Source organism: Accipiter gentilis, chromosome 18 (genome assembly GCF_929443795.1).
Source record: "Accipiter gentilis chromosome 18, bAccGen1.1, whole genome shotgun sequence".
Lineage (NCBI taxonomy): Eukaryota > Metazoa > Chordata > Aves > Accipitriformes > Accipitridae > Astur > Astur gentilis.
This window is the reverse complement of record NC_064897.1, coordinates 7,058,468-7,202,646: the sequence shown is the minus strand read 5'-3', so window position 1 is coordinate 7,202,646 and position 144,179 is coordinate 7,058,468. Positions and strand designations below refer to the sequence as shown.

General features: G+C 44.5%; 1 protein-coding gene across 1 annotated transcript; it reads right to left on the bottom strand.

Moving 5' to 3' along the window:
* Positions 1 to 53,368: 53,368 nt before the first annotated feature.
* AKAP3 (A-kinase anchoring protein 3) lies at positions 53,369 to 141,270 on the bottom strand. The gene is given in 11 exon segments (XM_049822280.1): positions 53,369 to 53,620; positions 60,404 to 60,523; positions 131,701 to 131,760; positions 132,531 to 132,630; positions 138,491 to 138,584; positions 139,467 to 139,541; positions 139,544 to 139,605; positions 139,653 to 139,778; positions 140,284 to 140,758; positions 140,761 to 140,952; positions 141,099 to 141,270. Coding segments are annotated over 11 exon segments (1,728 nt in total).
* Positions 141,271 to 144,179: the final 2,909 nt, after the last annotated feature.

The window sequence follows — 144,179 nt, the reverse complement described above, 5'->3', positions numbered from 1 at the left end:
TGGCCTGTAGCAATGAAGAAGGTTGTGAGCTCCTTCACTGCTCCTTCGCAGGAGGCAGCACCCCGGCACCACTGAAAAGTGCTGCTGAACATTGAGCCAGCTCAAAATGAAATGCATAAGTTGAATTCAACAGATCAAAATGTATCAGTCAAGGGATGCTGAAATTGTTTTGATAGAGAGTGACAAAATTAAGAGTTTTGCAATTTCTATATAATATTTTTACTATTGCATTTGATGAATCAGTCCTGAGGCAGGAGAAAAATAAACATTGTGATATTTTCCTGGTGTTGGAAGTTCCTAGTTCTCCTCAACTCAAGTTCTAAATGATTTCATTTTCCAGCATGCAGTTGTTTGTATCCTTGCATACCTGCTGTCGCTTAATGCCAAATCTTAGTCCTTTTTCTCTCTGAAGTCATGCACTCGAAACCTCAGAAGAAAGTTGGAATATTTATTCTGAATGTAGGAGGGTTGTTTAACACTTCAAACCGTGGATTAAATCTCAAAGTCATTACTTCGTTTTATTTAGGTTTTTATCAGGGAAGGTTATGTTTGGTTAAATTGGTGCCCATGTAAATACAACACTACGGCCATCCTGCCGAAGACCCGACCACTGGGAAACGAGTCAGAGCCAAACGTGGTGCTTTCGTCCTGCCTTTTTTGTCATGCCGGCCGAGTCTTAACTGGTAAATGGCAGCAAAACGTGATTTTGTCCTACCTGGGAACGTGGCCAGTTGCTTTGTAGTTTTTGTTTACCAGCTCCTTCCAGAAAAAATCTGGGCCAATACACTGTTTGTCTACTCGGTAAGCTCCGGTACAAAATGAGTACCTTGTAGCATAAGTTTGCCCTTCACGTAGAGTTACACCAATGGATCTTCAGTCATATAATAGGTACCTGGCCTTTTCCGTGAAAAGTCATTGTAGCAGGGCTATAAATAGAGCTATACTTCTCCATCTCATTTTGGGGATACATATTTTATAATTTTAAAAACTCATGGATGCTCAGAGGTTTTTGTAGAAAATACACTTGTAAAATTTTTACTAGGCTTCCTCTACTTTTTTGCTGGCTTGTAGTATATTGAGGTGTCTATGCAGCACAATCAGATTACGTACAGACCTGAAACATTTCCCCCATGACCCAATTCCACCTGGCTTAATCCGTTTCAAACACTCTTTCAAAAACCTTTGGGTTTGCTTGTCTTCCCAAGGCTGGCTGGTTGTTTCTTTAATAGTGAATGTGAATAGGCTGGGCTTAGACTTTGTGCTTGCTCTCTGCCCACGGCAGAGCTTTGTGTGCTGAAGAAGACCCAAAGCTCTGGTGCCAGTAATGGTTTCTTCTTCCTCTCCAGTTTGGTGCATTAGCAAAGCAGAGTTGCCAAGAATATACCACCGGATTTTCAACATGACTTTTCCCTGTTCTTTGCCAGCAGTGAGGTAAATATATTTTAACCTTTGTTGTTTTTTTGGTTTTTTTTTTTTTTTTTTTTTTTTCTTCTCATTGACCAGCCAGAGCTTGCAGTAATTTCAAAGGAAGCAAGACAACCATTTATCTGAAAGTATTTGATGCTGCTTGCCGTTACGCTCTACCTACAGACACCTGGGGCACTGGTGGACTCATTCCAAGGAGGGAGCACAGCTAACGTATTCTAGGCGTCTGTGGATGAGGTCCACCACTCCTCTGGCAAATCCACAGCTGGAAAACAATTAAAAATCACAATCCCTAGTATGAAAAGACTAAGCTAGCGGACCTGAGGCTGCGCTATGCGTTGTGCTGATCAAACAGCTACTGCCACTTAACAGGGCGGTCCTGACCCCCCTCCAGCGTCCCCCCCTCGCCATTCTCATGCCAGTGGTGGAGTTCCCCGGATCAGGCAGGGAGCCAGCCGCGGGGCCTGACCCAGAGGGAAGCTGTTCAGTTGTTGCAGCTGCGCTAGTTTGCCGCCAGTTTAGGTCATGTGTCCCCCCTCCGTCCCCCAAATTAGTTCAGCGGGAGGTCAGCCACGAGCTCCAGAGCTTGTGGCACGCAGATCTGGAGGAAGGCAGGAGGACGGCCTCAGCTCTGGGACAACTGGTCATCGAATCGGTTCGGGCATAACACGAAAAATACGATCCCTACAAAATAACTTAGGTGGCTTCTCTGAATCTTGCAGGAGCAAATCCCTTACTGATAGAAAAGAAAATCTTTGTGTGAAATTACAGCTCAGTTATAAGGTGAGACATGTCTCTGAGTTTGAGAAATAGCATGTAATCATATAATTAAAGGCTACCCCCTTCCCCTCATAGCCAAAGGGTCAAATTCTGTAGGCCATTCAGTCTTCACTCCAGTGTTTTGATAGACTTCCCCATATGTAAATGCAGGTGTCTGTGTGGAATAACCATCTGAGTTTAAAAGTGTAGTCTTCACTACAGGAGAATTATCGTTGATCTTCTATTGACCTTCCATTCAGAAAAGATGTTATGAGCAAAAGCTGAAGTTTGCCTTGGTTCAGCTTGTGCTTTCATCTGAAGAAGTACAACTATAAACCTTGTCCTCTCCTCTCCTCTCCCTGAACCTGTGTTTGCCCTCTGGAGAATCCTGAACTTATATTCTTAACTGTCACATTGACATAAACCTAGGACATCTTCACTGAAATGAGACTGGTGAACCAAGATTATAAATTGCTGACCTGTAAAACAAGGTAAAATTTGACCTTTGTTGCATATTTGGGGATTTGACATAGATTCTGATCTCATTCACAATTATAAACTGCTTTTGTTAACGAAGTGACATATGAATTGCTGCAGCATAGCCAAGGGGGGAGTTGTTTGCTGTGTTAATAAATCATGGTCCACAAATACAATATAGTTACTTTTTAATAAAAATAAAAGGCTCAATACTTTGTACTGATGCAGAAACCAATTCATTCTCAGCAGAAAGACTTGTGCAAAAAAGAAATGAATACACTGCTTCACAGTGTTTGTAGGGTGTCCAGGACAATCTGGCTCCAGTCTCGTTTGAGGCACTCCTGTTGTAGACAGTAATAATCAAAGGAAAGAGGAGTACATTATTTTTTATCATCTTGCCTAGTGCTTCTGTACTTCACAATATATTGCCCTCAGAAACACAGCTTGTATGCTTAAAGTCCTGACTGTACAACACAATTCTTGTGTGACTTCTGACAAATTCTTCACTTTCTCTGGGTATGATTCTTACTTATGCTCTTCTCACTTCAGCAAACTGCGCCGAAAGTAGAGACAACTCTTGTTTACTGTGATGCTGTTATGGGTTCACCGTTATTTTCTTTTGCCTGCTTTTGTCTGCTGCATCCATTTAGGTTACAACGTGTTGGAGAAGGAGCAGTCTGGAACAGTGCGCGTGTGTTGTTTCTAGTGCTATGAGGCTTATGCCTTTGGCTGAGGTCTCTAACCACCACTGTAATGCAAATAATAACACCGCCGTAATAGTGCAGCGGGGGAGAAAAGCACAGATTTTCCAATCTGAAAGTTTCTGAGGTGCAGAAGCCCTCAGCAAGCAGGTCCCAGTGCGGCTGAGGGCTTTCCCTGCCTCCAAGGTGGGGTGGTCCTGACGGCTCTCCTGAGGCAGGGTGATGTGGTTTTTTTTGTTTGTTTGTTTGGTGTTGGTTTTTTTTGGTTTTTTTTTTTTTTTTTTAAAAAGCCTCTGCATGTTGGCTGTGAAATTATAGCCTTTAATAACCCTGCTTGAACACGATGGCAGTGTGGGCTTCATTGCAATGCACAGCCCCATCCTCTGTGGAAAATCCTGAAACTTTTGGCTGACGGGTGTTTGCCTTGAGCTTGTAGTTGTGATGACAGAAAGACAGATGGACTCCTGCACATCCCAGGATATTTGGGTTAGTGCAGGTAGTGCACAACCCAGCAAGAAGGGAGCACAGAGCAGGCCCCCGACTTTTGGGTCTGTTGTTTGCAGCCATATGCATGTTCACTGCATTCCTCTTTGCTGCTTAAGACCGATAATTAAGGATTACTTTTCTATCATACCATGGTTCCTGAAGGCAACATACTGCTACCAAGATGGCATTAAAAATAAAAATAAAACCAAGCCTGCCTGGTGTTTTACATCCAGGAAAATGCCCCTGGGGCCAGGTTGGGTGCCACTGAAACTGCACTGCAGCTGAGGAGAGATGTAGCCCGCTGCCCTTTCCAGGTGCCAAGGGATAACACACACTTGCTGCTACAGTTTGTGTGGTGGATGATCCCGGGGACTTTCCATGGCTCTTCATGTGCAGTTGGTGTCATTAAAAACTCAACATTTGCCGTCCTGCCTCTGCTGTAGCACTTGGATTGTTGGAGCTCCCAGGCGCATCGTGGTCAGGCAGTGACTTGGTGCGGCAGTTCGTGACCGACTTAGAGGCACTTATTTTTCTTGAGCAAAAAGAAAAGCTCTTTGAGGGGTCATGGTAGCTGCAGGTCTCTGTGTGCGACCACAGAGGTCACCTAGACCTGCAGAGCAAGAAGAAGAGCAAATAAGCTTGCCTGTCACGGTGGCTGGTCTTGGCAACGCCTCAACGAGTTTATCTAGTGCCTAAGGTTCTTAACCAGGTTGTGGACGACCATTTTTCTGTTCCTAGTTAGGTGCAGACCTTGGGACTTTGGGGCATGCCTCAGTTGTCTGTAAAGGGGGCTGTGATGATGCTAAAACCTCTCATGGATGCGTGCGGTGCTCAGGTATTACAGGGATTCAAAGTTCCTAGGTCTCTCCTCAGGTATGATACAAGAGCAGAAAGATTTGGAGGGAGAGGTAGTGTTGGTTAGAACTGTTGATCATGAAATGCATTACACCAGCCTGTCAGTGGCAGCCTGAGATGTCAAAACTGATCGAAAAACATTTTGCATTAATGTCTTATCCCTAGTGCCCTCTAATTCTACCACCTTCTAATAATAGTGGGGGGTGGGAGAAAGGCAAAGAAAGGTAAATGTGCAAGGATCTTATAGTGCAGGGTAGGCCAGCCGGTGTCTGTTCTTTCATTTTTTCTTTAAAACATGACTTTTACCATTTTCAGGTTGCCTACAAGACCAGCAATGCCAAAACAGAGGAGCTGTTCAGTTTTTTATAGACTGACTCAAGAAACACGATAAAAGACACCGTTGCGGTAGCTACAGAAAATTTGGTAAAATCCAGAATTAAGAGGTAAACTGTGCAGTGCACATTTTTCTCCATACTGCAGACTTGAAGAGTCTCTGAAGTGCTGCAAATTCTGATGATCCTGATCCTTTCCCTCCAAATACTGTCTACAACTTCCTCACGAGGGGGCGCAGAGAGGGAGGTGCTGATCTCTTCTTTCTGGACACAAGAGAATGGCTTAAAGCTGTGTCAGGGGAAGTTCAGGTTAGATATTAGGAAATAGTTCTTCACTGGGAGGGTAGTCAAGCACTGGAACAAGCTCCTCAGGGAAGCGGCCATAGCACTAAGCCTGGTGGTGTTCAAGAAGTGTTTGGACAATGCTCTTAGATATAAGGTTTAACTTTTAGGTTGCCCTGTGCGGAGTCAGGAGTTGGACTCGATGATCCTTGTGGGTACCTTCCAACGCAGGATATTCTGTGATTCTGTCTTCTATGAAATACTGCAGCTAAGTCCATTTCTAATGGTAAGATTCATAACCAAAAGTCAGCCAGAGAGAACTAAGGTGTAAAATGGAGTTTGTTGTGGCTGACTTAGCACTCAAAAATGACATATCTTCACATAAACCCCAGCGGTTTGAATATGTGTCAAACAACACTTAATGGATCCAGGTCGTTTCTTACAGCTTTGCCATCCTTCCTTGCACTAATAACCCTTCTCATGGTGCACGCAAGCCATTTGGTCTCCATATTGTCCTCTAAAATTCTCAGATGTCAGCATGACATGCTACCAAGGGGTGACTGGAAGTGCATTCCTTCAGTAGAAACTCAGATTATTTAATTCCTCACGAATGTGTTGCACTGACCTTGATCTTTGCAATCAGCAGTCAATAGAGAATGACTTTTGATCACCGTTAACCTTGATTGGATTACAGCCACCAAGCTACAGCCTTCACTCCAGGGAATGGGTTCACTAACATGGAGCTCCACTCTATTGTGAATTTTGGTGGTCTTTCATGTTGGGGATTACAGAGCTTCCTGGGTGATCTCTCCTAACGCTTCTCAGGTCTGTCAGACTTGTGACGGTCAATTGATTTGAGCTTGATGAGGTGAGACTTGCAACACCGAGTGTGATGTGGTGAGACTGGAAGAAGTGAGAACCCAAGCAGTTTGTGGAAATACTATCTTCTGTCTTCACAGCCTTCTTGCTTCTAGCTTGAATTGATTTATTTCTCACCTATTCTTTCTATTGAGGGCATGGAGAATTCATCTGCCCACTAATCAGGTGAGCTCTCTAGGTACTGCGCTCTCCTTGGCTTGGTTCAGTCATTAGGTCTTTATCTGCCTACCTCATGTCCTGCACGTTTGAGTGGGAAGGTGACAAAAGACTAGCAGCTGGCTTGCAAGTTTGTCACTGTTACTTCATTTTATTAGCCTGAAATAAATTCTGAGAACTGAAAACATTTTAGTTTGAAGCAATTTCTCTGTAAAGTACTATGTACATTTTTATCAACATTTCTGTGGTTTTTTTACCAAGGAAAAGCAATCCCCTTCTCCCATACTTGTTATTTTTCAGCAATTGAAGCATTTAGGAAAGAAATATTTATTTCTTTGGGAGGGCTAAAGAATTAGACAACATAAACAGAAATGTAGAATAGAATAAAAATGCCATTAATATTTTTTACAGGGTTACAGAACCATCTTCTCACCATTAGTAATTCCTGCTAGTTTTATAACGCTACCAAACAGAGAGAAAAATCCTCATTCTGAGTAACATACACGTTAAGCAGACTAAAAAGACCAAATATGAGTGATGAAGATTATAATTCTTATTTTTTATGGATGAGTGACAAGGCAACAAAATTAGTTGACTTCTCCCCTTCCCAAAAATCATATAGAGAGTGAATGATTTGTTCATAAATGGCTTTGGATGCCTAATCAGACTTCTGAAAGGTTGGCAGAGCTCAGGCTTTCCTGAGGCTCTTAGTGCTCTGCCCGAAAACTGTGTTTTGAAGAATTCACAAACTGATTTAAAAAATTCTCCGTAGTTTTTTCCTGGTGAATGAGAAACCCTTCACAACATTTTCCCTTTCCAGGATTTCCTACTCTAATGATTAGGAGACAAATCATTTCTTCATAAATCTATTTTTAAACCAGTACTTCATGACCGAAATGCAGATCCTTTGCAACAGGATGTTCTTGAGAAAGCAGAACTGTGTGAGGCGAGATGAGGAATCTCCAGTGGGAACATTTGCCAGACCTGTGACGGAAGAGAAGTCTGACAGTCAGTGCAAGTCAGAAAAATAGAAGGATATCTGAAAAAGAGTGAGACAGGCAAAAAGTTGAGTGAAGCTGATCCCCAGAAACTTACACAGTGCTGTACACCGGGAAACTTCCACAAAAAGAGAGACCGTATAGTGGGAAAAGAAAAAAGTCCCATAGCAAAAATATTCTAAAAGGTATCATTGGGCCCAGAGGAACTCGTACATCCCCATGCTGCAGAGCAGCACTGCGTGTGGAGATCATCATGGTCCAAAAGCTGTGCTGTCCTGTCGACTCAAGCACGGTGCCAGGTAGACATGCTGTCCTTGTGCTACTCCGGGGACTTGTCCTGTGGCACTTTTCTTTGTGTGAACTGTTTTTCTCTTGGGGGGAAATATTACTAAAAACTCAGCACAGAGAAGATCTCAAAGAAGCTGCAACACAATGCCTTCTGTAAGAGTCACCTCGTGTAGAAAGACTCGTTTAAGACTTTGTACTTCATTAGCCACCGCGAAACGCTCAGGTGGGACATTAACAGTAAATGAACCAAAAGCACCAGCTTTTATTAAACATCAGAGTGTTCAAATATAGAAAGAGTCCTAAAAGTCTACTGAAAGTTGGAACACCTTTAGATACCAGACACAATATCTGAGATGCCACCTGGAAAAGCAATCAGGAGTGTGCCTTTCTGTGAGCAAATGCAACTCCCTCTGTTCAAGTGCATGAAAGCGGTACCTTGAAGTGACTCCAAAACTATAACGGTGTCGTGAAAATGGAGCATAAATTCCTTCGTTAATCTAGGTGGCCAATTGGTGTGAAATTTCATGTAAGCTTAGTTTTAATGCCCTTTGACATTTGTTTTGCAGTTTGGTGGGGTTTTTTTAGTTTTTTTTTTTCTTCTTCTTCTTTTAATACTCTTAAGACTCTTACAGAAAGTCTTTGAAATTAGACGCTGCATGAAATTCAACCCCTTCTGTTTTTAAATTCATATATACATATATATGAACTTTTTTTTTTTTTTTTGTGGGGACTACATATATATAAATACATAGTCGGTAAAAAAAGGCTAGTGTCCTGGATGCTAAGTTTTTCTGATTTAACAGCTGATTTAAACCTGAAATTAGATTTCCTTCCATTTCCAGCCATTATCCATGGCATTACTAAGCAACACCACCTTCATGTTATTGATGGGGCTGAGTGTACACAGATCTTGCTGACTGGGATATAGGCATAACTACACTCTTCTTTAACCAGTAAACCCTGGATTTCAACAGCAATGATTTTCTAGTGCTCGTGGAGCTGCTGATGCAGAAGCATTGATGTGGAGCTGCTTGGAGGTGTGTTCTCCAGTGCAAGGCTCTTCTATCCCCGTCCATCTGCATGCAATTTTTTATCATTAAGTGGTTAAAACGTCGTGTAAATTGCTATGCAAAACCTCACTGGAGGTAATTAGGCTTCTATAAGTATGAAATATACATCATTTAGACTTGTAAAGTCAGGGAAATAATAAAACAGTTGGCATTCTCCTCTCTTTTGCCACACACGAGGAACTTATTTCATCTCTCCTTCCACTGTTTCATCTCACTGACCATGCTCTCCATATTCATCTCCAGCCCTTCCGGCAAAACATCTCTTTCTCCCTTTAATGTCTCTTCCTCAAGCACCTGTTTCCAAACCAGCATTTCTGAGCACAACATACTCCTGCACCAGGTGTAGCAGAGCTGGAGGAAAGCAAGCAACCTAATAAAGGTTTGCACATTGCATGGGGCAGAGTTAAGGATGGTGTGACACAGCATCTGTGGTACCCAAACAGCCAAAAATGTTTTTCAGATAAGGCTCTGCACAGGGCTGAGGTGGGTGGGTCTCACTGGTGAGTCTCTGCTCATGGTCTTTGCCTAATTCTCCTGGAAATAGAAATTCTAGGGTTTGGGATAGAGTCAAGTGGGTCCAATCCAGTTCATTATTTTGGCCTCCGAATTGACATGGCTGGAGCTGGCATAGATGTGGAGATGGCAGTAGCAACTGTAGGCAGGGCATGCAGGGCTGTCTTGGAAGAGCTAGGAAGGTGGAGAGGGAATGAATTGATGGTGCTAAGCAAGGCATGGAGCACTGCTGGCTCTCTGAGCATGGCCCAGGTACCCACCGCAGACTATGGGAGGTGTGTCATGTTAGTAATTGTGGGAGGGGAGGCGAGAGTGTCATATGTGAGTGGATGGCCTGAAGATGCATTTCCTTGATTTTGTGGATTTGTGCTGGGGATGTTATGCTCCGCCTCCAGTTGTCTCAACAGCATTTGGCAGATAGATTAAAAAATTAATTTTGAAGCCTGTAGAGGGATGTCAGTCAAAGGTGATGAAGAAAAGCAAAGGAGCTTCTTTCTGAGAGTGAAGGATGATGATCCGAGGATGACCGGCTGGGGCATGAAAGCTTGATATTGCAAGGGTCTGAATGCTGTGCCTCTCATCCAGTAAAGAGCACTTAGCTAACTTGAGTGTGTATCTGCTTGCACTGGAGTCAATGGTAGCATTCACAGGCTTAAAGCTCGGCAGCTGCTTATGTGCTGTGGAACGATATCCAGAATTCACCCTCTAGGACCTGCCTTAAAAGAGGGAGGGATGCAGACTCTCTACTAAATATCAGTGGGATCCACAGAAGAGGTCAAGCTAAGACAAAACACATTCCCACGATAAGGTCTATCTGTCTGAAATTTCTGACCCGAGTTTTCTAAGCCCAGAAAATGTATACTCACTAATGCAAAATTCCATACTGGCTAAATGGATTTTAGTTGATTTTCGGCTATGAAAGCATTTCAGTTTTAACAATAGCTGTCACTCCCAATATAATACGGAAATAGTTTAGTAATATAGGCCTTAAAACACTAGTCTGATAAATATTTATATTACTTATTTTAAGTTAAAAGCTTGGTTATGAATTGTTTTCATTCCAGCAGGGTAAACATCCTTCTAGAGAATGTACTGTAAAGTTGAGATTGAAGTCACCCACCCTATTTGCCTGGTCTTTTATCAGTGCAAAAATATTCTTTAGTTGAAGCTGATAAAAGTATTTTTACCACTTTCACTGTACAAAAGCTCTTCTTTTCTGTACAACACAGAAGGGAAAAATAATGTTAGGTACCAATGGCAAATGAGTATTCAGTCAGCAAAAAAGCTTCAGTTCTTTATTTGTCATATGTTATTTTAGTTTAAATAGAAATTTGAATACATGAACATAAAACAGAGGCCTCCTTTGCAAGGGGCATTTTCGTGGTGATAAATGGATTTTGCTTATTGTTTGGTTAATGTTTTATGCTTATTTGATAAAGAAAATTCACTTTATAAAATGAGAAACAAAAACGATTTAAGGTGTGTGAAATGAGGTACCAGCATAAATAGCCTCAGCTCTGAATTGACGAGCAGTAATAGATAAATAACTGTATATGGGTTTTGAACTGGAATCCCAGCCATATTCATGTGGTGAAAGGGAAGGATTTGAATGATGGCAGCAAAATGCAAGCCTCCCCAGTATCATCGGAGTCTGAAGTGGCTGTAGAAATTCAGGCAGTCATTTAATAAAAACACCTCTTTTACTATGGAGGCTGTAAATTATACAAGCCTGTCAAGTTACAGCTCTGCCTTTGTGCTCAGCACGATTGTAATGTTCTCAGTCCATAATTTAGAAAAGGATTAAAGTTCTCCAATGCTCTGCTGTTTTTACAATGTTTTGGTGATAATAAGATTACCTCAGCCTCCCTCTCTCATGTGAAAATGTTGCTAGAAAGACATACCATATATGAAGGTGGGGTTTTCTCACACATATGCATATATATGAGAGGGAGAAAATACATGACAGTGGTGTCTGGCATCAAAATCTTATTGTAGGGCTGAAGATGCCTCATTACTCACAGATGTTGAAGGCATGCAGCTAATGTATGGATTTGCTCTGTACAAGTGCTTGTTAGTCTTTAAGGTCACGTCAGTAAGGTTTCTGTTTATTAAAACCAAAGTTTAAAAAAAAAAAATGTTTTTAAAAAACTTGCAAAGACTACAGAGCTTTTAGGGGACCTATTGCTTGGAAAGCCAAGTTTCTTTACTTGCCAGGGCTCCGCAACTGGATGAGTCTCAGAAGGAGAAAAATATTACAACTGTTGTATGTCAGAAAGTTATAGTAAAATACATTTTCTAACTGAATAAAATTGTGGTTTTAAAAGACTAGTGTCAGTGGGTATTCTGGGGATGGGAGAAAATGATACACGCTCTGCTGCTGATCTGGCAATTCCTTATTTTCAGTAGTAGGAAGCTCTGATTTCTCTCGTCATTTGCCTCAGCACATCAAGTCTTCAGTCTGCCACTGGGCTTAGAGTCCTTCTTGCTGGTTCTTCAGTTCTGGCTGCTGTAGCTTTTAGGGGGTGTGGGTATCTTATTTTTGAAGAAAATGGAAAAATATGCCCCTGACAAGTTGTTTTTTGTTTTCTTTTTTTTTTGTTTTTTTTTTTTTTTTTTTCTTTTCCAAAGATGGCACTATGAAGCCACACAGAGATTAGGCAGAGGTCCTGTGGAGGACAGATTAGACAGCAAAAACGCCGGAGAGTTAGACAAAGATGCATGAAAGACAAAATTTGTCATATGCTGCTTCAGTATTGCTCTGATTATCTTTACCGCATACCAGACATACTTAGGTTTCAATTTCTGTGCAAAAACTCGTGTTAATACCATTTGCTTGAATTATTTAAGAAAAGGAGAGGATTCTAGAAGGTATCAAAGCCCTAGTCCTCACCTACAGTCAGAGCCTACAGCCGGTATTATACAGGAAAAACAGGGCCACAAAAAAGACGTTAAGTTCTTTGTGCTCTAAGATCCAGGCCCAGGCAGCTCCCCTGGTGTTAGCTATTATTTCAGCTATCCCCCCCGTATGAGTGACTCCAGAAAGCAGTTCTATCAAGAAGGCTCGACTGTTGTCCGTGAACATCTTGATCATGCCTCTTCTCCCTTCCACCCTGCTACTGGGAGGAGGAACCGAATAACTCAGCCACCTGTAGTCCCCAGGACTCGCCCCAGGCTGGACGAAGGACAGTTTCATGTAGTACATTGGAGATGATAACTGCGGTATCACCGAGCTGTTGTCAGGCATAACTCCGCCTTCAAAAACCCCAGTCCGTTCCTCTGGCGTGGAACAGCCAGTTCTCAGAGCCGTGGCTGTCCCTTACACGCTCTTTTTGTGCAGACGCAGAGGAAAATCTGTCTGCCGCGACACCGAAGGCTGCAGCGGACCGTGGTGGAGTGGAACAATCTGGAAAGCTGGGCCCACCCCCTGGAAAACCCCGTGGGCGAGCAGTTGGGATACCGCACGTGCTCAAAACACTAGCGTGTATCTCTGCAGCTGGGAAACTGGAGGCGGCTGTAGGAAGAGAGGACTGGAAAGGGAATAAGGATGGGCCACGCTAGGCATGAAACAGAAGAGCATCCTTTCTGTGCAGCCTCTGGGAAGAACTGTCCTTGTAGATGTCTATCTGTGTACTTCTGGACCTTGAGGCCAGGGCATCGAGCTGGCATCAGCCTTTCTGCTGTCCCTCTCGCCTCCCTCTGCGTGCGCTGCATCTGAAGCCCTAGTTGCAGCCAGGTCAGCCTAGCTCGAGGTAGGCTGAGTCAATACGTGCGTTCCTCCTGAAGGAAAGGCAAGGAGAAGTTCGACAAACTGGGGCAAGTCCTGCAAAGGGCCTCTCGGGGATGGTCAGGGGCCGGAGCATGTGGTGTGTGACGGGAGGCGGAGGGCACTGGGTTTGCTCAGCCTGCAGAAGACTCAGATGGATCTAGGTGCGGTCTTCTGCTGGCTAAAGGGCAGAAAAGGGAGAGCCAGGTTCTTAGAAGTGCACAGAGAAAGGACCAGAGGCAAGAGGCACATGTTGCAACAAGAAAAAAAAATATCTGATTTTTGATTAGGAAAATCTTTTCCCTGTGAGAGTGGTGCAGCACAGGGGCAGGAGCCCAGGGAAGACGAGGGGTACCCATCCTTGGAAACTGTCCGAGCTTGACTGGACAAGGCCCCGTGCAATCTCATCTAGCTTTGGAATTAGCCCTGCTGTGAGCAAGGGGTTGGACTAGGGACCTCCAGAGGTCCCTCCCCACCCGAATTATTCACTGTCTCAAAGTTCCCGGAGGCTGTTCTAGCCCCTCCAGAGCCTCTTTCCACCTTGCATCGCCACTCCTGGTGCGGGCTGCTCTGGGGCTGCCCGGTCAATTAGAGCTTACAGATAGTGCTGCAGTGTGTGCATCTCATGATACCATGCGGAAAAGGAAATCTGCCTTAGTCCCCCTGGTTATTCCTGCCTAAAAGGTTTTTCCTAAATAGTAAGCTAGGAAATTATAAAACCAGCTCGATTTTGTATACTTCCTTCTCACTCCCCTGCTTCCCTCACCCAGAATCTCTTGAAAACTTTTTTCGGTCAGCCTCAAGTTTCCTAAAAGGACATTCTACCCTGGGATAATATCATGCCTGTGAAAGTTCAGGCTGATTATTTTTCGTCTAGAGGGAGAGTCAAAATTGGGCTTATAATGGAGGTCTTGTTTCAAACAACGATGAAAGAATTTAGCATTTATGACGTTAGTGGGGTGGCACGGGCGTGGAGTTGCATGCGAGCGGGGGGAAGCTGGGCTCTTCTCTGCACCAGTGGTTTTGTGAAGGAGTCTTTCACTGATGGAGGTTTATTCAAGCCCACCTAAACTCATGTACATATTTATTTACTAAAGCAAACCAAACTACAAATGGGACCAAAATCCGCATTTAAACATCCCTACAAGCAACCCCTCTATGACAAATTCTTTCTCCAGCCCTGCTTAAGAAAAAGCCTGGGAGAGTTTATTTTCCTCAGGCTTTACAACTCATTGTTTTCCACAAAAGCACCCCTCTGCTTTTCCAAGAGTAAGGATAATTCTGTGGCTAAAGCACATGACTAGGACTTGGGGTTTTCTTCCCAGCTGTTGCACAGACTTCTTGTGTGTCCTTGAGTAAATCTGATTAATGTTGCTGCACATCTGTAAAATGGATGCGGTGCTCTTTTTCCTCATTCACAGGAGCTGCTGTAAGCCTTTTAGACCTTTGCAAGACAACCGGTTAGAAATGGAAAGAAATATGCATGCAATTTTGTGTACAAGTGTGCGCGCTAATTGAGGAAACAGTGGAAAATTTTTTGCCAGAATGTATTTGACAGAGCAGTTTATTAATTCTGTAGGAGTTTGTATGCAAAATCTGTTTCTAGAAAGCCTATGGGTTTTTCCTACCAAACTGAAGAGGATGTTTGAGTGAGTTGTGGTTCTTTTTGGTTTTTTTAGATGAAAATGAGAAAACTCAAAGTTACTTTTTTAGTGAAAAAGTTTTGTCATTATTACTTTTTTTTTTTAAAGAGGGAAGTACCTTTTCCCAGCTGGCTATACCCCACTTGTTATGGGAAAAGCAATGCCATTTTGACTAAATGCAAGCACCCTGAGAACGGAACAAATGAACATCCAGCTCCATCCCATCATGCCTGCTCAGTAAGCAGATATGCAGGATTTGTTTTATCATCAGGGTCAGTGTACAGCCCTGTACCTCACCATCCACTTCTGAACCCGGCTGTGAGGAGAGAGCGATTACCACCTTCCTGTGATTGTCTGCCACGCTCACCATCCTCGTCCCTTGAGTACTCCACGAATATCGACAGCGATACTTTCAGAAAATAAGGTATCTACTACCACATGCATTTTCTGGCTGAGAATTGAAGTTACAGCATTGTCAAAGGTGTCCCCAGATGTGTGGTGTCCTGCTAGAGGCAAATCTGGCTTGAATTTGAAGCAACTATGTATGTTGAAAAAGCAATATAGAATAAATATATTCAACCCTCTTCACTTTAAAGAGTATAACTGCAGCAATTCATTACGGGCAAGAGTTTTTAAACTGGCTGGTGAACTTCTGTGCCTCGCTTCCAGCTGTTCATAATGCGATACCTCGGAGGGACTAGATTTTCTGTGTGCTGCATGTTCACAGCTGAAAGCGAATTCTTCTGACAATGGGGCTCCTTTAGATTAATTCAAGATTATGTTCTGAAGATAGCATCCAAATTACTAGCTGAATTGAAAAATGAATACATTTGATAAAAAATTTGAAATAATCTTCATTTTAAATTTATATTTTCCCTTCAAATTCTTTTATAATAATTTTTATCTGTTATCATGTGGCAGAAAACATGAGTAAAAAATGGGGCCAGCTCAGTCACATCATGAGATTTAAAAGAAAACATTCTAAAAATCATTTTTGAAAATTATAAACCACTTACAAAATTACAGGTCTTAAAAAAAGGTGTTTGCATTTTTCTGATAGTAAATTCTGATTAATTTTGAAAGACTATGATCTGCACCCCACACTTTAAAGCATAAGCATAAGAAATATTGCCAGTGCCAAAAGTTCAGGCTGCAAGTATTTACGGGAGTGGCTGAAAAATGAGATTTAGAAAGTAGTTCAAGTTCTGTTCACATTTTTCAGTTTTCATTCATCTCCTGTTACATTTTTAAGCTTTCCCATCAGCAACAAGCGCTGAAGATTCACTTAAAGAATACCAGTGAGTTGCTTATGTCACCACATATCTTCAGGAGCTGGGAATTTAAACAGAAGAGTATCGTGAAGCCATGATAAATCCCATGCATTGGCAAAATTGCCTTCACTGTAACGTGTAGCTGTCTCGATTTCTAACATTTTAACTCAATACTGTGCACGGATGATCCTGTTCCCGCTGACAATGATTACAGACACCCCATTGACTTGCACAGGAGCAAGATGGGAACGTTTCAGACATGGCTTTATGAACAAAATCCCGATGGAAAAATGTGCCTTCCTGGGACAGATACTAGCTCAAGACTCAGAAGGATATTTCTGCGCTTTGCATTCACACAGGCTTCTTGTGTGATCTTGAGCAAGCCTTTGGAGGTGACGGCGTAACCCTGCGCCTGTGCTCCTGCATGGCACCTTTGCTGGGAGCGCGGGGGATGGAGCTCAGCCTGAGGAGTAGTAGGTTGGTGGGCTGTGGTGGGACTGGTGGTGGAGCGGGGCAGGATTTGGGAAGAGAGCTGTTTCTAACCCCCTTGGAGAGCGGGCTGACAAGCATAGATCCAGGGTGTACACGGTCCCAGGTGCGGGTTCGCCCAGGACCTGCTCCATCCCTGTATCAGCACTGCAGAACTGAGTGGTGCTAGTATCCCCTCTGAGATACCATCAATCATCCCTCCTCAGCTCCGACCGTACTGGTCTACCCCTCAGCTGCAGACTACGAGGCCTCTTTTATTGCACCCTCTGCAGCTTCTCTTTCGTTGGGTTTCCCGGGACTTTGAGATGGTGTCCTAACTTCGCTGGGGCTGCTCGCAGCCCCTCTGGCACTAGAGCTGGCAGACGCTCTTGAAACTACGTTGCCCGAGCTCCCTGCTCACGCTGACAAACACACCTTGTCCAGCAGTTCTCGTGTCCAGTCCCCGTATCTGGAGGCTGAACTTGACTATGCCCAGAGGGAAAGTCAGTCACCGTGATCCAAAGGGATCTCGTTATGTTGAACCCCCTCACAGCTGGGCGAGTTGTTCCAGTGGATAACTCTCCTTGGAGTGGACATTTTACCTCTAGCCTAAACACACCTTTTTTCACATGTCACCTGGCTATCTGAGGTCTTGTTGGGCTTTTCACTTGCCAGGTGAGAGCTCTCTGGTCTTTCCACATGAGTGCTTAGAAACCTTTGCCTGGGCATATCTTCTTGGATAAAATAAACAGACCCAAGTTGCCCCAGCGTTTCACAAGGCACCCTGGTACTGCGGGCAGAGCTGAGCTTTTTCATCCTGCGGGGATGTCAGAGGTGGACATTTTTGTCCAGGGAAGGGGAGAACTAGGGAAAGCAGTTGAAGTTGGGTCAGCAGGGCAGGAGAGATGCACCTCCTTGCACACTCACGGCTGTGCCACATGTCCTGCCTTCTCCTTGCACACTCACGGCTGTGCCACGTGTCCTGCCTTCTCCTTGCACACTCACGGCTGTGCCACATGTCCTGCCTTCTTGCACACTCATGGCTGTGCCACGTGTCCTGCCTTCTCCTTGCACACTCACGGCACAGGCAGAGCAGACCAGGCAGTGCCTGCGGTTGTCGGCTCTCTTAGGTGGTAGCTTCCTGCTTTGCCTACGGTGAGAGCCAGCTCTAGTTTCATAGCAGGTTTTCAGGACCGTTGCAGCTCCTTTCTGAACCGTTCCCAGCTTTTTCGTGTCCTCTGTTTTAATGAGCCCAAACAGTAACACCACATTCGGTGGCAACAGCTCTCTTCCCTTGCTCTTCTCCCACCTAAATCTCATTTACTAATTACTTCACCACTTGGGGGTTATGTGTTCAACCAAAGCCCAGGGCAGAAAACCTTTCCGATGCACCGCTGTGTCCCAGTTACGCTGCTATTTGTCTGTACGCTGAGTCACATGCCTGCAACATGAATTGCTCATCGCTCCTGTTTTAAGCCCAGACCTGCAAAGTGTACCACACAAGCTGTTCCCTCGGCCCAGGTGGAGCCCCAGCGAGCCGATTTGGGTGCTGTACCAGTCCTGGGGCCTTTTTCCAGGATCAGAGGCTTAGTACAACGTTTAGAGCTTTGCTTATTTTGACAGCAATTGCCAAGCCAATAATCTGTTTGTTTCTTTATCAAGCAGACTAATAAACGGTGCTGCATTGCTAAATCTGTCTAAAGGGGAGAGATGGCCTTTAGTCTTATTCAGCATCTTATGAATATATCAGCCTGTCTTAACCCAGCCAAGTATATTTACATGAAATAATGGAATGAGTTTTGCAAAATCCCCCCCCCCCTTTTTTTATTTTAAGTGACTGTCTAGCCAAGTTCATTTCCTCTCCTGTCTGAGCTCCTCTCTGAAATATATTATCCCACTTATTAAAAGCCAATAGCCCTGTGCTTTGCTTTTCTTCCACCCTCTCAGAAGAAGGGGCATGCAGGGGATGCTTGGATTAAGTGAGCGGGGCACCCCAGAGCTGGGATTCTTTATGAATGAGCTCATATCCTCTCTCCGTATGATAAGAGGAATGCCGTTTGCATCTCAGAGTTGACTACATAAACATACACACACTTGGGACGGGTGAGCATTTAGCCTGAACATAAACTGTAATGTCCAAACAAAGACCCGAGTGACAAGGGATTATCTGCCAGCCCTCGGCATGGACAGACCACAGCCACTTCTCGGTGGCAATGGTCCCTTCATTCCCGGTGAAATCCATCCCCGTTGGGAGGGGGAGGAAGGGAGAGGAGATGACAGATCCCTGTTTGCATTCTTCAGAGAGAGCAGCTGCAATTGTCTTACTACAGTATGTCAACATGAAATTATGACAAATCAGGCAGGGATGTACTAGCAGATGAAAACAATAAGGAGGAAGCAGAGCAGAGGGAAGTTGGGAAGAATGAACTATACCTAAAACCCTAGAGGCCTGTACTGTCCCTGTGGAAAATGCCTTAGAAAATGTAATAGAACTGAAGGCTGTAGGTGCGCCTGGACGTGACTCAAGGAGCATATGCTGTGTTTTCAGGTTGGTTTAAATCTACGCCTAAAATACTTTTTCTTTTTTTTTTTTATTCCATAGAAACCTTTCAAAAATTAACTTGAGAGTAGCTGGGAAAAGGTTAGTCTGTCACCCTTTCCTGTGAATGGGACGCAGGCAGGATCCCCACGGAGCCAGCTCAGCACCCAGCACTCACACTCTACGTGATGCCAGGTTCTGACCTTGGCGAAGGTAAGGAAACCTCCCTGGCCTCCATGGTTACACCGTTTCCTACTCCCCCCCCCCCTTCATTTTTTCTTTTCTTTTTCACTAAAAATGTTATTGTTTGATAGCAAAGGGAGAACTAGCAGGAGAAAGACTTCAGCTTCCTGCTTACCGCCTCCTTTCTATCTAACAGAAGTCCTTGAAATAGGATGCAATGAATGTTTCCTTTATTAAAAACTGAGCCTTCTCCAACCCACACAGTTTCACAACGCTTGATAGAATGCACATTTTTCCAGTGTCTTTTTTTTTTTTTTTTAAACAATGTCCAACAATTAAAAAAAAAAGTCAGAAATGGGGCCATATTCAGGATTAGTGTAATTGGGAGCAGCTCCCTCTGGCCTCAATAGGAGGTGCGCACACTTTCCCCAGAGCAGGACTTGCTACCTTGTGGACACTTCATATTTAGAATTGTCACTGGTGTCTGCTAAGAGTGGCTTATAAACTTCCTCAGATTTGTGAGTCTATTGATGTAGTGCTGTGCAGCTCGGCTGCAAAAGAAAGAAGGAAAAAGGCAGTGAGCACAGGGTTTTTACCTAAAAGCTGGCTTTATTTCCCTCCACCCAGGTTCTGCTGCCTCTCTGCCTGCTGCAGCTGGCTGGCACCTCTGAGGAAGCTGCCACGTCACACCTCACTGGAGTCGGGGAGAACGTGGTGGGTTTGCTCTGGAGGGTGGAGGGTGCATGAAAATATTTTCTGTGGTTTCAGTTTGCATGTCTGCATGGAAAAGTCTAGTGAAATGTAATAGGTATGAATCCAGGAGGGTCCACAGAAATATGTGAGGACAGATTTCAAGGAAACCAGTGCAAAAACCCCAAAACCTTTTCAGGGGAAGGAATATTCCCAATAAGCTTTCAAAATCTGTAATTTTTTTTCTATTAAATTCCACAGGAGTTTTCCATAGGGCTGGTTCCAACCTCCCCTCTTCCAGGCTCTAAGCCTTACATTTTAATGAACTGAAAGAGCTTTGCTCTGTGCTCTCTTACATCGCATCTGTCATCAGTGGCACTTCTCTAGTTGCATGGAAACCCTTCTGTGCTTGCATTGCTCTTCTGAGACAGTGTGAAGTCCCCGGTTTTGGAGGGATATCTGAGCGAAAGAGCTGCCTTTCACCTAATTAGTCTTTAAAACTTCAAGAAATATGACAAACGTATCCTGCAAGATCATATCCTTCCTGTTGGCTTTACTTCCAGGCGCGCAGTGCCCTGATGTAACTGTTCTGCAGACCCATCCCCGGCACCCAGAGCCATCTCCTCTTGGAGATCATAAAGCCAGTGACGCTGGTGCCATGGATGGAGAGGGAGCCCCGTCCTGACCAGCAGCCCTGTACCTGGGCTCCCCTGGCCCAAGGAGCCCAGTACAGCTGCTCTGTCCAACTGGGTTGTGATGGTGCCCCTGGAATCAAAGCAATGTCACGCTTATTATTAGGTGCTGCTTTCTGAAAGGCTTTACGAACCTGGCTTCCTTCTTTGAATGCCTTGAATTAGGTTAGTAGTGTGGTCCCCGTACTACTCACTCATGGAGAGAGATGCTGGGTGTTACAAAGGATGCAGGACCAGAGGTAAACGTGAGTTCCCATGGCTGGAGCTGGGACAGGTCTGCAGGGCTATGAGGGAGTATAGAGCAGGATCCTGGCAGCCCACAAGCAGTTGTACAGTTGGAAGTCCCCAGAGTCAGTGTGTAGCTCTTCCTGCCAGTTGCATGAGCCCTCACGATGATAAAGCATTGCATGGCACAGGACATTCCTCCAAAAAAGGGATTTAAGGTATGGTGAGGTGGTGCTGAACATCAGAACTTGTTTCTCACATGTCTTCTCCTTGTGAAATTTTGCTGCGGTTTTCCCACTGGTGGGGAAATTCCCCTACTGCTGATATTAGCTACTCTCAGAAAGCCTCTCTTGCCTTTTTGACAAGTAATAGCAAAAAGCCATTGCCCATACTCTGTGCTTTCCTGTATTATGCGACTTTTATTTCTTCTCCAACCAAATAGCTTTATTGCATTTCTTTTTATTCCTCCTTTACTCATAGCTTCAAACAATGCAGACTCGTCAGGCTTTTTTCTTGTGACTCTATGTGAATGTAGATATATTCTTGCTAATGTGGTCTTAAACTTGAAGGCGACAGTCACATGCTGTGCTCTGGTTCCTTTGCTTTGCTCTCACTGTATAAAAGGAAAGGGATTTGAGAGAGAACTTGTAGCAATATACGTCTCCCTGGCCTGGATGAGACAGAAGCACAAAGGTATGCTGGGAAGATGAGCAGAAGGATTGGACGAGGTGCAAGTTCAGGAAGGCAGGCAGTGTGAAATGATCATATACATCCCATCTAAAAAGCACCTTACAAAGAAGGATCAGGGTCAGTGTCATCTTTAAAAGGTCAAGTCTCCTTAGTGTGACCTAATGTTCTACTTGCTAGGCTGTCACAAGCTGCCTTAGTCCAAAGATTGTTCTACAGATCTCACCTCCCAAAACCACTCTGGTATTTTACTCTGATGATTAATCAGGTGTTTTAATATAAAAATACACAAGACTAAAGACAAAGACTGACCCCTAACCCTGCTGTGTGCCCTAATTCTTGAACTTTCTTCCCCCTGTGCTTTTGTTCCAGACTTGGGAACCTCCATTCTTTGCTCTCTGGGGCCCAGTATCAGAAGGGCAAGTCATGGTGCTTTTGTCATGAATTCATTCTGCGCAAGAGTGGTAACTCTGGTGCTCCAGGGAGGTGCAGGCAGAGAACAACCGTGCTGTGTATGTGCAGTAGCCTGTCAAGGGGCAGAGGGTTCCCCGTGCCCAGCTGAGCCTCCCTTGGCACTGAATGAGACAAAGGGCAGCTTGCTCACAAGGGTCAGAGACCAAGCAGAAGCGAAGTCTCAAACCCAACCTCCAAAGTATACACTTGACACCGTCCCGTCAAGCTGAGTGTGGAAACGCTGTGGTATCACCCCCTCGTGACGTTTGGGAATTGAAGCACAGATGCACTGAATGACTTGATCGGATACCAGAAACCTACAGAGGACCTAGGATCTGCGCCCGTTTCAGAAGTCTCTGTCCAGCGCTTTACTGTAAGACAAATGCTCTTCTCACAACAGTTTTCCCAAGGTCTTGCTAACTTGTGCTGTAATGAAAATGGTTTAGAAATAAGAATTGTTTTTCTGAAAGTCTGATGGCAGCAGAGGGGAAGCCCTGCACATGTGTAGGTTAAGTGAAGAAAAGAGGATGTCTAACCAGAGGATTAGCAGAATAGGTGTTTTATCTGCAACACTTTCAGTTTTGCTTAATAATACTAACTTCCCTTTGATGTGCACTTTAATTACAGGCAATGAGTGCATCAGTGCCTTTTACTTTCAATTTGAATCACAAGTAATTTTAATCTTATTGCAGTCTCACGAAGCACCTACGCACTTTATTCCAAACCTTTGTGAGCAAATTCCTAGTATCTAATGATACCTCTGTATTCTCCTCCTTCTTAAATGGGGACTTGTAATATGATTGTCAAAATGCAAGCCTATCTTGATTTATTTCTGATGTTTGTAGAATACCAGAAGTCACAAAATAAGCTTGAAGTTGTGGGCGTGCATGGTGGATCGTAATGTGTTTAGAATGCTATAATGAAAGCATCGAAAAATGTCTGGAGGTTTCTGTGAGGCAGTGTTGTACTTTCAGCAGCAGTTGATAATTTACAAAGAGGAATTATCCTTCCTTTCCTATTGGTAAATCTGGTGGAATAATGATGTGATGATGATGATGATGATGATGATGATGATGATGATGATGATAACAATTTCATTAGTCTTCTTGCTACTAAGCTATTGTCCTCTTGTTAGTATGTTTTTAGAAACCCGCAATGAACAGGACAAGTCACTGGAAAGCTATTGAAAGATTCCAAAGATGCTTTACACAGGAATTTGGGTTTCTCTCAGAGTTTACAAATCCTTTCCTGTACTGTCCTTTTCACTAAATAAGTCCCACTGGAGCTCTCTGAACAAGCCACATGAGCCAGACCCACTTGTATAAATAAAGTTGTGCAAGGTAGGAGAGTACATTGCAGGTAGGTAGTTCCTTTTCTTGCTCTATTCTTCAGGATCTTTAATATTGCAGATTAGTAGATTATTTTTTATTATTATTTTTTTCTTTTTTGCCTTAGTGAATTTTGGCTTTGCAGCAAAACCTGAGACCTCTGAGCTGTAAGCAGACAGCATTGAATGAGAAAACCTCATGCCCTACTTCCCTCTGGTAGGGCACGCTCTGGGGCTCAACTGGGTCTGCCACGATGCCGTGCTTTAGAGAGTTGCTTGGTGCATCACACATTGTCTTGAAAACCACAGGCAACAGGACCCCAGAGAGGTGGAGTGAGTGACCCATGCTGCTTGCTGGTCAGCAGCAGAGCTCTGGGAAAGACTCCAGTTTCCTACACCTCATTGTGAAGTTCTGAGAGGCAATCAGTCTGGTCTCAAAAAGAAGGCTGGTCACATAGCAAGCCCTACTCTTCCTGTGTTTTACAAATGCAAAGGATCGATATTTAACTTCTTAATTACCTGCATATCTTTGGAGAAGTCGCTTAATGTCACTGTGATCTAGTTTCCTCATCTGTAAGGTGGGATAAGAATAAATCCTCTATGAGACACACTGTTCTCTGTTGGTGAGCCACAGTTCCAGTTTCCCTTCTCAGGTCTCTCTCCTAGCCCCGCTCTTCTTGCCCATCCATTCCTAGAGTCTCTCTCAAGACTTGATGTCCCAAATCAATACCGACTCACAACTCTCCTTTTCCCACAACAAATCCCTGCAGCTTGTCTCAGTCCACTTTCTCTTTGACGGTGAGCTCCAATCTCCTTTCCTTATTCCTCACTCTGTCCCTGTATCCAACTCTGACTTCTTGCGCCAGCCTTTTTGTTGTCTGGTTAGGTCATGCTGCTTCTTTCTTGGTCTCCTGGTCACTAGTCTCTTCCCACCCTTTGCTGGAGCGGCAGCCAGATCACACCAGCTCCCCCTGAGAAACAGCCTTCGCTTCCCCTCAGTGTGGCTCAGGCTGGTCAGCAGAGGCAGCCGCAGAGACAGTTGGGGTTCATTCCTGTTTTCCTGGTGAGATCTGAGGGGAACCTTCTGCTCCCTTGGGTCTCTGCATGCACAGAAAGGTCCCAGGTGAGGGCTGTGAGGGGTTGGAACTCAGTAAACATGGACTCTTCAAGAATGTCAGCTCAAGAATCACCACATAGATACTTTTTCCCGACACGGTCAAGGCAACCTGGCTTTCCACTTCTCTGTTCTTACAATCAGCTAAACTACTTTTGCTAACGTCTAGGGAAAAACCAAACCAATGGTTAAACTCCAGGACATCCCTCTCCACTATGGCCAAAGGTCTTGTACAGGTCATACCTGAACTTAGTGACGTGGCAAAGTCATAAGCCACTGAAAGCAAGGTCTTACCTGCTAACAGCACTTACAACAACTGATGTTTCTTCCTGCAAAGCAAGTAGGTATCTTACTTCTGGCCGCCCCCAGATGCTTGCAGCACTTTTATGCCACGTTTCCACGGGGTGAGATCTCTTCTGGTCACCTGTGGCACCCTCCCGTTCCCCTGAGTCACCACAGCAGCACAAGGGGATGGTGCCAGCATGCAAGGGGAGGGCTGAAAGGAAAAGTTAACTGAACTCTTACAGGTTTGAGAAGATCAGTTTCTCTTCTGGGATAGTTTTTAATTCTTTCCAAGTTCCAAAAACCTTGATCAGCACCGATGCCATAACTTGTGCTCAGCTTCCAGTTTCTGTTGTCTCTGTGACAACCTGATTATTTGCTCTTGCTTGCTTGCTGCATCTCTGCACCTTCTCAGGGGGAAACAGCTGCCACTTGTGGATGCTAGTACTCTGTGTCTCTGGTCCATACTGAAGACAATTTGCTTGACACTCTGAGGTGGGTCTGTCATCTTTGACAAGAATAGAGCTAAAGCCTCCTGTTCTTTCTCTCTCTCTCTCTCTCTCTCTCTCTTTCTAGCATTGCTACTAAAAAGAGTAATGAGTGAAAAAATAATGTGGAAGGAGTGTGCTTCAGTAAAAGAAAAGCAGAATAGATTCTCTCCTGAATGAGTGGCAAAAATACCTTGTTTCTTCAAAATGATCCTATTTCTGCCACAGAGACTCACAATCACTATGTACACTGCAGCGCACACACCAAGACCTCTGGGAGAAAGTATTTCTTTTTTTTTTTCCCCCCTAGTTCAACAGTGCTACATGATAGATGGAGTTAACTCCTTTGAGTTTTGCACGGCCTTCTTTCTAATCATCAGCCCTTTGAGAAATGTGGAGGAGGGGCCAGTCCCTTCTCAGCAGTTATGGGAAATGGAGACCGATTAAATCATAGGCTTTGCCCTGTCAGTAAAAATGTAAAAATGTCAAACATGAAAAAAAAAATTTCCATATTGGGTGATGTGGTTTTTTTTTCTCAGCTATAATTGCTCTAGCAGTATAAGAAAGCAACACAAGGTTTAGATTAGTCAAGCACATTTTTGTGCTATGTATATAATAACAAAAACCCAAGACCTGCCAACCCACCCCCAGGCCTTGAATTTTTGGGAGGTTTTCTAGTAAAGTTCCCCCTACAGTCTTTAGAGGAGTCTTCAAGGGTGAACTGATGAAGACATGCCTCTTGTACCATTTGCGTTTGTACATCTTGAGCTCCACTGCAATATCCTCTGTCTGAAATTTGTTCCATTAATGTTCCACTCAGTGGGAGCAAGGACAGCCCCAATTACCCCTACCCTGGAGCAGCTCGGCTCCTCTGTGTCATGGCAGCTTTTCTTGTTGGTGGAATGCCATGTGAGCAACCTGAGCCTGCCGTCCTCCCTGCCGCGCAGCCCAAGGTGTTGTACCTCTAGTTGCAGAGGAGACCGATCCCGATCCGCTTAGTGCATTGCTCCTTGACTACCTTGGTCTCAAATGTCAGAGTAAGACCCTGAACAGGGCATGACAGTGTCTCTCCCCTATCTTTATCCTTCAAAAAATTCAAAGTCAGCTCTTAATTATTTGTTGAGGAGAGTTCATAGGCCAGTGTAAGAGGTGGATGGTGCACCATCCTTGAGTAGTCATCTGAGGTAGGTAGTAAGAATTCACCTCTGGAGGGAGAGCTTTCTTTGTAGTGGCTGTAGAAGATGGCTAAACCCCCAGTTTGGATGGGTCGTTTAGCTTTTAAATGGCTAAAGATAGGAGAGACAAATCTCGTTGAGTCGGAAGGTGTCAGACCTTGCCAGTGGTAAGGAGCTACTTCATAAGCACCAGGATGGCAGATTCTGGAGTGGGAGGAGGGGTGAGCGCTGGCTGGGTGGAAGAGGCTTCAACCAGCTAGAAAAGCATTTTCCATATGTCAGACCAGAAACTGCCAACTTTGCTCATGCTGAATGATACCTTTCCCCATGATTAGTCCCATTGATTTTATCAGCTCTGCTCACAGAGAGCTAGACCAGACCATGGTGCTTCAGCCCCAGGAAAGGAGCCACCCACTGCTGAGCTACCGCTGGGACAGACCTGTCTTCTTGCTGCTCTGGGAAGGGAGTAAACCGTGACGGGTCTGTAGCTGGCACAGCACATGCTTCCTGCTGCCAGAGGCCTTGGGAAAGGAAATGAAGGATCCATCAAGTTCTCCCTTCTTCCCACTTGGGCTAAGGAAAGGGCATAGTCCACAGAGGCTATTATTCCCCTGTGTGTGAGAAGCAAGACACAGGCCACGTTATGGCCCCTTACTTCTTGCATTGGCATGCTGGCCATGATCTGGCCCAAAGTGAGGTGCTACTCTGCATGAAAAAGGGGCAGAGCCTGGCTCTCAGTGGCCAGAAGGCTTTACATGGCCCAGAGCATGAGGTCAGTACAAGCCCCTTGAAGAAAGGTGTAGCAACAATGCATCCAGTGCATTTACTGGTGAACACAAAAGCCATTTACAAGAAGGGGAGAAAAAAAAAAAAAAAGAAGGAAAAGAAAAAGGCGTGCGTTTATTCTCAGGGCAGAAAGAGTGTATGTGCCACCGAGCGCCCACTGAAAGGCAAAGAATTGGTTTGTCACAATGCACCATTTGCTGGAGGTTTCAGATCCACTATGATATTATGGCTGACGGCTCAGAGACCTTGCCTTGACTACCAATGTAATTGGCATGGCTGGGTGCTTTTGATTGAGTTTTAGCTGCTCCCCGGTAAATCTGCTGAATGATTCTGCGGGACCTGTGGGCGTGCAAAGCCCCCATATTACTCACTGACCTGCCCCTCTGGCTTGCTTGTCATGCAATTTACAATAACTAGCACTGTCCTTGTAACTCTAAGGTAAGAAGTGAAAACCCTTTCTTTTTCTCCTAATTGTTCTACTGGTTTTACAGTTACCAAGCTGTAAAGCACCTCATCACTCTTGTTAATTCTTTCTTCCTTTTGAGCTGCCAGTTAGTAATCAATTATTACCCTTGTCATTCATGCTGCAGCACAGCAGCTGGTCACAAGAAGCCTCTGTTTCATTGGGCCGGAGCCAATCAAGTCTCTCCAGCTGTCCCTTGCTGCTCTGAATCATAATGTACAGTACTTGTTGCTTTACAAGTTCCTTTACCAGACTGCTTTTTTTTTAAAAAAAAATAAAATGAAAAAAAGTTTTTGCTCCCAGTTCTACCCTCATGGCACATCTGGCTGCTGGAGGTCAAAGTAAACTCCCTAACGCTGCATTTTTATGAGGGTTTGGGGGAAATAGTCTATGTTAGCACAACAGATATTTTTGTCATATTCTCCATTTTATGAGATGACTGCGTTGATATAAAGACTGCTGACAGATCAAAGGTTTCACTGGTAAAATGATATGAAAGGCAGAGACATTAACATCCATCAAGGTCCTGTTAGGATTTGCAGAACAGGGGTTCTGGGCCTCCCAAGTGAAACCTAGCAGGAAGGTCTGCGAGCCTGCATAGCAAATGAAAAGAAAACAAGAGAGGGCACACAGAATATTGGAGGAGGTAGTGACCCACAAAATAGTAGCAATTCGAGCTGCAAGGCACCCTGATTGAATTGCAGTGGAGGCAAATGCTCTCAGGCTTGCTGTTCTTGTTATGGAGCGATGCACTGTTCAGCATCGTGCTCTGAGCCATCAGCTAGGCTTTCAGATGACTTTAATTCAGAGTGGGAAACAACGGTCCCACCAGCTTTCCTGATTGCCTTTGTTCCCAGCTCCCACTGCTTGACTACAGGCTGCTGAGATAAGAAATCTTGCAAAAATACCCACACAAGATGAGAAGTATCGGGGGGAAGTGGCTGGCTTTGGGGAATTGATATTATCATCCTGTAACTTATGTTCCTCTCTGTATAATTTAATCAAAACGAAGAAACCGATTTCACAACTCTGCTACTGATGTGGGTATTTTCATTGGCTGCAGTGGAGCAAGTCACAGGAATAAAAGTTTGGGAAACAACTTTTCCAGTTACTACTTCTCTCTGATGTGCCCCAAGGAACCGATTTCATGAGAGCGCTAAGCAACAAATTAAAGCATGGTCTAACCCCCCCCAATTACATCCTGTTACAAGAATTTGTCCCCACGGTATTTAGGAACCCAATTAGTGTGAACTATGTGATGGCCACCGGTGACATTATCTAAAAGTATCTAGGTTTTATTGCTGCTGCAGCTGATACCAATAAACTCATCTCTGACAAATTGAGCACAAACCCCAGATTTACAAGAGCACTACTCACATCATACGGTGCATGTTTGCCGTGGGGTTGGTAATAGCTTCCCCCAAAAGGGCATCATTATTAGCTGTAGCTGTAGAGAAGTCAAAAGAAATGCAGTGCAGTCACCCCTATTCCGTGTGACGAGATCGACTGCTTTGATTTCTCAGCTGTTTGTGCCAAAGCGCATGGGGGGTGATGGTGCCCCAGCACTCTTCATACTGACATACGAGTCTTGGAAAGGCTAACGTCATGGGACGTAGTGCTGTGCAGATGTACCCCATTTAAATAAGTTAGCTAGGTGTCAGGTCAGGTATAGACCCTAAGGCTCCATAAAGGGTAGCTTTACCCTCCTCTCCAGTTTTAGCAGCTCTGCTCAGAGGACTTGGATCGCCAAACTGGATGAAGTTTGCGTTAGCCAAGGCTGAGCACTACAGCAGGTAGACTGTTTTGGGTACCCTAACAGCCTTCCAGGCGGGTTTGATTATCTCCATATGGCCTGGTACAACACTGTGTAGGCGGCCCTTTTGAAAGGCAATGCATTTTGTCATCGTGCACTTCAGGGGTGGAATTAATTTTTGGTAAAGGGCCAGCACCCAGGTGTGCTCTGCTGATGTCTTCCTTGTTTGTGATCAGCACCCTGCTTGGGCACAGAGGTCTGCTGATGTGCGGTGCTGTTGAACAGATTTGCGGCTGTGAAGACTGCTGACTCCCAAGGAAAAGAGAAGCTCAGGAGGAGTAAGTAGTCCCCTTCAAACAGCAAGGGTTTTCAACGAAAGGGCCATTCCTGAAGTATGAAGTGACCTCGTGAAGAGGTCCCAAAAGGCCTGGTAGAAAAGAGATTTACAGCTGTCACATGGACCCTTTGCAAAGAGCTCAATTCCCTCCCAGTGAGTGGCCTTTTCCATGGGAATATATGGGAGTCTGGTGCCATGAAATCCTGTAGGCACGGAGCTGACACAGATTTGCGCTGAGTGTCGACTCTGAAGGTTTTCCAATTTCCTGGCCTCCCAACATCTTCTCTGAGCCTCTCCTAATAGAATTACTCCTCAAAATCTGTGAGGAACAGCACATGATGAGAAAAAAGGGAGAGCTGTGTGGTTCTGTCTTTCCATATTGTCTTAGAAGAACTGCCGGTTGGACCCTGTAACCTCCATCATTGAGGATGTGCCAAGTTTGCACGGGGTGTTTGATTAATCTCCCTGCTATCGAACAACAACAACAAAATCATGTGAAACAGACTAATTTAAAAAATATATTTTGGAGTTATTCGAACTTTGAGGAATCAAATATAAGCATTTACCTCTGTTTTTTATTTCTTTAAATTACGAAAATACAACTCCTTTTAAAAGGAAAAAAAATTAGCATTTGTTCCAATACAGAAGGGGGTTGATCTTATTAAAACACTTCTTTTAAATTTGTGTCGGTTTTGGCATGGCAACATTGGCAAAACCGGCAAGTTCCAGTGGAAAGATAAAATTTTGATGAAATGACAGCTTCTGAGATAAAAATACTCTATTGGAAAATTTTTGCTAGCTCTGCTCAGAAGATAGACCTTTGTTTCTGGCTTTTGTACAGATGTCTTGCAGGTCTGTGGGAAGACGCTCTTGGGAGAACTGAGAAAAAACTTTGGTGCCGCGACAAAACATAAGACTTAAGGGGTCTGAACTGGAAAGTGGGATCTGCAAAACTCTGGTTAGCTGTTTGTACATGCTAATACATCAGTGGTGTCAGCAGGAGGCTGACCGGCTGGGACAGCATAGCAATTCTGCAGCTACTTTTTCTTTTCCGAGGGCTGAGCTGGCAATTTGCTGTCTCTAGAACCAGGGACAGTGGTGCAGAGATGACACCACTCTGTCTCTTCCCCTTTCCTGCACTGGTGGAGCAGAGCTTCTACCTTCGGGTAGAAGAATTTAGTTTACCCTCTTCCACTTACAGGCAATAATACTTGGTCACCACGTTCACTGTACTACTTTCCCCACTGGTGTATCTGATGACTGCACCTGTCCTTTATAATCTCTTCTTGCTTTCTCTCAGACACCCCAAATGAAGTTAAAGCCTCTCAGTTGGATCATAGTACACATGCTGAAATAGCCCACAGTTCCCTTCCTATCACTCAAGCACTTCAAATCCTGCTACAGCAATGAGAAGCCATAAAGAACCCTCCAGGAGGACGCACAGTTAGTAAGAGGCGTTGCAGAAGTTTGGAACTTGTCTTTAGCTTCAAGGTTTGAGGATCTAAAAGAAAATCTCCAAAAAGCTGATACTGCTATTGTTGCCACTGAAGTCAACACCTGAGCAAGCTGAACAGGAGGTGACTCATTGCTGGAATATCCCTTTCAGCTTTCTGCCTATGAGATAGACAAAAATATCATCACAGGAGGTCCACCACTCTTTGCGTTTTACTTAGCATTCTCCCACTGCTGCGTGCTTGTGCACATACACATTTGTTTAATGGTCACATAAACTGATCAGTCATGGTGAACTTTATCTTCCTATAGAGCATAAACTTTCACAGTGAAATGTGAAGAATATTGTAAATATAACAGAATATGGATCCAAATATGTCACGTGTTCATTTAGAATTATGTGAATGACCATTAGCATGTCTACTGGAATAGAAACATTGGATGGTGCTTAGGTTGCAGAGGGGAGGAGAAGAAAACTGTGAGGCACCTTTTACAGATCACCTCCTGCACAGATCCAGTGGAGAAGACTATAAATTTTCTTTGCCTTCTCTGTCCCATAAAATGAGCTTCAGATCTAGTTCACACCCTTATTATTCCAGGATCTGCAGCAGAGATGGGCCATTGTATCAGACATTTTGTGCCTCTCTGGAATATCTCTATCCCAAGCTACCTGGTACCAGTAGGCTCACAGCATGTAATGGAAAAAAAAACCTTCCAGGAGCCAATAAAAGAGAAGTTTATACGATTTGCAGAATAAGTCTTCTACAATTCCATATTCCTCTAGAAATCCAAGTCAGGATTCAGCTCACCTACTGCCAAGTGTCCGGGTGAGACTAGACACCTGGGGTATAGCTGCCTAAAGGCAACAGCAGCAATGACAGTCCTCTTTGCCTGTCTCTAGGCATCTCCATCTGAGCTAGCTGTGTAGGCTCCCCTTGGAGTCGACGGAGAGAAACACGGACTCCTAGTTTTAGTGTTCTGATCTCTCTTAGATGTCCTTGTTCTGAAAGAAAAAAATATCATCTGCCTCTTTCAGCTCATCTGAAACTATACATCTCTGGATGTAGTTTGACACTATGATGAACCTAGCTTTAGGACTTGTAACATCAGGTCACAAACGCCACCTCCACAGGACACCAAATAAGCATTGTGTCATCTCACCTTGTTGGTCCGAGTGCATTAGACGTTGTTGAGAGGCTAATCCTGTACCAGCAAGGTGGATGTCACATCAGGTACTGTGTGCTGTGGCTGTCCAGCTTTGTGCTAGATCATGTCTGTGTGACAGATCCAAAGCAATACTAAAGGCAGGAGGCTTCTTCAAGCAGTGATCACATCAGGAATAGCGATACTAAAACTGATGTTAGATTTTTATTACTTTTTGAAGTAACCCTAAAGTTCCTGTGCTACAGTTCAACTTCTGCTCTTTGTGTGACACTTACTTTGCTGGTACCAGGTGCTTATCATGGGTATGACTGCCTCAAGAGAGAGAGATATTTTGTGAGAGACTCCTGAAAATAATTGCCACACCCAGAATTTTGTTCTGTTCGGTGTGATTCATATAGCAATACCTTCTGCTTTCTTCAACTAATATCCACACCATTTTTTTTCTAAATCTCAATTTCCAGTAATTTTGCCCTCCCCTCTCTTCCACCGGAATCAGAGGTTTGCTGTTAATAGCTTCCTGAATACACAACCTGCCTCATACGCTTTGCAAATTAAAGAGAACATCCCGCTGAAATAAAATTTAAGTCTAATAAAAACACAAAGCAAACTACAGAATAGGGCAATATCCAGATGTGGGATACTGGAGTAAATTCTTGTCTTCATTGGACTTTGTACTGTGGAAATCAGAGTGCTGGTTATCATGGGAAAAGTGCTACTGGCTTTTCTCGTCATAATAAGCTAGTCTTTTCAATATAGTCTCGTCGCTCATTCACTTTATAGCTACAGTTTTCTATTCAGTTTGATCAGCCACTTGGAATTCCCAAGTGTCAGCTGCACAGTTTAAAAACTGCTTTCCAAAGGATAATTATGCAGACCTATTTTTAGATTCTTAAGTACCTGCTTTTAGAAGCAGAAGTGTGGATTTAGGCACCCATCTTAAAAATGTAGCCCAAGGCAGTGCACCACTATCCAGACTCCAAACTTGGGCACTGAAGTATGACACCGTGCACTCGTCCTGTGTCAGTCTCTCTCCATGGCTTGCTTATTGCCAAAGAGACAAGAGCTTACATACTTCCATAAGAAAATGCCTCCGCAAGGGCTAGTATGGGGTAATACCAGCCCTCAAAGTGATGGTGGTGGTTTGGTGAGAAATCTACCCCACTGCCTTCAATCTTCCATCTCGCCTTGGGCTCTGGTCACCCAAGGATTTGTCCATGTTTACTAGACAAACCATACTAATCAGAAGTACGTTGGGTTTACCAGATCCTCCTGCATTAACTGCAATCACCAGGCAAACCTACAAGGAGCAGAGCGAAGCCCGTTGCAGGAAACCCACGTGTCTGGGATTTGGTTAGAGCTTTGGAGCATTTTGTAACCCCTCAAAGGAAACAAGATGCCAATTTCAGAGCATCCCTGGCCTCGGTTCATAGCCTTAGTTGTCCTCTAGGATTTTCCCCAGGCTGGAGTGACCCATTTTCATTGGGCACTGTCTTCAGAATGAGTTCTCATTGAGGCTTTCCTCAGCTGTAGAAATCTACATCCATCTAGGGTCATTTCATTTCTTAAAGGTTATCTTTCACAGCTAAGCTTTAGGTCTGCCAGACACAAGTGAATCTCTCTGAAGCTAGCTACACCTTTTCTGTACTCTACTTAATTTACTTGTGCATTTTATTCCCCACCTTCATGCATTCAGCTAAGACTGCTGTTCCCAGCTCTTGTGGTCACTCAGCTCAAAAGTAGAACGGATCCTCCTCCTGCCCCCTTCATGGCCTTCTATCATCCCATGGTCCTTTTTGTGTGCCTTCCTATGCAAATTCTTTGGAGATTGCATAGTTTTCTTGCTGTTCACATTTTCAAGACTATTATAAGACTTCATAGTCCTTCTATGGTGAGTTCTGTTCAATATCCATAACATTCTTTTAAAACTCATGACTCCCATCTTTCCAGAGGAATAAATCATGTCCTATTGATTTTATACGTGGCATACTTGGTTGGCATTTTGAGCTTTTTAAAGGGAATTTTGCTCCTTAATCTTCCCTCCCTTTGGGGGTATCGTCATGCATGACTCCTGCCATCATGGAAGGCACAACTAATCCCTAAAAGGCAAGATAGTGCATGCTTCTTTCAGATGCATTTACTGAGATTTCTAGAGGAAGGCCTTAATTTCACTAGTCCTGGGAGCATCCTTACCTATAATGTTCCCTTTAAAGACGTGTTCATCATTTAAGCGGTCTCACTATAGGACTAATAGTTGCCTATGCAGTGTTTGGTTCAACAGGCATTTAAAACCAGCTAGCACTGCTGCCTAAGGAAACAGTCCCACTCTTGCTCTGTGTCTGCTGGCTACTCTTTTTCTGTGGCCTTGAGTCTTACTAGGGAGAAAATCTGGCTTAAAAACAACCCATTAAAGAAAAAGAATGTTATTTTTTTCAGTTCCCCAGACCGATTCACCTGGCTGCAGAAAGACCCATGCTGGCAGAAGGGAGGAGTGGCGCAGGAGATCAGATATATTACTTCCAGTGCTGTCTTATGTCAGCCTGAAGTATTTGTTGAACTGCAACTTAAGGGAAAATATTTGTAAAAATACTTATCTCATTGCTTTCCTGTCTTTCTAGTTGCTGTGTCTAGTGCTTTAGCTGGAAAGCTCTCTGGGGCAGAGACCATCTTTTTGTTGTGTGACTATACAGAGACTAGCAGAACAGTATCATTGTCCTTGGTACTCCTAGATACTAATGCGGCAGCAATAATCACTGTAATCCAAAAGCTGTGCAGGTCAGTGGGCTGTCGGGTTAAAGCAGATCGACCTCCATGCTGCTTCCAACTTGGTCTCCAGCTGCCTGGGAGAAGTCACTTTGTCTGTGTCCGTATTTCAGCTGCAAACTCTTCAGGGCTGGTTCATGCCATGGGTAGTATAAGGGGCTCACAACCTCGCTTGTAAACTATCTTTAAGTTGGTCTGCTCTGGTATCCAACAGTTCAGACAGGTCAGTGAGCACGCTTGGCCTAGCTGCTGCTTTGGGTGGGATGTTGCCTTTGTTTTTCCAGACCATAAGCCCTCTCCAGATGTTTGTACATGTTGACCACGTTGTTCTTGGCTGCAAGATTTGGGGCTGCATGGATTTACCCTGGTTTATTTCATTTCATTTATGTATCCATTTTATTTCATGTATGACAGTTTCTAGTGCAGATTTGAGGGCTTCCGTATAAGGGTCTGGCAGCTGATGAATCACGGAAGAACAAATAAGATTTTCCTTTCCTTCCAGACTGGAAACCTCTCTTTCTCCAAATATGTCTTGATATTTTAGCCTAATAGCTCCTATTATTAATAAAGACCCATCAGAGATTTTAATCTAAACCCCAAACATATATACTCATTAGACCTCCACAGCAATGTTCTCTGATAGAACCAGTGCTTCCCTTGGAGGAAATTTATCTCAACTCAGAAAAGGCGTGCAAGTCTTATCCTCCAAACCACAATTGACACTCAGGTGACAGCTATAACTGGATAATTTTTAGTTTGTTTAGTAATTTTGCATCCTGTATTTGTTGGATATCATAATGGTTGAAGATGTGATCAAAACATCGATACAGTGGTAACACTCTTTTTGCACAGGTAGAAGCCTGATGGAATTCCCACCGCAGCAGCAGATTTCTGGCTCCCTCCTGGAAGAGTCTGAAAATTGCACGAATTCTCATGCTGCCTGGTTATTTCAAATCTGACGTTGCTTTGGTGTGTTTTTCCTATGGCATCCCCTAATTCGGACACTGCAGAACCAGATGTTTCCTTTAATGTCGCTACCGATCACAGGAAAGAAAAAACAAAAGTAATGTGCAAAAAATCTGGCAAGTGACAGCTTGAGTGCAGAATTTTGTAATGCTGAGCCTGTGAGCCTCATATTAAACTAGTTCCAAAACAGGATGTTGCAGTGCATGTCTAATATCCCTTTTCTACCACACCCCAGAACATTTTCTGTTGCTGTCTGAGCTATGAATTGCATTAAGAAACAGCAATCAAATCTCACAAAGATTGTATCTACTTCAACAAGCAGCAGGCGCAGGTTTCATCCATTTTACTATAAGAGACAGAAACAAAGGTGTTCCACTTTGAGACACTGTGCAGTGCGAGCCCCCCCTTCCCAATGCCCTGACAGTTGTGTTACTACAGCGACAGAAACAATCATCCTGTTTGTCAGTCATGTCCAAAACTGGCAGACTTGCAGAGTGGAGTTAGCCTTTACTGATTGCCGGTCCTATAATCTGAATAGAGGCAGGATAAAAATCAGATCTTAATCTGGTCAGTCATATGGCAATTCATGCCACCCTTGATTATCAGCGTTTGCTCCCTGCGCGTGAATATGCCATAGTTGATTCCACAACAATCTCAGACAGTCTCAATTTCGGGATATAGTTATCAGCAAAGTTTTGAGGCATTTATTAATGTTGTCTCTTGATCTATGGGATGCCACAATTTGTGTAGCTTGGAGAAAAGCACTTAAAAAAACTCCATAGTTTGCACTTTTTCTAACAACAGGCTGCTATTTATTATTGGCAAGAACAGAGGACGGGCTTTAGAATTTAAGCAAAAAAGACCTCTGGCAATGAGGAAATGAGCCTAGACATTTTTCATGAATGGGGCAGAGCTGCTTAACTCTGACTGGCTTGTTTTCTTTTCTTCCTATTCACATCACTCAAGTCCCACCTTCCTGCCTTAAAAGGCATCTCGTTCCCTGGCAGCAAGACAAGTATCTGTTTGATGTCAGCACCCTTTTATTTGCTTAAAAGCATCTTTTTTTCAAGCCAGTAAATTGAAAATGACTACCGCGTCGAGAACTAGCCAATTTCCAGCACTCTCTGCAGAACTGGTCTGCTTTCACGTTTGAGAGATATCATTAATTTTCTAATGAATAATGAGATCAGAGAGCTTGCATGCTGTATTATGTGTAGGAAAATGCTTATGTAAATCAGTATGGCTGTGGTAGCTTCCCAGGGGAACTTTAAAGCTTATCATATCATTAAATCTGATAACAATTCATTTTTTTTAAAGTAATGCAAGAAAAAAAAAAAAGGTCTATTCACTGCCTATTTGTAATAAAATGTTTATAATATGAAAGAGAAAGGAAGGCTACTAGATCGTATATGAGAAAATGCAACCAGAAATTCCTTAGGCTTTGCAAGCTGCACCCTGTATTGAGGGAAAAAGCAGCCCATATATTTACATTGTGAAATACATTGAATGAAACGAAAACATTGTCATAGTCCAGTGTAAGAGTTCGATGTGGATTTCACTTTTCCAGGCTCCCTGCAGCAGATTCCAAAACCCTTCTGGCACATTACTTCCAGTGACCTTAGAGGCACCTTCTTCATATTCCCCTTCTTCTTCCTTCCCATGTTAATAATGAGCTCCATGAAATGAAAGGAAAATGTCCACTTTCCTTTTAGGTTGGTTTTAGCATCTTAGCGGCAGGGATGCTTTTGTTTTGTACCAGGGCTAAAGACATCAGGATACCATTTTTCCAGTGGGACCGAGAGCTGCTCCATGGATTCTAGTCATCGTGTTTACCACCTAGAAAACTTTTAATTAATCTTCCTGTTTCCTTCCTCCCCTGCCTGTGCTGAACATAAACATCATTCAATTTGCCGGTACAGTTAACTCTGCAAGTTACAGTATATATTGTGCTAGCATCACCTGTTCCTCCACAAAGTCAAAAGTCTCAATGTCACTTTCCTTTTCTTGGGTTGAACTCATACAGAAATATGCCTGTTCTCGTGCTCAATGCTCAGGTGCCTCGGACAGCCCTTCCAGGGGCTACCTAGCAGAGAAAGGTGGTGGTTGGGGTAATTGTGGCTGCCTGCAAATATGCTGCTGAAAAATCCCCACTCCTGGAGTTTTTAAAGGGGGCCTGTGGAAGACAGATGTAGGAACTTGGTGCCTGACAGCCCTTTATACCTTTTAGAATATCCTTTGTTATACTTCTTTCTCAATGTGTAGTCATAAACTTTCCCCCTAACATAGTGCAGTTGCTGCATCCCCTCCCATCCCCTATTCATAAGGCCATAGCTGAGCCTTAGGAGATGAGACATGTTCTTATTGCTGTACTGATGTTGGGTAATCAGCCGTGACTCACTGAATAATGACTAATAATATTTTGCACTTTGTAGCTTTCTCCCCTGAATCTCGCAGCATTTTGCAATGAACAGTTGCTACTTCCTAGGAATGCAAGAACAGATTTAGGAGGAGGTGCTCTCCATTAACCCAACCTGATGTAATGCATCCTCTTGCTTCACATGGTGGACCATCCATCCATGAGAAGCCCCAAGTGAGTACCACTGAGCATCGGGGGAGAACAGGGTAGGGAGGTCTGTGCTGATAGGAAGACAAGAGATTCCTCTTTTTATCCTAGACTGTTCCCGCTTCTATGTTAAATATTAGCTACATGTTTTTCCACATTTGTTAGAAAGGGGGGAAGAATGCATCTGTTCCTCAGGGATGATGAACTGAAATTGGCCCTGATTCAGGAAAAAAAGTCTATTCAGCACAGCACTTAAACTGAGACATAAGTGCCAGCCTGAATAGGGACAGAGTTAAGCCTCTGTTTAAACGCTTTCCTGAACAGGGGTCATTAGCACTAGCTCTCTCACTGAACAATGGATTATTACTAATGGAAGCAGCTAGCATTCAGATAGGCATCCAAACTTTTTGGCACTTTCTTTAACTTAACTATTTTCTGCTGCTACTTGCAGGCCAGTTGGCTGCTGCACACTTACAGATCCAAAGAAGAGAAGGCTCCCAGCAATCTGCCAAGAGAGCCATTCAACTCTGAAGTGCTGGTTTGGAGGGCAATGGCATGAGGTGGAGAATTGAAAGTGGTGTGAGGCAGGTGGGGACTCCCTTTGAACTCAAGGAGTAATGAACACCTTTTTTTTTATTGAGAACTTGCTCAACTGATTATCAAGCAGCAATACTGAGAAAAATTGCAAAACAATGCAAACATTTTAGCTGATTTAAAAATAAATCTGATTTTCTCAATGTCTTATTAGAAAATGAAGCAGGTTTTGTTCTGCGAGCCGCATAAATATTTGAGTGTTGCCTGTCAAACTGTGAATAAAATGGCTTTATCCATAAGAATACACAGTTTTACAAAACATATGGATTCATTCAAAAGTCTTTTCAAACCCTTGCCCTCCCCAGTATAAAATTTTGGATATATTCTTCATACGTGGATCATCCATAGACATTTTATAAGTAAACTTCAGCTGTGTTTGCTATCTGACCTCTTCTGCTCTCCAGTTCATGAGGTAATGCAGAAGCAGAAGCAAAACGATCACCAGTGAGAGACCAATTGCACATACAGATTATGTGCACATTTAGCTCTGCATACAGCAGGGTTATTTCCTGTCGAAGTTCTGGCATAGTTCATAAGCCTCCATGTATTGCACACCAGTTTTGCTATTTCTGCTATATCTAGCTGTCATGGGAGATCGTGGCCTTCAGGAAGGAGACGACAGTAAGGATGGTGCCAGGCAAGGCTTTAGAAGCCTCAAGTGGGGCTCAGCGCCCAATACAGAGTCTGGTGGGACAAGGTAATCTGTCTGGAAATGTGCATAAGTCATTAACTTGATTTTTGTGTCTCCTGAAGCCTTCTCAGTGCCTTCATTCAACATGCAGTCAAGTTGAATAGGCCACTTCAGCAAGCCCTGAGCCTCACTACTGAGCTGTGACAAGACTAGAAGCAAAGGGTAGTGAGGCAGCATCACCTCTGCCCCTAACACTGCTCCTCTGATCATCTTTTATCTGCACAGGAACAGGAAAAATCATGTACTCTGTCTTGTCTTTTCTTGAAATAGCTTTTTGGAACACATTTCTGGGCACCTGAAGGGGAAGAAGCTGTTTGCAACATGCATTTACCAAAGGTGAACTGGGCTCAACCAAACTGACTGCCTTCTACTATAAAATGACTGGGTTTGTGGGTGAGAGAAAAGCAGTGTATGTCATCTACCTCCACTTTAGCAAGGCTTTCAGCACCGTCTCCTACAGTATTCTTGCATTTAAGTTAGGATGTTATGATCTGGATGGATAAAAAGCTGGTTGGATGACAGAACTCAAAGGCTAGTGGCTAATAGATGTTATTCTACCTGGAGGTGCAAAACAGACGCTGTAGGTGTCTATAATAAGTCCTGTTTAACACCCTTATCAATGACATGGAGGGGGTAGTGGAGTGCTTAAAAGTTTACAGATGTCATCAAATTGCAGGCATCAGGAAATATGCTGTAGGGCAGGGCTGCCATTCAGAGAGACATAGGCAGGCTGGAGGAATGGGACAACAGGAACCTGGGAAAGAATAACTCCTGGTAATGGTACAGGCTGGGAACAGGCTGGCTTGGGAGCAGAACTGCTGATAATGACCTGGGTGTCTTGGTAGACAGCAAGCTGAACATGAGCCAGCAGTGTGCCTTGGCAAGAAAATACACTGACAGTATCCTGGGCCGTATTAGCAGAATAACCAGCATGGTGAGGGAAGTGATTATGTCTCTCTACTCAGCACTTTTTAGACCATAACAAGCATACAGTGTTCAGTACTTGGACCCCCAGTAGAAGTAAGACATTGACAAAGTGGAGAGAGTTCAGCTGAGGAACACCAAGAGGAAGCTGGAGCATGTACCCCATGCAGAGATGCAGAGGGAATAGGGCTTGTTCAGCCTTCAGAAGAGGTGGCTTTGGCTATTAAGAATTTGGAGCCAGGCTCTTCACAGTGGTGCTTAGCAGGAGAACAAGAGACAGTGAACATAAATGAACAGAAGGGAGGTTCTGACTAGGTATAGGGGTATAGATTTTTCATCACAAGGTCTTTCAAGAGTTGAAACAGGTTACCCAGAGAAAATTGTGCAATTTCCATCTATGGAGGTTTTCAAGACCCGATCAGATAAAGCCCTGAACAACAGGGTCTGATCTCATGCTCAAAGCAGCTGACCCTTCTTTGGGCAGGAGGCTGTACTAGATGATCTTACGAGGTCCCTTCCTAAACTCAGTTTACCTATGACGCTGTCCTACAACCTGGACTCAATGCTTTTTCTTCTCTATTCCTGTTTTCACAGTCCTGCATTCCTCTTTCAGACCTCAGAGGTGACTTTCACTGAGGATGAGTTCGGTAGCCAGAACTGCACGTCTGGGCAGAGAGAGGAGGAGAAAGATGAGAGAGAGAGGCCATCACTGCAGAAACATGTTAGCAGCCACTCAGGGTAACAATTCAGAACTCCCTGAGATGCTCCAAGCAGACAGAGAATCCCCTCAGAAGGGGACATTTGTGCAGATGAGTGCATAAAGCACTTCTGTTCACTTTGGAAGACCAGTGGATGGAGAATGATATCTGATGAACTCAGACCAACCTTCCTTTGTAACGTGGTCTACATTCAGTGAGTGGCAGAAGGAATGGAAAAGGCACTGAGGAAAGAGGTTACATTTGGGAAATTCCTGTAGATTATGGGCTTGTCTGAGGGTGTCCATGTTGTGGAGCTGAAGAACAGAAACACAGTGTGGAGGCCAGTTCATGTGGTCCCTGGAGCTCTTGTCATCACTGATGAGCAGTTAGGGGGAAGAGCTGAGGTGCTTGCACCACTTGGTATAAAGCCACTGAGTGAACCCTCAGCTTCAAGGCTGCTGGTGTGAGTTTTGGGCATTTAGCCAGAAGTAGAGCTTTCCATCACCCAATGCTGGGATGGAGACTGGAGTCCCCAGGCATTTTGTGGTCATCGAACAAGAGACTGGCTTTCCTGGATGTCCTAGAGCATGGACAACGAAATGGCGAGCATGACAGAACCAAGAAGGGAGGAGGTTGTCTGGCTACATCAGCGGCAATGCAAGGAGGGCTGGCTTGAAGGCAACTGCTCTGGCCCACGGGGTGGTAGTTGCATGTGCTTTCCTCTTCATTTTCTCCTCTGTGTGCTGCCCCTGCTGCTGCCTTCCCAGGTTCAGCTGTTTGAACATTTCCAGGCTCCTTGGGGATGACTAGGGAAATATGGCTGTAACTCACAGGTAGTTTTTCATTTCCCAATGTTCTTGGGAGGAGTTGTTATGAGTTTGAAAAGTATTTCTTTTTTTTTTTCAGTCGCAGATATAATTTCCATAAGAACTGTTGGACTCAGCTGCCTTACTATGACACAATGTGGCAGAAAGTTTATGCTTATATGATAGAAGCGCAGGAAGAATGAGAGTACTGGCCTGTGAATGAAACATTTCTGAATGACATTTAGATGTATGTTCTTTGTCGTAATGCATTTGAACTGAACACAAGAAATACATAATACATGAAGAAAATCAGGTTAAACATTTTCTTCATTTTTGGTTAGGTATCAATTGCTATGGAAAATAATACTGTAGCTACTTGGAGTTAAGGTCATCTTTCGTTTAGGAGCGGATTTACCTCAAGGTCAGACATGGTCGCTTGTCAGGATTAGGTTTTATTGATGGCTTTGACAAAAATACTCGAAGTAGTGACTGATGCGTGTAACCAGTTTGCCTTTACATTGCAAATTTTAAAGTTTTCAAAGGACCGAGTTATTCTTATAGCAGTGAAAACAGAAAAAAAATCGAGGTCTGCATTGCAAATGGCTGTAACGTGGTATGATAGGACAACAACCTTTCAAACTCTTCTCTAAACACTCAGATTTCTGAATTTAACATGCCAATTCTAATGTTACGTGAAGGACGTGGTTCTGCTCTTGAGCTTGTGTTGAGCAGCACCTTGATCTGTAAACAGTCCCGCTACAGGTCTCCATGTGGAGAAAGGTATTACTCAGTGTGTTGGAAGAATACTGCTAGCATCAAAGCTTCCGTGTTACTCATCAGTGCCATAAAATCGCATCCTTTATGGGTTTTCAAGACTATTATGCAGTGTGTAAAGCTCTTTTGTAGAATTGTGTGAGTGACCTTGTTTCAGTTGCTGACATCAATGTTGTAGAATTATGATGGTGTTCTTTCTGACACAGTATTGCAAGGAATGTCTACTTTTAAAACATATTGCATGCCCAAGAAATAGTCATGAGTTTCACCCGAGCGCTTGAATAGCTAAAAATGTTACATCCTTAACATTCCACTTACATGGTGTTACAAACCAGCTGATGTTCATATGAAGGCTAGCTCTAATTACCAGGAGATGACAAGAAAGGACTGGCATTTAATTTCGGTATGTATTTTCACATTTACCAAATGACATCAGCTCCAGCAGACTGCCTGTGAATCAATCAAACACTGACATTATTCATTCATAAAGCTGGACAGTCACGCCCTCCCTCATGAGCAGGAACACAGCTGAGAAATACTGACAAGGACGTGCCACAAAAATAACCACCTAATCTTGTGCAGTGCCTCTTTCAAGGCACAGGGAATGTACCTGCTGTGTTGGTATATATTGACGGAAAGTACTCAGAACGAGCCATGTGTTTTGTCTCTAGTGAAGTCAGATATACGTTCCCTTCTCTTTTTTTGAAAGTATTTAGAGGTACTGGGTTATTATTTTCATATTTGGGGTATGTTTTATAGTTATTTGAAGCCTTTACTCTCTTGTAAGGTGCATTTCTTACTTTAATGAAGGATGAGTACAAGGGAAGAGTCTGGTGACCTGCAGAAGTCACCAGGATTCATCCAGTACCTCTGTGGGAGTTCCAACCTGTAAAGAAAATAGGGTGGAAAATCAGAGACCGGCCACTGAATGTGGGGGTGGTGAAAGTGCCTAATTTGGGCTGTGGGGATTGGGTTTGAGTTGCCATTTGGCCAGATGTATAGCAAAGATGTGAAACTGCTTCTCCCACGTCCAGTGGGAATATTCCCGCAGCCCAGAGCTGAATCTCTCTCACATTCTTCCTCCTCTGAGTTGCTCTGCTTCTCCGTGTAAGTAACCGAATATCTCTTGGGGCAGAAAACAAGAGAGAAATTTGCTAGCACGTGGCATAGGACACTCACCCTATTTCTAAGGTCAGGCTTTCTTGCCTGGGCTGCATTTCCTTGGAGAAGTTCGGTCTGGATGAGGTGGCAGCTCCTACTGACCAATTCCCAACTACCTCCAGGCAGAAGGGGCCCCAGTCAATGGGGAACTGCAGGAGAGCAGGAGCAGAGGCAGCAGCTTGGGAGCTGACTGTGGAGGAAGGCTGGAGAGCAGCGAGCCGGAGAAGTGGGAGCGGAGGACCCTGAAAGGGAGACGGGTCCTCCCTGCAAGCTGGCAGGAGACCAGCCGTAGCCGTAGCAGAAGAACACAGGGCCCTGGCCCGCAGGCAAAACGCTGGGATGGAAGCATCCCAATAGGATGCCTGTTTTATTGCTCTTGTATGGTCTGCCCACAGAGGCCAGGCTAGGAAGGGTTGTTTTGTTCCTTCTCTGTAACCATCGCAGAAGTTGTGCCCAGGGTATTTGCGGGATTTTGTTCCGGCTTCTCTAGCAAAGCCACTCTTTGTTGATTCATTGAAAACTGTGAGTGTTGATGCAAACCCAGTGAGGGCTGCAGCCTGTAAAAGGCTTCTGGATCTCTCGGTGCTTGCACCTGAATTTCAGATATCTCCCCAAATTAGCACGGGGTGGCAAAGGACTGCTGTGCCACAACACGCATGGCAGCAGCATCTGGTGGGGTGGGTTGCACTGGCAGCTTTCTGGGTGCCGTGAGAGATGGACAGAGCTTGCAGGGGCAGTGCTTCCAGTTTCTGAGGACCTCTCCCAAACCCCACTCTGCTCTGATTTTGAGTTCTTATTTCCTTTTTTACTCTTTGTGCCAGTAGTCTTCAATTAGTGTATGTCTTCCAGCATTTCTCTGCAACTGAGGGACAGAACACTACTATTTTTTAATATGAGAGCTGAGATTCACAATGGTTTACAGCACTCCAGAAGCTCAAGATGAAAATTCAGTAAACACCACTATGATATTTACAAGCATACGATGGGGAGCAGCAGTATTTTGTGTTCTTATTCTGGATGTAAATCAAGGGCCTCTACATATAGGTATTATATAGATACAACCCAGTCGGTATGGCTTCCTCCTCCCTTGGAGATAGATAGATAGAAACTGAAGGTAGCTGACTTTTCGTAGAAGGCAGTCAGCACATCCTAATATAGCAAGCACCAAATTTTCTTCTACTGCAACCTGTTTTTTCCCCTCTACTGCAGCCTGTTTCCTCATGTGCTTAGGTACTTTTAACTTTAGCTGCAGATGGTTAAATGATTGTTTAATGTTTTGATCATACAGAGGCCTTAATTAGGCCAAATTCCTGTGTTGCAAGTTACAGTCCAGATTTGTAGCAACTGCCTTTAAGATGTTTCTGTCTGAAAAGCCATCCCTCTAGAGGCTGCCTAGCCAAGAGTGACAAACTCCTCCTGACCTGTAATCCTAGGGCTTTATAGTTAAAAGCGCACCGTACTAAAGAGCATGATCATTGTCCATGCTGTCTCATTCTGGGATTTTCCAGACTCAATGGGCAGGATGTATCACTGTTGTTTGCCCCTAACGCCACATTTGGAACAACAGTCAAGCAGCTGTCTGGAGCAGAGAATTAAGAACATAGGGACAGTGACTGGGAACAAAACTTTAATTTTCCCTGTGTGAGAAACATGGGAAATAACTAATCCTAGCTCTGTCTGCCCCCACAGCAACTCCACTGACACAAATAGACGTGGGGTATTGCATTAAAGCATTACATCATCAGGACAAACCCTAATGGGCTTATTTATGGCCAAGGCAAAGCGAGATGGAGCTAGATTCTGATCTCTGCTTACCTGGTGTAAACTGGGAGTAACTGCAGAGATAAACTGACATAACTGAGATTAGAGTCTGGCCTCTTTGTTTGTAGCTGTTTTTGGAAGCAGCTGGCTTTTAGAAATTAAGGATGTCACATAAATCACTGGTAACAAAGTGGTTCTGGACTTCAGCCTCTAGCAGCTTCTAACCATCTATCTCCGTAAAAGCGATGGTTCTCCATGTAGCTGTTTTGTGTCCAGAGGCTTTCAGTCGAATGGAGTGGACAATCCTACATCTCCTACAGCCTCAAGGAAGCAATGATATTTGTGTAGCACAGGAAATCAGAAAGAGGCAGCTTGTGAAATGCCATCTGATCAGAGATGGGGCTCTCATAATGGAAGTCTGTTGAGCATGAAGCAATCATATCTCATCTGCTTAGCTCTGGAGGGAGAATGGTGTTGGGCAAAATGTAGCCCTGATAACAAAGTAGATCCTTCAGTGAGATATGGCCTGTTCATGACTACAGGCACAATTCTCTGAATGCAGCCAAGCCAGAGTAGAGTAAGCACATAGGTGCGAGTAAATACATCTCACCCATTCTTAAGCACCTTGAGAGGAGGAATGTACAGTGATTTGTTGCTCTCCTGTATTAAATGTGGCTTTTAATTTAAAAGGCCCTGATATTCTACATACAAAATAACCTGAGGCTGCACTGATTTTGGATATGGACATCCCAGGATGATGGTCATGGGGTCCTATCCTCTGCTTTTTCAGTTCCAGGGCTGGGGGCAGCGTATCTGACCAAACAATTAGTTACCTGTGTGGGAAGAGTAGAAGGATATGAGGTTATTTAGTCTGAGGCTACATTGGGCAGGCAGCCCGTTTTTATGCCTTGATACTGCTGTTACATATCAGCTAGTTCAAGGTGAACGTGGGCTTCATTTTTCAGTAGTATGTTTGAGGAATAGTTTAACTAATAATTTTTTTCCTGTTAGACTTGCTAAAAGATGATGTCTACCTTGGCCCAGATCATTTTCAAATGATACAAATTGCTATAGCCAGTCTGCACTGGCTAAAGGTCTTGCTCACGACTTCATAACGCAGCTTTTGCCTCCTTCGATATGTTTCTTACATGCAAAGTTTGTTCTCTTCTCTGGAGTTTCAGATAGGACTCTCATCAGTGCAAGCAATTTAGTTAATGTGCCTTAGTGAATATCACAATTCCTGGTTGTAATGTTTATACCTGGGAAGACCAAGTCTGGTTTACTCAAAGGAAAGCTAAGAGATAACTTGGTTATGGTTAGTGGTACCAACGTGGGCAAAAACTCCTGCAAAAAACCCCCACCCCTAAAACATGTTATGAGCAGTTGAGCAGACACAATCTCATTAAGAGAGATTAAGTTCATCACTTCAGTATGTAATGGTGTTCCAGTTTGAAAATAGGCAGACAAGTTTTTTGTATGCATAATATCAAAATCTCCAGGTACGAATTCTTAATTGTTTACTTTGATGCTTCTTCGTGTATTCCCAGTCTCCAGAGACGACTGCTACCTTCTTTGTTTTAGAGAGGTATCTTTCACTTATATAAAGCATTTATCTGAATGCAAGTTGCAAAGATAAATGCAATTAGCACTGGCAATGAGTGCCTAACGCAGCAGCTTGAGAGGCCATGTGGTGAAGGTGTCAGCGTTTGCAGAAATAAAAGCTAAAGTTCTGACTACGTGAGGTTGTTAGCAGCTGATTTCTGTAGGTCGCAGAAAGGTTTTCTGTTAGTTAGGATGGACTAAGGACAGACTTGGAAAGAAACCTGTTCCACCTTCCTGGTTTGCAAGTACATTTCCCTGCACTTGTCTGTTTTCTTTGAAGTGTCCCTTTCAAATATTGGGATATCTTGATATTACTCTATTTATTAACCAACCAGAACCGTGCAGGGGGTTGCGGATAGCTGCTCTGCCTAAAGGGTAGCTGGGGCTTTTTGCCATGAGGGAGTACCTGGCAGGCTTTGCAAAGGACAATAAATGATTCCTTCCTCATGTGAGAGCAGCAGGAGCCAGGCATGCTGGTGGAAGGCAGTGCCGCTACAACAGAGGGAAGAAGTTGCTGACACCCCAAGAAATGAGAGAGGGTGTGATAGGAAAGAAAAATATTTTGAAAAATTTTGTTTGCAAGTGGGGGCTGAATGGCTGTTAGAAAACTGGGCATTAAACATTTTTCCTCTTCTCTAAGAAAATCATTTCCAAAGGGTGGAGCTGTAAAATACCTCTGTATTATAGTTAGCATTTCAGTAAAATATTGTTGTAGGACAGAGGTCTCTGCAGATGAAATCTCTCCTGACTCCCTATCTCTCATGGAAACTTTGGCACTTCTTCATTAAAGGGATCAAAATCCGGCCTAGAGTAGACGCCAGCTGTAGCCTGAGCTTCTAAATGCTTCCAGTTTCTCGTGAGAGTTGCAATTTTTCTTAGGGGGGAAAGGGACCATGAAATTTCCCGTGGAGAGCAGGAAGAGAGTGTGAAGGAGCCCTGTGTCTCCCATGCGTAAGGGTGGTTATGTGAAGGGTATGATGTCTGTCCGGGAATTGCTCGGGGGCTGGTGTTGCTCTACCCCCTTTCTGGGGGGGTAAGGGACTGGGCACGGTGGGCAGGATGCTCCGGCAGCGGAGGGCACGTGAAGAAAGCTCCGTGTAGGAAGGCATTAAGAGGGTCACCTTCTGGAAAAAGGGACTCTTGTTTCAGAAAGGGATGCGTGAGGGGCATGGCACGGCTTTCAAAGCAGGCTTCAGCCTTCGTCTCCGTGCCGAGCTTTCTGCTTCTGCGGTCTCAGCTTTCCCTCGGCTCTGCGCTCCAAATCCCCGTCTGCAAACAGCCTGGTGGGACGGGAAGCTCTGCAGGGCAGGGGCTGTGTCTCGTTATGCATCTGGCATCGGGAAACCTTTAGTTTGCTGGGCCTCTGGGCATTATTGCAAGGCGGATAGTAAATAAGAGTATTGACATGATTATTTTTTAAAGCGGCAGCTTGGCAGACTACAGAAGAAATATGTACAGATAAAGCGACCTTGTGATTTTGAAAGCGAGACCCATTATTTGTTTTGAAACACATTGCCTCAATGACCCTGCTAGTTCTGCAGACATGTCCTGCTTGGAAATGCCAAAACAGGTTGTACGCTATATTTTTAACCAAGTTAAAGTTTTGTTGAAATAAAGAATATCAATCAAAGGCTGTTAGGCCAGAAGGCCACATTCCTTTGGTTGTTGTTGATTTCACCAGTATCTTTTGTCTGAAAGCCTCTGCTGACAGGGCATCAGAGGAGAACTCCTGGGGTGAGTGGGGATGAGTGAGGGGAGCCACATGTATCCGCATCCCTGTCAAACGGGTGTCATCGGAGGTCAAGTTCTCAAGCTCCAGAGAGGACCCTCCAGCGCCCAGTGATTAGTCAAGGGAAGAGCCAGACACCCTTCACAGCGCAGAAACAACATTATTTGGAGCGTGACAAGGAGAAGTGGAATATAATACACGGGGGTGTGAGAGGGAGGTGCCGTTCACCGCTCCGGTAAAATGGGAGGGGACGCAACCCTCTCCCTGCCCCAGATCCTCCCCTTCGTCACAGGAAATGTTTGAAACAAGATTGGTGTGTCGGGACTTTCTGATCATCGTGCTGGGGTCCCTCAAGTGTATGTGCTGGTTGTGGTTAATTGCAGCTTTTCTGGGGTCAAGGCTGGGTGAATTTCACGCTAGGATTGGAGCCCACGTGAAGTTGTAGCTCACATGCATGTAGTAAAACAGAGCTGGGTGATTTTTTCTTTCCTTTTGGTGGCAAGTGGGAATTTTGCTGAAAAAAATGCCAGTTTTATTGTCTAGAAACTGTTCATGAATTTGAATGGTAGTTGCTGAAAAGCTGTTCAGGGAAAAAAATATATGAAGAGACACTGATAAAACCAAAGGAAAAATATATGTCCCCCTTTTTATCTATTAGCATCCAGGAGGTGGGACAGACAAGCTCAAACTTCTTCTCTTGAGGTGGCGTGATTCTAAATAATTTTCCATTGTAATTTCATGTTTGGGCTATTTTGGTGGGTGATGTTCACGGTTGCTCCTATGGGAGCCATCCTGCTCTGTCAGGAATACTTAAATATTTACCAAGCTGGGGGGCAGCGTCGGAGAGGGGGAGTTGAGGGTGAGAAAAAGTGATCGCCAGCCTGTCCCGAGGACACTTACCAAGGAGAGGGAGCATCTGAGTCACAGGCTCCGATCTCTTGCATGTTTATTTAGGCAAAGAAGACTCAGGTCAGCCAAGGGATTGAGAGTGGCTTTCACTCCTCCTCTCCCAGTGAAAGCACCGAGGCGGTGAAGGTGCTGCCCTGAGATGTTGGTGTCTTAAGGCAAAAGGAGGGGTCTAAACCTTGTCTGAGCAGCTCCACCACTTAGTACTGGAAAATGGGGGACACAACTGCTTTCTTTCCCTGGTCAATGTTTTTCACTGTTCAATTTATCTATTTTTCTTGTTTTTTTTTTTTTTTAACTGGAAAGTGAGAACATCCTGTTTCAAGTCTAGCGTGCTTTATTCAATGCAAGCTGAAGTGGTTTGTTTTGGAGTGGAAAAAAAGCAACTACCGAATCATTGCCTGAACTAAAATCAGTCCCGCTCCTTGCCTCGGCTGGGAGTGATGGAAGGAATTTAAAGTCACCATTTGTCAAGAGGTGACCTGGCTTCCTCAGCCTGTAAATACCTGCGGAGGTGCTGAAGTTGAGAAGGAAGTGGGTGGCTCAGGAGGAGAAGCTTTGCCAGGGAAAGGTGGAATTTTATGGCTCGCTGGGAGGGGAGGGGGACGGCACAAGCGCTCTACCCTCCATTGTCCTTGGGTCTGTCTTGCTGTAACGGGCTCTATCCGGGACCCTAGAAACCATTAACCATTCCCAAGGTTTTGTCAAAAATTTGGCATTTCCATAAAAACTTTTGGTTTGGGGGTATTGGCAATTATGATTTTTTTTTTAAAGTCCTTAATAGTACTATCATTTTTCACACTCTTTATTCCAAAACATTAACTGAGGAAGAGAGAATTTTAAAAAGTTGTCTCGAGTTGCAGAGACATCAATGCCAGAGGCACGAACACAAGTCAGCATCAGCTACATCTTGTTCTGATGTGCTGCACAATGGACTAACCTCAAGGCAACAGTTTTGTTTTAGCAGCTGAGAAGCTCTTTACTTTGTGAATTTTTCTCTCTGCAGTTATCCATGGCTTTTCACATTTCATTGTTATTCATGGGGTTGTGCAGATGTGGCATGTTAGAGCACTTCTGTGAAGCACCTTTTCATGCAAACCACATGGAGCGAGCGAGACTAGAGGAATTTCAGAAATACACTAATACAGAAATTCAGAAATACAACTCATCTTCCCTGTTCCTGCAAGTAGCAAAAATAAAAGCTTAAGGTTTTTCCTAGAGGCATGAAAGCTCTTTTGTTCTCACTCAAATTAAAAAAAAAAATAAATAAAATAAGATCTGGGAATCGACAGCACAGACTTTGTGGGCTCAGTTTTGGTTTATGGATACGGTGTCCCAGTATATCTCCATTGATTTTGCAGAGGTTTCTGCTGGCTTACACCATATTAAAGACCAGTGATGGCACCTTGATGTTTACCCTACAGCATGTCTCTTTCTTTTCCCCCTGTTACGCTTACTCACTATTTAGTGCTATCAGACAATGTGCATTTCTGCCGTTTTCACGTTTTTGTCTTTTTCATGATGCCCTTTTCCCTGACTTTGACAAAACGATTGCCTCAGCTGTGATTACTTGTGGTTTATGAACCATCATTGGAAGAGGGGGCAGAAAGGAAGGAACCCTGCGGTGTCGTCCCTCACTCCGACCTCTGGGAGGAGGCAGCCAGGAGCTGGCCAGACGCTGTCACCAGCTCAACACTTAGAGAAAGCAGCTGAGGCAGAGATGGAGAGAAGCTGGTGATATCCCCTGTGCTCTTCTTGAAGTTTTCCCCGCTATGCTCTTTTTCAGCCCTTGCTGCCCTCTCTTTTCCTTTGACTTCCCATCTCCTTAGTGGCACTGAAGAAAGATGAATATGAACACCAAGAAGAAGCTAGACAGCTTTTTGCCTTTTTGCTGCCACCTCTTTGTTTTCTTGGCTCTGCCATCTCCCCCACCCTCACCTCTCCCATCCGTGCTGGCTGGCCACTCTTTGCAGCAGGAGCTGCCCCTTTCCTGGCGTCTGCAGTGTCACCGATGCAGTGCAGCTCCATTTATCACAGTGCCTCGGGGCGCTTGAAGAAATGGAAAAAAGGTAAGCCATCGCCACATATAATAAAGGAAAAACTCACCCTGATTTGAGGCACCGACAAAAGTATTTTTATTTTTCATTACTGAAATGCATCCATGCCAATGTGTGTTGTATTGGCTGAGCCTGGAAAGAGAGGTCCCAGCAGAACACCGGGGGTGTCCCCCGCAGGGCTAGAGTGACCCAGCCTGAGGACCAGACTGGAAGGCGCATGGCAGTTACTGCTGCTTAATGATTTAATGGTTGTCATCTGCACGCTGGCCGCGGCGTGCACGCTCTTAGCCTGTGGCAAACGTGAGCTAAACCAGGTTATGTTAAACCTCAGAAGAAAGTGGCACAAGTTAAGCACTTTTCAGCTCACGCTGCCCAGGGAGGAAGAGCATATGCACATACCCACCTACCTTGGCTCAGCTGAGGTGCTTTAATCTGGTGTTGTTTGAGCCCTCTAGTCCCGTCATTGAACTAGGTAAAAAAAGCAACAACCTGTAACGAGTGCTGCCGGTTACACTGTGTCTGCCACATCAAGGTTAGCTTTTCTAAAGAAGTGACTTATGAGACCAAATTCCATTTACAGTTAGACTTTGTGGCTCCAAACCACCTTAATTATTTTGGGAAATAAGATTTTGGGCCAAGTTTAAAAAAAAAAAAAAAAAGAAATCAGAATTGCTTAGCATGAGAAACAATGGGATACAAGCTCCTGAGTTACTTGGGTAGCTTTGAAAGCATTACTCACTTATTTCCTTCTTTGAAGGAGTTGAAAGAAAGAGTGACAAATCTGTTTTCCAGAGAAAAAGACTTTCAGTTGTAGCACACAGCTTAAAGTACAGCTTATAGAGTAAGATGGGATAAGGCAGAGGTAGCTTTTAGGAGGGTAACTAATGATGCACTTGATCGAGGGGTGGTCTCCAGACCTGCCACCCCTCCTTCATCTAGCGCTCTTAGGAAGTCAAGGATGAACTTGCCTGGGAGGGGGGAGAAACCCTCTGCCACAGACCCCGAAACCCTTGTGCCAGGTTCCCGCTGGCCCTCTGCCCTCGCAGGTACTTTCTGCCACGGCAATGCAGCTGCAAGGTTTAAAAGCGCTCAGCTCTTCAGAGATGGAAACAGCACGGGTAGGGTACGATAATCAAGAAGATAATCTGGAAGGCTATTTACAAGCACCATAATGGAAACAGGTTTCCATGACCTGCTCCTTTATTGCCGTGCCTTCGGCTTGACCCAGAGCGGGGCTTCCACCGCTGCATGGCTGGGGACATCGTACCCAGCCTGGCCGGGGGCCCGGGGCTCTCGAAGGAGGGGGAAGGTTTTGGCTACTGCTTGTAGTGGCAAATCAGCTGCAGAAGGGGGAGCCAATGTCTTCTCCAGCCTGGCACGCACCTCCACTTCCCTTTCTTCCCCAGTCGTTTTCACACCCACGGAGGAGGAAACCGAGAAGGAGGAGAAAAACTGGAGTGGGTTAAGGAACACGGGTGTGGAGATCACTGCCTGCCAGACAGCGCGACCACCTCTCGGAGCCTCCCCATGGGGCCAGGTCCCTTGCCTTCAAAGGCCAGAGGTTGCAAGAGGAGGAAGGCTTCCCTGGGCAACCACAAAAGGTACCAGCTGAAAGTCTTGTGACTTCCTAACACACAGGTGCTTGTACTACGGGCGTCATCCTTGGAGGGTGTCAAAATTACAGGCATGTTTCCTCCGCAGCACACAGACGTGAGCTGGCTTGCGTGGGACATGGTTCAGCAGGAGGCACCTCAAACAGCCTTAACATCAAAACAAGCAACACTCATGCAGAACCACTCTGATTATGCCCTTCACCCACACACTTCATAACCATCACCCCTTTTACTTCCCACTGTAGTTCGTCATGACCGAAACAAAAGGCAAGGGAGATACTGTTAATGAGGTGCAGAGAGATGGACGCTATCACATTTTGCACATATGTAACTAGCGGGTTTAGCAGAGCTCTGAAAGAAAACATACAGTATTGCATTAGCCAGCTTAAAAAAATGCCTGAACATACAAAAAAATATGTTATTTCCCATGAATACTATGGTATGTGTTGCCCTTCCACCCCCCACTAGGAAGGGAGCTGTGGCAGGGGGATACTTCAAGGAGATTGTGGTTTATATTACAGCTGCTAAGATAACCAGGAGCTTTCAAAAAGAATCTCAGCTAGCGCGGCTTGTTTTACAATACCAAACTCCAAGGAGGGGGGGGGGGGGGGAAAGTAAGTTTGTTTTCCACACTGCCCCTTTATCTTGATGTCAAATATATCCCCTGGGAAAGGAAAACATTTAACCAGCAGATCCCATGGACACACACACACACACACACACACATGCGCTTTTTTCCCCGTTAAGCCACGGCGGTGGCTGGAGCGTGGCACTGTTCAGTCTACTGCTGCTGCCGGAGAGCTGGAGGTTTGGCGGGCAGGGAAAAGCTTAGGAAGAAGAATCTTCGGGTGCGACACTTCCAGTCGCAGGTGCTGGTGCCAGCCTGTGATCTGGGGTGGAGAAACCCACCAGCCGCCTGCTGCAGGTGAAATGGCGATCTGATTACGGTTGAAAGCACCTCCATGAGGGGGGGATAATTGCGGCTGGAGAGGACCATTTAATTACGTAGACAAAAGCATAACAAAATCCAGTTGTCGTAAAGCTCCCCGGATAGCTCATGTCTGAAATCAGCTGCACGTTTTTAACAAGGAGGGGCATGAACCGTTGGCGCAGCTTCTCAGGGCAGTGCTGAGGGGGTCTTCATTGCCTCCCTGGATAACTGTAAATGATTTGATCTAACTCAACCAGAAGCTCGGGCCTTAATACCGACATTATTGCCTGGATTCTGCAATCTTAGATGATCATAACGAAACCTGGTCTGAAAGTCTGTTACACGGCACTGTTCTGGGTGAGAAGTGTACGCAGATGCAAGCCCTTCCCTCGTTATTGCCTAGCCTGACTGATGAGGATCTCCAGAGCTCTGGATCGTAGCTCTGCTGGTGGCCACGGTGTTCAAGTGACCAGAAGCATGGTACAAATGCAAAGGGAATGTCATGCTTTGGGCTAAATTGGTAAAAAAGCTATCACAAGGTAAGAACAAATGCTGCAGCTGCTAATGTGGGAGCCAAATTTGCTTGCTGGCAGATGAAGAAGGACAGAACTAGTGTGCCTAAAGAATATGAGTATGCCTGGGGAGATACCTTCTCATACAAAAAAAACCCCCAAAACCCCCAAAACCGAAAACTCTTCCTGACGTAGGATCAGAAAAGTAGCCAAGGCATTTACATAAACATACACTCCTTTTCAGTGCTAGGTAACTAGAAAATGATACCAAAACAAAATACAGAGCTCACTGAACATACCCATAGTTTGGAGGAACAGTAAATTCAAATCTATATCTAGGTTCCACAGAAGGTTATTGTCTTGGTATAAGGTTGAAGCACATTTCCAGCATAAAAATTCTTCAACCGTGGTTTGTTCTACATTGAAGTATGCGTCTATAACCAGCGTCTGTGGCTTGAGGCCACCACTGCACACACCACATCTTTATGCTGAGCTTCTGCCGCTGTCCTGTTTTCTGAGTGGAGAAGACTGAGTGTAAGAGGCCTGGTTTCTCTCTTACTTGCACATGCTTTACACTGGTGTTGCTCCATGTGTTTCTAAGGAGCTGTGCTGAATAGCCCTAGTAATAGGAGGAAAGTCTTGTCCACAGCTTGAGAAATGGAGAGGAGTGTTCTTCTGAGGACCCTTATCACTTTCTGGAAAGACAGTCATCGTTGCTCAAATCGCAGTTATTTCAATAGGTTGAGTCTTGGTGCCGCTGCCGGGATCTGGGAGCTGTGCCAGCAGCCAAGGAGCTGTGAATTCATCAGGGGGTCTTCCAGCCCTTGCCTCTGTGTACTCTGCACCCTCCACGAAGCTTTTGGTGTAAGTATTCTTCTCAGATAAAGCTTCCTCTGGGAGACCTCCTGGCTTTCAGTTAACTCAAAAGAGATTTCAGCAGCCAGTAAATGGGTCTGGGAGGTGTGACTGACCACTGTGAGGGATCCACCTGAGGGTGCCGTTCCCAGCAACAGGGCTAAAAGTCTTGTGGTCATGGCATAAGGCCAGAAAAGACCATTGTGATCATCTGGATGGTGCAGGCTTTAGAGCTTGCTTCTGTTCTGCAGAAGTCCACACACCTCAGACAACTGAAAGCAAAGCTCTTAGAAGAACATTCTTGACTTAAATACTTACGAAGTTGGAGTCTTTAGAAGTTCCCTTGCTAAGTGGTTGCCTTTATTAGCCTTGATGTTATGTCTTATTTGTTAAGCTGGCCTTGCTTCCTGTTCCAGCCATTGGACCTCATTACGGTTATGGTTCAGTAAAGAGAAGTTTACTGTCACAACCCTTGTCCACAACATCTCTTGTTCTTGTGTCTCTTTTGTTCTCCCAAGGTCTTTTTCTTCATGTTGGTTTCTCATCATCTCTTCTCTTCTAAGTACCCCAAACTATTTTCCCCAGTAATGTAATCAGTCAAAATAAAACATGGAAAGTTCTTAATTAAAGAAAATGTGTTTCCAAACAAAGTTATTTTATTTTCTATCTCTGTTTTTAATGGCACTGTCTCTTTTGACTATTACCCTCTCTCCTCAATTATTCATCCTTTCTTCTTCTAATGCGGAGAGACTCACAACTCATACTATAGCTTTTTTTTTTTCTCCTCTCCCCCTTTGGGCACCCTTGAAGTGCAACCAAACCTAAATCAAACCATTAGACTTCTCCCATGCTCAGCATTTATTTTTTAATTTTTTTTAACACTTTCTAGAAATGGGGCTGGTGCCTCAGAAGATGTAAATCAGCATCAGGTTTTTGAAGCCAAAAGGTTTAAAATTATAGCAAGGTAAATATAATCTCAGTGGATTTCAGCAGGTTTTGTGTCTAGGGAAGACCATTCAATTTCCAGCAAACTTGAAGAACTTTTGATTTTTTTTTATTTCACTAGACAGACACATGATGGACTAAAATCCAAATATATCTCCCACACCCTCTGATCCACTGATTTTGTAATTTCATCAGACTACTTAACCATCTAAAATCCATGGTGTCACTATGTGCTGTATGTCATCTGGGGTTTGGCACGCCTATCGCCAGCACCAGATGTTTTATACATGTTCACAAGTGCCAGGAGTTCTCTTTCCTGCCATTTACCAACAGTTTATACTCACAGGATATTCATTCCTTTACAGAGAACTCCGGCTTATTGTCTGTCTTCTGGAGCTGATGATACATTTTGAGAAGGAGTTCATTGTTGCTCATTTTAACTCAGCAATAACTTTCCTCCTCCCTGTCCTCATTTGTTAATGTATTTCATTCCTCCCTAGCAGTTAGTCATCTGTGACTGCCTGAATTAGCTGGAAGGTTTTTTTCTGTAACTGGTGGTCGTTGGGAATCTTTGACAACGAGCAATAACAGAGATGAATGTAAACTTTGGTATTTTTATTGCTATTATTATTAGTAATATTTGTACTGCAGCAGTGCGAAGGGAGCTCACCCGGATCAGGCTCCACTCCACGCAGCCGGTAGGTACTGCTTCACAGATCTTACAAACTTTAAGAAAAGGTGCACTGAATGCACAAGAGGAATGAGTGTTTGGGTGGGGGGTTATGATAGGTCACAAAAGTATCGATATAGTATAGTATACTGAGTGTGTTTCAATACCTTCTTTATTCCCCCCCCTGCTTTGTCAGAATTAACTTGTTGACATATATGTGTCTTTTTTCCCTTTACATACCTGTGAGCCAGAACTGGTGTGACACCAAATGATTCAGAAATACCTTTTTGAAAATAACTATGATTCTGGCTGGGGAAACGTTTGCTAATTCAAAGGACTTTGCAATGAATTTTGCCATTTATATTCCCAGTTATCTAGTTGCAGCATGGAAGGAATCCAAAATGCTACAGATGGCCAGTGGTAGCCACTCCATAAAAATATGATCGTTGACTACGTGAATGAAGGTGCTCAGAAACGGTGTGTTGGCTGAAAATTATAGAAAATGGGATTGGTTAAGTAAAACAATGACTTTCTAATCAAAGGAGGGACAATCTTTGTCTTAATGGATACCATTGCTATCATGTCCAGGGAACTGGTGTTCAAATTAGCCATCCTTAGTTGATTTACTTCTTCTCTGCTACTGGTTTTCTTCTGTTTTGGAGATCTTGTCACAAGCAGTCACAAAGCCATATTGGACTCCGCTTGTTCTCTGTTTTGTTTGTTTTGCAGATGAACTCGCTTGTGCCTCCATTAGAGCATCTTTTAAGAATCCATAGGATATCAATGTGCCTGTAGTAGTCAAACCCAGCACATGATCCGTGATGTGAGGTGTACTTTGGGAAGTATGGGCACCGCCATGGTGAATTCTTCGCATTAGGCTGTCCTGCTTGTTTGCAAAGTTCTCCAGCTCATCACCTAACTTGAGCTATTGAGAAAGAGAAGCGCGTGGCCTAGACTAACCACATACTGAGAAGTGTGTTCGTGCCTTAGACATTCATCTTCAAAATGAGTTGATCACGCTTAGGAGGTCCAGGTGCCACCTTGCCCATTCTGTGTTCATTTGCTCTACTACAGCTTCTTATTAAATGTTGGGGAAAGGCAAGAATGATATCCTTTCTCTTTCCTCCCAGATGAGCAGGAAAAGCATCAATGTCCTGATATAAAAAAGGAGCATATGCTGCCCTGGATATGGAGCTGACGTAGAAAGGGTACACTATATTTGCTTTCTCTTTGTGTGTTTGTTACAACTTCAAAAACATGACAATTTTTGAGAAGTGATTTTCCATTCCTTTGCGTATTTCTGGCACAAAATAATTACTATATTCTGATGTGGTTGTAATGATGGTCTCTTAGTGAAGATGCATTTACCTTTTCTCTGCCTGGTTTATGGACTTTGCTGTTCTTCTCATGATACCAAAAGGGATTAGAAGTCCAGTGCAAACTCTAGGCTGTTCATTCAGCTGCAGGAAACCTGCAGCATGTAGAAAGGTCTCAGAACTTCAAAACCTAATCACTTTGGAGAATTACAGCAGCTCAGTGTGCAAAGAGAACTCACAGATACTACTCAAGTACCTGTGAAAATAATTTCTGTGGGGATTATCACATCGTATCTGATCAAGTATCTGTCTAGTTTGATATCTTTGAAAGGAGTTGGTAACATACATTATAATGGAGAACATTGCACCACTGTGCTTGTGAAGGAAGTTCCTTCCTTGCCCCAGTTAGTTAATGGATCTCATGTCCGTTTTTTTCTATATTATCAGAGTTTTGTTATTTTAAACATCTAATTGTTCATTCACTCCTGTGACTCAAGTAAGCCATTGTGGAAATCAGTTTTCAGGAAACGTCTTTTTAACACTCCTTAATTCTGACATTAGTACCTTAATTTTGGAAAACAGTTGCTAAGTGAGAACTATATTTAAAATCTTTCTGTAACAGGATTTAAACACTTTATCCGTACATTAACATAGTCAGGCAGCTTAAAAATTGTATTCTTATGAGTTACTTTGGCAAAATGTCTATCTGGAGTCACTGGTCTTGTAGTGATTTATCTACTCTAGCTGTTTGTAGTGGATTTAAAAGGGAGCGCCTCGTTCTTAAACTAATTGCCAGCCATTTATTCATGGGGAAATACTTTTATAAGGATAAGGGGCTAAAGGCCAACTTTTCAAAGGCATGTAGGCACCTAAAGATGCAGATAGGCACTAGGAGAGTTTTCTGAAAGTGCCGAGGCAGCTGAGGTGTTCTTGAAAAATCCTGTGGGTGTTTGGCTACGCCTTTAGGTGCCCACATACCTTCAACAGTCTGTTCCTAAGATTTTTTTCTCTGGCCAAAGGAGAGGTCTCCAGAGCAGCTGTAGCTCAGAGGTTCTCTGAGACAGGCACGGGGAGCGCAGAAGCTCCCTCCCTTTCCCTTCTTGCCATCCCAGGATGCGGTTAAACTGGGCTGGGTGGGAAATCTGAGGAAGCCCCAGCAATCTCATTTGTAGGCGGTACAACTTGAATCCTGTCGTTTCCCAATGGCTGCTTTGAATGGCGTTACAGCACAGCTGCTCTGCCAGGAGTTACTCTGTGAGGGGCTGTACGGTGTCACATCGCCGTGCTACGCGCAGCGTCACAAAGAGCATTGCAAAGAATGTGCAATGAGCAAAGTCTTGCAGGCTGACCCCCGTCCCACCTGGAGACAGCTTTCCTTGGACAGGTTCCTCACCTGAGCCATGAGGTCGCCAGCAGGCAGGCTCCCTGCACCCGCGTCTGCGATGTGAACGGCTGTGCCTACCACCACCACCGCCACCACCGGTGGGATGTGAAACTTGACGTTCCCCACCAACTGCAAAGCAATTGTTTACAGTGAAATTCAAATGCTTGCTGGTGGGAACAATGAGAGAATGTAAATGTTTATACACGACATCCTGCAATCTACAATAGTGATAAGCAAAACAATTGTTACATTTTTTAAGGAAGGCTTAATAAATATTTATTCTTGGTAGCAGTGTGCAAACCATTTACATGACTATGCTGTGATTCCAGCTATGTTTGAGACGTTCCCTTCAGAGCTAGTGCTTCCATTCAACATGTGCTTTAGTTTAACAAACCTCAAACCAACAGAAGTAGCTCTTTGCCTAATACTGTTGTAAGGTAATGACTCATTTTCATTTGAGTGCTTCAGCAACCTCCAAGAAACATTAATGCCTGGAAATTCTGTGCTTCATGCATACCACATATTATGCTCAATAATTATTATCCTCCTACTGCAGAGGAACTTGGTGGTAAGTCAACAGGATCTTCAGATTGTTTAAACTGTCCTAATCGTTAGCAGATACATACTAATTTACAACATGTACAGGTCTAGCTGACATCTGCAGTCACAGGGCTGCTTATGCGGTACAGGTCTTTTAACGCAATCTTAACTTGTATTACAATGGTAAAAATATATAAAGTCAGAGGAGAATGAAGAGAGGTAGAAAAGGGACAGTGAACGTAGGAGACGGGTAAAAAAGAAATCTTTCAGATTTTCTGGTGCCACCAAAGCGAAATGGACCATGTATCTATACTCCATATAGATATCAGAGCACAGGAAGATTACAGAAAGAGGAGGACAGGAGCTCAGAATCGTTCTTGGGCTAATCGGGCTGTACACCTTCCTATCCCTCTGCTTTCCTGTCCGTGCACTGGAGAAGGCACTGACCTTACTGGTAGAAGTTGAGAGTTCTGGATGAGAAGTGCTAGATCAAAACAAGGTGCTGCTTATAAAAACTTGTGGGTTCTTGGAGACTCACATGTGGTTTTGGGGGGTTGTGTTCAAAGGTACTGGTGCTGTGACCAAACTTCATTCTTCTCTGTCAAGTCAGGGTTAAGGAATGGATGAAATTTTGAGACTTGTGATAGGGCCGGCTTAGATGGACTGGTGTTCACATCTGTCCTCAAAATATGTGACACTATAATCAGATGATGGTTGATTTTCTTTTACTGTTTTGTTGTCCAGTAAAGGGTATACTTGAGCTACTGTGAAATCCTCAGAAAGCACAAGAAACTGTATGAAGTATTTCAAAGTTTTCCTCAAAGAGGGAAAATTCTCAGATTGTATACACTACATGTGGGACTATGGGTCACCTCTCATGGGAAATCTGAAGTTAGGGTTGCCAGGATAGGAAGAGCAGTCAAAGTTCTTCCGTCACAAACAAACGATGTATTTGGCTGCGTGCACAAGTCCATCTGCACACACTTCTTCACGCATTTGGTTTGGGGTTTTTTTGAGGGGAAGGCATATATTTTTGATGGTCTCTCCTTGACAGGGTTTTCTAGATCCTACTAATGTTCATCTTTGTTTCTAAGCACCTACACACCTGAAAAATTTAGCTTGAACGATCACAGCCAAAAGCTTAGTATCGAGTTCCTTTGCAATGCAAGGGTAATGATTGACTAAAATATATGGTATACATGGAGAACGGAATTTCTAGGTGTCAATTATATTCCTGAAAAGAAAGTAAGTGGGGGAATGGGCCCAAATCTCTTTGATTTTTATTAGAATTCAAAATCTTTAGTAGATTAAAGAATTTTGAAAATTGGATTTTGTATTCTAATTCAGTAGTTGTTGGAAATGTGTGTGTCTGTAGGGAACGGTTCCTGGGATATATTTATTCTCTTGCTTCTGATATTGCTTCTTAATCACAAGAAGATGAAGTGAAGCTCCATCCTTCTCTAGCTTTGAGCACAACTGTGAAGCTTGCCAACATCATACGCTTCCAGTCTTACTTTTTATCAGCCCTGACTTCCGAGACTTTCTTACAGAAGTAATAGCATGTAGTTAGGAAAATGAGTAACTGTATGTGATCCATCACTTAATGCCTGGGAGTTAATATGCAGTTCAGAAGGTTTTAATGGAAAGTGGCTGATTTGGTGGCAGGGAGTCTAAGTTCTGACTTGGCAAAGCTTTCTGTATGTTCTTAGCCTTATGGGAATTAAATTATTTGTGAGTAAAGTTAAGCAACTAACTGTTGAATGATACATGAGGCTTGTCCTAAGGAGAAAAGGAGCTATGTTTCTTCATTGTACTGGCTTAATAAGTTGTGGCAAATTATTTAGGATTTTCTAAAGTAATAGTAACATTTGTGTATTCTTGGCATATGCCATAGTATCCACTCTAAGATGATTATGATGAATGATGAGTCTTCTTGTGTTCATTTTGGTAAAATGCTGTTAATATTAGATTGCCTTTTCAGAAGCATGCTACCAAATCCAAGAAATGCATCTGAAATGACTCCTGATCACTTAAATTTGCAATGAAGTATATAGGCTGAGCACATGCAGGGAACCCACTGCATTATTAACACAAATTGTGTATTGGTTCTCACTTGTTCCCTGCCTCCCTGCTTGGTAAGACAGCACTGCTCTTTGCTTGCTTTCTTGTTTTCTGTGTGGATGCCCTTCCTTCCTTGCATGGACTTTTCTTCCCTTGTTTCATCAGATGTCTTCTTCTGGTCCTCCTTTCCTTCTCCCTCAGTTCAATATCTGTGCTGCTGCAGTATAGTGCCTTAACTTTCACCACTTTGTCCTTCATCCCATTTCTCATTTCTATGGTTCTCTTGTGCTCCTTCCCCTCTCCCCTCCCCGAATTTCCCCAGGTTCCTCCAGCTTTTTAGCTCTTTTTTTCTTCCCACCCTCTGTCTCTCTTTAAAAATTTAATTGGCATGCTTTCTTCTAGCTGTCTTAGAAAGCCTTATTTTTTTTTTTCTTCTCTCTTTTCAACTTCTTTCCTGAATTGCAGTCACACCAGTTCTGCTTTCCTGACTGCAGAGTCATAGCAGCTGTGGTGCAGAAAAGCATCTGAAAAGAAAATGCTAATAGGGGTTTTTTATAGTGTACAGTAAAAGGCTCCGATTAAAAAAAAAATAATGCTACACCTCAAATACTACCTCTAACACAGACTATTGTTTCTTGAGAGCTTCCTTCTAGAGGATGTAGTAGCAAAGCAGAATCCATAACCTCATGTGAAATCTACCTGCCTGTCATAACCACGGGCAATGCTTGAATTAGTATTTTTCTTCACAGAGAAGCAAGGAACCTAATGTGTCTGTGTAACGGCATTTATCCGATGCCTGATAACAAAATCATAATTAGTGTGCAAGGCAGTTTTACAGAGGTCCTGTTGATGGATGTGTCAAGCACTGATTGAGCGCAGAAGCATCTCACCAGACACCTTCAGATCAAACTGGTTCTGCAAACATTACTCCATGAGCATTCATTAAAATCTGTACATGAATTTGCTCCAGCTGTACTAATATTCCACTCATTTCAGCTTTCTGTGAGCATTCACATAGTTAAGTTTATTTATCACAAACAAGCAGTCTGTACAAATTCCAACCTTGCATAGGTCAGGATTTCCACACATGAACATTTATGTTCATAGGGGAAACATGGTCATCCAGCTGGGGACAAGAAACATATGTCATAGACTTAGCTGACCAATTACACCAAAGCAAGTTATTTCCTCTAGCAAAGAGAGAAATCTGCTTAAAATAATGCAATAGTATGTAAATTATTCTAAAATCTCCTCAGTGCTGAATATTTTTGAACAGTATGGAGAATATGACCATTTGCTGGCAGATATTCCGTAAGCAGTAAAATACATTAAAGTAAATGGTTTCTCTCAAATTACTTATCCATAGAGCTACTTAAAAAAGATGTTGTTTGCTCCTATGAAAAATGTTGATAGCACAAACATGAGAGTATTAGATGGACTTTTTCTGTTAATGCTCCTTCTTGAAAGAAGATCTACAGATGATGAAACAAATTTTGGGGTTTTTTTTCTTAAAATATCAGGCAATTTTTCTGCAAGAAGAAAAATTAAAAAAAAAATGTTATCTGTGGGAAAATGTACCATTTAGAAAATACTTTATGTACTACAAAATATTTCTGATTATCACCTCAAGGCTTAGCCCATAATAAATGCCTCTGTTTTGATCCCTGTTAAAGAGAAGGAGTCCTAATGGGGTCTTCCAAGACACAACTCAGCTTTCGTCTACTGCCAGCCCTACCCCACCCCAATGTCTTTTGTGCCCACAGTAATTTTAACCTGCTTTTCTCGCGCGCTCAGAGCTCCTTGAGTTGAGGAGGGTTTGGTGGGTTGCAACAAATGCAAAACTGAAGCCAAGCCATCGAAGTAGAGGACAGCTGGGAGTTAGGAGGCTTGGTTCATGTCCCATCAGTGACTGAACTGATGGGACATGAACCAGGGGAAGGGATTTGGGCTGGCCTGATCAGTGAAATGGACCGTATGCAGGAATACCACCTTCTTTTGTCAAGTGCTCTGGGAGGCCGAGGTGGAAAAGGCTCTAATGGAATTCTTGCAGGAGTAGTTTTCACTGGCTCAGTGGGAGCTGTTTGCACACAGACGCCATGGAGTAAGTTGCTAGGTGTTTATTAACTCAGCCTGAAAAAGGAGGGGAAGGAGAGAGAAAAACCACTGGAGGGAAAATGCTACGTAAAAAGGCAGAATACCACCCCCTGCTTTCCACCGAAGCTGGGGGAGCTGGGGCTGAGCAAGGTCCTTGCAACCTGTCTGGTAAGTTTTAAATGATGTTTTCCCCCTCTGTAACAGGTTGGTGTGTATGTGTGTTAGGAAACAGCGACTAAAATATTCAGCCAAGGGCTTAACCCTTGATTGTTTGTCTGTTTCGACCCCCATTTAGTGAAAAGCCCCACGACAGGGGCTCATGGGGCATTGTGGGGCACAGCCGAGTCCCTGCTGGACACCTCTCCCATCCTGAGGTGCAGCCCGGCCATGTAGCCTTCCTTCTGTGGGATTTGGTGGCATGCAAGGCGAGAGATCATTTGGGATGAATAGAGCCCTTGGCCTGTCGTTTAGGCCATCCAGCCGCTCTCTGTATTCTTTGTCAGGGCCAAACAAGCTCCATATCATTACGCTGGCATTCGCTTGCCCAGTCTCATTATTAGGTGCATTAGCTGTGGGAACTAAATCCATGACAAAAAAAAAAAAAAGAGAGGGTGGAATTGGCACACACAAAAAAAGGCTTTCCCAGCTCAGGCTAACAACTTGTGCCTATTAACTAAAAACGATCATTAGAAAATTCCCCCGCAGACTTAAAGCTTCAGCAAAAGCTTGTTTCACGTATGCACTTGCCCTGTTACATGAACACATAACCAGCCTTAAAGAAACATACCCTCCAACGCTTGGACAGGGACTGGGTGAGGGGCTTCCAGGCAGGCACTGCATTGCCTTTAAGAGAAAGCTCTTTTCTCTCTCCTTCTTGCAGCAATAATGTTTAAAAAATACCATGCCAACAGGAGATAATAAGTGTGTAGCCTTAAAAGGGGAAGGATGTTTGAGGATGACTGTGTCAGGTTGGGTTGGTCACTGAAACAAGAAAACAAGTGGTTGCATGGGACTATTTTTTTGTTATGCGGGTCAAACCCCAGAAAAAGTCATTGAAGATCAGGTCTTCATGAACTGCATGAAGATAGTTCTCTTTAAGCAGCAAACTGTCTTTATGAACATCCATGAAATCTTGCCTGAAATACACTTTTACCACAATTGCAACAAATCATGAGGCAACAGGGAGAGCTGTGGAGGTCCCCAAGCTGCTTAGGAGCCCATGTTTCATCTTCAAACCGATGGGAATGCACAGACAGGTCGACTCAGATATCCTAATTCCTACGGCTTTCAGTGGTCCTTGCACGTTTGGCAATGGAAGAGCTGGCCTCTTCTCCTGGTCCCTGGAACATTTTAGTTGGTTTCTCTGGGATTTTTGTGGGCCACCCTTCCAGTGGTCCATGGGTCACAGAGTTAACAAACATTGCCCAGCTTAACACAGAAACTGTTACTGGGTCAGCAGCTCAATTCAGAGGTTTCTGATTACATTTTTTTTCTCCACGAGATGCTTGCTTTCTTAGTATTCCTAATGCTAAGGGTTTTTTTAGGCTGTATGATAGTCTTTCTAGGAAATGATGAAAATTCCAGTCCCTCAGTCATGTGAAGATGAGCAGGACACGTGTCTGGAGACCACACTGCAGGGAATAATACTTTACTGATAGCAAAAACAAATGAGAAGCCTTTCCCAACCTTAATGTACATACAGTGGTTCTCTTCTGGTTACCATGCATCAGAAACAGGTCCCTAAATCCAGTGGATTTAAGCCAGTGAAAAATAAACCTAGCTTAGCTATTCCCGCAGCTACAGCAGAGAGCTGAAGGGTGTCAGGGAGCAGCAGGGGAGGACTGCTCCCCGCGGGAAGGCGATGGGGGAACCGGTGGTGACGACAAGGCGGGCAGGGAGGTATGCCGCCCACCAGGGCGCAGTCCTGCAGCCCCTGAAGGTGAAGCGTCCTGAACGCAGGGGAAGAGGAGCAGCCAGGGTACCAACGACGGCCGGACAAGCCTGGGGAAATGAGGCAGCACCCCGGTCAGTGTGGAGTCAAGGTCCAGACCGGTGAGGTGCGAGGCCAGGCAGAGGCACAGCTGCTGTGTAGCTCATGCAAGGACCAAGACTGAGGGCCTGAGCTTAAAGGTGGCTCCCAAGGGAAGAGGAGAGTCTCCCTGTGAGGCTTCTCCCAGCTCTTTCCCACACAGCTCTTTCCCAGCAGTCAGATCCAAGGTCACACAGCTGCACCACAGCTGAGCTGGCCTTGGGCACGGGCAGCCGAACCCCGGGGCTGCGCACGGGGGCCTAGCGAGCAGCTGGGTGGGTGCAGAGCTACCGCTCTTCTACTGCTTCCACAAACCTGCACTGGAAATGGTGGGATGGACACCAGGAGCACACTCCGAGTGTCGACCAGCTTTGCTACAGCTCTAGCAATAGCTGTCCTGGCTCAAAATTTGTCCTTTCAGGCTGCGGCTGTATGATGGAAGCGGCCTCTGTAGACACTCTCGGTTGAGCGGGCCTTTGGCTTCCTGCGCTGGCATCCTTTCCCGGTGCTCCGTTTGCCCACCCAGGCTGTGAAGATGAATCTACCTCTTAGAGATGCTCCGTCCATATGGTAGCCTAAGGTCATGCTCGTGTGTGGCTGGGCAACCATATCCATGGATATCAAAAGCGAACTCTGTGATCTGCTTCCCTTTGGCTTACCCCTACTCCCTGTGGAGACCGATCACGGCACGCACCTGGAAGAGATGCAAATTTAGGCAATGTGTCATTTGACCAACAGTCCTGCGTATGTCTCATTCAAAGATGTGTCAGCAGTTTTGCTCTAATCCTACTTTTCTTCAGCCCTCCTCAGTGTTGTCCATGATGCCAGCGTGTGAGCAAGCACAGTCTTAGCAGAAGGCTTATCTCTTAGCGTTTCCCCCTGAGGGCACGTTTCACCCAGATAAAAGTGTCTTTCGATCTGGCAGGCTGAAACGAAGAACTCTTACGGTGTTCTGACTCCTCACCGAACAGATGGCAGGGGGAGAGCACAACTCGGTGCAGGATCAACACATTAGCAGGCCGGGATATTTAAGCAACTTTTCCACTGCCTCCTTTTGAGCTGTGCTTATGAGATACCAGATCACATACAATAAATACTTGTCTCTGCTATCGCAAAGCAGCAGAGTCAAGCTCCTGCTCAGACAAATGCTAGACTTTGAGAGAAGTTAATGATCACGTTTTTGAGCATTTTTTTTTTTTTTTTTGTGATCCAACACAAGGGTGTTTGGTTAGTGATGGACCGCACAGTTAGGTTAGCCTTAATAAAATCAGTAAACTGATATGTCTGGCACTGACAAAACAAGATAATATCAAAAACTGACTAGAACTTCAGAGACTGAGTGACATGGCCAGAACCCAAATGGACCTGCTCCTCTTCCTCCTCCTCACACCAGCAGCTCATCTTTCCTACAAAAGAAATTTAAGATTTTGGAAAAAAATAGCAGGGGCCAGGATGTGTATACTGTAAAGCCTTTCTCAGGTTGCCAAAGCAAGTAATGTGTGGAGATTTAAAAAAAGAGAAAAAGTCTGGTATACTGAACTGAGATGGGATTGTTTTATCATCCTGATTGTAGCAAACATCTTTTGGGTCTGCTGTCATTTAGAACTCCAGTGATCTCTTAAAACATGTTGATTTCAGATGTTTACAGCTTTCCAAAGCTCTCTTTTTTTGAGGAGGATATTTTCCTGTCTCGGTCTGGGAAAAGGTGAATTTTTACAGAGGTTTAGAATCCCAAACATGTAATTTTATTAGAAGTTTTTGAATAAAAAAAGTGCTTCTTGCATTAAAAAGAAAGGATGACCTGCTTTTGCTTTGGGAATAATAAAAACTAGCCAAGATTTACAATTTTTCATAACAAAGACATTCTCAGGTGTTGAAAGTATTGCCTTCTTTTTGCTAACCTGCTAAAGTCCTGAGGGTGGATTAATGCCATCTCCTGCCCAGTGAGAAGGTGCAGACAGACCACGTCTGTGAGGCTGGATTTTGCTTTCATACCAATGTAATTCCGAAGGTGCACTGGTGATTTTATTGGGCAGGGGGACCAGAATGAACCCACTGCATTTAAGCTGCGTTACTAGCACAGATGTAATACACACAAATACACGTGCCGATTGCATGTCGAAAATCTTGCTTCAGAACTTGTTTTTGATTGAGCACGAGGTGCTTTTGAAGAGTCCTGCTGTCTCTCCTTTGGCTGAAAGCTTTCGCTTCCCAACATCATTGACTGAGGAAAATGAAGGGTGCTCTTATATTTGTCAAGTTTCACTAGTCCTGACATTTCCCAACTAGCAATATGGGAGTTCCTCAGAATTTTACAACATCAAGCTCTTTATATGGTAATCCAGTGTATCAAGTTTAATGAAGTACTAGCTAGAGGCATGAGTTTACGTGGGTTTACTGTAGGCGTTATAAAAAGATTTGGACATCCCTCCCTCTGAGCATTTGCTCAGGCATCAGGTACTCCCACACCCTGTGAACGTGCTGTAAAAATAATACCTTCTTTAGCTACCCCATTTATCTTCATGTCCTGAGCTGAAAAGAGACCTGTCAGACAGCTATTTCAGATTGAGAAAACTCCTTCCAGAATGTGATTCAAAAAACATGATTTGAGTGTTATGTCCAGTAAGACTAACTGAGGTAAAAGGGATAATTTTCTTGATGAACCTTCATTCCTTTGACTTGCAAATGGTCATCATATATTTTTGCTGAACAGCTTTTGTTGGGAAATGCAGTTTCACTGATGTGTGAAGTGCTTTTCTCAATGGTGTCAATTTTTTCTTAGTTGTGGAATGGAATCCTTGTTTCCTAACTAGCTCTAGAAATTGTCTCATTGACTTATTTAAAATTTATTTGTATCATCAGTGTTGTGATTCACACACATACCCCAATGGTCAACAGAAACATTTTGCTGCAAATATTTGAACTTCAAGCTGGTTTACTGGAAAAATGTCATCAGAGCTAATGTTCCCATTCCCTGAGGAATGTAAATTCTGCAGTTAGGTTTCTAAAGCAAATCACAAACGTGCATCCCAGCTGGTTCATGGAACTATTCTGCAGCATTTGCTTAGGATCTATCCTGCAACAGAGAAGCTTTTCCATAGAAAGTTCACTGTACTGATTCCTATGAAGACCAAGAATGAGGGAGATGCAGAATTAAAACTGATGTGCTGGAAACAGTGAATGAGAATTTGCTGAAAAATTGCCTCATTTTTCCTGAAAACACAGAGATCTGTCTCTCAGGTAGATGTAAATCAGTCTTACCTCATGAATGCCAATTGGGATAGGTATCAGTCAATAAATAACAGTGACAATAATTGCTGTTAATACTAGAGTACTGAATATAATTGCACAGGTTTTGCTTTTCTTTTTTCTTTTTTTTTTTTTTTTTTTTCATTATGTGAGCCACTTTATTCTGCCTCCAGTTCAAAACTTGATCTAATTCCAGGAATGTCTAAAAACATTTGCTATATCTTTTCTGCTGGGAAAAAAACTTCTCAACTTACTGTTAGCTCCCTGCTCCAAAAATAAAATCTACAGTACATAACAAATTTGGTCTGACAGCATTTTCCCAGCTGGAAGGATGGAACTTTTTAATTGGTGTATAAATAAATAGAGGTTTGATCCTGCTCTTAAACATATTTAAAGAAAAAAAAAAAAAATTTTGCCTTTGCCTCTAGTACGCATAGGAACAGATCTTCCTTTCTAACAAAAAAAGTAACAAAAAAGCCCTCTTCACTGAACAGAATTCAAAAGTTAGGTCTTAACACACTGAAATAAATGGAAGTCCTGCTGCTGATGATGAGGAAGGCCCCTGAAGTTCTCTGTGTCTCTTGAGTTTTCCATACCATTGTAGTTCATAACTCATGATTTCAAATTGCTTTAAAGTTTGAGATGAGAACTTTAAGTGTTGGTGAATCATCAAATAGGTATCTATATAGCAAGAAGAAGCTCTTATGAATTTAGGTTTATCTTGTGTTTTCAGATTAAAGAAAATGATAATTTAGATTGGGAGTTCACCTAGAAAAATTGTGCGGTATTCACTTTTGCTATCTGAAAATAAACTGGGACCAAATGCAGACACCCATCTGCAAATTGAGAAACTGGAAAAGGGAAGACAATAAAATGTGTTTATTTGGACCTCAGGTCCAAGACTGGGCACCCTGAGACTCTGAAACACTCATTCTCACTGCATCTTAGCTCTCCAGGTGCAGAGCTTAGTTGAAATTCCCTTGGCACTGAAGTTTTTATAGTGGGGAGCATGCAGCAAACCCTCACATCCTGAATCTGTCAGCATGTCTGTTCTCCTACGTGGGGTGGGCTTCTCACCCCAACATGTTTCACCTCTGAGTCCAAACCGGAGGGATCCTCAGAAAAGCTGGCACGCAGAAGAAGCCCAGTGGGCTGACTTCTCTGGGATGTGTCTTCTTTGTTCCTCATAGCCCAGTGATTAAAAATTCATGTAGAGAACAGAAGAGGTCTGTCTGGGAAAAAGTGGGAGAAATCAAAACCACATCTCCTATCTCCTGGAAAAGGACTGCCTCATCAAAAGCAGTCAGTAAACATCTTGTTTTCTGGCCCCATCTGTGTGTGGTGCCTAGCCAAGTGGCTTTGAAAAGCTCTCCCTGCCAGAACATGAGATAACCTTGTTGTTAGGGAACTCCCTCACTTCTATTTCTTGGGTACTGGCACACCTTTTAATAAAATATTTCAGTTTAAAGCAATACACTGGTCCAGGCATGTAATATTTGTATGGAGCTTAATATGGTCCTGCTATAGCAGTTCTATCTCCTCCAGTGTGCAAAGTTGGACCAGAAATCTCATGAGAATGAGCTTACTCATGAGATATCTGCTAATTCTGGCTTCCGGTTATGCTGTAAATAGTATGAGAACTGCCTTTCTAGCAGTTTTAGGGAATTTGGCTCCCAGCCATTGCTAGAAAAGCCCAAGCTGTGATCTAAGTGAAAAGCAAGGGGGAAAGAAAAATGCTCCAGACTTTCAGAAAACTCTTTATTAGTGCCAGAAGCTTGCTGGGGTAGAGTCTTCTACTCTATAGCCTTCTACTCAGGTGAATTGGCCACTGCTTTCAACTACTGCAGGCATGCCTTTGGGAGGTCAGGTACCTTGCAGAAGGCACAGTGATCTGCAAGCAGGTACTTCGATGGCTTGATACAGCTGTTCTGAGGAGTCTTTGAGGAAGAGAAGGCTATGCCGAAAACTGAGTGGCAAACTCAGGACTTTGGCTACAGGCCTTCAGCGGCGGACCCCCGCAACGGAGACTCCCGATTCCATTGCTTCTTTCCCCTCTGCCTCCTTCAGAGGCGCTGGGATGGTGCCTTTTTCCCTGCCCTCTGACTCCCTGCCCTGCCTCCCAGGTCTCGTTATTACTGAGAGCCCAAGGCTCTGCCTTTTAGCGAGGCCTCTGGACAGTACTGTAGTGCAAACAATGTCTCGAAAAGAAGCTGGGCATTGGCAGGCAGGTGGCTTTTTTTACTTTCAGGAACACCCCCAGCCTCTGTGAAAGTCATCCCAATGCCCCAGAAAGCAATCCCTGCTTTCACAACTGACGGCAAAAGTCATGTGTTCTACAGGCCTAAGCTTGAGCACAGGATCCTATCTCATATGCAAATTATTCTTAGCCCTGGTATCAGAAATACTAGTGAACACATATCTGTAAACACCTTTTAGCTTTAATTACACTTAATATGCTTGTGAGGGTAGGTTGGGCTACCTGACTTATTGACTGGGGAAAGTGTGCTTCTAATAGTTTGTAAGCCTGAAAAAAATCACACAGAAATAATTAACGTGTATCAAAGATGAAACAGATGAATACATTTAAAGTATTACATTGTATTCATTACATTTAATACAACATTGTTTGCAGTATTAGTAGGCAAGCTATTGTGTTTTCATAATTACACTAAGGTCACTTCCACATAATTTTCAACAGTCATGGGATGTGATTTAAAATCACCAAAAAGAGATGGGTCCCTTCAATAAGGAATTAAGTAAGCTAATAATAATTATCACAGAAAGCACCTTGTCTAAAAAGTGCCTCACATTCAAAAGATGGGAAACGTCAGTCAAGGCTACAGATGCAAGTCCAGTTCTGTTCCTTTCTCACCACAGCCCCGTTACGATACAGCTTACAGATGTATGTCCACACGTTACCTTTCCATAAAACAATTGACTTACTCAGGACAGAAGACAATTAGATGATTAGTCATTTAATCATCTGTCCTCTAATCCTCTAACTCCTCTGTCTTTAGAGCAAGGCTACATTCACTTCCAGGGAAGCCAAAGGTGCCATATAGTTGGGTGCTGGACTCCAGTGGTGGAGGGAGGAAAGTCTGATGTGGGCTGCTCCCCTCAGCTACAGAACAGGGTTTGGGGGACTGCTGGATGAAATTCAGAGAGCTGGTCATATAAGATGGCCAAGGATGACTGCCAAAGGAGGACATAAGCAGTGGAAGACCAAAAGTTCAAAGCTGTTATAGGTCAGCATTTGAGCCCAGAACACAGGGTCTTGAAATACATGGCAATCCCTGCAGAGGTGGTTCGTGTGGGGGATGCTGTCTCAGAAGAACTGAGCTTAGTTTCTGAGATACAAGGCAAATGTTTTCTGGCTTAGCAGCTTAATTTTTCATTTTTTTTGATGAATGGTGCTAGGACTTCTTGATAGCTTCCAGAGAGTCCTCCTACTCTTAACAGCATCTCAGAAAAAATGCTATGAAAAAGAAACTTGAGTCTGATGCTCACAAAAGACTGTTCCATGACTCTCGTGCATGAGAATCTAATGCTGGTTCTACGGCTGTATCTGATTCAGCAATCGTTTATTTGTTTGGGGGTTTTGCCCCTGCTGGTTCACAAATTCATTTGTTGTGCAACTGATCACTTTGATCCCGATTCTAGGATGATACCAAAGTCAGCTGTCATTTTGTCATTTACTGTTTGCATCTGTGAATGTGGATGTTGTGCCCTCTTCCACCTGATACACTATCCAAACCCTCAGTTCTTTAGTGTGGTTGAGTGTCTAATTGTCAATGAGTTCAGTGGGTTTTAGATGCCTATACACTTTGGGACTGACTCAGTCATCTTCTAAAATTTGAGTGCACAGGCCATGGTACCGAAACAACAGCCTAATTGGCCTCAGAAGAGCTTCATGCAACTGGAAGGGTCTGAACATGTGGGACTTCAGATTGGTTGTATAGGAGCCTTTGTAAGACAAAGATTTTTGACAGAGTTTATAGAGAGCACTTCTGGAAACCTCTGTACGTGAGACACACTATCTCCAAACGATTTTCCACTGCCTTGTGTTGAAGAACATTATGTCCTGAATTTCTCACTGTATTTACTTTTCACGTTCCTCACGTTGTAGCAAGTAACATACACACACACACAAAGTCTTTGCAAACATCTGTGGGAGCAGCAAGTATGCAAGTAGTAGCCACAAGAAATTCTTCATAAACAGCCTAGAAGTTGAAATGGATTTTCATAAAACCTTTGTTAAACAGTGAAAATGTTAGCAGACACTGAAGTCTTTATAGTCAGCGTGTATCCCCAGAAGGGCTGGATACCAAATATTGTATTTGGTCATACAGGGAGTTCCAGCACCTGACAGGACATCCTCTACAGCACCAGAGGACCAGAGGCTGTTCCTCTTTCTTTGCAAATAGTATTGTTGGTATCAGACAAGAGAAACTGCAGGGATACTCTTCTGAGAAACAACCATGGCAGAATCTAGCAATTTGTAGTTATTTGGAAGAGTAGCCATCAGACATCAGGTACATGCAGGAGCTGTTTATGAATTGCCATTACTGCAGTACCCAAGCACCTCCCAGCTGTTTATGTATTGCTCCTTCCTTAAGCTCTGTGTAACAGGGAAGTACCTACTGATCCCATTTTACAGGTCCAGCACCTGAACACAGCTGCGAGAGTTCAGAATGTTAAGGCAATGCAAGTGCATAAAGGGACAGAGGGACATCTAGTGGGATTTGCACTCTCTCTGCATTTGCAGGCCATCAGAAATCTTCCCACAGGGTTCACCTTACCTGTGACTTACCACATCAGGAAGAGCTCCCTGCGAGCACGAGGTGAAATGTTGAAGTTCCTATGGAGGAGGTTTAAAAAAGCCATGTTTTTCCTTAGAGCTCAGTGGATGTCCAGTAACTTGCTGAGCTGTGCTAACTTCTTCCACGTGTCAGCCTGAAGTGACTCGTCCAACGGGTTGAGGTCCGGTAACAGCAGCAAAGCATCTTCCGATCAGCACCCAGATCCCTGAACCACCTTCACTTGGTGAGGATGCAGGGGCTTGTCTGTGATTCAGGCTCTGGATCTTCTGCTTTTGACCTTCTGAAGATTCAAAGCCTGCTGCGAGAAGGAGTAAGAGGAGCTGTGACTAATCTGATTTCTGTGAGAAAGCTCACCTTGACAGACTTTCAGCGGTAGTGAGTTTGAAGGCATTTTGAAGGTTATCTTCATAAAAAAAGGACTGGCAACTTACACTGGAAAAAAAAATCTGATTAGCAACTTATTTCTTGACATGACTGATGGCTGAGTGATTACAACGCATTATATTGCCCTTCTCAGCTGGCGCAGAACAGCACAGCTTCATCCACTGAAGTCAGTCGGCTACGATAGGTCATCCAGCCAAGGGTCTGGGACTAAACTACTGTGCCCATGCACCCAGTTTGCAAGCTCTTCATTCCCTACAGATGTCTTCAACTTCTTTGTGTCAGAAGAGCAGGATTTCTCTGCTAACCACGTATGAAACCATTCTACTCCCTGACCTTGTCTTTAGGTGAGGCATCATGGAAAATGAATGGGGCTTTTTTAGGGATGCAATAACTGCACTAGAAGAGAATTCAGCCAGGTTGCAGATACAGTGCAGAACGGCTCTGAAAGCCCAGTATGTGTTTACCGTTGTACAGTGACCATCATTTGTTTACATGGCAGTAGTGCCTAGGACCCCAAGGATGGACGAGGCGTGTATTACTGCAGACTCTGTAAGAAGAAGGTGAGCCCGTATTCTGCCATTCTTACTCATGCTGCACATTATCAGCAAGGAATTAAACTGACGGAGACCTGACTGTCACAGCCATTGACTGGGCAATAAAATGACATAAGGATTTCCAGTGCCCTTGGCCAGTTCTGAATGAACAGCTCTTCCACAGTGATGGGGAGTTCAGGCTTCTGGATGCTCCTCATGCAGGAGCATGGAAAGGGATTGGAAGGTCCTCTGCCCTGATTTTGCCTGGACCCTGCTCCTCTTCTTAGGTGACTAAAGAACCTGAGAGGACACAGGGCAGCCAAATGAATAAATGTTTGCAGGATTAGCTCTTTAATTTACTTTCTCCAGGCACCATAGTCAGAACTTATATTTTTCTTCTGAATCTATTTTAACGGTATTTGCGCATAGGACGTTTGGTACGGCCAGAGATGATGGAGAACCCAGTGAGAGGGTGGCATATTTCAGAAAGCGCAGGTTCCTTATTGAGGGCTGTCCTTATTAAAATTGACCTGTAAAGAAAACTGCGCATCCTTTGCTTTGCACCACATTTAATCGAAGAGCTGACCGAAATACGCTAAAATTCAGATGCATTTTCCTTTCAGTCGGATTATCCTTTGAAACTGTGAGCAAACCCTGCCTGACAACACAAAGGAATTTTCCCATGGATCAGCTAAAGCTGACTCACATGAAAGACTTGCCCAAAGTGGTCATGCCCTCTGAGCAAATACCACAGGCATGAGGATCTCTGCTCTTGGCCTAACAGCACTGTTAGGATTCCAGTGACCCAGCCTAGGAAGGCAGATTTTATTGGAGGAGGGGAGGTCGCCTACCTGTGACCCAGCCAATCTGCTCTGCTATTTATCCATGTTGCTAACTTGCAAGGGAGGTGAATGTTTTGCGCTGTCACTGCATGTTGCGAGAGATTTCCTGCTCGGCCCCTGAAATACACCAAATAGCGCTCGCTGTTTGCTTAAGCAGGTAAAGCACACAGTGAAAGTCGCTGCTGTGACTCAAAGGGGAAAGAAAATCATCTGATCATTAAAGCTTTCAGCACCGGGTTTTAGTGCTGGAGTCAAAACCTAGCGGAAGCTACGCACCCTTCTAAGATAAATATTTCCTCTGCTGGAATTGCTGAGTATATCGCAGATCAACAACCAGAAGGCTTGCTTACTCATCTCTGCCATGTATTTCTGGAGTGGTTTTCTTCTCTTTTAATGTTACGGAGGAGTGCATCGCTCTGGCTGCCCTGGCTTGTTAGAAAGGCAAGCACATGCTAAACAAAGTGTCAGAATAACCCACCAAGCAATGATGCAAATAGAGACAGAATTTCAGACCACTCAGGAAAAAAAAAAAGAAAAAAAAAAAAAAAGAATTAAAATAAGCTTCCCTTGATCAGAGAGACACACATGGAGTTAAAGCTTCTGGCCAATGTGCTGCTGATAATTTAAAGCTGAAAGCATTTTGAAATAACCTTTGCATTCTGGTTCCACACTTTTTGTTTACTCTCTGCACTTTTGCTCAGTGAAAATAAAACAGGCAGGAGAACGTCATTTGCTGTTTCCAACTTGCTTCTGCTTTTCTAATACTCCTGTGGATGAGTCTTGGTTTAAAACTCACAGCATTTCAGGAAGACATTTTATTCATTGGTTATCTGTTCCTCAGTTTCCATGTTCTCATCTCTGGTTGCTCTTAAAGAATATTTGGGCCTATGTTATTTGTCATTTTCCCTTTGCATTTAATTTGGTCCATTTCTGTGCTTGAATTCGGGTTTTCTGTGCCAAGACAGAGTCAAAGTCTCTTCCCACATTCCTAAAATGTGTGACACGTGGAACAGCAGACACAAAATTATGTGTCAGCTTCATTTAAACAGGAAAAGTCCAGTGGGTTTCACTCGGTTGTGCATAAAAGTAATAGTACGCTTGGTGGTAGTCCCTGTGTTATTTGTTTTAAATTATATTCAATTTCATACTGTCTCCACATTCTCTGTTTCCAATATGCAGCAGATTTTTGTATTGACAAATGTGTGACATTTACAGGAAGCTGTTGCGGAGAAAACCTGAGGTTTTTTCTGTATGGGCTGAGCATAGTTGTGGCTTCTGACCCTGGGGAGAGCTGTTTGAGTTAGAGATTATCCTATTAGATGGATGTTTCTAATAAAACTACCAGCAGCCGGAGAGTTTATCTGTATTACCACCGTGCAGTTTCAGAGCTAACATCCCCCTCGACACGAAGTGGGTAAATCCCGAGTGTCATCCTTCATTCCGAACTCGCTGCGGGCTCAGGCTGTAGCTGAGCTTCCACAGTGACTGCGGCTGATCCGAACCCCGGCTGCTCTGCCCCTCCTCGCTCCCCTTCTGTAAGCTGCAAGGTAAGCTAGTCCAGCCTGCTAAACCTGCAGCAAACCCCTTCAAAAAAGTCATCGACTAGTTTTCTTCCAGCTTAGCAAGCTGGAAGGGTTCTAGGTGGGATGAGCATCAGCGCTGGCGCAAATGAAAGGACAAAAATGCGTAGCTATGGACAGGAATGAGCCAGGGACCAGAGAGGCTCTTAAATTAGGTTGAGTGGGCTGAATGGGAGCTGTGCCTTTTAAGAGGAGTTGCCCTTCTTCGGGAACGTGCTGCCTCTGCTCCCCTTGCAGATTGCAAGTAGCTGTCTCTCCGTTCAAAGTAGCTGTCGTGCGGTCACTGCGTGAGTCACTTCCAGTGGCTTATCTGACCAAAACCTCATTTGGCAACAGCAAAGAATAGAGTTCCTCCACACCAGGGAACCAAAACGACTTGTTATATGGAGGGGTGATGACTACACTGAACACCAGTGGGAGGAATGGGAATAGATGGGCTGCGAGGAACGGACAGCAGGTCACCCTCAGCCCGAGTGGGCTGAAAGAGGAGTCTGCACGCTAAAGGCACAGCTCCCCAAGTATTGGGCAGGGACTGCTCATCTGTCTGGTTGTCTGAGCTGCTGTGATGGGCTAGGGCAGTGGAAGGCTAGCCCAGCTGGGGACCTTTCTGTTGGGTTAGTCACAGTGGCTCACAGAAGTGAATGCCATAAGTGCTGGAGCACAAGGCTGGGAGAGGGAGTGTGTGGCTGGGCAATGTGGGGGAGAGAAAGAGGAGCAAGACATGACAGCAACTACCCTCCCCTATAGAGCAGCTTGAGGCCCTGTAGGTCTGAGCTTTTATAATTAAAAATAAATGTTTTTATATGTATTTTTAAATTAAGTGGGTTTGTTAGCTATAAATACATGAATAAATGACCACTTCTGTTAGAGGTGCTCTTCTCCATGTACCTCGTTTCAATCTGTGGCGAATGCTTGCACGGGCAGAATCGGCGTGGTGACCTGCAGCACAGGGAGGGAAGGGTTGATTGGGCCAGATGGGGAAATGCTAAGGGTCAAACTGCCTCATGTTGGTTTTGCTAACTGGGAAAACATTCATGCAACAGGAGGCTGCAGGGACCATAGCTCTGCCTCTAATTACTTGCCCATCACGAGACCATCTTTCCACCATCGTTAATATCGGATGTGTGCGCCCCCTGCTCACTAACCCTCCTTGCAAGATCCAAATTAGGCATGGATGTCCAGTGCCTTTTCTACCAAAGGAGACGGAGTATGTGATATGCCAACGTCATTGCTGTTATGCCAACCATCACCCAGGCCTGCCCTGGTCCAGCACAAAGCCTGTCCCTGGTATGCTAACTGTCAGGTTTTCTTGGCAAAAGTGAATTGGCAGAGTGAATTTTGTATAAGATCACAGCTTCGTGGCTTGTTTCTTCTGGAGTTTTTGATCCCATGCCAGGAGCCCCAAAGCTGGATTTATTGCATCACTGAAAAACAGCCCAAGCACTAGAATGTTTTTAAAATCAAAGCCAAAGTTTAAGGCTTTGGTCACTATCAAACCTCACAGGATAGGCAAAAATCTACTTAAAGACCACTGTAAGGTATGCTTCTTTTCAGATCTCCATAGATTTTAAAGATTTATTTTTTTTTTAAGGCACAGGCCCAGTTTCTGAGCTTGTTGTTTTGTTGTTTTTTTCTTTAACACAGAAGCAGAGGATGTTGCATTTTGTTCTGCTGGCTGGCTTGTGCTTTGCTTTCTGCCAGGCTGACTGGCACAGCCCAAGAGGGCAAAGCACTCAGATACTCTCCGAGAAGGGTGACTGGTGAGTGGCACCTGGGAGACCTCACCAAGACCGCTGCCCTGCTGTGCAAGAAGAGGAAAAGGCTGCTGGTATTTCTAAGCTAGCAGAGCTACAGTTATGACCATCTAAGACAATAAGTGAAGCAAAGGTTATAAGGTGACAGTCTCTTTCACTAGACCTCCTGATACCATTGGGAAAACAGAAAAGCTTTCAAATCACGTAAGACCTTTTCTATATCCTAAGGTAGACATGGATAAAAACTTTTCCATGGCTTTTTCTGTGGAAAGACGTATTTCCCCATATGGTGGCAAACTTGTGAGCTTCTGGCCATGCTTCCCCCAGTTATTCTCTAGCCTTTGGTACTCCTTTTTTCAATGGTGTTTTTGTTAGTGGAGCTGTGATAAGGGAGACCATGAAACAACCTGCCTTCACTGAAACGAGATGTGGTCTCCTCAGAAGTGATGGTGAAAGGGAAGTTGGTGGCAAACATGATCCAAAAAAGCAGTTTCTTCCTTCCTCTTATCTTTTTTTTTTCCTGAAAAGAGCCTGGTCCCCCTGTCAGGAGAGTATTTTCTTTCTATGTGCCTGTTTTTTCATGAGTCCAGAAGAAATTACTGATGAGAGCTGGCCAGATCACAGAAACCACACTGGAGCAGAACTGGGGCAGAGTTTGAATAAGCGAGTACTGTTTTTCAGAAACTGCTGGAAACACTCATCTCCCCTTCCTTTGGGCTGAAACCGTTTGCCATGCTCAACCAGGGCCGTAGCAGCTGCCCTTGCTGGGGGACATATCCTGCTGGATCCAGAGCCAGGCAGGGGTGGCTCTGGCAGCCCTGGCAGCAGCCCCTGATGCCCCAGCTCTGCACCTCCCCATTGTCTGCTCTTTGTTTTCCCCTTGTTGTGATTTATTGGGTTGGGTTCTTGCGGCTGCTTCTTGGCTGAGTGCAGCTAAGGTATGTAAATTACTTTTTAACAGCTAATACGCACCCACACATGCTTTTAAAAAAAAAAAAAAAAAAAAAAAAAAAAAGGCAAAACAGTATGGTCAGCAGTGAGTTATAGGAGATCAAGAAAGCATGAAGAGGTGAAAGTCAGTGGCTGACCAGCCAAGTCCTGCGTGCGGTTAAGACTGTTCAGAATAAACTGAGTGGAGAGCGAGTTTGGTAGCTTCAAACTAGGATTTTAAAGGAGGGGACTGCCTCTGTGGCTGTAATATATACTATGTGATCAGGACTTCTCCAAATCAAATGTATTTATTTTTTTACAGAAATTTCAAAACCAAAAGCACAGTGTTTCAAGCTCCAGTCACATCTTGCTACTTGTCCTGACTTTGTCAATTTTAAACAAGGGACAATGACCACAGCAGGAGAAATTATTGTAGCTGTCTAGCTTCTCAATGTCTGCTGTCAAAGCACCAGAAAGAACAGCGCAGGAGTTTTTGAGCATTGTCTGCACTTCATTTGCCTTCCAGCGCTTGATGTGAGGAGACCTACTCTCCAGTCTGCACTTGGACTTGTCTCTTGCTATCCTCAATGTTCCTGGTTTCCAGGACACTGCTGACCACCCGATCTAGGCACAGGTTTGGAGTAAAAGCATGTCTTTTTACAATTTGGCTCTGCGAATGAAGTTTTCTTCTCCTTTCCCAAGGAGAAAGTTTTCATTTCTCTGTTTCACCAAACAGTCTGCTCTATCAGGCCCCCAAAACTAACCAAAGCCCAAAGCTTGGCAACACACAAAGTCACCTGGATGAAAATCTTCAAGTGGCAGTCGGACTTCAGCCAAAACTGGCACGGTGGTGTTGCACCGCCTGGTCGCACTGCCTGGCAGGCCCTTGCAGAGGGAGCGGTAGGCAGTGCCTGCCGGTCTGCGGGCACTTGCCTCTGCTTTGCAAAAGAAGTGTCTGGTGATGCACGAGGTGGTGGCATCCGTCCTTCTTTCGTCATCACCGAGGCCAAAGACATACTGTAACGTGTTTTCCGGCGTGAACACGTGCTAAGCAAAGTATTTCCATACCTCGGGTAGGCATGCCTAAGATCCTTGCGCAGAGCCGACGGTTCCCCTCTGCCGTGTCCCATCTGTCAGTCCCAGCCCCAACACCTCGCCTGAGCCTGCCGGGGGGTGAGCCAGCCACTTGTGGAGTTACAGGCTTCAAATGGCATGGCTTAAAAGCCTTGTTACGGGCAAGGACTTTCGTGAGTGCCTGCTTGCAATAGCTTGGCTTTCCCTTCCTTTTTCTTCTCAGTCCCCCTTGCCCCATCCCAAATATCTTCTCCAAGACAGCAAAGTCAAGGCTTCTGCTTGGGAAACATGGTCTCATTCACACTTCTGAGGTAATGGTGCAACTCTGGGGGAGAGACCTGCAGTATTTGGATCCAAGGAGATTCTCCGTTTCTGAGCTCTGTGTCCACAACCACTGATGCTTATACAGCAAATATGGTCCATATCAGCCTGCAACAGTGTGAAATGTTACAGTCCTTGGAGTAAAGAAATTAAAGGAGTCACGGCAGGTAGGTTCAGGGTTGGATTTGCAAGCAAGTGCATTTATCTCTACCATGCAACCTGCTGCTTTTGCTTTTATTGCAGTGGACGGGGGTAGGGGGAAGGTAGTTGCTATTGCTGTAAAGTTCACGGCTCTTCCTGAGACCTGGGCTGCAGAAAGCCAGCAAAACTGTGGCCTGTTAGTCTCAGGACTCATTTGGATATTTTCTTTGTTGTTTTTTTCCTGCGCTGCCTTTGGTCCTGATTTCTTTACCCTGCTCCTCTCTGCTGCTGAAAACACTCAGCTGTTTTCACTGCAAATCCCACCCTAACCCCTCTCTCTTCTTCTTGCTCTTTTTACCTTCTCCCCTCTAACTTTTTTTTTTCTTTTCTGCATTGCCTCTACATCCATTTCTTGTCCTCTCTCCATCTCCAACAATGCCTCCATCAGGGATTATTTTTCTAGTATAAATCTATCAAATCTCAACTTTAAAAAATTGATTAAAAAAATAGGTGCAGGTTTATAAAAGCCATCAGGTATCTAATTATGTGCCTAGTCACTGTGGTGGCACACAAAACGGAGGGGAGAAGGCACTTAAGTTCTGCTAATCCTCCATGGAAATTAAACACCCAACCCAATTAATACATTGGATTGTGCATTTTTATGGTTCATTTGTATTAGTACCTGATGTATCTTTGAGCATCTACATATTTCTGGAAAGCCATGGCTGATGTGGTTAACTTTATCCTTGTTCTCATAGCTTTGCTTGTGTGCTTTTCCACACCCTGTGGCTCTTGATGGAGAATGAAAGTTCCCCAGGGCTGGGACTGCATCCTCCAGCAAGTTTGTACAGGCCTCGGGGCTTTTTACGGACGCTAAGACATTACAAATAAACACGGCTAGTAAGCCCAGTCTTACCATTCAGACTGTCAGCTGTAGAAAGCCACCAGCCCCCAGAGGTCTTCTGGTAAAGGAATGTAAGACAAAAAGCAAAGAAATATGGATAATCATGCTGCTGGCTAAGATGTGTTACCAAAAAATTACCGATGACAAACCTCAAAATTTGGTGATTCATCCAAGCACCCAAGAAGCACTTACAAGAAACCACATGACTAATTATGCCAGAGGTCAGGGACAGTTCTATACAGTCTACGCACATAATTACATACTTTACAAAAACCAACCCTTGTCCTCTCAAGGTAGATAATAAATGCTCTGCTGTTTTTGAGGGAAGGGTATGAGTTGCTTGGAAGAACAAACTCCTCCTCCTGGACTCCTTCTCCTAGTCATTTATTCTTTGCACAGCACCTAGCACAGTAGCTAAACAGGCAACAGATGAACCAAACAGCACAGACTGAAATGTGGAAGGCCAGAATTGCCTCCTGCCCGTGCTGATTTTAGTGCGGTGGCGTTTCATGTGGGTGACTTCAACGGTGTTATGCACACAAAGGCAAAAGCTGACCCTGGCTTCCTAGCTGAAATTTAGCGATACAACCCAGATTAGTGGGATGGGAGTCTGAGCAGAGAGGCTGACCAGGCTCCGTGGAGTTGTAAGTGATGTCCCTGGAAGGGAGGTGAAATGCAATGACCCCATCCCTCATGGCGAGGTGGTGCCTCTCCTGTCAGCTGAAATGTGGCTTTGCAAGTGTTGAGATGTTCTCACTTTGGTGGGGAGAAAATCGTGTCCAAATTTGAATGCGTTTGATGATACTATAAGCCACATAAAGCTATACGCTCATTATCACAGGAAATTCCCATTTCAGTTATTTCAGCAAAATTTCAGTGCCTGTGTACCTTTGAAGAGCTGGAACAAAGCAACTGGGTTTTGACTTTCACAGTTTACCAAATGTGGCATTGATGGTGAGCCGTATGGTGATGTAAAGGACAGAGCTATATTTGTTTAAGGAACCTTCAGGCTGAATTTCCAGCTTTGTGAGTGCTGAGAGAGAGGAAAGGGGGAAGCTCTGAGGAAAACAAATGTTTCCTGAACTTTGAGTTTCTTTGCTTTGATATATTACCAGATTTTTCTGTGATGTGACCAGTCCTCCTCTATAAACTTTGCTTTATCTCGGTGACATTTTGCGTCTAGAAAATGATTAAGCTGTCATATTTGGGGACTGGAAAGAGCAAAGGGCTGAAAGACTTTGTTCTACCTGTCAAGTTACTCAGTTACAGCTGAGTCCCTTTGCAGGCGTGCATTTCCATGCATACTCATGCACCGTGTGCTGGCCCTTGCCTGCTCCTCACACTATAGGGGCTATAGGTAGAAAAATATATATGTCTAAATCTCTATGTATAAGAAAATATAACACCTGATGAGAAGGACTGTGGGACTCAGCAAAGCTCCCTATTACTTATTAGCCAGCCAGTGGTCTGGCCTGTCTGTCTCTGTCCTTGGCAATAAAACAAAGATGAAAGGTAGCCGCTTATTTGGAGGCAGACTTGAAAGTACAGTAGCTATCTCAGGCCCGCGCCTTATCAAAGGCTGGGACAGCAATAACAGTACTAGATGGAGCAACAAGGACGTAGTAGGCTAGGCTGTCAAACAGTTACACCTTGTGCGCAAACAGCAGTTTCACATCCCCGCGGGCACCGAAACACAGTTGGCAGCTGAAGGTAGGCTGCAGCAGATGGTCCCCAACTGTGGTACCAGCCTCCTTCTCCAGGCGTGGGCACGGGGGCAAGGTTGGGCAGGGCATCGCCTCCCCAAGTGGGGGAACCTTTCGGGTAGCTAGTTGGCGAAGTTCAAGGCTCGTAGGCAGAGCTTGTGCCCTAGGCTACCAGTGGAAGCTCAGGTGTCACCAACCTGGGTCTGCCAAACCGGGAGGGTCAATTTGCACAGCCTTTCTCAGCTGAGAGTCTCACAGATCAGCCCTCACGCAAACTGAAAGCAAACAGCAGTAAGGACAGCCTTCTTTATGGGTGTCAAAGCTGTCATCTCAAATGCTGATAGGAGGGTGGGATGTGGGAATTGTCACAATTGTGTTTTAGTGGATCATCCTTTCAGAGGTGACCATTAGAGTTTTGAACTACAGGCTTCTTCAAGCACCGTGCTGAAGCCATTTTGACGTAGCAAAAACTAAGGGTAGTACGCTGCAAAAGACCTCTCAGAAAAAAAAATCTCCAAATGCGTTTTTTAAAAGCATGCGTCAGCCTTCCCTAGAAGCCCATCTGTATTACACAGCTGATGTTTCTCACAGCCTTAGGAGTTGCTGGACCCAGGCTACACAGCATTATGTAAAGTAGTTTGCTTCATTTCAATCCTGATAAAGAAAATTCTTGGAAGTTGCTTAAAAACCAGTAACTATGGTGCTGATTTGTTTCATTTTGCTGTTATGAAGCAGGGTCCTGAAGACACCTAACGTGATGGGAGAGAAGATGGCTAGTGAGAGATCCTTCCCATGTGTTTTCTCATTCCTAAGGATAGATGAAGAAAGTTTCTGAAGACTTAAGCTTGGAGCATTTTTTCCTACTTGTATCTGTTATACTAGTGGTCAGCATTTATGTTAAAGACCAAGGTTTTAAATCATATATTTAACCTGAAAATATCTGGGGTGGTAGGGAAAGAGAAGGAACATGGGAAATAGGTCTGGAAATGACATCTGAAGTAGCTGAGTCCTGTTTCCTGATGTCACGGGAAACCACATAGTGTAATTCCTTTCATACATTGATCATTTTTATTTTTTTTTAAATGGGGTAGAAAGTTTTCTCCTGCTGTTGCTCTTGAAAGCTCCTCCAAAACTTCCTTCCTCTGATGGTTTGAAACATTCTTCTGATTTCCTGCATACATTTCTCTAAGGGTAGCTTATATACATTACTCTGTGCAAACGTTGTCTTTAGCTTAAAAGGCTTTTCTCTTTCCCTTACTTTCAGAAAGGAAAGTCACATAACTGCTGAGATTTTTTTTGCTAGGCTAAAAAAGCTAAATAAGCCACTTTCTGTTGGCTTTTTAGTGTGAGATCACTTGCTCCGTTTGTCTTAATTTCCTTTGATAGAGCTAACTCGGTTCTGCTTTTGGAAATTATCACTCTTATAATGGTTCCAACTTTTTGATAATTACTCACTTCTTCCCATCCTTTGCAGCCACTCCATGTACACCTTCGCTGAAGTCCTTACGTGCATCTCTTCCAGTCTGCGTTCATCAGCATTGGACCTGAGTGACGAGAGCTGCATGGAGCATGCAGGAGGACCTCTTAAGAGTTCCCGCTATGGAAAATGTTATTACTTATTTGCAACCAATGACCCATCAGTTTAGGATAAAAAAATCTCTTAAGGCATGGCCTTAGACTTTGCACTGAATTATTACGTATTAGTATTTGCAGCATTTTGGAGCCTAACTGTTCCTGCCAGTTTTGGTGCACTGAGCTTCATCAAGTTTGCTTTTGCTATGGAAAAAACCACTTTCCTACCTATGGAGTCCCTCCCATTTGCCATACTGTCTTTTCACTGCCATGTTCGGTCTTATCCAGGCTGCAGACAGCCGCAAAGAAATTATAAAGCTTTTAGACCACGTCTAAGAGGTGCCTAATCTCTGCCTCATGTTCTCCGTCTTTCTACAACAACATCTGCTACTTGTTTCAATTTCCTTTCATGCTCTAACTCAGCTCAGCTTGGAGAAGAATTCTCACTTTAATCTCTAAATGTTTTGGACTCCAAGACAGAGCTGTCTCTGCTGATTAGTCTATTTTCACAATCCTAGTAACTTACTCTGAATTGATTATTCATCCAAGGAGGTATGAATTAATGTGGAGATAGCAAATGGGGAAAGGGTAGGAGCAATACAAGTTGGCCCTGTATTAGCCTCCCTTCCCTATTGCCTGTGGGTAAAATTGGTACAGCGATGCTTGATTGCATTTCCCATGAATCAACGGCAAGTGTATCCGTAATTCTGAAAACAGTTTTGCCCCTAATGAACACCTTCACGGTGAAAACAAACTAAGTTAAAATTGCCTCTTATATTTCCTTTTTCCTATCTTCAGCAGCAGAAAAACCTAGAGGCCTCTCACCGAAGTGATGGGAGCTGCTGGTTGAAACTGAGAGCGGAGCGCAGCTACCAGTCCTTCGTGGTGATTTAGACAGATAATTAGTCAGGTAACAATTCCACTGTTGAAAGGTCTGTGAGGCTGGGATCAAACCAACTCAGCACTGCAGGCAACTGTCATGAGATAAAAAGATAAGATGAATGAGTTTGTGTTTGTATAGCACTTGGAATGCACAGAGCCCAACATAGATGTAAAACATTATTACCGAAGGCACTAATGCTCTGTCACGAGGAGATTTCCTGCAAAAGCAACTGAATGGATAAACTCCAGAGACCCGGATGGGTCATGAAAATAAATCACGTCAGTAAAGCAGTACCCTTCCCTGGGCTGCACCCTACTCTCCCGTAACAATGTCCCCTGGGCAAGCTTTATACCTGCATGAAGTGGCCATAGCAACACCAACGATGATAAATACAAGAGCTTGCTTGTGCCAGGTAGGTGAAGCCCAGAGGAGAGATCTCTAGGTTTCCGTCACAGCGAGGAACCGCCGATCCCGGGTTTTGAGTTGATATTCGACTACAGAGCAGAGGGAGCTACGTCTGTCCACCGAAACATTCAAGAGTCCCTTGGCAGTTAACTCCTTGCCCGGTGCCCTCCTGCCCCTCGGACTGCTCTTTTGCTCCGGTCGGCAACGTGGGGCGGGTGCTGGAGCAGATCCACGGCCCCAGCGAGCCAACCTGCTCGGAGGCTGAATGCCGTCAGAGCCCCGTTCCACGGGCAGCTACCACGCTCGCGGCGTGTTGCGCCAAGCGCTTCGCTGGCTGAGTCGCTGTGTGTATAAACTTTCCCATGATCATCTGGGCAGCTTTTCTCATCCCCTCAAGCACAAAGCTTGTAAATGGGAACGGTGCCACTAAGACAAATTTCTGTGGGCAGAAAGCAACAGATACGCTCAAGTGACTTATTCGCATTTACCACTGCGATTGTCTCTTCTGACAGAGTCATTAAAGAATCTCTCCCAGAGCGCAGATAGTTTAGCTGATGTTTCAGACATGTACCAGCAAAAGCAAAAGGATTACTTGTGGATGATGTGGGGATCAATCACCTATCCCAAGCGCAATTCAGGATTCAGCCTTGCTAAGGTTATTCTTGTACATTGTGCTTTTATCGCTCGCTTTCTTTCCCATCATGATTTTGTGCCACGGGAAGTTCCCACTGGAAGATTTGACATCCCATGCTTCTCTTCCCAGATGCAGAGAGAAAAAGAAAGGCTGGCTGGCATCTACTGTAAAGTCACCAGTGTGGATTTTTAGTACCAGGCAGGCTCCTTTGTAACCCTTCGGTATACCATATTGCGGCAGCGCTGCAAAGACCCCTACTGCAAATGAGTACCAGGCTAATTGAGAACACAGGCCTAAAAGTAGAGGTGTCTGGGAAGTGATGATTTTCCCACAGAAACATCAGGTTTTCATAAAAAAACCTGAAAACACGGAAGTTTTAAGTGTAATGCAGAAAGGTTTTGGGTTACTCAGCTTAGGTTTTATGTTCTTCTTTCTGACCAACACTGAAGATCTTTGTTGAAAACTATTTTTAACAAAATATATTGGTTTCCCAAAGAAAACCACAGCTATGGACAAAAAAATTAAAAAAAAAAAAATCATTAAAATGTTAGGTTCAACTTATACTTTTTTCCTGATTATCTGCTTTCCTGTTTCTTTTTCTATATTCCTCCTCTCCCATTTTTGTCCAGCACTTAGATGTCTCTAGTAATCTTTGTTCCTTCCTGGTTCCATCTTCTATTCTTTCTGGCACCTTTAATCCCTGTGCTTTCATTTTGTTGTCTTCTCACTAGATATTAACGTCTGTTGGCAATCTTTCCCATCTGTGTATCTGAATAGCACACATTCTATAGGGCTTTAAAAAGGAAAAGAAAAGTTTAATCATAATACTACAAGAGCTCAAAAAGTAGATATCCTTATATCCATTTTATGTATGGAAAAAATACAGGCAGAAATATTGACTAGTTTGATCAAAGCCATGAAGAAATTTGTCGTTAGATCTGATGTCTCCTTCAGCCCATCCTGCGGCCAGTCTATTAGATTCTTTTGCTCCTTCTACTGCTGCAATACTCTATTCTAAACCTTCCTGGAAGCACTTTGACACTGGACTTCTGCAGGCTGCAACCCTACTTTACTCTTCATCTTCCATCACTTGCAACTTGCCCCAGAAACTCTTCCTCACGTCTAGATCACCAGGCAGCAGCAGAAGCAGCTTGCCTGAGGACTGCTGCGTAAGAACGCACAGCCTTCAGCTTCTGAGATCGTTACTTGTGGCCATTCAATGAGAAGTACAGAAAAAATACTTGTGAAGATCCAGGAATCTCCTTTCCACCATCTCTCCTTGGGGACATGGAAGGATACAGGTTTAAGCGTGCAGGGCAGAGACATGTGAATAGAGTCTGAGGAGCTGAAGCCAAACCATCACACCTGCAGAAAACTTCATATATGGCAGGATGAGCTGGGCTGCTGGGAGAATAAGCAGTCTGCCCCTAAGACGAGAAACAACAATGGGTTAACAGACACACAGCATTTTCATTTGAGTTGCTTAGGCTGAGTTTCGGATTTACTAACCTGGGTATTTTTCACGTGAGTTCGAGTTTCAGGATGAAAGCTTGCATAACGATAACAGGCCTGTGAGAATAGAGAAGGAACTTGCCCCTGCTTCAGGCTGTGAAGGGTTAGTACTTGAAGACTGCAAATTACTTACATGTGCATGATGTGTGTGAGTGGAGGGGTTTTTTAATCTTAAAACCAAAGTATGTATCTGGGTCCAGTCTGTGGGGCATGCAAATACACCCTATCTAGGAAGTTTTTTCTCTTGGATGCTGCAGATGAAAGAAATCTGATAAAGCTTGGAATGCATTTCCAAGCAGAACTTCCTAACTTTGAGAGGCCACAGCAATTCTATTTTGTGTTAGGGCCATGTGTTAAATATAGATCTTCTATTTCTAGCGCAAGCTCTCTTCTCACCACCCCAGATGAGTTCAGTATAGTTTCAAGGAAAAGAGATAGGCTAAGCACAGTTCAGATCAAACATAGCATGGGTTTTTCTGCTTTTCCTCAGCCTTTCTGGGAGGCTCAGACATTTCCAGAGGAGAGGGGTGGGATACAGCTGCATTCCTCAGGCAATTGAATCCTTCCCTTGCACGGCACAAGTTTGGGCTCAGCAATCCGTCAACGCAACCCTCATGCACGCCATGTTTGCGGAGACGCTGGAGAGCGGAGGTGAACATCTACAGCGTGCTGTGGCTCCTTGAGGTGAGCACGGCGCTCATCCCCCAGATCACAGAGCAGACCTCAGGAACAGCGACTCTCGTGTGGGTTACCTTGACGCGTTGGCACTCACAAGGCTTTCATTCTGTGCCACCCGTCCTTCTCGGGGCTGCAGTCCTGTTAGCACTTGTACGCTAAGCAAGTTTGGGCTTGAGTGGGTAACCAGCAGAGAGAAGGCAGCGCTGGAGGAAGCAGGGCTGGTGACTCAGTGGGTAACATTCTTCCCTCTGAGTCAGTATTGAACCAAGCACCCGCATGCGGTGCTGAGGGGGGGGCTCTTCTACTAAAGCCGCTGAGTTTTGGACATGACTGAGAAACCAAGTTCCTAACCACTTATGGCTTTTGAAATGTCTGTGGTCCTTTACCAGCAGCAGTGGCATTTACCCAGTATCTTGATCACATTCCAGCGTGGAAAATGTATTCCGCTCACCTCCAGCTCCCTCTGTTACTTCAGTGAAACACTTTATTCTTCAGTACTGCAGCACAATGCATTAGTAAGGATATGCAGCATTTCATGTTGCCTTTTGGCTTTAATACTGGCCAAAATGGCTTGCACACACATGACAAAACTTTTTTTCCTATGCCATTTTTCATACATATCAAGGGATATCCTGATGTCCTGCCCATACACGTACAGTACTCCCACAAATGTTAATCAGAAATCTGCATAGGTAAAAAGAACATCACACTCCTCAAAGCCCAGTTTATCTCAGGGTGAATAATGCCAGGGGGTAGCTCTTGACTTCGTCATGTACAGTCCTTTTGCCCCCATCAGGTCTCAGTGAAATGGAAATGCAGCTTAATGTCATGGAGGCAACAGCCTTCGTCACATACAGCTTCTCATGAGGCAGCGTGCCTGGTCTGAATAGGTCCAGATTCTCCTCCGCGTCCTGTTGCCGTCACCGTCCACAGCAAAAGTGTTCTTCAGAGGCGACCAACTCTGAAATGTCTGTGCTCGAGCCCACTCTGCTTTGCTTGCTTGTCATGGCTGACACCTTACTACATGCCTCCCCGTGATGGAGGAAGAGCCCTTGGTATGCCAGCATTGAAACACACATGCTGCCCAATACTTGCTTTGTTTGATATGTGATGACAGCTCTTTATAGGTGTCTGAGAAAAACAAATGAATGAAGAAGGAGTTCCTGGTGGCCTCTGCCAGCTGTTGACAATACTGAATAATTTGCTTTTCCTGAAACAGACCTGATGCCTCTTGTGGATGATGTGGCGCGTAGGTGTTGTGTCAATCAATAAAAATTAAAAGTTGCTGAAGGGCAGGAACAGCAGCTGTGAGATTTCTTACTGCTTTTTGTTCACAGGGAAATGGTATCAACTCTGCTTAGTGGCTTGTGTGATTTACTGTCGCATTTATCTCACACGCTTTAGCAAGGACTTTCACAAGCAGATTGATTTTAGATCCCAACTTTTAAAGGTGTAAGACAAATGGCTCATTTATAAAAAAGTTCTTTGTGAAACCTTGTTTAGCATCTAAGCAGGCGTCCTGATTTGTAAAAACTACTAAGCAGTTTGCTCTGTGGGAACATTTTTATTGTTCATTCCAGGTAAGTCTCCCTGATTATTGGATTTTTGCCTAGAAATCACATGACTTCATAATTTTGGAGTTCAGGGGTATACAGGATAAGGGATGAATGGATAAATGATTTCACTCCCCTTGTGTCACAGGCAACTGCATCGTTTATAACAATAACAAGCTCTGTGTATAACAATATAACTTTATAGCAACATCAAGCTCATCTTAAAGGTAGGTAGAGTTTTTATCCTTGTGACTCTGTCCAGAAGTCTGTGCCAGAACCTCAGGGGTTTGATGATTGTGCATTTCTTCTAATACGCTTTAACGGGTGTTTGGGGGTGGGTAGGTTCTCCATGCACCAAAAGGCTAGAAGCCTGCTACTGTGCCAGGAGGGATCAGATGTTCAGGTAAAGTATTTTTCCAACAGCGTCCAGAAATGCCTGCTATCATGGATGTACATACAGCCTCCTGATGTACAGAAGCCCCAGCTTCTCGGAGACCCTTCTCTGAGTCAATGTGTTTTTATCCCAAGAGTACCTCTAGCTCTCTGCCAGAAACCCTCTTCTTCTTCATTCCAGCTCCTTCCCCTGAAACACAAGGACCATGAGACTTGCAACGAAATGCTGGGAAATGGCAAGGCTAGAGCCAGAGGTGACCAGCAGTTTTGGAAGTCAAAGCCGGTGACTCGGTAGTTCTATGTCTATTAGCCCTGAGCAGTCAGGAACTACTTTCTGCAGTCGGAGTGCTGTTGTCAGGGTCTGGGATCGGCAGCTTCTTCTGCAGCAGCTGGTACGGAGCCCTTCAGATGAAGGAAGCAGCACACACCAACCATGGGATGCCCCAGGTCCCTCTACAGCAACGGCTCTTAGCAAACATCTCCGGTGTAAAGCAAGCAGAAAGAGAGTAAAGCGGCGTTCCCCTCCTGCAATGCTCCCGTGTCAAATACATCAGCAAAACCCTTGCGTGTGAAAACAATCAAATAGCTATAGTTAGGTACTCCTAAGATAAAAGAGAGAGAGCCTCTTTTCTGTTTGAAACCTCTTTACCGTGAGGTATGGTTAAAATGTTTCTATTGAAATTGTTCTTCTACAGGAAGAGGCGTTTCAGACAGAGCGGATCTAACAGAAGAGTGGCTTCAGTGAGAAATGTCTCCATGCTACAGAATATTTAGACATTTCACTGGAAAACAGAAATGTCTCTGACAAAAGAATCCATGCCGTGCAACATGTTATTCTAATGCAACACACGAGAAGTTCTGCCATAGGGCCCTGGAGGTGATACCCAAGCTGTCTGGCATTGCCATCTTGCTTTGTCTTTACAATAACTTCTCTAAAACCTCCACGTACCACTAGCCGAATAGTGATCCACAACTGGTAGGGGAGAATGGGAACATGAGGCACCCAGAATTACACTCTCATAATGTGGCATATCTACCTCATTCCATATTTCATTTATTGAGCAATGTAGCTGAGGTTTTGGCTTTCAGTCAAAATAAAGATTTTCCCAAGAGGAGAAATTGGATGAGGAATTAAAGAAACCCCACAAAATGACCAAAACACCTCTCAAGCACCATTTTCCACTATTCATATTTTAAAGAATTAAACGCGGTTTTAGTGCAAGGAATAGCTGTACGCTAGCCCTAGGGTTATGAACTGGATGAGCTATTAGGAATTTTCCATTTCTAACTGATTGTGATCTCACATCAGTGTAACTCTGCTCACTTTAATGGAATTACTTCAGAATTACTCTGATGTGAAAGCAGAACGAGGTCCTGTGATTCTATAACTATTTATACTAAGCTGTTCACATATGCCTCCCAGAGGAGCAGCTTTTAAGAAAATATAGTGGAATTTAGAGCCCATTTTTCATCAGTTCAGTTAATCAGTTTACTCTGGTCTACTGATCACTTCTGCTGCTTTGCATGTGATTGTCCTTAGAAGTGAGGTCAGCTTTATAGGGAAAGAAAATATCCTTTATAAATGCAGCTGGCAAGCTTGGCACCTATAAAGTTTTTTTCTAATCTTTTTGAAGACAAAGTTTTAGCTGTAATTAAGCATTTATTGTTCTATGTTATAGTTTCTAAGAAAAGATGGGTTGTATTTATAAGACCCTAAGCCAGATCTTGATTACTTCTGCTTCTGTCGATAGGAAACTAGTGCTTACCTGGCTGGCATGACAATTTATCCTTGAAGCTCTGTAGAAACACCCTAAGGTCCTCACTTACAATATGCCTTATGATTCTCATCCAACTAAATCCATAAGCCTGTGCTTAGCTTTAAGCACCACGAATAGCATCACTGAGGCAATGAGTGTGCTTGCATGCTCTGAGGCACTGTGGTCTGGTTCTGCACCCTCTTCTTCTATTGCAGATCCCTCCAAAGTGTCAAGAGGGTCCACTGCCCGGCTCTTCCCTTTTGCTTCAACCTTATAGCCCAAGGAACTCCTAAAACCTTGTATGACCAGAGTTATTAGGCAGAGAAGGGGTCTTCAACGGTATCTTGGCTGCACTGTGAGCATGGGCAGGAGGGGTTGGAAGGGCTGGAGCTCCTCACTAGCTCCTTCCTGAATGGTGTGTTTAGCATGTATATGAATGGCAGGATGTGGGCCATACAGTCAGAAAGTCACAGAATAATTTAGGTCGACAGACATCTCTGAAGTCCCACGCCCCACTTAGAGCAGAGCTCATTTCAGTACTAAAAAAGGTTTTTCAGGGTCTTCTCTAGCCAAGTGCTGACATTACCAATATTGGTATATCATATAGCAGTTGGTGCAGGACCAGTTATCTTTGATGGAGCAGAATAGAGATGGGCTTGAGGGTTGGAATCAGATGTGGTTCAGGGCTGGAATCTGATTTCAAATGGACTAAAGCTTCACAGATTTTGTACTGCTGCCTTGGCCTTGTTCTCTAAGGGTCTTTTAAAATTACTTTAAATGGAGAGGAACAGTTTAACCAATCTAGTTCCATAGAGCTGAATCCAGCAGTTATCAATATCCCCAGAGGAAAAGAAGTAGCTTCTGCAGTCTCTTGATTAACTGAGCATAAAATGAGCCACCCTCCCCTTTCTGTTTTAATTAGATATGAATGAACCAGTTCAAACCACATAAAAATTGACTTCTGACTCCTCTGCGTGTACATTAACCACTAGGTCACGGTTTTATTTTTTTCCCTGAGAAAACCAATTTTCCCAGAACAGGAATGGCATTTAGAAGTACTCCCACCGTCTTTTTCTCCACCCCAGCGCTTTCCTACGCAGGGTTGTCCAAGTGGCAGGAGAACCAACGGGCCGTGACACCGGTTAGCAGTCGGCAAGCGCTTAGGTGGTCATCTGCCGCCCTTACAGCTGCAAAGGGAAGGAGAGCAGGCTTGCACGTGCATATTACTTGCCAGCCTAGAGGCGATGCAGGGTGGGTTTTGGGGGGATGGCGGGGGGCGAAGGGCCACAGGGCGGACGGGGGGTGCGTTAGCGTGGGGACCCCTGCCCTCTGCCAGGTGCCGCTGCCTGCTGGGTCATCCCAGCCGGGCACTTGCCTCTGCTAGCAGGGGGTCTGGAACCGGCACCATCGCTGCTTGCTGAGCTCTACCAGGGTCTCTGCAAGCCAGACACTGCCTTTGTGGGCCTCCAGCCCAGGGGCAGAGCACGGGAGGCATGGCTTCTGCAGGGATGGAAGCGCTTACCGAGAAGGTCGAGTGCGAGCTTCCACTGTACCCGCTGTAACCACCCGTGTCCTGGCTGTTATCCCAGCGTACCCTCTGCGATGGCAATGCAGCTTTGCTTCCTCCTCACTAACTAAAAACAGCGTGCACGTGTATTTTTGCTGCGGAGGAAGGGTTGCACTGCAAATTTATCCATCCCGTGGTAACTTGTTCCTGTATTCCTATCTCAGAAGTCTGTCTCAGAGGAACTGATTTCATTCCTCCAAACACTTCCATTTGTTTGTGATAAATACCTTAAGACAACATTCCTACTGATGCTCTTGCAGAAGTTGGAATATGTGCTTGATAAGAGTTGATGCATCCTGCTTATGGGAGACATGCTGGCTGGAACCATGTCCTATAACATCTCATCTGACGGGACCGATCACACAGGGGGAGTAGTGAAGTAAGAAGAGAAAGCAAATGATGTGGCAAACACCTTGAGAAAGATCTGAAGACAAGTTTCTATACAACCATCTTTCATGTTTTTGAAGCAGAAAATATATGTAAATCCCTGCATCACCAGGATGTTGCCTGCACAAGAAAAATGCTGTAGTTGGGAACTGCGCAGGGAGAATGAAGGTAATCCTCTCCACCCTGGACAAGGGCAGCTGTGTTGGGGTGAAAGTTCTCTGTATTTGTGGCAGAAATCTCCCTGTGGACAAGGGCATCTACTGAGATATTAGGCATCTTTGTAGAGATTCAACCAGGCTTGACAGCAGTGCGAAGTGGATGGTCTTTTTAAAAAAAGAAATTACACCTGTACCCAGAGAGGTATAGAGCAGCCTGATGAAGAAAGCAGCAGATGTCATATAAATGGTGTGACACTGGTAAAGAGTTTGTCACAGCCCAAGGCCCTAACTTCAATTTCATGTAAGTTAGTAGTAAGACCCATTTAGACTCCCATATGAAATCACCAGTCCTTTAGGCAGAGACACCAAGGGCCAGCAGCTACTTTTGGGAAGCTGATGAAGATCCTGTTAAGGGTAAGCTGATCATGGAATGCTTTTATTAAACAGCTGGCTTTGCAAAGGCAGGACTGCAGGTGGCTTTACCTTGGTGCCTGCAGAGTGACTGTGGCAGCGGAGCGGATGCGGACAACCGAGAAGAGTGCTTGGCATGCAGAAATTCATTCCTGGTGGTCCTGCTGTCAGTGAGCAGGGTCATTCAGTCTCCTGGGGCTAGGTCACAACTTCTTCTGTGCAAATTGTTGCTGGGTCCCTTCTGCAGTCACATGGAAGACGCTCTGTGTCAGTCACTCACTCTGCTGGGCTTGGAGCACGCAAACTGTACAAGGGTCCAGAGACCTGTGGGGAGATGGGAGACACTCTGCTCCAGGAAAAGTAGGGAAAGGAAAAGGGGTCAGAGACCTGGTCCCCGTGGGCTGTACAAACTTTCCCACAGGCTACCTGAAGCACAAGGGCTGCCAGCTGGCCGGCGCTGGGGTAAGGGCTTGACCCCCTGCCCTCCAGTACTCAGGCATGCAATCACTTTGCAGGTCATAAAACAAGCCACAGTTCCTGACATGCGTTCACATATGGAAACGGAGAACTGACCTCTGAGTGTTGCCTGAAGGAAATGGTGCAGGCTGCTCTTTTCTGAAGACCCCTCAAATTTTGACCTTCCGCTGTAAAAAGGCCAGGGTGCTGCAGAGCTCTAGCACACTCTCTGTCTCGCTGCCTCTTCCAGTGAGGACGTCTACCCATAAAACCAGCCCCTATGCATTTTGGCTAGCTATAGAAAACCCTATCTGAGCTTATTTCTCCTTTGATAAATCCCAAAGAAAGTCTCACCCAACCGAGAGCTTTAAAATCGTACAAAGTTCTGATAATCACAGCACAATTTTAAAACCCTCAGCCTTTTAGATAAACATGTCTAAGCCCATCCACCTAATTAATAAACAAAGATGCAGGAGAGGCAGAACCTCTGGAAATGAAGTTTGTATCATAAACAAGGTAAAAAATAAATTTAGCCTAGCTGGGTAGTCAGATACATACAGGGAACTGAAAGTTGTTGTGCAAGGGGTAGTACTTAGAGCGTACTGGAGTCTGATAGGGGTCAGAGGTGGACTGCTGTTAAAATTGGTTGTATTTGTACCTGTAAAGTGTGTGTGTGTGGATAAGCAGTACTACAAGGCTATGCTGGTGTCTCTTACAGTGCAGAATGGATATGGAAGGACAGCTTGAGCTACCAAAACTTCTGCAATTGCTAGCTGATATGAGTAAAAAGGTCAAAATTCTGGCAGATTATACAATTGCACAGTGGTGGGGATGGACAGGCAGTGCAGTGCGAACCGGAAATATGGTTAGTCGAAAAAGAAGCTTCTCACACATCTGGGAGAAAACATTCACAAATCTAACTGCTCAGCAGGAGGGTGGAATTTGGAAAGCAATCACTCCAGGGTGATAAGGGCAAAATAGACATGAGCTTCCACTGTCATATGGCAGAAGGAAATAAATGCAATGCGAGGCTTTACATGAAGAGGCAAGTGAGGAGGTGAGGAGGAGGAGATGGGCAGATCTGTGAAAGGTACCGGAGTACTGCATTGTCGTAGGGCTTGTCAGCAGCCGTGGGTTCCTTATTTAGCCAGAGGCTCAAGTGTATCGTAAACCTGAACACTTAAGACTTCAGGGGACTTGGGGCATATATGAAAAGCAGAGGATTTTGGAGACATTTAGGCACATGTAGGTAACTGGAATACCTTTACTGTGGGAATTGCATTGCTGATGGTGAAAGGGTATATACCTATTCTTTAAGATAAATGCCATCAGGGCTCCAGCAGTGACAAAGACAGAATAATCTGGAGCACTGCTGTTTAACATCAGCCCAGGAGAAGGAAGAGGAAAATCCATAGACCAAGTTCTGATCTCAGTTTTTGCAGTTTTTGCACCAGAATGATTTCCCAGAAATCCTGTGAAGGCGGTGCTCTACTCATGAGAAATGTGGGTCTTTCACAGCCCATGGTACGGGAAGCGGCTCGCGTATCAGCGGCAGCCTTCAGGGGATTCTGAAGCTCTGCCCTGATACTACACCACAGCATTCCCAATATAACACGAGATACTACGTCTCTCAGTTCACCCAGAGAGAAAATAAGGTATCAAAAGGTTCAGTGACTTGCTTTATGTTGCGCAAGTCTGGGGCCCTGCTAGGAAGGGAAATATCACTCAGCCCCTTTATTCTTAACAGTACCCAGCCAAAGGAACCTCTACTAGGATCTCCAAGGATTTCCTCCTACGGCAAAAGCTTTCAGTTCCAGTAAAGCGGGGAGGCCGGAGAGGAACAACCGGAGGAATGCCATGCATTATTCACGTGCTTGCAAGCGGCGTGGAATGCGAAGGCTGAGATGCAGGAGGCAGCAGTGCCTGGCTAGGAGAGCGTCGGAGCGGTTCAGGTGGCTGGCTGGCAGGGATCCACGCAGCAAGCCAAGGGTGACTCAACAACGTCAGGGGGGACTCAGCAAAGCTCTGCTGTGCCTCCTGCCTTTCAACCAGCTTCTCTGGCCGGTGGAGAGCAATGCCGCGTCCCGAGGTCACCTCCGGGAAGCTGCGTTTCTGAGCAAAGCGGAGGCACTGTTGCTTGAATGCTAAACCTCCCCAAATATGTGGCAGGAAACCTGAAACCCAGTTCAGCAAACCATTAAATTTTGCGCTCAAGCCAAGCCCTATATAAATACATATAAACTACAGTTTGGGGCTCAGCCACAACTAGAAGCATGGGGGCAGAAAAGTCTTAGATGTTTAATTAAGGTGGTGCTTGATGAGTTTTAGGAAGGAATTTTAGGACAGGTTTGCCTGGGATGGCAATGAACAAACTTATGTATCCAAGAGATCCCTACCTGTCTTAAGTACTCTGTGGGTCCTACGGCAGTCATTTAATCCTCCTAGGTGTCAGTTTTCTTAACCACGAAATGTGAAAAATGTTCATTCTCCAGGTGCTGGTACTGGATAATGAAACAGCTCTTTACATGGAAGATGCCATAAAAACATGTTCTGTGACTACTACTATTGTAAGTAATAAGTATATATGCCTTCTTAATGGTGAATCATGAGTAATTGCTTGGTGGATCAAAGGCTAAGAAAAAGACAAACCAATTTGTTCTGCTGATGGATTTGAATTACTGTTAAAGAACAACTGCCTGAGTGAAGTGCCCAAAGTCTGAATAACTTGATTTTTAGCAGCAGCAGCAATGCTTGACTCCTATTGACACTGATGGGATTAAGAACCTTTGCAAATTTGGCCCCACAGCTTTTCTTAATACCTGAAACATCTGTGGGCAAATAGGTGTAGGTGTCTCAGTAAGTCACATTCTTTTGTCCTCCTGAATCCTGCACAATAAGGTCTCAAAAAATGCTTAATATTGTCTTAACTCTGCTCTTTTTTTTCTGCTGGTGACTCTGCTCTTTTTTTCTGCTGGTGTTAACAGAAGTCCAGTGGGAGCTGCATTAGAATTACACTGGTGGTATCAGCTGAACTTAGACTCCTAAGTGGCTTTTTAAAATTGGGCAAAAACTTGTGAATTCTTACTGCGTGTGTCCTTCCATAACTCTAGAGTCTTGTCTAAGTGTCTTTGAAATTGGTTAACACCGGAGAAAATAAAATATGGTCTCTGGAATGCTCATTGAAAGCAAACACTTCCAGAGTGATACAGCTCTCCAAAACGCGTTACTTTTTTTCCCAGTAAATATTGTAAAAACTTATGTCAGCATTTACGTAGTGTTGCCACTATAATTGCAAGAAGTCCAGAAATTTAAAGGGATTATTGCACCAAATATGTTTTGAATCTAGGAGTCAATTTGGTTTCTGTTAGCTAGGTCATATGCACATTATGAAGGCATTTCAGCTCTTTTTCTCTAATTTAGTGTGTCTACTTAATAAACGTTCAACAGATTGAAACGGTCATCCAAGACCTTTTTCAGCATCTACAACTACTGGTCAGCTGTTAGGGCTAAAAATAACGTGTACAAATAAGATAAATTGCCTTAAACGTTATTCCAACAGTGATTGTAATTAGGTGATGCACCTACTGAATGTTCATAGCTGATCATTATTTCATTTGCATTGTGGTAGTATTGGAGAGCCACCTCAGAACATGACCCTGCTGTATAAGGCGCTGTACAAAGACAATACAAAATAATTCCTGCTCTAGAGGAGCAGCAATCAGAATTGTCTTTCGTAGCTTATTGTTTTCCACCATTTCCTTGTTCCTTGTGTGTCTTCTGTTTCTAAGCTATCCATCCTATCTCCTGCTAGTTTTCTGAAGCTTGAGATTTTTCTTCTTCCCATCCATTTGTTTATTTCTTTTCCTGGTAAGTTAACATCTTGCTTATCCTCATCCTTTCACATTCAACCCACCTGAATGTGGCCATCTCTTCCTCTTGAAGGAGTCCCACTTTCCCTTATTCCTGCTCTGCTACTCCTCACCTTTGCTTCATTGAAGTCAGATTTTCAACAGGCACAAATCAGCAGTTACCTTATGCCAGTTTGCTGGTCACCTGTTCTTCTCTTTGATCTCAATGGCATTTTACCATCTCCCACCTCCACCATACAATACTTAGCAGCTGCATAACATTGTGCAGACACTATCCAACGAAACATCACAGTGATGGGATAAGGTAGATAAATATTATGTTTATTACGCAGATAAGTAAATGTAGGCAAAAATGTAGCGAGGGGCAAGATGACAGGAGTCAATGTATGAGTTTATGTTAATCCAAAAGCCCTTTGTTCTCAACTCTCTGATATGTCAGCTTCAACTCATGCTAGTGCACTGCTGTTCTTTGAGGCCAATGGCCAGAACGGCTTCTTACCAGAGCAGCCAGCCCAATGTCCATGAAGTCAGGTCTATCTTGGATGTCTCCTGTCTCTGCTCTGTGACTTCAGTAGACCCATAAGCTGCCTTCATTTCCAAAGACAGAGTAGTTTTGTCACTCATTTCCACGCAGTTGAATGCAGTTTTGTTTGTGTGTAGGGTTGTCCTTATCACTCTAAATAGTCTCAAAGAGCCAAGGAGGCCTACAGTGACGTGCTCTGGAGGGTGTCTGAACAGCAAGCAGAAGCCTAGAGGGAATCCTGCAAATCCACAGGATTTTTGCCAACTGTACATACACGTGGACTGTGGTTTAGCGTGAGGCACTCTCTGGGCTGCCACAGCCAAAAGGAAAATTAAGGAAATAACTCCATTGACTATGCCCCCCCCCCACCATCTTGGTTTCCTTTCCAAAAAGAGAATTTGCAATCGAAGTAGGTAATTTCACAGGCATTCATGATGATGTAGGTTGTGGAGCACTGAGATGAGTTCCTGGGGTCTCCCAAGTGTTCCCTGATGGCAGGAAAGCTTTCCAGGGGAAGAACCAAGGATCATTCCTTTCATGGAGAGTCTTGTAGCGATAGAGACAAATCACTGCAGTGGATTCAGGAATCTGGTTCTCCTTGGAGCAAATTGCATTGGTACCTTTGAGAGAGAGGTGCATTAGAAAGATGTGGTAATAGCCCTCTGTTTGGGAGGAAAGGATAAGAAGCCAAGAAAAAGGCCACTGAAGCCAGTGGGAGGATTTCATTGTTGACTTTAGAGAATGTAAAGCTCAGCTGAATAGTGATGGGAGTAGATGTGAACAAACACTTTTAGAGCATAAATGACCCTTTAGAAACTATTTTGAGTGGTGAAGAGCAAGACTATGTGTGGGCCAACAAATTAAGCAGCAGAAGTGTTACCTAAAGTATCAGGGAATGCTTCCTAGCAGTGAGGTCTGAGACTGGAGCTGGTTCTCAAGGGAGAAATGAGCACCACACCACTTGGGTGAGTTAGGAGTGCATGTTCCTTTCCTGCCCTCTTCCCAAGGGAGTGGGGCTTCTTTCATGGATCTAAAGAAGCCTTTCCACCTCTAATTTCCTCTTACTTTGTTTGAATAGGTTATCTGATCTAATTACATAACATTCAAGTGCACAAGTGCAGGAAGAAGTGATAAAATCAAGAACAGCTTTAATGAGGCCAGAAAAGGAAGAAAAATGGAGTCAGCTCAGGGGACCTCCGAGGTCCTTTTGGTGCTATTCAAGCAAAGAAATGGAAACACTGCTAAGACAGGAGAAGCTGGGTAGAGTCAGAAGGTTGATTTTGAACTAGTAGAGCAGTCAGTAGTTTCAGTCACCAGAACGACGTAGGTAGTCATCAGATTAGATGGTGTCAGGAAGCTCAAAGAGGAATTAAGACTGCGGTCATCTGGGGAAGTGGTCCTGTTGTGCAGACGTGCACCTCTGCCTGCTGTAGACTGAGGTGTGTGTGGCAGTGGGGTGGGACTGACTGGAGTGAGGCAGACCAAAAGGAGGGATGGATGGCCACAGAGGAACAGCCGGGTACAGACATCCACACACAGGTCTGGTGAAGACTGACGATCACCAGGGAGTGCTTAGAAACACAAGTTTGTACAGAAAGTATCAGTTTTCTGCATTCAGTTCCATTAGCTTACCAGTTAAAATTAAACTCGATAGAAAGGTGGGAAAGGAGGAGAATTTCAGCTCATGTAAAGAGTGTATGTTAATATCCAGTTATTCCTCAGAAGAAGGTCAAGGGTGTCACTGCCTGCTAGACAGAAATTTTGAAAAAGCCTGATGTACGTAGTGGTTGCAGGGCACTGGACACAGCTCTAGGGCCCGAGGGTGAGAGCTGGTCCTCAGCTGCGTGAGCTGGGGTGCTGCTCCGCTCTGCCTCCTCCCTGGAGGGTTGATGGTCTAAAGCTTCTCCCAGTGATCAGGTTCTGCCTAGGGGCGTCTTCTGATGCCCAAATGTGCTTCAAAGTACAATACAACGTAAGCAGTTTGGGAATTTGGCCACAATCGTACGGCTGGAGGTGCTGAATTAGAAGCGAGTAAACACAGCTGAGGTGTCTAAATGGTGGAGACTGCCCGAGAAATGGAAAGGTGGTGGTGACTGAGAAATTACCTGAGCAGAAGCATAAGGAAGAAAATAAAGAGAAATGGCAGCAGGTATCAGATATACACAAGCCCCCAGGACATAAGGAGGAATGCTTAGATGGCAGCATTCAATTTCCAGCACAAGGTAATACAATGAGGCCCACTCGAGATACCCCCATGCATAACGGCAAAACAGCGCAGCCAAACATGTTGTCACCACAGCTCCTAAATTAAGGGGGAGCTAATTCATGATCTCAGAAGCAGAGACCTGATCAGTGGAGAAGCTGCTTGGGACCCACTCTTCCCAACAATGTTACCATCAGTCTACCAGTGACCACAGGGCACCTGGATTCAACCTGCTGTTATGGTGAGCAACGGGCCCCCAAGTATTGTATCGGGAGATGCCAACATCTGGGATATTAAAAAAAAAATGGTAGGTTGGATTCAGCTGTTAGGTATACAACCATGAAGCAGGAGCAAGTGATGAGCTGAGCCCAGTTCTGCTGCCCTGAAGCTGGTCTGTGATGAGAATCAAGTCCCCATGGGTTGATTCAGGGATTGGTGCTCCCCACCCTGCTGCTCCAGCAAAGGAACCCAGGGAGGTCCAGGTGTTTGTGTGGGCTGGGCTGGCGGGGAAACAGGGCATCTAATACCGACGGATGCCTGTGGAAGGATCTGCACGTGGGGTATGGGATCAGGGCTCAGAAGAACATTCCTTTTTGTGTATTGCTGACTCATTTAAAAAGGTGCACTTGTCACTCAGTGCAGAACAATTTCTGCTAAGACAAAGATCGAGGTGAGGTTTCCCTCGCGTCACCAAAACGAGATACCTTCTTGGCCCAGAACTTGTTTTCCCACCACATTAGCCTGCAGACCTCCAAAGAGGGGTGCCCCATGAGGCGCTCCCAGGCGCAGGCGAAGCAGGTGGTTACACAGGGCTACAAGCTGGGATGTGCAAGGTGTGTGTACAAAATAGCTGTAACCTTGCTGCCCGCTTTGCTGGCATGAAAGAGCCCTGGCACCGTGGCCAGCTTCTTTCCCTCCTGTGTACCTTATTTGATGGGGTTCACCATGACGTGGTGAAGAAACTTCATCATGTTTGAAAGTTCTTGCATTCTATTTATTATATCACTTACTGGTAGCATCTATGTTATATACCATACCTGTATACATAGCTAGATATTATTCTGACATGAATATCTCCCTAAAGTCTAGATGGATTTCTCAGGCAGCTTTTGAGTGATGATAAGGAAGCCCAGCCCTTTCCTGCAGAGGGAAATGCTGCACTTCAATATTGGCTGTGCCCATAAGGCATTGCTCTACTCCTGCCTCATGCTTTTACCTGCCTGTAAAGCAGGATAAGTAACGAGAGTAGCAGGTTGGGAGTCAGTACCGACACCTGGACTTGGCTTCTGGCTCCATAACTCACTTCTCGAGGCCAAATCACATCTTTGCTCCTTTTTCTCCCTGGCTAAACCAGGAATAATTTTTGTGACAGGCTACAGAGGTCATGGTCCTTCCTGTATTTTTCTCAGCTATTTCTATTCATCCAAATTATTGTTGCAGCTTAGACCTCACAGGCGAGCTATTGTTATTTCCAGCCAGAATAACAAAAATGAGGAAAAAAGAAAATAAAGATGTATAACTTTTACCTTTATAGAACATCAGGGCAAGCATCTGTTTCAAAAACAAGGACAGTGTTTAACTAAGAGTGAGCACATGGACATCAGAGTGCTGCCTAACCACTGTCAAAATAGGTGTTAAACAAAGGTTTTCCTCACCAATATTTTCCCTCTGACTAGAAAATAAGTAAAGGATAATATCCATGTAATTAACCCCAGTTATCACAATCGCACACTGTGTAAAAGATTTGCAGCTGGAAAATTAATTTCATTTTTCCTCCGTTCAGCAATGACAATATTTTTGCTCAATTTTTTTTTCTGCTCCAATTAAAAATATTTGGAGCTATTTTTCTATAAACCTAAGAAAGGTCTCACCCAATGCCCTTCACTGCTATCCTACATAACAGGCCAGGTGTAACCTTTTTTATTAGTGTTTTGGTTCTGAAGCTGACTTCATAAAAAAGCAGCCAAAGTTCTTGGAGATATTATCAAAGGTTGGGCAAAAAGGAAAGCATTTGGCTCACGTCGCTGTTAGTGACAATAATCAATACCCAGACAAGCATGGCTTCAAAAAAATGTGTCAAGAACCCACTTCATATTTTAAACAGACCATGAAAGATGTTCAAATTCTTCATCTGGAAGGAAAAAAAAAAAAAAAAAAAAAAGGTTGAGGGGGGGAGATGGAGGGAGAGAGAGATTTCCTTCCACCAGGCAGCGAGAGATCACTTCACGCTTTCCTTTGGTAGGTTACAGGGGCAATTGTAAAGCCATCTCATGTGAACAGATGGAGGCAAAGGATCTCAGCTTTCACCGGGAGCGGGTTAAAGATCTGATGCCTGGGACGGTGGGCTAGACAGGGCCCAGCAGCGGGGGCTTTCTGCCCCCTGACAGTCAGACGTCTCCAGGGCCCGCTGGGGTGGCAGCAATTCTTGGGGAGAACCTCGGCAGGTTCTCAGCAGACCGGCACCAGCTAAGCCTCAGACTTGTATAGGCACTTCACATTTAAGAGCATGTCTAATCCAATCACTGGCAGATTGGAAGCTATCTGTGTACCTCCCATATAGCATATTCTTGTCGGCTTGAAAGCAATCTTCTCCTCGTCAGCCTTCCCCCTTGTCTTCCTATCAGTCTGTGCAAGCAGCGGCTCTCCCCCCTTGGGCACAGGGAGCTAATCCTATTTACTCAGCCCATCAATTTAACAGCTTTAAATATTCGCATCGGTTAGATGGATGCAGCTGAAAACATTAAGCAGCATCGCTGGGCCAGCAAGAGACGGGGGAGAGCGGTGTGGTGAGCAGTGGGAGGCAGCCTTCCCATGCCGGCAAAAGCAGAAGAAAATAATTCAAAATGACGAAGGCTGAGGCATGCCTCACGCACACACACGTACGCGCACACACAAAGCAGGCGACACATGTGCAACTCATTACACACACGTGCACAAACCAGCAGAGTGTCACTTTCGCCCCTGTTTCTGTTAGTTAGCCGTTTCTCTCCGGCTGTGGACTCAAGTTTTGGCACACCCTTACCCTTGCTTTACGTGGGCCCACCGGGACGCCCACACGTGGTGGGGCCACTGCTGTCTGATCCTGCTCGCTGTGGTGTCGCTGGTATTGGTATGAGTGGCGTGGTCCGGTGGGATTAATCCCCTCTCTGTGTTAGCACGGTCATATGGTCTCGCACATGCCCGTTCTCTCCTCTTGCTTAAACTGGAAGGTGTGCGTGGAAGGACTGAAGCAAGCACGAATGCAGAGGGGAGAGCGCTGACCGCGTGTGCCTCCTGCTCCGGCGCAGACACGCACATGTGCCATTGCAGAGGAGTTCAATCTGACGCGAGGAGGATTTACACTTAACTATCTGTTTACAAATTCCAGAACTGAAATTCCTCCCTTTAGTTTATCTGTCCTGAGCATCCTTTAGCGTCCTTTAGCTATACCTCCTGTGGTCTGGCTATAGATTAGAGCGCTCCTGAGGAGGCAAGTCCTCTACAAGGAGCCAAGAGGACAATCAGGAAGCTCTTAAGTGCTCCCAGCTTCTTGCCACTGCTCTGAATGATCCTGGACTTCAGAAAGAACCGGCATCCACCCCTGAAAACCCGGTGGAGACCGCGGGAAGTTTTTGTGTGCCCCTCCTCCAGCACTTGTGCCTTTACTAATCACTTTACTCCAAGTGTGGGACAGCCCTTGGCTTGCAGTTTAACTCACCTGCATGAGTCACACCTGAATTCCTCTCCTTACCCACTGGAGGTTAAATAGAATTGGGGTGGCTGTTGCCTTCCAGGGTATTACAGTCTTTGATGTGCAAAGGACTTATATGCGTCTGACATTTCGACCCGGCACATTTTTTACATTTAATCTGCTCTTTTCTTTTCTGTCTGGTTCTCAAACTCTTAGAAATGTTTTTGGTTTTTTGTTTTTTTGTTTTTCACTTGCTGCTTGTGCTGGTGGAGTTCATGTATGCTAACAAAAATCTCAAGAGGTTTCTAGTGCAAGCAGGCAGCAAACTTGGGGATTGTCTTTGATGATCCAGAATTGGGCTTTGCCCCTAAAACAGGCAGACATGTTTCCATCATTCTGAACTGAGACTTAAGGCTGAAATGGAGTAAAAAGAGAATGTGCAGTGGATGCCTCCTTCATTCATTCCCATTCTCAAGACCTAAAGGTACTTCTCTAAAGAGATCACAGTGTTCTGATCTAGTAGACAACACCATTTTTTTCCCAGGCTGAGAGCACTTTGGGCAAAAACCTCGCAGTGAGTTTACGATTCAAGAGGGGTATTGAAGGCTTGCACCAATAGCATTGCAGAGTAAGTCAGATGAAGCAAAGGTTCTTTATTGATCCAATTCACGATGGGAGGTTATGGCAAAGGAGAGCACTCAGAGTGTGCACTTTCCAGCTGCTGGCATGCTGCGAGCCTGACACGCCCCGAGGAATCCAGAAAAAATTCTTGAAGCATGAGAATCATTTTTCCCTTAACAACTCTGCCTCTCCTTCTCCTCCAGGGGCCAGGGCAGGCAAGCAAGATCCAAGAGGCTCTGATATCATTGGCATTCCTTCTGGTGACTTTGCAGGGCTTTGGATCAGGCCCTGAGTGTTCAGAGATGTCAAACTTGTAAAAATGTTTGGAGGATGAGAAAGCTGAAAGTTCCCATGTGCTTTTTAAGGCTACCTCTCAGTTTCCCCATTGCACTTATCAGAGGTATATGTCGTCAGTACATATTGACGGAGACACAGACGCTATCTTTTTGCGGTAGACCTGTGTTTAGCCCAGTACCCTGGGGTTTGGGGTTTTGGGGGACTCTTCTCCTCCTGTTTCATTTCTTGGCATTAATTGCTCATACTGTCCTCTGGCTTGGTACCATAGGACCAAGTATTCTCTTGTCCTAAAAGCATGGGGATGTTTTTGGTAGAGAAAAGCAGAGAATTTGGCCAGTGCAGCTTCAATTAATTGTGCCAGCCGTGGTGATATTCACCCTTCAGGGATTAATTAACTGGGAAAAGATTGAGAAGAACTGCACATCAGAAGCCAAGGGCTAAGGTGAGGAGGCAGAAGATCCAAACCCAGGGGAGAGTGAACAGTCTAGAGCTGCTGGGGGGGAGAGGACAGATGGGGCTATGTGGAGAGCAGGAGTGGGATTGGGACTCAGGGTATTCAGAATGAAGGCGACGGCAAGGACGTGGTGTTCGCAGCTGAGGTAGACTGGCTTTTAGCTAGGAAGCCATTAAAAGTGGTGGCCCTCTCCTTCTTTGCCTCGGTGCTGCTTGCCTGTTCCCATTGCCCGTGTCAAAGCTCTGTGAGATCTCAAGCTGTGACAGCGTCGGCTGGATAGGGCAACTAACCTGGCTGAAAACAAATCATTTACCACCCCAGGTTTATCTGTCGAAGGATCAGGCCCCAGATCCGACTACCATGCAGCTCTTCAGGCGAGGATGCTGGCACAGGTGAAGGGCTGTCATCAGGCAGGGAGACCCACATTTCACACCCTCCCTCCCTGAAAGCATCAGGCTAAACCAGCTAATGGATTAGCAGGAGGAGGCTGGTGCCCACCCTGATGCATGTGCTTAAAAAGACTATGCAAAGAAGCAAAAAAACACTTTAAAGGCGGAGCAGGCCTGGACAAAACCAAGCAGTCATTTCACCACCGCAAGCCGCTGCTCTTCAGAGGCCGTGGGCTGCGCAAGTCATTGCAGAGCCCGCGAGGAGCCCACGCGAACAGCCTGGTCAGAAGGAGCTGCCAAAGGTGGTCCACAGGGCCCAGCCTCCTAACTTCTGCTCTGGGCATTAACAGCCTGCACCCCCTAGCAGCTTCCCACCAGGGAGCAGCACCAGCGCAAGCACACGTATTTCTAACTGGATATAATTCAACTGGGGGGGGGGGGGGGGGGAAAGAAAAAAAAAAAGAAAGGGCTATGGTTAGGCCAGCTTTAGATGGAAGCTGCGATAGAGAGAGCTATATCCCGGCAGGCAAGATTAGCGAGACAGATTGTCAGATTAGAGGCGAGACAGAGATTTCATCCAAAAAGGGGGAACTCCTCAGGACATGCTTTTCCAAACAGAGGTTATGTGGCTTTACTGAATGGATACCACAGGAGGTGAGCCAAATCCTCACCTGGAGTGAAATGGGAAAGCCCTCCTGCCAATGGGGCTAAGGACTCATCCCAGCTGAGACCGGACCCGGTGCGCTGATGGCCACAGCCAGCCTTTCCACGTGTCTTCTGCACGCTGCTGCATCCGTCTGAGTGCGTGACCAACCCCTAAGCGGGGGGGAGAGGTCGAAAAGCCATGCACCTTTGAGGCCACACAATGATTTCATAGGAAGTTCAACCCCAAGACATCTTCCCTAAGCCGCATTCAGTCACCCCTGCCCTGGTCAGCCGCCTTTTGTTAGAAGCGCTCGCTCTCCGTAGGAGAGGCACTGTGACACTGTCGAATTACCCCCCCTTATTCTCAGGATGCTGTTGTTTTTCTCAAGAGCTTTGATGTGGAGAGGTAAGGGCCAAATGTCCCACACCCACCCCGCCGCCCATCAGCTGCTGCAGTGCGGTTCAGCGCCTCGCTGGGCTTCAAGCGGCGTTAATCTCCTCTTCACTCCCATTTCCTCCCACCCCTCCTCGGGCTCCGCTCTCCACCGTGAGTTTAGCTGGAGCTAGATCACACACACGCCCCTGGACTCCCCTTCCCTGGAAGCAGAAACCGGAGTGACCCCGGCTAGCCGCGGGAGAAGAGAGACAATCTGCGAGCCCCCGGCGGCTGCGGTGGTTCTGCCTGCCGCTGTGCGCCAGCACGAGCAAGCAAATTCCAAGAAGATGTAGTCATCAGCAGCTCTGTGAAGACAGGAAAGTGGTTACAAATGCTCTCTGCCTCAAAGAGAGAGAGAAGAAACCGCAGTCTGGCTGCAACCTCACCTCGTGCTTTCTGATAATCTGCTGTTTAGAAACATTCGCTATGGTACCCGTGGCTAGGTAGAGGTGCAAACAAACACATCAATGGATGCAAAGGGACTGGTTTATCTCTGGCCAGCTCAAACACAGCCTACTTTCAGCATGCATACAATAGCTCTCGTACAAAAGGGAACAGAGACAGAGGTTTCTTCTTCAGAGCTCTCTACATGGCATGTTCTGGGAGAGCAAAATTTGTTAGGGCACGTGGTGCAACCATCCACTTCCAGTCGGGGCAAGACTGGTTTGCCCTAACGCGGACTCTAGGGTTTTACCTACTAAAGTTCTCGGGGATTCAAATGCAGTGTCTTCTTTATTACACCGACACTACTCGGCAGGCAAATAAGTCTCATCATCAGAAGGTTTTCCCCAGTCTTCTGCCTAAATTGTCTCCATTTTGATAATGTGCTACATTTGCATCTGTTTGCCTGAAAAGGAGGCAGCAAGTATTCACATGTACCCCTACCATGACAGTAACTGGCAGAATTAACAAAGTTGAAAGTTTTCTGAAATATTTAATTAGCAGTTCAGGGGCCAAACTCTCGATCCAGCCCAAAGTCCATGTATTGTCCAGTTGGAAATGATTGGGTTTCATGGGGTGGTGGTGCAAAGCGAAAATATTATTGGTGCCTCCCTAGCCAATTTTTACCAGTCCTTCATGAGCTGTTTCACCAGCTGAAGTTATGTGTTCCCATCACAGCTCCGTACCTCCCTGGCGAGCCCCTTGTTTCGGGAACTGTAGGGGAGGGCACATCCCTCAGCTTCTCTCCCACCACCCCATTGCTGCAAAGCTGCATGGGTCCTTTTCTGCCCCAGTCTGAAAAGGCCACAACAAAATGCAGAATCTGGCCTCCATTATCAATATCTGAGATTTCATATTTTCATTATCAGAAGGTTTTACTGAAGCCTGGAATTTGCCACAGTGGGTGTCCTTTCAAAATCTGCCAAGTTTGCTTTAGAAAAAACAGATAACATTACCTTGGTATTTGCGGTATTCCTTGTGCTGCTCTTCCCACTTCAGGGGAAGACTGCTGAGGATGTTTAGGGAAAGGCTAAGATAAATGTACTTCAATATCAAAATAAATAACAGAGGCTAATGTGCAGCTTGTATTATTCGTGCTCATGCTGGATTCCAGTTTGGGTTTAAAGAGAGCTGCCCCAGAGCTTTTAGGCTGTCGCTCCCAAGTCCAGAAGGATCAAGGGAGCTCTGTCGTGAATAACGTCTGGTCTTGTCCATGGGACACACATGGTTTTGAGCACAGTGTTCTAAAATTACAGCAGGGGTAATCTGAAGCCTGTGCTGGTAAGAGCTGTTCCACTTCCCGCCGTTCCTCGTATTGGTCTCCAAGTGCCCTGGGACCATTGCATCTCCCCCAAGAGATGCACGCGACGGGATTGCCATTGTTCTTGGCGTGGGCCTGGAAATGGGCAGAGTGGCTACATCTGGCACGCAGTCAGCCATGACTGCACAAAATGTGGCTCCTGTTTGGGGCTGCTCTGCACAGCTGGAGGAGGCGGGTCTGATGAGTTTCTCCCACATGAGAGCACTCATTCCAGAAGATAGACACTAATGTTCTTGATCAAGTCCATACGTACCGTCTTGGGCTGTCTCTCCATCCAGGCATTGCTCCTGTAGGGGCACTTCATACAGAAACCCACAGACAAATGACGACTGACTGGAATTTGAGGTAGAAGTGAGGGCATATTCGTGGACGTATCCATGTGCATGTGCAGATAAAGAAGTTTCCCCACGTAAAGTTTCTCTTTCGAGATGGAAGCATGTTGCTAGCACTCAGCAAATAATAAATAATAGTAACAGTACAAGAATTCTTCCACAGAATAATTCGTCAGCCACAAAAATTACCATAACTATTCACCAGCGTCTGGTCTGGCAGGGCAAAAGCCAGAAGCTTAACATGCTGCATAAGGGGAAAAGAAATTCTCCAGGGCAGTCCTTTAGTGATCCGGAGGGCTCGTGGTTTTCCTGCTTTGAACTGTGTGCAAAGCTAAGAGTGAAGTTCAAAGTCAACCAACTGATTATTCAGGCCTAATGTTTGAAAAGACCAGATACTGAATCCTTGATGTTTAGTCTCACACACCAGGTTGTTCTTGCTCCCGTGTATTTGTTGCATCGGGAGATGATGAGTATAGTACACCATCCTAGTGTAAACCACATGGGGTGAGACAGTTTAGGAGAACAAGATTAAGGCAAGTGATTGCTCATACAAGCCAAAATTTGGTGGAGCGGGTCACCATTTCATAGCTAAATGAACAGAAGAAACATAAAATGCTGTTAGTCCTTTAGGACATGTAACATAAATTGCTCTGTGGCCTAATCCTGCAATTCCCACAGGATACAGTTTGATGCCTCAGATATCCTGCTCATATTAAAAGGGTGTCTAAGAAGCACCTGGTGCGAGACAGTCATTGTACAATCTGAAGCAAAAGAAAGAAGAAAGAGCTGCTGAATTCTCAAAGCACCGATGCAAAACACAGCCGTGCAAAAGAGGTTCACATTTGATCTCTTTCTAAGAAGACATTATCTTAGAAACATCTCAGTGCGTAAAGCACTAAGTTGATAGCTTGCTACTCAGCCTGAAAGACTGAGTTGCTGAAGACTTCATCACAGGCATTATCTTTGAGATGTGTTTTTTTTTCTCTGTTGCCAAATCTAAGTATTTGGGTTTAGTTTCAGGGTGGCTGCTGTTGCCACTGCAACGTTACCCGTGGTCCTACAGAGAAAGCAGGAGACAGCAGTGTTCTCAGTGGTGCCTCAGCTCCACAGGCCAAAATACTGGCCGGTTTCTCTTCTCGCTTGCACAGGAATAACTCCACTGGCTTCAATGGAGTAACACTGTCAGCTCCAAATTGGGTCTGTTGACCTTGCTGAGTATGTCTTCAGAACACAACATTGCTGCTATTGCTGCTGACGTTACAGAATTGAGCAATGAGGATCTGTATTTGTGTTTTCCCTTGTTATGGTGGATCTTTGAAATCCACCCGAGGGAAGTGTTGACTTGGGAAACCCTGCTGCATCCTAAGGAATCCTACATCGATATAGCTAGTACAGAAATAGCTTTAAAAATCCTTTTGTTCTTTCCCCGTGACTATCAGGAAAATCCTAGAATCTCCTATGACACCACTGAACATGGATGCTTGTGCTCCCCCAGAGCAGTATGAAACTTCACTTCAGAGGTGTTCCTTTGGGAATATCTGGTGGTAGCTTCTTACAGAGGCAGCTGGCCGTGGTTTTCCATCCTAGGCCCACTGACACAGCATGCAGAAACCATTCTGGAGCTTCCAGGATTGAAGTGTATTCCTGCTGAGACTGAACACAGGTAGCCCTGAAGACAAAGCCCTAGAGATCCATGGTGCAGTTCTAGGTATTCTGGGTGTAAAACTCTTCCCTGGTGAGGCTGCTAAGTAGGATTCTGACACAGCAGATCTTGTAGAGGTTTACCTCTAAATAAACCCAAGGGAAACAGGTACAAAACCAGGCTTACTGAGCTGGCACAGCCATGTGTCTGAAGGTGAGGTAGTGACAGATCCTGACTGTCCAAGCGGTAGAAATGGGGGTGAAGGGAGGGCAGGGGAGCTCATCTGTTTCTAGACGAGGCAGAGTCTATCCCCTTTCCTGCCTGGCAGATGACTTTGCCCTCTTTTTATTTACTGCTGGACCACAGTGTTACAGATAATGACAGTGTAAACGATGTTCTTTTAGTACGGCTTTTGTGTATGTTTTCTGTAGGATGTAGTCTCCTTGTGAAATCAGACTCTGTCTGCCAGGCGCTGAAGAAGCCACACGTTGAGAGGCAGTGCCTGTTCCCAGGCTCGCAGACTAAATAAAACCAGAGCAAAGGTTTGGGGAAAGCAGAAGCCTGAGTGAGGGACATAATGGAGTTGCCACAGCAAGTTCATGGACACGGTGGAACTGAGTCCAAACACCTCATATCCTGCTTGTAACAATCGGCGTGGGGCTGCTTCCCAAAACCACCTTGCACTGATCAGGAGGTTATCATTTTCCTGCCTGTTGCTATAACACACAACCCGGTTTGTAAGATATACGAAAATTATGGCTTCATTAATAATATGATCCAATTTCTATTTGCCGGCTATCTGGGCTCTTTTGCATATTCAGGGTTAGCAACAGAGATCCCTGATAACCTAAGGAGAACTGCACGTGCTCATTTTGCCTCTCTTCTGAAGTCCTGCATGTGTTTATCCTTAACCATAATTCTTTCCCCAGCCTTGCTCCTGCCCCTAGCCCTGACCTTAACCGAGGCTGTCAGAAAAAAAGTTTCAAAAGAAATATGCAGCCAGTTTCCTTTTTTTCTTTTTTAAATACAGCTTGATAGGCTTAAAATGCAGAACACAGATCTTCCAATTATCACAAAGTGCTGTGATTGCCTATCTGCTCTGTGTGTTTTTATGCTAACGGCCATACACCCGTTTTAATTTAAGAGGAAAGGGGTTATCTTCCATTTACAGAGCAGACATGGCAAAACCACAGGTAGGCTGGTATTTGTGCATAGCCTTCAGACACAGGGTAACCAAAGCCAAGAGAATGATAAAACATCGACATGCTTCTTGTTACCATTTAGTGCAATGGCTGTATTGCGAGTTCACAGCTGGTGGTACAAGGCCTGTAGTACTTGCTACACAGTTATGGTTGTGCTAGGTGCTACGTGAGTCCTTAGCAAGTTCAGGGTGAGGAGAAGGACAAGCAATAAAGGTGTAACTGAGCTACACAGTTTCTGTCCCATGAGGTGCCTAGAGTCGTAAAGCCTTAACTGAGGAACAGAGGACAGAAACTTTCAAAATCAGCCACCTTACCTTGGAGCTGAAGGACCAATTTCACATGTGACTTGGGCTTTTACAGCCTACATCCCAGAGACTTCATGGGGAATGAGCCTGTCCAGCGGCAAAGACCGAAGCAGTTTTGCTCTTAACTTCAAAGGGAAGAGAATCTGGCCCTATCTGCAACCAGCCCAAAGATGCTGGTGGAGCAGAGGCCGAGAAGGACTCAGAAGCAGAGAAACCCCAGCTCTGTGCCCTCCGTGGTGGGAACGGTCCGGCGGCTCCTGTTGGCACCAGTGAGGAACTGACTGGATGGACCAGACTTCAGCTGCATGCCGTTATGCTGCTTTTCCACACACTTGTGCTAGGACGTGAAGGTGGAGCGAACACAATGCTGTCACTCACACTGCATACGAATGGACAGAAAAACTGTGCCTAATGTCTCCGGCAGTAAAGCTCACCACAGGCTATACCGCGGTCAAGGACTCCTGAGGGCGGCAACCTTAGAAAGGATGGGAGAAGTTTTATCCGGGAGTATTTGTGCTAAAGGCTCGTTTGGTACCGAGGACAAAGATGAGGCCTTCGGCTGAAAGCAACGGTGCAGGCAGAGGGCTCTGCCTCGGCTTTTCTTATAGTAGAGGGGCTGTGGGCTCTACGTCGGCTGTGTGACACAGCCCTGGTGTAAACTGTGCCACTCTGGAGGGCAAAATGGGCCTAACAGCTGGACTCTGCAAACTCTGGATGGAGACTTTGTGGGGAATATCGCAGACACCACTGGCTGGATGCCTCAGCAGAGCAAACCAGAGGAGCGGGGCAGCAACCAGTTTCATCAGGAGACTGTGGAGCGTAACAAGCGGGGGAAGATGCCGGTGGCTACATCCATGACCACTGCCGGTGGCAACAGGAGGGCTGCTACAAGATGCTGGAGCAAGCTGTGCCGGCGGTACAGGACTGGGGCTGACTGTTAGCTAGCATAGCGCTGGCTCGTTCAGCTCTTTCCAGGTTGCTGTTTCACTTTCCCTGCCAGGTAGCTTTGTTTCACCCCTTTGTTTTGTATTTGCAAGTGGGAAGCGCATCAGGACATGGCTGGGGCATGTGGGGGCTGATTTGTTATTATTCTGAAGGAGTTCGAAGGTGACTGGATTGCCATTTTCTGAGCTGTATTTATCTTGTGTCAGTCACATGCTTCGTGCTTCTGCTGGCTGCCTGAGGACTAGGAAGAAATCATCTTCACAACTGCCATGATTTATCACCTGCGTTGTAGAGTTTAATTTCACTTTTGAAGCACCGGCGTTGCCCTGGCTGAAAAAAAGGAGGCTGGACAAGCATGCTTATGCTTGTAGTGGTATTGGAAAATTTCTCAAGTACCTGTGGGCAGGTGTGGCTCACATACTTGGGTTAAAGCAATCGCCAGATCTAGGGTCAGGAAGGAATTTTGCCCTAGGTCACATTGGCAGGGACTATCCTGTTGTTTTTGTTTTCCTTGCTTTGCAGTGTGGGTTGCGGTTGGCTTCCTAGTTTATCTACTGCCATCTTAAGAAATGCTAAAGACCCAGGCTCTAGGCCCACGAGTGGAAAAGCAGATCCAGCCCTGCAGGTCTCAGGTCTGCCTCATATAATCACACAGCCACTGTGTGCAGAGACTCCAGTCTCAGAAGCGTACAGGGCATCCTCAGGGCTGTCAGCATCCTTCAGACTGCCCTGTCGTCTGGGCATCACCACCTAAATGTGCGATTTGGAAATCTGGCCCGGCTGTTCATCTCTCTGGTTCTCTCCCTGTGGCACAGCAGGTTTGGTGGCAAAGGTTTTTGGAGTGTTTTGGGTGCTGGAGCATTTTGTGACCCGTGCTGTGGGAAGACAGGGCATGGGTACTCCCTGGAACTTGTCAGACCGCAGGGTGCTCGTGACTGTGATGCCCTGGCCTTGTTGATGTGGGTGATCTCCCCTGAACGCCACGGAGCTGTCATTTGGCTTCCTGTGTTGCTGGGGTGGGGCTGTGTTGGTACTGTTCACTTTTTTAGAAGCATCGCGTAGAAATTACTAGAAGGTTTACATTTAACAATTACTGCTCCTCTCCCTCTTATGCGGGATGACTGGAATCACATTAGGAGCATCGTTGCATGATCCAGGAGAGCCGGAATGAGAGAGCATTACTTTGGAGAGACGGCAGCCTCATAAGCAGGCACTCTTCTCTGTTAATCAAAGCACACCAGGCATAACTGCACTGTTAATGCATTTCAAAGATGTTGCTGCATCTGAATTTCCTAACTAACCAGTGATTAAAACAACATGCTTGTTAGAAGTCTCTTGGGGAGTGGCTTGTGTGATGTTGGTATTAATAGGATGAAAACAATCAGAAAGTTAGGGGCATTCTTCTGAGGTATTGAAAACCCTTAATGAGGCCCTTAGTTATGCAATAATTTCTTTGCAAGCAAACACATGCCTATTATCATTATTATTGTGCCGATTGTTGATATCCCACTGACATGAACAATTTAGAGAATTCCAAGTATTATGCAGCTCTCCTGCCAGCTCAGAATAGGCTGACACAGCTACAGCTACCTATTTAAGAAGATTAGCCTGATTTTATTTGCATAAGAATTTAAAGCGACAAAACCACTTACCACACCCAGGAAATGATCATTAAAAATGAATTACTGCACATTCTTTTATTAGCTGTGTGGTTAACTTCTGAATGCTACAGTAAATGCCAAATCCAAAGAGAGATGCCCTGGAATATTTTCCCCACGGTTTTCTAGGCTCTTGGACGCACAGCGAAAATGTCTCATTATCCATTCTGGCAAAAAGGGATCTTGTGTACAACATACGTAAGTATCCTTAAGAGGGCATCCCCTAGCTAAGACGACAAGTAAATCTTTGCGCGCCTCATGTTACTCGCACGCAAGTCGAGCAGTTCTGCATGTCTGGGTTGGCCTGCACGTACTGCCAGCCAACGCTCGGGGACATCAGACTAAAGCAGTCATGAAACAGTGGGCTTCATTCTCTGTTAAAGTACCCCCAGTCCTGCTGGCAGCAGAAAGGAGCCCTTCAGGAAAGGTAAGCCATTTTATGCTGCCGTCTTCTGCTGAAGTGGGGGCCGGTTGCAGAAGAGAATCCGTCCCAGCAGCTCAGGTTTCAGCAGGTAAGTGAAAGCAGAGAAGGAGCGAAAGCAGATGGAAAAGAGAACACGGAAAACTTGTCTCTCCCAGAAGTCTCATCTGTAGGCTGCTCTCCTCGCTGTTCTTTTTTTTTGGTACTACAGCAGCAGCCTTCTCCAACACCTTCACAGGGAGCGGGGGTGCTGGGGCCAGCCCAGCGGGGCCAAGCACCCCCGGGGCTAGCGGCAGCTTCATCCTCCAGCACCGGCGACACGCGCCCACCCTCCGCCGGCACCGGCACCAGCACTGGGACGGGACTGGGACCGGCATCAGCACCGGCATCAGCACTGGCAGCACCTGCCAGGGAGCTGGGCCTCTCTGCTGCCTGGTTCGCCCAAGAGCTGAGCTCCTGGGGAAGGTGCTGGATAGTGTTGGTTGAGTTTAAAAAAAAAATCACGGCTTTATTTCAAAACGTCAAGAACAGCCTCATGGTTTTTCTTTCTTTTCCTCCAAAATCCAGTCCGAGCTGTTTTCATGTCTGTTGAAATGGCTGGAAATAGTTCCATTTTGAAACCTTTTTTAAAAGCCTCCTCACTAATAATTTGGAAAATATTTTCCAAAGTGAGAAAGGATGCCTGGAAGAAATGCCCCCTGCCAGCCCAAGGGGCGGCAGCAGCAGCAGCAGCAGCATTCCAGCCCAACTCCTAGCAATGAGAGAGCAGGGAACGAAATGCAAAGCGTCCACAAAGAGATGGTACCAGTGGTGAGAACACCTTTTTTCAATGGATCGTGTGGCACTTGCATAGCTGTGTCAGAGAAACAAGGCTGAGAAGCACCTAGGAAGGAAATTGCACCCGACGCAGCCCCTGATCTCAGTGACAGCACTATCTGGCCGTACTTCTTTAATGCATCTTTGCGGTGAAGTGTGCCTCAGGAGTTTCCAGCCTTCCCCATCCAGGAACTGCATACCAAAACCTGCACATGACTGAAAGCGGTGTGACAGCTTGGGAAGAGGTGCCCTGGGACAGGTACATAATGGATGCCTGAGGGTCCCAGCTCCATCACAGGCTGTGGCAGGTCCGGGCTTGCAGCTCCCTCCCAAGGTGACCTAGGGATGGTTGCTCTCACCTCTCCTGCCTTGTTTCCTCCCGGAGCGAGGGATTGAGATTGCTCAGCCGTCCCTGTGTAATCACAGCCTTGCTGCTGGCCAGGCAGCGAAGCCACATGCTTGCAGAGCTTGTGAGCCAAAGGTTGCTCACGCTCTGTGATCCCAGGCGGTGGCAGGGACTGGCAAGAGATGGCTGTGGGACTTCACAGTCTGGTTCCCAGGATGCTAGCAGGTATATCATAAAAACTGCCAACGCATTCAGCATCTCTTCTTGCCACTCTCATGGCAGTTAAGAGACCTAAAAGCAATTAGGTGTCTAACCCGAACTGATTTCCAGGGGAGCAGAGCACCAGCATCTGTCTGAATTCTTCAAAAACACATGCCTGAATGGCCAGGGAAAGTAAAACCCTATCATTGTACAGGGAGAGCTTCCACCCCAAGCCCAGGAATCGGCAGGTTCACACAAGGAGCATTCGTATTTCTGTTCCCATGTCTACACCTCTTATATGTGGCTAGATGTTTGCTTCCAAGGCTGCCGAGCTTACCATTTATATGGACCCTAAATTCACTGCAGAAGTCGTCTTTGTCAGCTTGAGCTTCTCAGTCTCTGTAATGAGAATGGGAAGACACTGCACAGCGGTAGGAAGAGTGACACTGGAAGACCACGGTGTGTCCCGCTACACCGAAGCCTGCAAGTGGAAATGCTTTTCTTGTCAGTGATGCTGGCGCAGGGTCTGTATAAGGGGGGATGCATTTGTGCTGTTACAGGGCAGAACGGACATTCAGGAATTTAAGGCTCCATACTTGTCTTGCTAGAACATTCTGCTGTGAATTTAAGGAAGTCACTTAACATGAAATCTTGTTCTCGCAGTAGCTGATGGGAGTCTTGCCATGGAATTCAGTCCTTGAATAAAAAAAAAACCTGAAAAATGTTCCCCGTTTGACATCAGAGACGAAGTGCTTTGGGGCCAAGACCATCTCTTGCTTTGATGGTTGGTGGCCTTTTAGTCCATCAGTAACACATGGACCAAGAAATAAGAGCTATATAGTTGAATGAGAGAGAGAATTTAAGGCTCTGATCATGGGAAAAGAAAAAATTTTTACCCTTGCAAAGACAACTGGTAGGCACCTTTCAGCTCAGGGTTTTCACAGACCAAGAGAAAATAGAAGTGCAGATCCCTGCAAACCAAGGGGCCAGATTGGTGGCAGATAGGGCAGGCTAATTTAATGTTGCAAGGAGGTCAAACCAGAAACTTTAGCATCAAAGAAAGTAGGAGTGCTGCAAAAGCCCAGTGCTCACAAGTAGCACTTACCAGAGGTATCATATAAACTTAACCCTGCTGTCATTATTCCTATTGGAAAGAAAGGAGGTGAAGGCCACGACCTGTGAAGCAGAGGTCAGATGTTACAGACCATCAGGCAAAGGAAGTGACAATGGGGACAGGTTCTTCTCTGAAGCCCCACCAGATGGTAGCTAATCTCAGTCAGGAGAGAAGGCACGGCCACCAAATCTACACGGGCTCCCTGAACCTGACACTCAGGCATTATCAAGGGAAAAGACCGTTCTTCCAACTGTTACAAGACAGACTATGCAGTGCAAGCCATGCAGTTAATCACAGCACTGTGCTGATTTGGGACAGAATTTGCCAAGATCGGACATGTAACACGTATTCGCTTGTTAATTGCTTCTGCGTAAAAGCTGGAATCTGAAATAGCCTGAAAGTTTCTGCCTTAAAATTTCTCCTCCTGACCCCTCTGCTTACTTGTGAAAACGACTTTGTTTTCTGATTTAGAGGAAAGCACAGTGAGTCAGTCAGATCAAGTGCTGGTATGAACTGGCAGAGCTCTGTGATCAGCACTGGGGTCTGTCCCAGTGACTTCTTTTATGATAGTAAGTGGTGGAAATGCTGCTGTCCTTGCATTCAGCTGCAAATCTGCTCACAGATTTACTGAGAAATCTCTGCTAGCTGAGCTCAGGTAGGACTCCAGCATATTTCCATGTCTATAGCGGGGACAAGGAACGCACAAATGGCCACACAGGTGGAGGTGAGCTCAGCAGTCCCAGAGTGTCATCCACTCAAGGCAGAAGGGCACAGACCTGAGAAAGGAAACCTAAATGCTTCTCGTGGTGTTTGTCACTACATGGCTTGCATTTAATCTTGTCTGAGCAGCTTATGTTTTCACCGTGCTTCTGTTTTCCTGCCTGGCTGAGAAGGAATAGAGCCCCCGTTGTTGTAAGCAGCTGCCAGGAGAGCTGCGTGCAGAATGCAGAGCTGGGACGTTGCTGTGCCCGGCGAGAGCCTCGTGTGACAAAGACCGTGATCGGGTTCGGGTCTCTTCCAGTCATTTCTTCTATAGGTAGGCATGGTGGGTTCACTAGGACTCTAGGCTAAAAGTGCTCTTACTGTTTATCTTTTGGAAACCTCAGTGGGGTGATTTGAGCCCCTCAGTTTGGCAGAGCACTCTAAAAGTATAAAAAAGTAATCCAGCCCACAGAAAACAATGGCAGTTAAGCACTTTCATGAAATTTGGTGTGTGCTTAAGTGCTCAGTTGGGTCTTTCATTGCTGTTGCGGTCAGATCTCCTCAGCATTATGCGCGTGAGCAATATCACACGCATATTTTTTCCCATAGCCAGGAAAAGCAGTGAAGATGTCGTATCTTACATGCTTGTTGCTCATTGCCTTAACACCCGGAACTGTTACGATCTGATTTAAGGTCCTCACTTCTTCTGGTCCTCTTGGAAACGGTAGGGTGCATAGCAACACGTACTTCTTACAATGATCCACTGGGCAATGCCTGTGTGTTTGTATCTACCAGTAATATAATTTGGTACCCCTGCCACATGGGATGTCCAGCTCAGAACGATGGAAGTGCAAGCTGTAACACAGGCCAAGGAGGTGCAGGGATGAACTTCAAAGCCGTGAGGTAACAAAACCCTCCTGAGCCCATTGCAGTGTACCCCCAAGTGATCCTCCCTTGTGCTGGGAGATGTCTTCCCAACCCGTTTTGTGGCACCTCAGACCCCCTGTAATGAAGCAAGGATATGAATACAGCAGAAAAGCAGGTTTTACCCATGATATAAGCTGTAAAACCTCTCTGAACTTGTGCTGCTTTTGCTGTTGTTACCTCCTAAGAAGTTCTGCTTCACCTTCTGCTTGCTGTTAATGATGACATTTCAAAGTGCTTTTCCTGTGCTAAATGTGCATAGCTCACACAGGAAACAGAATACACACTGCTTGCAAAGAGCCTTGCTCTGCCTGGTGACAGAATTTAGCAATCTTGAAATTCCCTCCAAAGTTTGGGTCTGTTGAACCCGGGGCATCCTTCTGGCTTCTTTTAGGCATCTTATTGTGTGAGATGGACTCTGCAGGGCTGGCAATCCTTTTAAAGAGAATGGACTGTTTTCCCCCAAAACTGGCAGCTCTTTATTAGGAAATGGCCACAAAGTGACATTATTTTAGAACTGCAGCAGTAGGGCAGAGCTGGCTAGAACTCAAAGCTTCAGTGAAAACTTTCAGCACGATTTCAGATTTTGTTGGACAACAGAGTTGGAGGGTTTGACTACAGTGTTTCTGAAAATAGCAAATCTCTCACCGACTCAGAAAGCTGAATGTGAAACCTCAAGTTTTGATGGGGAGAAAAACAAGTGATGGCATTTTCCTTCCAGTTTTGGATCAGCCCCAACAATAAACTTTGCTTTATATAGGAACCAAATAGACACAATAGGAATTAAACCGTATGTACATCATAAACAGAAAATATAAGAGACTAATACAAGTATTGGATATGCACAAGGCAGAAAATTGAAGAATGGCAGAAAAGAAAATGACAGAAAGGGGGAAGGTATAGTTCATATGTTGTAAAACGAGACCAAAGAAGAGATGGAAGCGAGTTGTTGCGGTGCAGCGGGGAACGCTCTCACTCCAGCAACGGAGAGCTTGCAGGCATGGAGAAGGCAAGGAGCGCAAGGCAGGGAGCCCAAAATGCCAGCGTGTGCTACATGGAAGGGGTTACGGGGCAAGCGAAAAGGAGGGTTGGTGACGCTGAGAGGTGAGATAACGCCAGGGAAGGTGCAGGAGTTGGGAAAGGGGAAAGGAGGAGCACTCGCTGCAAACAACAGCTTGCAGGGAGCCCCGCGGAGCACAGGCAGGAGAGGAGGGGAACCACCAGCTCGGGTTGAGTCGGGAAGTCCGATCCCACCGTGCAAACTGGTGGCAAACGGCAGCCGCCTTGACCTGGCTAGGAACCGAAGACGTACGCGCGCTCTCCTTGAGGATGCGGGAAACGCGGCGGCTGCTCTGGACGGGCAGAAGCTGCTCTTCCCGAGGACTGGTCCTGCTGCAGCCCTCGGTGGGATACCTGCCCTCGCTCCCCTCGGCCCGGGCTGAGGGAATTCCAGGCAGCTGCCGGGGGAGGCTGGCAGCCGCCGGGAAGAGCCTCGTGCCGCACCGACCTCCCGCAGACTTGTCTACCCGCCAGGCCCGGGGCCCCGGGAAGGGCCAACAGGGAGGAGCAGCCTTACACTGGAGAGGCAGGAGCTATTTCGGGAGAGACCGATGACTCCTTTGGCCAACAGAACCAGCCGGGACCTACAAGCTCCCGACTCAGCTCCTGGCTCTGCCAAGAAGCTTTCCGGGTACCGTTGGTGCCACTGCCTCTGGGTCTGGCTTCTCTGACCGCAAAATGGAAATAACGAATATCGTTTCCCTCTCGTTTATCCGCTCGACCGATTTGCGAGCGGTTCAGGGCTTGGGCTGGGTTTTGCTCCCTGTCTCTCCGGGCTCGGTGCAGGGGACGCTGGGGGCACCGCCGCAGGACAAAACAGCCAGAACAACAATAACTGCGCCGTCCTGGCACAGGAGGGGGGAGGATTGTTTTCAGCCTTCGCGGCCCACGAGCGTTGGTACAAACGACAGATACAATCGGGCCTCAGGGGTTTTTTTACATTTATATGTCTGGGGAAGGATGTCAACGGCTGTTCTCAGCCACTCTGTCGAACTGAAGCTAAAGATTTGGGCAGGTGGGGGAGAGAGAGAGAGAAACGCATTGAATTGCCATCGAAAGAAACATGCATAATTCCTAGAAATGCTTTGTGTCAACTTCAAAGATCCTACTGGGAATGCAGCTTATTCTCTGACCGACATGTTTCCTTTGCAAAAGGCAGCAACTGATGTCTTTTTTTTTTTTTTTTCAGTCCCCAGCAGCAGTCAGTACCTATGTTTTCTTCGTCTGAAATGCCTGTAAGTTCAATCAGCTGAAATGGCTTAAATACAGTAAGGGACGGGGCAAATTCACATGTCGCTCTAATAGGACCTTGAAACAAAACGTAGCCTCACTGATGTAACTGGAGGTTTTGCTTCAGATCTCTGCTGTTCTGTGAAGGATGAGATGAAGCAGGAAAGAAGGAAATACTTAACCCTTCTAGTAGAAAACACCATGGGAAGCAGAGAAATCAAGACAACATTCCTCTAAAGCCCCATCGCAGAGATGTGGCTAAATCTGAATAAAGTTCTTTCTCCTCCCACTGCCTTTAAAAGAGTATAAAAATGGCATTTCTGAAATTTTGCTGATGTTGGACTTGGGGAAAAAACAAACAAACAAACAAACACCCTGCAATAGCTAAGCACTGTTACTTAATAGAGCTTTAAATGCTAACCAGAGTGTAGTGTAAAGGTATCAAATTTAAAAACATATTTTCTGACCATTGTTAAGTCTAAGGTTTAACCTCAACCAGTGATTTTTTTGCTTAAGCCTTGATGTGTTTATGGCACACTGCTTGTGGTGGCAATCCTATTTTCAATAGCAGTATCTCTGCTTCAAAGCCAGGTCTGTCTTCTCCTTTCACTGAACTCAGCACTCTCCTGAAAAAATTCTGTGGATTAAAAAAAAAAAAAAGAAAGAAAAAAAGTTGTTTTAAAAATAGCTAAGAAACAAACATATTTCTGAAATCATTCACGTTTTTAAAAAGGAGAATATATCTAATATATCTTTTTTGTATTTATCCTGGCATTATATACACACCAGTGTCATCACTTCGCGGGCTCTGCTGAACCAGACAGGCTGCAAACCCTAAAGCCTTTATCCAGTTTCTCTTTGATGAACTCTCGGTGCCTGTTTTCAGAATTTTGTTTAGTGTTTTCATTGAGGGAAGTGCTGGCACCATCTGCTGGGATTTTTGTCACTGCCACCGGTAATGTTGGGATTTCAGGCCTTGCCCTTATAAACGTACCAAATATTCCCAGTTTAACCCGTATGGCTACCCTTTATTTTCAGAACTTCAGCACCTCCGTTGGGTTTAGATTTGAGTTCCCCAGGCCTCAGCAATTCCCTGCAGCTCTGAACCCTGCCCGGGTTTAAGGCAGCTCCTTTACCAGGGATGGGATGCTCGGGGAGTAGCTCCGTGTGCCGTCCCGGCTCAAAACCACTCCTGAAATTCTGAGAATTCAGTTTTTCCACTTCTTTCCTCACCTAGCGGGCTTTGGAGAGCCTGGCACACAAGGTAAGGCAAGCACAGGGCTGGCTTTCAGGACGCAGGTACGTCTGCTGAGTTCCGTGCAACAACGCAGCACCTATAGTGCAGGGGCATCCAATGCAGCCAGCTACTGGTGCTTAACGAGCGTTTAAAGACAGGGAGCTGTTTCTCAAGCATTATGGAGATGAAGACACAATTCCTGGTAATTAAAAAAGCTTCTGTGCAGTTTGGTACTGAGACTAAAAAGATTAATGAAGGTATTTTGCGGTAGGACAAGGGGTAATGGTTTTAAACTAAAAGAAGGTGGATTCAGACTAGATAAAAGGAAGATTTTTTTACCATGAGGGTGGTGAAACACTGGCACAGGTTGCCCAGAGAGGTAGTAGATGCCCCATCCCTGGAAACATTCAAGGCCAGGCTGGATGGGGCTCTGAGCAGCCTGGTCTAGTTGAAGATGTCCCTGCTCATTGCAGGGGGTTGGACTAGGTGACCTTTAAAAGTTCTTTCCAACCCAAACCATTCTATGATTCCATAATTCTATTGATTAGCTTTACGGTAGCCCACGCAAGGAGCCAATACGACTTGAGTCCTATTGTCCAGGTCCTGTATAAACAGATTTCACCTGCCCGGGAGGCCACTGAGTTTAAATGCAGAAGACAGAAGAAGACTGGGATGAAAAATAGCAGCAATGAAAGGTGGAAGCATTTCCTTAAGCTTCCGTAAGATTTGGAGCAGAAAACAGATATCAGTCTGTGACAATATAACCAAACTCTTTTCCTGTAGACCTCAGAGCAAGATTTTAATAAGTAAAGAACTGTGGGAACAGGGAGTCATAGTAGCAAAGAAAGATCTTCTTTTTTTAACATTTTCAGTCTAAAATACAACCTTGTAACTGGAAATTATTGTAGTCATTAGATCTGGAAATCACTATAGAAATTAGATTCACAAGCTTGTAGGGAATGTAAAAGTAGAAGAATGTGTTAAGTACCATGTATGTTTGTGTCATATTCCTCATTTTTAGGAAAATAACACATATTTATTTAAAAAGAATGCATACAAAAGTATGTATAATTCATATGGAATTGCCAAAGCTTTGACTCCCAAAGATCATAACAGAGCTATTTTAATAATTTGAAAGTGTTTTACTAGATATATTTACTCTGTATTTTATGGGTTGTAATAAATTAAGAGACACTTAAATCCTTACAATAGATGGCTCATATATTAAACCCTAAATATAAACACCTGTTATATTTTGAGGTCAATTTCCCATTTGAATCTCCAGATTTATCAAGGATAAGGTGATTTAGTTTTGTGTGGATCCCAAATGAAATTATTCCCCCTTAGCGTTCAAAAGCAGTTTTTAAGGTGGTACGATGGAAATCAAAACAAAATTAATCTAACGAGGTTTTGTAGTCTGTGGTGACAAAGTCAGTCAACTCTGGTTTAACATGTCAGCTAAAGAAAATGAGCAGACACTTTCTACTGCAGATGATCACATTGCAAGTCTCTCTGATGCTCTGTACTGAATTGAACACTAGTGATTGCCAATCCCTGCAGAGTATTGCCATACTGAGGCATTTTCAGGAACTTCTAAAGGGAGGCATAATAGTTGTGAGGTTGATAAAGGTATACGAGGTCTTGCTTTTTGAGCTGAATTTCATCTCCCATGTAAGTACGCACCCACATTTAGAAACCTTAAAATGTGAAGCTGGGCAATTCACATTCAAGCTTTGCCTTCTTGCTGATTTTGCCAGTATTTCAAATGTTGCTTTGGTAAATTTTAAAGCACCAAAAAACTTGACAGAAGTTGACAAAATTCAGCATTAATAATTTGAAACAGATGCCAGACCTACCTGCATTCAGATTTATGTGCTATGAATAGGCCTATTGGATGGAACGGTGATGCCACCTGCCAGTTATCAGGAAAATGGTCTGACATTCAATTTGTAGACCCATTTTTTCAGTGCAGTCTGAGACACTGCTCAGTGCTTCTTCCAGCCTCATCTTCAATGTACTGTGGAGCACATTGTACTGAGGAATCTGACGGCCCTGGGCAGATGGAGCGGTGATGTCATCGGGCTTTTCCATTTCTACTTCCTATGAACATTTGCCTTATTCTTACATCCTAGCTCTTTCTCGACATGTTTTAGACTAGAAACATTTTTCTTTTTTTGGGCGCAGAGAAGGAATCATTTCTTTTTGATTTCAGACAAGATCTGGCAAGTGAGCTCTTGTTGCTAGTCAAAGAAAAAGCCTTCAAAAAATTAACACAGAATCTGTGTTTAGCAAAGTGATTTGCATAAGCTGTACACTTGGTTCTTAGAGTTGGAACAGTTCTAACCTATGACAAATTCCTCTGTCTGGGCTGTCTTCCAAAATCATTTTCATCTACCCTGGCAAAAGAACTGAAGTCTGCGTTCTGCACTAATTAACGGCCTTCGGGAGAAGGGCCCCAGTTGAAATGCTGACACACTTTGTACACGCTTTATTTGTGAAAGGGGATACTGAGCCCATTTGATGGCGCCTCCTGCTCCGTCATGCCGTGCAAAATTTTAAGTGGGGAAACAAAATGGGTACAGTTATGTCTTGTTAAGATTCAGAGTTACTAAAGCACTGCCGTTTTCCCCATTAAAAAGCACAATATTGGGATTTTTTTAATCTTTGAATAATATTAATAAGCAGTAAAAAGACTAAAACCATGGCAGTTCCTTAGTGAATATGAACTGACATTCACAATTTTTTATGAAGCATTATGGCTTAATGCAGTGAGTCTCCATCTCACTAAATGTCTTCATTTTGGAAACGGCAGAGTATACACCCAATGTCCCTTTTACATAAAACTGGAAACTGCTGAAAAGGGAAGGCAGGGAGAACAGCTGTCCCCGTAACTCTGTGGAGTTCTTCTAGCAGGTCTACTGAGTCCTGTGAGGAAGTTTCTGTGCTAGATCCATGAACGGATGCATAGCTTTTAGGCAACCAAAAGCGTTCAATGGAATTCAGAGTCGTTGACCGAGCAGGGCACCCAGAAAATAAGACATGCAGAGAGTCATGCATACCAAAACACGGCATCCCCAAAAACTAGGGGAGACACCTACGTAGTCACCAATAAATGGGAGATGGCATAATATTAGTCTTCTGTAGGAGAGCATCCAACCCTGTTTAGGCTTCCCACCCATGAGCTTGCTTCTGGAGCATTGTGTTTGAGCCAAGAAAACTCCTGCTTGCAAGGTACAGCCTTCTACAAAAGGAACAGCCCATGGCAGGTTCAGATGCAGCCCCTGCTCTGCCTGCTACGGTTACCGCCTTTGAGATGAACATCCAACCGCAGAGCTATCTGTGGAAGGGCGGCTGTCTTAGTCTCTTCTTCTGAAGTTGTTGACCTGAATATTCACCATCTGCTTCGGAGACGTGAATACACACGTGCTTGGGCTGAAGAGAGATCTGACCCTGGCTGTTAACTATTTATTTCATCCAAGTGCCCAGCACGAGGCAAGGAAAGAAACTCCTTTTCTGGCTTCTGTGCGTGGAGCCTCACCTAGGAAGTGTGCTCTGAAAACATTGATTAGACTCAACTCTGCAGCTGAACTACATGGAGAGCTCCTGTGGAGACTAATAGAGCTTAACTAGGGTTCAGTGCACTCACCCTGCTCAGGGAAAGGAGCGAAGTACATCTACCCAGCAGCAGATGTTCAGATGCTTAGTGACCTGTGGGAAAACACTTGGTAGAGGCGAGGGCATTTAGGCAGCTGCATGGTGTTTGAGGAATTTAAGGAATCCCAGCCCATGTCTTAGGCTTTTCTCCTTGCTCCTTTGCGATGAGTGCAGTAAAGAAAAAAAGGAAGAACAGGAGGATTTCTCTCTCGGATATTCTTGCAGCATTTCTCTCCTCAGGCTTCGCCCTGCTTGCCTGCTGCGGCCCTCAGTAAACTATTTCATTGTGAAGCAGGAATGCACTGATTCTGTAGCCACTGAGACAGATCCAGGGTTTTCGCTAGCAAATAAACTAGCAAACATAATCAACATTCTTTGCGAATCCTCATCGTTGCCTTAGGAGGAGGAATTTCAAGTCTATTTTTTCTATGAAACTTAAATGCAAAGTTTCCGCAAGCACAAATGCTCCAATATTTTCCCTTCTTCTTGGGTACAGAGGACAATTCTGTCTTGTTTTTGTCCCTAAAAGTATTGACTGTGTTAAACACTAGGCACGTGCTTTCAAAAGAAAAGCACCATGAATGCTTACATGTCCCTGTATTATCAGCCACGTGCTCCATCACTGGGAGACAAACGGTCCACTGAAATGCGGCTGGCCTGGACGTTCCACATACCAAGCAGATGCAAGCAGAATGCCATAGGGAAATAAGAAACACATTGTATGTGATTTAAAAGGCTTACAGCTATGGAATATCCTTCTGAAAGCCTAATGAATATCTCCAACACATACGCAATCGAAATACAAAACGCGCCCTGCATCAGAATACAAAACCACGGAACTGGAGATAATCTCTGAAGAAACCCACAAAATAAATCTACTGACAGCAGCACCTATAATCATACAACCCCAGCATTTGGCTTGTCAAAATGTCTCCAAGCTCAGGATTTTCTGTGGAGAGGAAACCATCCACAGAGATTCTTTCTTAATTTTATGCCTTCTGTTTGCCACTCAAATAAGCTTGTGTGCTGGGTTTGGGGTTTTTCTTTGTTTTGCTTTCTTAGATGCTAATATGGCCCAGACTGACTTTAACAAAGTTACTGATTAAAAATTCCGCTTTCTTTCCACAGGGCTGGAAAAGGACCATTTAGACAAGCACTTGTTCAAGTGACTGAAAATATAGGCTTTTTTTTTTACCTGGTGACTGTTGAAGTGATAATACCCTACGCTTCGATCTAGTGAGGAGAATATTTAGGAAAAAGGAGGAGAGAGAGGGCAAAATCTCTCAGGATTAGTCTTGTAAAGGTGCTTTTTTTTTGCACATACCTCCTTGGTTATTTCACATATGAGCTCTTGGAAGTACGCCTGCAGAGTTTCCACCAAAAGCTGAGGTGGCAAAGGCAAGGTGAAAGGAGTTACGAAGATAATTTCATCCCTCATTCTCAAAGGGAAACAGAGCACTGAAGCAATTTATTCCAGAAACGTGTTAATTCCTGAGTTTTCCCTGTTGCTGTAGTAAGCAGAGGAATGGCTGGTGTTATAGCAGTATTGTGAGGTGCGAAGCAGGGTTAAGCAGGCCAGGCTCAGGGCTCAGAGTATCTACCCTGAGGTTACGCAAGCTGAACCCAAGGTATGTAAATAGCATAGGTTGTGTTGTTTCTCCTTATCCCTGTGTCATATGCCTTACATAAAGGAGCTATGACACACCTTTAGGAGATAAAGCATTCAAACTCTCCTCCTCCAGAGAGTGCTAAAAGCTTATAAGCATGCTGGAAAAGCAGTGGACAAGTTTGGCTTTGAGAACAGGCGCAGCCTTGCTCATACAGTGCACCAAGTGTATCGAGGCTTTGGAGCAAAAGCAGACACAGCATAACACTTTTATAAGCAAATCCCAGGAGATGCCTCAAATTTGGAGACAAAGTTCTGGGAAAAAGGTGTGGGAGGACAACACCATACAATAATAATGCAAAAACTCTGCCTACCATTTCCCAGGTTGATCCTGCATGGACAGATGATCAAGGCTTCCAGGAACAAAATATGTACTTTCACACAAAAAAAGAGGACGAAAAGTAACGGATATTATAGACAGGGACTAGGCTGAGACTCAGGAGACCAAGCTGAGAGACTTTAGCACTAATTTCTGCTCTGCCACTGACCTGCTGTAGGACCTTGGGAAAATCATTTTGCTTCTCTTTTCTTGCCCACTCATAGTATAAACTCTTGAGGGTGGGGATTATCTCTTGCTGTACATTTAAACTGTACAATGGGAATTCAGTTCAGGCCTGTTGGCGCTACTGCAATTGAAATAATAACAAGTAAATACATAGATTATAACAAACAACCAAATCAATTGGTGGAAGAGTGCAGATGGGAGTGAAAAGAGATATGGGTGAAAGAGTGTGAAGCAGCAGAAAAGATAGGGAGAAAGAATGGCCTGAAAGGAAGAAAGTGAGAAAAGGGAGCAAAGGAATGGTAGAGGAGAAATTGAACACAGACCGACACTGGTCGTTCCGAGATCAGCTGATGCACGCAGTTTCCCACTGTCCAGAAAGAGATTTGGAAATGGCTCAAACAGAGAAAGGGGTGAACAGGCTAAGTAAAGCTTTCCCTTGACCCCAGTAAGAGAAGCAGCGCTAATACCTTCCTGCCCTTCACCGGCTCTCTGCCAGCCCTGGTTCCCTGTTCGTGAGCTCCTAAAAAGCATTTAGTAATCTGAAGCTGTCAGGCACTTGGTTAAAGGCAATGAAATCTCTCTTTAAAGACCCAGCACAACTCTATCGCCAGCACACCGCTATGCCAGCATTCATTAGTCCTCCAGGGGTCATCTTTGACCTGTGCAAATGTAATCCTGCTAAAAACTTCTGGCCTGCCTGGGGCCTGACTGCCTTCAGCAACACAGCAGTGTAAAATATTTAGGAATCAAGATAAAATTAAGATATAATTTTCAGGCATTTTTAGAGGAAGTCTTTAGCTTTACTTATGGCTAAGTGACAGACAGACTCTAAAAGGTTACAAGTAACAGCTAAGTGACTCAGAATATTGTGATAGAAGGTGAAGTCTATGGAGACGGCCCAAGCTAATGCTTTTTAAAGTCGATGGAAAGATTTCTCTGTCTCTCTGAGTGTTGAATTGGTCTGCGAGAGACTGGATGAGATCCAATTGAGGCCCATAGTTACCAGAAGTTGCTACCAACCAATGGCTATTCTGTGAGTCACATTAAGCGAAAAGTTGGTTGCAGTAACGTGCTCAGTGACCAATGGCTGCAGACACAAAATATTTTTCATTCTTCATAGTGGTCTGGGGTCAGAAGACCGGGAAGAAAAGGGCATAAAGGCAGTAAGGATGAATTTATCAGTCCACGCGTGCCCCCCACTGAGGGGTCTGGAGGAACAGTCAGATGAATGTAAATCCCACTCTGTTTTCCGAAAGGTATTTGGTCCAGAGGGCTGCAGGCTGAAGTCACTGTGCCTGTCAGGCTGAGTCCCCTCACCAGCAGCGAACTGCTGCTTTAACATAAAAATTCAAGAATTGACCTACAACCACTACACTGCCAAATACAACTGAGATTTCTTAGAATCTGCTCTCACTGTGTCTTTTGTGTAAAATGTTTCCTAAGATGTCTTTGTGTGGCTATTAGCTATTGTAGTTGCTGTGCTGTTAAACTTTTTTAAATGGCAAGTCAAAGCATTTCCTTGAGATCTCTTCCAAAATCCTCTTTTGTTATGGACCACTCTCAAGCTAAACCTGGAAAATAAAAAAAAAAGTAATAATGAGACTGTTAAGGAATGGGTAATATTCCCTTCTTTCACCCTCACAGAAAATTACTCAGAAGCATATCTTTAAGGGGGCACAGATTTCAGGTCAACCTGAAAAAAGACACTGGAATGAAAACTGGCTAAGACGAAGGATCAAACTGGTGATTATTCAACCACTGCAAGTCTTTCAGGGGAAAGTTAAACTAAATGCTGTGACACTTTTTCTATTGGTAAGGCTGGTTAATAGAATAGGACAGAATACATTGCTTAGAGAAATCATGGAATTTTTAATTTTGGAGACTTTTAAGCAGACACCAGGCAAATGTTTGCTAGGAACAATTTAGGTAGTGCTGATGCTATGGTGGAGCAGGGGAATAGACCAGGAGACCTCTTCAGGTCTCCTGCAAATTTATCTTCTTTGATTCTGTGTCTACAAACAGAAAGGAGTGTTAGCCAAGAACATGCTAAACTTGGGAAGGTGTGTCGTAATGTTTTAAATCCATTTAAATACAAACTAAAGTTTAAGAAAATATACATATGAGATGAAGAACTGCAAATGAAAGATGACAGAGAAATAACACACAGGCATTTGAAATGTGGGCTGAAAATAAAACGGGATTCAGCTTGGAAAATGCATGCTAACATACTTGGGGAAATATAATCTGAAATAATATCCTCAGTGGGAAAGCAAAACCTGGAAATCATTTATGTTACAAAGGAGTCTTCTGGCTGATTGAGGACAGCAAATTAGATTGATGTGTTTAAAGCACCACTGTAATGGATGGAGCTCAGCTGGGACTTTCAAACTCAGGTTTGCTGCTGCTGCAACTGAGGCACACAAATAAATCCCCCAGCACTCATGGTAACAGTCTAGCAGCTGATTTATACCTCCACTGAAAATTTGGCTGGAAGTGTTTAGACATTCGTGCTATTTTACAATGCGAAATTAAACTGACCACCTGCCCTGGGAAATAGCTTTGGTGTTGAGTCCCTGAAGCTTCACCTGGAGACCAACAGCCAGTTCTAGCGATACGGCCTGACGGCCGTCCGGCTGAACACTCTTTTCCGAGAGTGAGTAAGGTGACAGGCACCCTCCCACCCACCCCAGCTGATGTGTAGTAAGGCAGTCTGAGCAAGGTCTTGATTCACTGACGTTAGTAAACATTAAAATTCCTCTTGCTGGCTTCTATGGACACAGAATTGTACCAATACTGGATATTCAAAATTTCTGAGACTAGCTGGAAGAAAAAACTAGGCAAGTAGGTGAAGAGGAATTCAGGTGATGAGATAAATCATAGAAAGCAGCGTGACTAACTGGTAAAAAACCCTCATGAACGCAGGTATTGGCAATCTCTTAGTTTTTCAATTCTAGCAAGATATTAGACATATTTTTTTACCTGCCTTGGCTACCAGCTATGTTCCCTACCTGCCTGTTCACAAGGAGATCTAAAGCCATTGAGGAAGACTCCTTCTCCACCTGATAAGAGCAATCAATTCGAACTCCAGACCCTTGCTTATGCAAGGAACTTTAAAATGTGGGTAGGCAGAGATGACAGAAATACTACATCCCACCCAGTGCACTGTTGGCAGCAGCTTTTTACCTAGTTACAGAGAAAAACAACATATCAGTTTCAGAGACTTTTATTTCCTCCGATTCCAGGAGCAATAATTTTGTTTTAGATGTTTTCTTTAACACAAAGTTTTCCATTCTGTCAGTGGCACACTCACCAACTCCTGCCATAAGCACAAGTCCAAGCACAGTACGATTTCATGAAAGACCTTATATCAGCTGATGGCAGCAATGGGAAAGTCTGTGTTTGCTCTGTGCAAGATCTACGGACTCCCATAGTGAACCTATTTGTAACTTACACACAGGAGTCAGATGTCGCATTACCAGATATAAAAATTATCTTGGTTCCCTTTGCCTCCAACACTTACTTTGTGATTGTTGTGTCCTTTTCTAACTATTCCAATCGGATGTTCCCACGGGCTCTTGACCGCTCTTACTTGTCCTCTTGGAAGGAAACAGAAGGTAATGTTTCCAAATGAACTAACCTACAGTCTGAGAAGCTTTGTCTCCTAGCTCTGTAAAGATGATAGCCACAGGGTAAACCAATCCTTCCACTTCTCCCTGCTCTTGATACTATTTCTCCATCCAAAGCGAGGTTTAATTAGACCTCCCTGTTTTAACTACATCATGCACTGAAATGAGATCATCGCTACACTCTGGCAAATGGGGTTGATCTGTGTGGTCCTCCAGCTGTGCAGAACGCTTTTCTCCATGAAACTTTTCCTGTTCACTGTGAGCGGAATTTTGTTATCTGATATTTTTTCTTTCTATCATTGTATCTTACGAACACATGGAAAGGGACTGATGTTGAGTTTCACCAGATTAAGTGCAGCGAAGCTGTGTTGGACAAAATAATTTACTGAGTTCATTGTGCAGGATCCTCTCTGAGGGACTTCAGTGGTGGAAAATACGGCAAGGCTACTGGCACGAGCCATGCCCGTTTCCTGCTGAGAAATAGCGGGTTGGCAGAATCTGCCCATGCAGGGAGCTGAGCCATGTGGGAAGGTACAGCCCAGGTCACCCAAGACTCCTGCTGTCTCCCCACTATGGTCCTATTTCTGTCGCAGGAGCCTTTTAGGGTGCAGAGGGTCAGTTTGTTTACTGAACTCAACGGAGTAATTCCAGATTTAATGCTAGTGCAAACACGATCAAACTTGGGCAAAAATGCGTTCAATAGGCTGCAAGGAACAGAAACGTGCGAGTTCTCAATTCACTGACCTTCTTTGTAACCTTAATGTGTATCTACTGGCTATGTAAATGTTCATAAAGTAACACAAATGACTGGCCAGGATCAGCTCCGAAGTACACAGTTATAAATCCTGATGAAGGGTAGTGATTACTTACTGGTACTTACTTTACCTCTGTTATTTTAGTTATGCCTTCTAGTACATTTCCAAATAAATTCCCTTCTTGCTTTAATATTTAAAGATCTCTTGCATAAGCAGTCATCATGTTATGTGTCCATTCACATAAATCTTGTAACCCACATAGATACATTTAATTATTCAAAAAAAATCACATCTCGTAGCCCATTATCAATTTTCTGTCTTCTAAATTTCCTCCATTATTTCAGCATTTTTTTTGTTAAAGTAGTTTCTTGGACCAGATTTACTGTTCAAGGAGCAATCTTAGGGGGGTGTACAACTGAGAACTATGGTACCCTTGTACTTTGTTAAGTCAAGCCTTAACATATTTGCCTATAGTCTGTCTTCCTCTATATAATAGTGTATTGCAAACACACCTCGCTTGATCTTCACTGCCACTCCTTGGTCTCTTTTGGTGCTGTTTTCCTGGGTTCTGCTTTCCACTGTGTATTTTTATTTCAGGTTTTTTTACAGCTGCCTTGCATTTTTCTAAATTCTGTCTTTCTTGATACTATAAATTACATTATAAATATTATATTATTCTGTCTCTCCTGATACTGTATGCAAACTCTCCTTACGTTAAAAATGTAATTTTTTTCTAGGTCATATTCTATGCCCTCAGTGGTATTTTTTGTCTTTTTCTTATTGGCATTATCTAAAAATTTCAGTAATATACTATTTTCTCTATTTTCCACATTATACAAAACCACTCTTAACCTCCAGTCCCTAAGTTGGTGTTACGACGTGCTCCCCCCTGGATCTCTGTGATTTTTCTCATGTCACTATGCAGATTTCTAAAGAACAGACTATGCGTTACAGAACAAAAAACTCGGTTGTTTAGACACCAGTCTCAAACTCGCAAATGCTTTCAAGTGGATAAAGAGCGAAGTTTGAGGAATGCTAAACCCATAGCGCTTGCTGTGGGACGAGGACTGGATGGAGTGCATGAGTGACAGGCTGCTTTGCTGCAAACCCTGAGTCACTCCGGAGAGCAAGGAGCTTGCTTTTCCTTGGATGCGCTGGACCAAACTCTGCCTAAAGAAAGATACTGAGGAAGGATAGGAACTCTGTGGTGGAGGCAGCCAAGGAGAGCACACAAAATTTTCTTCAAGGAGGCAGGTAAACGCTAGTTTTTGTGGCCGACATTTTTTCAGACAGATTTCCCCAGCTATTTTGCATGCTTTTTTAATTCATACGTTTGCCAAGCAGGAGTAGTACAACTATTATCAGCTTCTACAAATCACTGGTGTATAAATGAGTCTGAGATGATGGAATTCTGCTAAGTGCTTGGCTGACATCAGCATGCTGTGCTTTGCTGGCCCAGCATCATGCTGCTGGTAAGGAGGTGACAGGCGATGGCCCCGCTCACGAGTAATTAAGCAGGCAGTTCAAGACTGGCAACTGAAGGGGGTTGCCTACAGCCTCACCAGACTGGCCTCCCTTCTTCTATTTCACCATTGCTTGTAAAATTTCTCCTACTCTGCACCCCATCTCCACTGCTACTGATGACAGCTTCTGAAGCTGCAGAGAAGCAGAAACGAAACAGAAATGTGTTATACACTAGAAGTGATACAGGGGTGTGAGATAGCAGATGTACCGATAACGTCAGTTATTTTAAAGGGGAACTGAAGAGATTGTACACATGCATGTGGCTGTGTGTGAGTGAGCATGATGTAGCAGATGCACCTCGGTCCTCTACTTCCATCCTGCTGTTGGAGGCTTACATTCTCCATGGCTGGATTCTGTAAGAAGCTGCCAAACGGAATGATCACAAGAGGTGAAGAGCTGCTGTCTGCTAGGTCATTAGCAAAGGGGAGGAGACTCTAAACACAGCTCAGACTGCTCTTCATTGTCCAAGTTGGAAGAAATATAATAAATAAAGAGAGAAAAGTAATTTGGGATTCTGAATTATTTGATACTCAGAATCCATAGCAATTCAGTAACATGGGTAAAAATGTTTGTGAAAAACTCATAATCTTTAGAGTGTGAATATTTCTTTATTAAATGGCAATGCCATTATAGAACATTTCTGAATGTAAACATCTTAATTTACGTAATAAATGTTGAAAGCAAATATATTTGTTACCTTTAAAATTAGACCCACTGAATTTGTGGGAAATATAGCATATAAGATAATTTTGCACCACCTTTGTGCTGAGCTAAAGGAACACATTTTTCTGCACGTCTTTATCTCCTGTTATTTTACTATTTTGTAACAAGACAGTAGATTAGTAGTAGCCCACATTGCTACTCAGGGCACTAGCTTAAGAGGAGAAATGTCTACAAAAGATTTTCTCAAGAAAAAGATTTTTGTTCCCCGTAAGGCGGCAAGATTGGGGGAACCAACCAAATACGTAAGTCCAATCACATTCTAATTTCTGCCTTGCTTATACATGAACTCACCGCCATCTGAGAAGCAGCGTGCAGGCACATCTGCCTGACAGGCAATCATCCGCTGCAAGAGGGCTCAGAGCTGTTACACACATTGTCAGAAGGATTCCGATTCACCACTACCACGCTGTGTCCTGATACAGCACCTTTACTGGATCCAGCCATGTAGTCAGCAGTTCCCATGCCCCTAGAGCCCACTGATCCTCCCTGCTCCCTGACTCTGCCAGAAGTGACTCAGAGTTGCTGTTTTTAACTATCATAAGACACAGCTTTAGCACTGTATCCACCAGACTGCCAATAAATTGTGTGCTGCTGCTGTCTTCTCTGCTCAGATCAAGTTGATCAGTAAGCATTTCAGTCGGTCCAGATATGACCTCTTCACAGGATTGCTCAGTGTCTGAAAGGCCAATATGTCCCTTAGTAGTTTTGCCAGTATTTTGGTTTGTTTCATCAATGACTGGATTTCCAGGCTGACTTTCTACTTTGCAAGCAAAAAACCCCTCTTCTATTTTTGTTTAGTAACTTCCAGATTAGCATTAATGTAGCACTGGACATGTCATTCTTGGACTTCTGCCTTTCAGTATCTGACTTCTGTGAATCAGAAGTTCTTCAGCTTCTTTTGATGGATCCCAACATCTTTCTGAAAATGTTTCGAAGGTGGGTTCATGGGACGCCTGTAATAACAACCCAAAGGCACTGGGACTTGCTTTGCTAGCATTGCCACCTTCTGTTGCTTTCTTGTTGGCATTCTTCTGCTAGCCTAGATGACAACCTATGGGCATTAATGCAATCACAATCAAGCCCATGAATGTGGTAACGTTTTGGCTACATCCCAGATTTCTGAACTCCAGGGCATGTTCTTCGGTGATCTTGTTTCAGCTCCCTTTTTGGTTGTGAATTTGAGCATTGGATGCATTGGTTTTGGTTTTCATGCCAGAGGGTAAACCCTTGCTTAATAATGTGGTTACCCACTGCATCTGCACAGGTCATTTCTTTTTCTTTTGGCAATGTTTCAGTCCTTGTTGCTGCAGACCTCAATTCTGAGCCTTTGCATCTGTTCTTGAACCTGTCTTCACAGAGGCATACGCTAGACTTTTTTTGCACTATCAAGGTAGAATGAAAATGATTCAACATTGCTTGTACAATTTCTGCAGCCTTATGACTGCCTAGGGTGAACAGAGTCAGCTTTGCTGAAGAAGCAAAATCTGAATTAGTCAAGAGCTTGCCTGCTATGTCATGCAAACTTTTCATATGGGAGTCTATTAAGTCTGAAACCACAGCCTTAGAGTGCTTCACTAACAGGTTTTCAGCACAATACAAGCTATATTTGAATAATTTGCCTGACCTTCCATGGTCTTCATAACTGAGACCACCATGACTGAAACCACATTATTTGCCTAAATTAGTATATCTTTGCTTAAATTATTTGGAAATTCATCTTGGCCAAAGTGTTTTTGTAATGGCACTTTTCCTTCTTCTGTTGTCCCACCCTTCTCTTCTGGAAAAGCTCATTTCTATTGGAAGACTGGTTTATTTCTTTATAAAAAAACATCTTCTTGGAAGGTGGACTCTCTTCATATTTAGTTTCTTTCATATTGACATGAGTAACATTTGCTGATGGATTATTTTTATCTTTATTTGTACCCAGTCCAACAAATTTATTACTAGGCTTTCCAAGAACAGCAAAACATGGGTCAGGGCCATCTGACTTTTCATTAATCTCTTTATGTGCCGTTGCAATGACAAGGTTAGAGAGCCTGTCAGCATAAAAGGAAACCTCTTCTAACTCTCACTTGCCTTCAAGTAGTGGCCTCATCCTCTGCGCCCTTTGGCTCCTTTGGATTTGGAGTGGTTTTCATCTTCAAGTGAAAATCTGGTGGTATCCACACTAGTATGTTCACCATAGACACTGAATCCTCCTGGTGATATACTGCACTGTTGGAAGCTCTGCCCCTCAGCAGATAGTTGTCTTGAATTTCCATCACCCTTATGCTTTTCAGTGCATCATCAATGCTGAATGCACAACTTTCAGGGTGTTTTTGAAACCAGCTCAACATTTTGAGTGGATCAGATTCCTCAATCAGTTTTAGGAATAAAACAAAATGGAAATGCATAATGATTCGTTATCCACACCTTTGTCCCTTGGCACAAAGGCTCTTGCCATGTCAAGAGGTCATGTGTGAGTACCAGGTGAAATTCTGACTGGTCCTGGTGACTGCAGAAGGATCAGTATGTATACTGGTCTCAGCAGTATGTTGTCAATGGTAGCAACTAGCTCCACCAGTGGCATAAACTATGTGATTATTAGTATGAATAAAGGTTAGGTGGCTTTGCCATCATACCACTAAAGCTTCTTATTTTTTTTCTGTTGAGGGCTACTGTTGCTCCACAAGTGACGGTTACCGCTATCTGACAGGCTTTATTGCAGCCTCATTACCAAGGACACTTCTAATTTCAGGTTAGGTTAAAACCATAAATCACTGCTCCTCTGTGGTTTTGTTTCTTACAATCAGTGTACAGTCAACCAGCTAATCCAACTGTATGTCTTTCCACAGAATGAAGGAGACACATATTTAAACAGGAAAGAGTGACAAGAGAAGCCTAGAACAGTGAGGGGATTTATGGACAGGTATCTCAGAATATTTTGCATTTTCTGAGCCTGTCTGGGGACTTGAACAACTAGCCTAGCATTGCTTCCGAGTCAGCATCTGCAGCAAGATTGTATGAAAAGTTGTGTACATGTCAGTAAAAACACTGCAGCAAGTACTAGGAAAAACATGGGGACACAGCATGTGGGTATGTCGTATGTCCACTCCTTCTTCCATTTCAGCAGACAACACTAATTCTAGTGGCAGAATTTCCTGGGCTCATCCCCTCTGAATGCCTAAAAATGGCTTTGGCATAAAAAGGGTTTGCATCTGGAGAATATCTTTTACACTTAGTACTGACGCAAGCATAAGTTTGTGGTAGACTTCAAAATTGTAAGCATAGTTACAGGTATGCTCATCAAGATAGGCATGAGCTTATTTATGTATTTGTAGCTCAGTTAGGTAACAACGGAATGGCAGGGACTTGATTTAGCCTGCTAGAATTCAGAATAAGCCATTTTACCAGGGGCACTCTCATCTACACAGTATTTCCACGGCCACAGCAGAAATATGAGGCAACTTACAGCTGTGCCACTCATTGTCCAAAAGCTTCATTTTTTTCAGACTGGCATTAAACAATATTTGGGTCCTTCTGACCGCACCTAAAGGCCTATTTCTGCTAGCTGGAACAGTCAGGATGTTTGGCATCTACTTCAGTGGCCAGCTGCATCTTCTCAGCTAGATATCGTCCATGCTGTGGCTGTGCCACGAATCATTACCTTCCTCCTTATGTTTCTGTCATAGAGTATCGATTTATATGCCTACCTGGCTGTTTGAATGTTGTAGATTGTTTATTTACCCTGGCATGCACCAGTGAACATAGGTTAAAGAATTTTCTCATCTCTCCTTTTTTAGTGACTCCTTTGAATAGAGCGATCTCCTTTCTCCTACCTTCCTCAGACTAGCTCCTTCCAAACTCCAACACCTTTTCCATCATTTGTGAAAGGTGTATACATATTGCAAGCTGAAACACAAGATTATCATAAAGGTTCAGTGGAAAAAACATTATTTGTCCATGGCATCTTCTTCTTTCTACTGCTTTTCCTTCTCACCTGTTCTTTCTTCTTTAATTTCTACTTAGAAATGGGATTTTCTAGTTATCCTGGAGTAGTTTCACTCTAAAGCCATTGCAAATAATCCACAACACAGAGTTTTGCCATTTTTTCCCTATCAATCTTAGTATCAGTATTTCAAAGTTAAACAAACCCCAAACATTCTGTTAAGCTCTGGGTATGCAGCTGCATGAATTTGAAGAAATAGAAAATTAGTACTGTTTCAAAGAATATGTGATTGCTACACAGAGAATGCAGACTGAACTACACATGCTTCTAGAAATACTCCCAGGTGACATCCAAGTCCTCATATACAGGAAATGAATCTTTATAGCTCCTCTAAGAAACCAGAGCACCTTTGCTGAGAGGTCTGAAAGAGCTAGTCTAGACTTACCCAGGTCTAGCTTCAATTCAAAGTTACTTGGTTTTGATTTACACACTGAATCTTAATTCAAATACTCCTGCCTTGTGCCAAGGATAACGTTATTAAGCACTGAGGAACATGGTCTGAAAAAGTATGCAATGGTTTACTTTGGCTGATAAGAAAACATGTATATATCAGATGAGGAACTCTAAGTCTCAGTTCTCTGCATGTGCTTACCCAATTTACAGCACAAGAAACTGAAGAATTTTGCTTTCCCTTATTTAGACAACAAATTCCTTACTGCAAAGCAGCAACAACTACTGTATGTAAGCAACAGCAACATTCCTACATTCAGTCCTAAAATTAAGCAGTTAGAAGAATCTGAAGTTGTGTTCCACACATACAAATGTTTGGTATTTGGTAGCAGAGAGTGTTCCTTGTATTAGCAAATTTAGCAAGGAAAAGGTGTAACTTAAAAAAAAAAAACAACAACAAAACAGACACAATCCTCTTTCTTGTTTTCTTGGGTGCCTTTTCTACATGCAGATGCACATACAAAATAATTAAAAGACACACATTTTCTTACTGTCCAATTCTGTTCTGTCTTACCTCCAAGAATACAATGATCCACTTAACAGACCTTTCTGGCTCTGCAGCCAGT